Genomic DNA, 120,982 nt, shown 5'->3' with positions numbered 1-120,982 from the left:
TCACTCAGTATTTAGCAACTTGAAGTGCATTGTTGTTGGTTGTGATAATGCTCCCTGAGAGCACATAATATTGTCCATTGCCTCTAATTTCCACTGAGATACCAAGATCTGTGCAATGTGGTCACAAGTGATACAGCACCCTGAATATGGTGCTGATATTATGGAAGCCTGTTTTTGCCAGTGGAAAAAATATATAGTCATTTAGTAAGTCATAATAATGAGGAAGTTTCCCATAATTATGACATAGTATCTCATAATTATTACACAGGAAATCCTAATTATGAAATATGTAATAATACTAGGGTCTTATAATTATGATGTACTATCGCATAATAATGAGATCCTAGCTCAATGCTATGACCTTCTATCTCTATGAAGTAATCCCATAATCCCCTCAATCCTATTTCTTATTTTTACCCCACCCCTTGTTTTCGTTGCTTACTTTGGCCTTTGGGACTGAGTTACAAGGTGTAGTGGTTCGAAATCTTCTCCTATGAAATGGGACAAACCTCAAATAAAAGAGAACATTACTTCATTAACAGGCTGCCAGCGGTGCTCTGTAGGTGACGCTGGCAGTCTGCAGTGACAGCAGAGGAGGGTAAAGTTCAGCAACCTCACTGATGGGCTTTAGCTACATTTAGGGAGTCATATGCCTTCAAAGAGGACGGGATGCGACAAATATTTATTATCCCTAATCACCCCTTATTCTTGGGAAAGAAAGCTGGTCACCAGCTTCTTGTTTGAATTTTCCCATTCCACCTTAAATGGTGCAGCTGTTACATTATGGCACTTCAGGCATCAGTACTGCTCTACCATTTAAGATGGAACAGCAAATTTAGCTAGCTAGCTACCGAGACATCAGCGTACTACTAGCGTTTTTATGCTTATTTTGAAGAAAAGGATCATAATACATTGAAACGACATTAAACTAAGATAATACAACGGTTATTGTAATTTTAACTGAAAAAATACTCCCATTTGTGGGTTTCTTTGGTTGCTTGCGCAGCCATTTTGCTGGTTTTTCTTTATTTTTCCCATAACACTCTGTTTGGAGTGTGCCTCTAAAAACCCTTTGATTGGAGGGCCATGTAGCCCTAACACTTCGCCCTGCCCCACTATCTCAACAAATTCTGGGACACCCTTACCCCTAGGCGTGAACACAAAAAAAGAGGGGTAAGGACTAAGTGGTAGGGGCAAGGGATGAAATGTGATTAGGCCATGGATTCTCACATTGAGAATCCATCTCAATTATGATTTAGCATCTCATAATTATGACTTACTTTGTCATAATTATGACTGAGTATCTCATAATTAGTTCTCAAAATTGTAAGTATTTCACAATTTTGACTTGCTGTCTCATAATGAGCACCTCATGATTATAATTATGTTTAAGTATCATAATAATATCTTCACATTTCATAGTTATGAGTAAGTGTTCTCATTGTTATGACATACTAAATGGCCTTTTTCCCCCCAAGTATAATACCAACACTGAGGTATTAAAAAAAAAAAAGTCTGCACTGATCACTTTGAGGATTTGTACCCACTGTTTTCTCCACAGACTCAGTTACAATCTATGGAGGTAGGTTTGTTCTTGAGTTACATTTGTAAACATTTGGTCTTCATACTCTTCTGCAGATGACATATTTGTATGAATATGGGTTGCTTAGCGATTCAGCGAGAGGGAACACACGCCTAGGAAGTACCCTGGAACAGGGGATGAATACATTTGTGTAGTTGGAGTATTTAAAGGAAGATAAAACTAGATGCTTTATTAAGCCTCTGGAATGTCTTTTTCAGAAAACAGTGTTGACAAAGTCATTACAAGGTAAATTTTTGTCTGTATCAGTTGAGGCGTGTGTGTACAATGTGTGTGATAAGTATTTTGCCACTGAAAAAGTTAGGACAGTAGGTAAAACGCAAACAAAACCAGCAATTTATAAATCTACTTTGACTCATATATAAACAAAAGTGGTTCAAATACAAGATATGTAATGCTTTGCTTTATCAACTTTTTCTGTAAATATAAGCTATTTCTGAAATTGATGCTTGCAACAAGTTCCAAAAAAGTCGGGACAGGGGCGATTTCGGACTAGAAACATTTGAAGATTTAAAAACATCTTAAACAGGTGATGCAGTCATGCCTGTATATAAAAGAAGCATCCCGGAATGGCTTTGTGTCCTTAGCAAGAATGGGTTGAGGCAACATACGCAGCAAAAAATGCTACTGTTTAAAATGGAAGTTAAGGTATTTCACCCTCTACATTTCACAATGTTGTCAAAAGATTCAGGGAATCTGGAGAAGTCTCTCCATTTAATGCGGAAAGGCTGAAACCCACAGCTGAACGCCCATGAACTTTAGTCCCTCAGAAAGCATTGCATAAAAATACGCAGCATGTTTCTGTGATGGATATCATCACATGAGCTTAGGAAAAAATTGTCAATAAACACTTTTTATTGCTGCATACATGAATTCAAGTTAAGACTGTACTATGCACAGTGGACGTCATATGCCAACAGCTTCCAGAAATGCTTCCAACCTCTCCAGGTTCAAGCTCATCTGAAACAGACTGATGCTCAGTGGAAACGTGTATTGTGGCCTGATGAGTCTGCCTTTCAGATTATTTATGGAAATAATGGACACTATATTCTCCAGGCCATAGAAGAGAAGGACCATCCAAATTGTTACCAGTGTAAAGTTCAAAAGCCAGGAGTCTGTCATGGTATGGGGGTATTTGTAGTGCGCACATTTGTGAAAAAACCATTAATACTGAACACATTTTGGAGCAACAAACACTGCCTTTTAGATGCTGTCAACAACACAAAGCCACATTTTGCATGTTACAGCAGCATGGCTCATCAGAGTGTGGGTGCTAGACTGGCCTGCCTGCAGTCCAGAAGTGTTTCCCTTTGGAAATGTGTGTCTTATACTCAAAATATGAAAACATACAGTTGCACAGCTGAAGACTTGTATAACAGAGGAATGGCAAAAAAAAATCTGCTTTCAAAACTGGATCAGTTTGTGTCTTTAGTCCCAAAACAATTAATAACTGCTATTAAAAGGAAAGATGATGTAACACAGTGGTAAACTTGCTCTAGTAGTGGGTGGTATGGGCACAAATTGATATGATGATGATTACTGATGCTTTCTGTATATATCATGATAGAGTATATTTATGCATTTAAAAAAAACCTTTTGGATACTTATGTAATCCTTTTTTGGTAGATTAATAGTAGTGTATTATTCTGGATGTCCCTTTTACTTTTACTAAGAATCATATTTAACAACTAAAGTAAATCTAAAATATTTTTACTGGACAAAACAGTAAAAAGAGAAATGGATCAATATTGCTTTCTAGCCCTAACAATATAAAGATGAGCATATGTAAAGTGTAGTTCGCACTATCAGTTTAAGCAGAATGTGCAGAGTCTCTCAGCTTATAGGCCAAGACCAAGGCATCATCTGAAGCAGCTGGCTAAACGAGGAGCACCATAGGCAGTGCACACGAAAAGCCGGCTAATCTCCTTGCTAGGCTAATAGATAATGGCCTGAGTGCTGAGCGCACTTCCACGTCTAAAATGCCCAAGTTTGGTTTTATCGTATTTCTGTCAAACAAAGGGAAATCTGGGCATGTTTTTAGTGAAACATGGCGAATCAGGGCGCATTAAGCCCATGTGGTCCAGATGTGGCCCACACTCTGCAAAGTGAGTAAAACTAAGGGATCTGGCCCAGCTCTGGCGCATATACTGTAAAGTTGTAAGGTTAATGGCTGTGGTCCTGATCTGGCCCACATACTGTAAAATGAGCATATTTAAAAGCCGTGGTCCAGATCTGGCTTATATATGGCCCACAGTTATGGCTGAGTACCCACTTTGGTCCCTGGCCTAGATGGGGCCCTGAAGATGCCTCACTCATTTACTGATGAAAAAGTCTTGAGTGAAGTGGAGAGGCCGTTGAAATACTCGCTAAATCTGACATCTTCCTTGAAGCACTGATCAATTGTGTTTAGAATGTAATTTTTCATACATTTTATTTTAAATCAGAGATGACAAAAATGTCTGAAAAATTATACTTAAGTGGTCAGTGGAATAAAAACAGTTGTGTGTGTCCCTGAAGTACAGGTGTCAACCCATTCAGCGTGCCTGTATAAAATACGTACACACAAGCCAACTGTGTATGAGAGATACTGTTGCACAACTGAACTTGATAAACAGCTGTTTTCTGATCCTGGATGCAATAATAAGTATGATTAATATAGGATTTTTCACAGTGAACAAATACAAAAGTGGATAAACTGCTGTTGCTAATGATTTTAAATACATGATTTTATCCTATAATGTGTTAGACGTGGGCCCTTTCTGGGATGTGCATTGGGTCTCCCTTCTAAACCCACTTATGGTGGTAACCTATGTAGTTTATACAGAGGCTTGTAACTGGTTCCACCATGAGATTACATGGATTTATTATGATTGTAATGCTTTGTTTTGCATACATTCACTTTCAACAGTGCAGAATCCCTTAAACAAAACTAAAAGCAAAAACATTTAGAAGGTAGTTTATTGTGTATCATAATTATAAACATTTTCAAAGTAGAAAAATTATTAAGGCAAAAAAGCAAAACCACAAAACAGAAACAGACAATTGGTCTACTGTAGACGAACCTCATAAAAAGTTAAAAGAAGCAATATTTTACAGAAAAATTAGAATTTAATGATTCGTTATATATAAATTACAGTGTTTTTGTTAATTCCATGATGTGTAAAAATATATATGTAACATAAGTAACTGTTATTATTATTTTGTAGTTGCTGTTCAAAGTTTTTTTTTTATTAAAATACTAGTGACAGATATTCAGTAATAATAATAATAATAATAATATTTTCAAAACACCTCTTCTAAAGTACTTGGCACATATAAACATTTCTAAAATTCTACATAAGTCAAAACTTGTCCAAAGAGGAAAAGTATTCAGCTGTCTTGTACTTCTTTAACCGATTTTTACAGTTTTGGTGTGACACTGCACAACAAACCTCTTTACCTGACCATCTGGAATAACACCACAGTCAGCATTTCTATCAGATCCCTCTGCAGACTGAATGAGCTCTGTCTCTTTGGAAGTTGTTCTGCTGTAAGCAGTCAAAGAACTCCAGTAACAGCTTGTCTGGAATAGATGGTTTTACTTGAGAAACTGAATAAAGAGGCAAGAACTCCACAGCTGCAAAATTTGTAAACAATAAGTTTTTGTTCTAACAAATATTCAGAAACCCATAATCAAAATTAAGCCACTTACAAGTCAACTTAATAGCTAAAACATTGCTCATAGTGAATATGAACCAGGAAAGATTGCTTCAGTGCAACAACCACAGCATCTGTTTTTAACCGTTTTCTTCTGGTTCCACTGACTTACACAGAAGGGTGATGTGTGTGCAGATGAGAGGAGCTGCTACTGCTGTCACAAGACAACGTGCTGGCCCACAGCAAACGCCCTGACCACGAGCTAACGCGCTAACTGTGGGCAAACGCGCTAACTGTGAGCCAACATGCTAACTTGCTGACCACGAGCTAACGCGTTAGCTCCAAGCTAACGTGCTAACCCGAGCTAACGTTAGCTAACTACTCGGAGCATTTAAAAGAAATGAGTTAACATCAGCCATGTAAATTTCGCAATAAAGGGTAACGTAACTAAACCTTGAACTGACAGCCGGTTAGTTAACCCAGATAACCGGAGCTTTTCAGTTGTTATGCCATAATGGTATTGTTATCCAGGGTTGGGATAGCTACTGAAAAATTAGTAGTTACGTTAGCTACAAAAAGTAGTGTGTTACTTAGCTACTCCCCCATCCATATTGTTAGCTATAGTTAAAACTTTCACTTTCCATACTGGAACCTTATAGTTTTAAATAGCGAGTCTCACTGAACTAAATTACACGTCACAAATAATGTTAATGAATTTTAACATGCTTGTTTAAGTATGTTACTTAAATTAATGTATTCTTCCATTTCTTCTGAAACCCAGCTGCTGGCTTGTCCATTTGAAAATGGACTTGGATGGGAAAATCCATTAAAGGAGGGATTTAACCCTTAAAAAGTACTGAGGTGTAAATCAGCCAAGCACTGATCTGATCTGATTCAACTTAATTTTGCTGTGGCCCTCTTCCTTCATCCACATTTTTGGGCCACAATATTCATGCCAGAATTGGCACTTAATGGTAGATATGAGTCAAAACCATATGCAGCTGTCCAGCATCTGGCCCAGTTCTGGCCTACATGTCCAATATCTGCCTATCTAAATAAAGTCCCTTCATACAGACCACCATAAATAGCTGAACAGATCATATCTGTGTTTCAGTGATGTGTAGACAGTTTGCATCATTATTAACCCCCACCCCACAAAACCAAATGACAAAATCTTTTTGCTTGATTCATCCCCAGACTGCCAGATATTGAAGCTTGACTCATCACCTCGGAAAACACGTTCCTGGCACTTCAGGGCCCAGAATCGGGGTGCTTTACACCACTCCAGCCGACACTTTGCTTTGTGCATAGTGATTTTAGGCTTGTGTGCAGCTGCTCAGCCATATCTCATCTGTCCCGTTCCATTTCAACTCTCAACAATTATGTCTTCTTCAAGTTGTGCATGTCCTAAGTGTTCACGTGTTTTATAGGGGTTGGGTGTCCTTGGTTGGGTTTAATTAACCTTCTCCACATGGACTCACCTCTGGTTTGATAAGTTTCACAAATATGTGAAACCAGAATTCTTGGTTACAGTAAATCTGTCTTTATGCCTGTAAGTGTCCTCTTGATTTGATGTGCTTTATCTATTTGACCTAATCTAATCACACAGCGTGCCCCTCTCAGATGATATTCCACCACCCGAGGACATGCATGTAGAAGGGCAGGTCAACCACAAGCCTGGGCCATTCAAATATGACTGAACATCACGTAATGTTTTTAAGGTTAATATTATTACATAAGATGTAGTACAAAAGAAAGACATACATTTAAACCACAGTGTTATTTATTTTGGTTGCCGGTTTTTCAAAGTTTGATTAAGTTCCTTCAGAGTTTTGATTATGACGAGAAAACTTTGTTGATATTATCATGTTCTGACATATCATGTGTTATTCTTCCTGGACGTCTTCTGTCAGAACTATTCAGGACCTTTTGCGAGGCTCCAGACTGCATGACTGTCTCTCTAGTGAACCTTCAAAGCGTGCTACACCAGCTGGGGCTTCAAGATGGGAACTTTGTTCACCTGTGTTTGTGAATAAAGCTTTAATTAAACTTGTGTTTTGTTAAACATGACATTCAAGTTCTGAAATTAATAAAACATAGGCCATTAATATATCCAGTTAATTCTTCCAATTATTTTCAGAAGTCAGTGGGATAGGTTGGTCACTGCTGGAGAAGGTGTTGCTTAACAATCAGTAAATGCCATTCTATATCTGACCAGCATGTGCCTGCCCTCTTATAGAAAGGGCAGTGATAAAGACTCTCAGTCCAGACTGGTATCTAAAAGATGTGTTTGTCCAGAAATGCAAGAAGTCAAGAAATAAATGCATAAAGGGAATTATATTAAATGTGATCTTTCCCGAACCAGCATGAGTCATTAACTTTTTAAAAAATTAACTATTAAAAATTTTAATTATTGGCTTGATCACCGGGCCTAGGACAGTTTGTGATGTGATGCAGTTAGCCAAATTCTGTTCTTAGCTTACAAAAGAGATGGCAGAATGTGTACGTCTATTTAGTTCAGCTGCAGGGAATCAAATACTGGATATATACAATAAGAAGAAAACACCTGATAATTGAGCGGAGTGGACAAACTTGGTGTAATTTAAAATGGTGTGTGTATTTAACATCTGCATACCTCTTAGTGGTGTTATCGCTGGATTAGATGCGGAGGTCAGTGGTGTTACTGCTGGAGGACGTGAAGAGGTCAGTGGTGTTACCACTGGAGGAGGTGTAGAGGTCAGTGGTGTTACCGCTGGAGGAGGTGTGGAGGTCCATGGTTTTACCACTGAAGGAGGTGTAGAGGTCAGCAGCGTTACTGCTGGAGGAGATGTGGAGGTCAGTGGTGTTACTACTGGAGGAGATGCAGAGGTCAGTGGTGTTACTGCTGGAGTCGAGTCAAGTCAAGTCAAAGTTTATTTATATAGCACTTTTTACAACAGGCGTTGTCGCAAAGCAGCTTTACAGAAAAATCCGGGTCCGAGCCCCCATGAGCAAGCCAATGGCGACAGTGGCAAGGAAAAAACTCCCTAAAAACAAGAGGAAGAAACCTTGAGAGGAACCAAGACTCAAAAGGGGAACCCATCCTCCTCTGGTCGACTCCGGATAGCACTCAGTAAAGAGTGGGTAAGGTTTTAACGTTAGTATAAAATATTAAAATACAGAAACAGGGAAAAACAGGTGAGGCAATGGTTAGAATTAAATAGTTTGAGTCTGTGCAGCATCAGCAGCTGCAGCAGTATCATCAGAAAGGAGGCGTGAAGGTCGGTGGTGTTACTACTGGAGGAGAAGCAGAGGTCAGTGATGCTACTGCTGGAGGAAGTCTAGAGGTCAGTGATGTTACTACTGAAGGAGATACGGAAGTCAGTTGTTACTGCTGGAGGAGCTGTGGAGGTCAATGGTGTTGCAACTGGAGGAGGTGTAGAGGTCAGTGGTGTTACCACTGGAGGAAATGTAGAGGTCAGTGGTGTTACCGCTGGAGGAGATGTAGAGGTCAGTGGTGTTACCGCTGGAGGAGGTGTAGAGGTCAGTGGTGTTACCACTAGAGGAGGTGTGGAAGTCAGTGGTGTTACTACTAGAGGAGATGTGGAAGTCAGCAGTGTTACCGCTGGAGGAGGTGTGGAGGTCAGGGGTGTTACTGCTGGAGGAGCTGTGGGGGTCAATGGTGTTACCACTGGAGGAGATGTAGAGGTCAGTGGTGTTACTGCTGGAGGAGATGTAGAGGTCAGTGGTGTTACCACTGGAGGAGGTGTGGAGGTCAGTGGTGTTACCACTGGAGGAGGTGTAGAGGTCAGTGGTGTTACCACTGGAGAAGATGTAGAGGTCAGTGGTGTTACCGCTGGAGGAGGTGTGGAGGTCAGTGGTGTTACTACTAGAGGAGATGTGGAAGTCAGCAGTGTTACCGCTGGAGGAGGTGTGGAGGTCAGGGGTGTTACTGCTGGAGGAGCTGTGGAGGTCAATGGTGTTGCAATGGGAGGAGGCGTAGAGGTCAGTGGTGTTACCGCTGGAGGTGATGTAGAGGTCAGTGGTGTTACCACTGGAGGAGGTGTGGAGGTCAGTGGTGTAACTACTAGAGGAGATGTTGAAGTCAGTGGTGATACTGCTGGAGGAGGTGTGGAGGTCAGTGGTGTTACTGCTGGAGGAGCTGTGGAGGTCAACGGTGTTGTAACTGGAGGAGGTGTAGAGGTCAGTGGTATTACTGCTGGAGGAGATGTAGAGGTCAGTGGTGTTACCACTGGAGGAGGTGTGGAGGTCAGTGGTGTTACTACTGTAGGAGGCATGGAGCTGTGGAGGTCAATGTTGAAGGACTGCTGTTACTGCTGAAGGAGGTGTAGAGGTCAGTGGTGTTACCACTGCAGGAGGTGTAGAGGTGAATAGTGTTACCACTGTAGGAGGCATGGAAGTCAATGGTTTTACTGCTGGAGGAGGTGTTGAGGTCACTGGTGTTACTGCTGGAGGAGGTGTAGAAGTCAGTGGTGTTACTACCGGAGGAAATGCAAAGGCCAGAGGTATTACTGCTGGAGGAGTTGTTGAGGTCTTGCTACTGGAGGAGATGCGAAGGTCAGTGGTGTTACCACTGTTGGAGGTGCAGAGGTCATGGGCGTTACTGCTAGGAGGTACAGAGATCAGTGGTGTTACAGCTGGTGGAAGTGCAAAGGTCAGTGGTGTTACCGCTGGAGGAGATCAGAAGGTCAGTGGTATTACTGCTGATGGATGTTTGGAGATCAGTTGTGTTACTGCAGGAGAAGTTGCTGAGGTCAGTGGTGTTACCACTGGCGGAGTTACCACTGGTGGAGTTCCAAAGGTCAGTGGTGTTACTGCTGGAGGAGACGCAGATAGAAGAGATGTTAGGTGAAAGACAATAAACAAACAGCACATTTTAGAAGCAGAAATTTTAGAATGGAATCTACTGCCTTGATCAGCACACCTATACACTTGGCTAAACATTTTTAGTTTGACTGAAATTTTCAGTAGTGCAGTTTGTGATGTGATGCAGTTAACTGAGTGGAAATGTCCTGGCTTCCAAAGAACCTCTGATTAGTTTAAGTGCAGGACATAATATATATTTACATCAAGGAAAAGGATCTGCTCTTTGAGAGGAATACATGTAATTTACTGTGATTTAAAATGAACAGGTGTGAGGTATAACATCTGTTTTTCATGAGGGCATCCATATTGTTAAGCTTATATGACATATCATTTTTTATGATATATGGTGGACCACGTTTTGTGGGGGAGTTGTTTATTTTAGTAATACAGTGTGCAAATGAAGGCAAACAAGTGTAGCCAATATTAGGCAGGATAGGTTTAGCTAATATTCCTAGAAATCCTATTAACAAAGCACTGTACAAAGGTTTTTAGTTTTTTTATGTTAACATGCATGTATTGAAAGTGATATGAACAAATACATTTTCCATTTTTTCTTCATGAAATTCACCTTTTTAACCTCGGAAATGGTGATGGCTTAGCGTATAATGTAATGCCATGGAATTCATCCTTGTGCTATGTGGAGCAAAGAAGGCTTTCACTTCATTCTTTCTCTTCCGCTCTTTTTTAGCTTTCTTTTCAGCAATGTTCTTTTCTTCCTCTCTCTGCTTGGCCTCCAGTGCCTGTTTCTGCTCTTCTATCTTAGCTTTCTTCTCAGCTCTTTTCTCCTCCCATTCTCTCCATCTGGCCTCCAGTGCCTGCCTCCTCTCCTCCTTCCTCTGCACTCTCTCCCTTTTGGACTGCTCATACTCCGACATTGTGACCACTCCCGTAGAAGAATCTGTTTGGAGAGGAAGAGTTGATAGTAATACAGAACCTCTACTCTCAGTTTTAAAAACACGCTACCATTTTAATACTGTTCTCTGCTATTTTAACCAGCCCTAGTCCACTTGTTCTTGTTACTTCCCCTTTGGAGGAATCCGGGTACCAGTTTAAGAGCCGTTCCATTACTTTATTAGCCCAGGCGAAGTTTATTAGATCAGCCCTCAGAGGAGCGAGGGATTGAGTAAACACAAACGTTAACTTTGGCAGCAGAACCTGCCCAGGAATCATTGTGAACTGACGCGATTCCCATTTCAAATATTGGTAGACGACGCTGTTTAAAAGCCATAGCAGTAAACTACTTCAAAACGCTTAACATTTCGAAACTACATCATTCGATTTGCTAGGTTGCAAATTACAAGAGCGTAACTATGTTCCCAAGGTTCTAGATTCCCAAGGCTCTAGGTTCACCCATGTTCAGCTCTTTATACATCATAAAATAATATGGCACATTTAGTGAACCTCAGAAAACTAACCTAACCTAAGATACATAAACGTTTTGAAGAATTGTTTCATCTGGTTTAAGGCTGTACTGCCATTTTTATTGTTGTTGCTAGTTTTGCAGCATTTTGTTTGCTAACTAGCAAGTTAGCAGAATAAAATAACAAATTTGATACGTTATGAAGGGAAATGGTGAGGATAAGTTACCAAGAGCATGTTAAAAACAGCACTGAAATGGACGGTAGTTGTTCTCAGTGAGGATGTGCTCAAATATTCCACTGTTTGCATGAATGCTAACTTTCGTAATGTTTTGTAATTCAATCAGAGCATGTTTTAATAAGGAAATCTATTTGGAAGCAGAATGTACATTTCTGAACATTTAACATCAGAATATGTACATTTGTAAATATACCAGCTACTTCCTGTTAAAATTTCAATGAGGAAATGTAGGACCCTGGGAATTAAAAAGAGGGAACACTGGGCCTGGGGAACACAGGACCCTCGAAACACAGAGATGACCCCCAAATGACTCCATCTCTTATACTTCACTGCTGAAAACACTTCATCACTTTACTCAGCTAGCTGGCTAGTGAGCACGCTAAAGGCTACATGAGTAACAACAACAAAAATAAAGGCCATAAAAGGCTCGACACCAACTTTATAGTCAGCCAAAGCAATTATTCCTAAATTTTATATACATTATGTTTCCTTCTCAAAAAAAAAAGTTTGCATTGCTAGCTGATTAGCTCAGGCTAACCTAGCTGAGGGCGAGTGCTTTCCATGTGAATGATGTGCTCCTCGCCGTTCTGTCACCAGTGGTCACTTGTGTAACACAGGAGCCACATTTTCATATGTTACTCTGTCACACGTTGATGAAACGTTACTGTTGTGCATACATTCTTATTTTGTTGAAAGAAAAAAAAAATTCTCCAGATTTCTGTTATTTTTCGATATCAAAACAAATTGATAGATGTCAAAAATGTAGATTTAAAATGTAAATTGAATGTAATTGGAATTCATTACAAAACTGCCTGTGTAACTATAATCATTTAAATACGCACAAATAATAAATCTAAATCAAAGGTGGAGCAAAATGACAAGAATAACTCTAGACTTTTAAGGCTTGTGCTGATATCAAATATGAATGCCAATTATGGTTAAAATCTATTCTCTAGAACAGCCATATCCAAGAAGAATATAAGAATATAAAAATAACTTGCTGAAACTTACTGAAAAGCTTGTGTCCAAACTCCGCCTCCCTCTTCAAGCTCTTCTCGATGGACTTCTGGTGTTTCTCTTTGACCTTCTCGTTGATCCAGCTGATGATACTCATCCTCCTGTTCTTGTTCTTGGCCTCTTTCCCAGATCCAGTGTCCTGGTCGGCCTCATCCATCGTCTGAGAGGATGTGGGTTCATCATTTGGGCGGTCAGTCTGGGTGGGTGGAGCCTCTTTTTCTGGTTCTGGCTCAATGGAACCCTCAGGCTTCAGGACGGCTTCCTCCACCACAGAGCTTTTAACTCCACCCACAGTGCCCTCTGTGTGTGGGTCAGTGGGGGGGTCAGTTGGGGAGGGTTCAGGTGGTTCAGGCTCCTCTAACATTGGGTTGCAGGATTTTACAGAGATGACCAGTGGTCCTCCATCTGTAGAAACAGGCCAGCTAGATCTCTGAGGCTCCTCTTGTTCTTCAAGCTTGGCCTGCTCCTTCTCGCTGTTTGAGGGCTCCTTCAGGTTCCTCCGTTTTCCTCCCAAACTTCTGCGCTGAACCTGGTTCTCCGTCCTGAACATGTTCACTCCTGGAGAAAAGAGCTTCTTCATCAGTTCTTTCTTCCGCTTCATTTCTCTCTCCATGTGTTGACGCCTCGCCTCCTTTATCTTCTCGATCTCCAGCTCTCTCTCGCTGCTCTCTTTCTGTTGTCCCTCCTCCTCTCTCTGCTCCTCTGTTTCCTCCATCTCTACCTCTCTCTGTATCTCCATATCTGGAACTTGTTCTCGTTCCTCCTCTCTACTCACAGCTATCTCCATATCAGTCTGCATTTCTTTATTTCCCTCCATCGTTCTTTCCATCTCCACATCTCCTTCATCCTTAACTTCTTTCAAACTGGACCTGCAGGTGGCGTCTCCCTGCCCCTCTCTCTCTTTCTCCTCCTCTCTCTCCTTGTCCATTTCTGGGTCTTTCCATTCTTCATCATGCTCCAGCTTTGATGTTATTCTCTCTTCTTCAAGGCTTCTTTGCATGTCTCTCACATGTTCTTCCCTCTCTCTCCTCATTTGTTCAGTCTTACTCTCCTCCATCTCTGTCTTTCTTTCCTCCAACTCTCTCTCCATCTCTTTCTCTCTTTTCTCCAGCTTTCTCTCCATGTCTTTCTGCCTTTCATCCTCCTCTCTAAAATTTGAAGTGAACTCCAGCTCTGCTGTTTTATATTCTCTCTTCTTTCTCTTTTCACCATTTTTTCTCTCCTCCTCCAGCTGTCTTTTCATCTCTCTCTTTTTCATTCTCTCTTCCTTCTCTTTCTTCTTTTCTGCTATTATCCTTTTCTGCTCTTGTTGCTCCTTCATCTTTCTCAGCTTTTGCATCTTTCTTTCTTCAAGCTTTTTCTCCAGCTCGTATGTTTCTTTTTCTTGTCTTTTTCGGTCCATCACATTTTCTTCTTCTCTCTTTCTCTCACTTTCACTCCTGCTCTCCTCCATCTGGGTTTTCATGCATTTCTCCACCTCCATTCTTTCCTTTTCTTCTCTCTGTTTCTCCAGCTTTTCAAACTCCCTCCATTTTTCATTCTCTCTCTTCTCCTTTTCTCTTTCTTCAGACATCAGTCTCTCCATCTCTTGGGCTTTCTCTTTCACCATCCTCATTTCTTCCTCTTTCTTTCTGTCCATCTGCAGATATTTATGCTGCCACTCTTCCTCAAGCTGTTTGACTCTTTCGCTCCATTTCTCCTCTCTTCTCAGAGTCTGTTCATTTTTCTCCCCCATCTTTCTCTCCATCTCTCTCAGTCTCTCTTCCACCTCCATCTGTTGCTCCTTTCTCTCTCTGTGTAACTCTTTTTGTTTCTCTCTTTCCATCTGTTTCTCTCAGTCGCTCCTGCACCTCCTTTTCCGTTCGTTTCTGCCTCTCCATCAGCTCTCTCTCCATCTCTCCTCTTTCTCTCTCTCTCTTTCTCTCCATCTCTTTGAGCATGGCCAGTTCTCTCTCTTTCGCGACTTTCCTCACCATCTCCATCTCTCTCTCTATCTTCCTGCATGATTCCTCCAGTTCTTCCAACTTTTCTTTCTCTCTTGTCATCTCTTCTTCCCTTTCTTTTCTCTATTTGCTCCCCCTCTGTTTGTTCATGCTCTTGCTGCACTCTCTTTAACTCCTCCTCTCTCTCTTTCTCTCTGTCCATCTCTCTCTGTCTTTCTCTCAGAACGATTAGCTCTTCTCTCTCATGATTCCTTTCTTCCTTTCTCTGTCGCTCTTTATGAGCCATTCTCTCATTCTTGTCCTTCTCTCACATCACTTTCTCCTCTCTCTGTGTGGCTTTCAGATTCTCCATTTCTTTCAGCACACTGTTCTCCTCCCTGTGTCTCACACTGAAGGCAATTCTTTCTTTTATTTTCTCTATCTCTCTTCTTAGAGCCTCCTCTCTCTCTGTCCATCTGAAATGTTCCATCTCTCTCTCTTTCTGCAGCCGCTGCAGGAGGAGCAGTCTTTCTCTCTCAGCATCTGGATGATTCTTCTCCTCCTCTGCTATTTTCTCCTTCATCCTCTGCACCTCTCTTTTCAGCTCGCTCCCTCTCTCTCTGCGTCTCAGGATCTCCATCTCTTGCTCTCTCACGATCTCCTTCATTCCTCTGATCTCTCCCTCCCTGACACTCTCTCTCAGGGCCTTTAAACACACACAGTCTGTGAAGAACACTATCCTGACTGAGACCATCAACTCTGGGCTTTTACTTTCAGACTGAACGAGAGAAACAACAGAAAGAGTGGAATACAACTAATATAACTAATAAACTGTCACTAATCTATAACAGAACCTTTCACTAATGACTAATCTATCACTAATCACCAACAGTGTGATGAATAAGATCATGTGTCCTGCCTTTCTAGTAGACGGCTGGCGCTCTCTCTCCTTTCTCTCCTTCTCTCTCTCCCTCAGCTCTTTCAGCAGCAGTTCTTTCTCCAGCTCTCTTAGTCTCAGGAGCTCCTGCCTCTCTTCCTTCTCCATTCTCTCTCCCTCCATCATGATCTGCAGCCTCCACTGGACCATTTCTATCTCCTTCTGTCTCTCCCTCTCTCGCTGCCTCCTCCTCTCTTCCAGCTTCTTCCTCCTCTTCTCCTTCTTCTCTCTCTTCTGCTCCCTCTCTTTCAGCTCCTTCTCTCTCTCCATCTCTCTCCGAAGCTGTCGGAGACTCTCCTGCTGTCTCCAGCTCTCCAGGAGTCTGTCCTCCCTGCTGAACAAGGTCAGCTTAGGCCAGCAGTTGCCCCCCCAGCACCCACAGGCTGTGGGAGGACTGGGTGGGGAAAGCCACTCTTGCTCCTGGTTCATGGTTCTTCTGGATTTAGAAAACAAAACCACAGTATTAACCCTTAAATGCAAACCTCTGGGTGCTGCAGCCTCTGAGCTCATTTCTGCTCCAATATCAAAATAGAACAATATTTTTTTATGCTGTCTCAAGAAAGCCAACTTAGGGGACGGCAATGGGGCAAATATACTGTATATTATAATTATTATAATTATTGTGTTATACAATACCTCAAGACATTGTCACAGTACAAGATACCCATCACAATATTTAGTCTTTCTGAGATTAAGTAAGTTGGAACAGACAAAATAGAACCTGTATTGCCACTAGAGCTGCACCGATACCACTTCTTCCCTTCCGATACTGATGCCTGATCCTTTAGTATCGATACTGATACTAACTCTCTCTAAACTAACTCACTCATAAGTCCTGATATTTATACAATTACATTCTTAAAATATTTTATTTTGGTAAAATATATGATCTATGTCACAAATAAAACACACTCAGCTTGGCTAGATGGCATTTACTTACTGGATTACATTTATTAGATGCTTAAGAAAACTTATTTTTGCTTATTTACTGTAAATATTTAGTATTTACTATTATATAATTAGTAATAAGAACCATGTTTAACAACTTTAGTAAATGTAAAATATCTTTATTGTGCAAAACACTATACAGATAAACCTGTGGTGTTTACACATCAGCACACAGCAGCCTTTCTGGCCCATAAACGGAGCTGAATGTTGTTTTACATCAAAATTTCTCAAATTATTTGTCTCATACGAGCGTCTTGTTCTCTCGTGCTGCATCTCTGAGCGTCAGTTCAGTAAATATAACCGTCGTTCACGCTGTCAGTATCAGCGACTTTCAGTGTTTTTTTTCTGGCTTGGATGAAGCGACGGGCCGCGAGACCCCGCTGCTGAGTGATATAGCTGACCGATGGAGGCGCACCGCAGGTGGGGCTAGTGGACGCACAGGCCCGGCTAGCAGGCGGCTATGCTAAAGGCTAAATCGAGGCTAAATACTATCATTACGGCGAGAGTGCGGCGTTTCCTTCCGCTCTCAAAATAACATTAACTCAGACTGTAATTGACCAGAAGGCGGCAGACGAGTGATGACTGAAAGAAGCAGCTGAGCTGTTCAGGTAAACGGCTCCGTTAGCGTGTTTTTAACACCAAAAACTGTCCTTACAGATTCTGCCATGAGCATTTTACTGCTGCTTATCGTCCCTCACCGCCGACGTGTTCGGTTATACTGGCGCGCGCGAACACGTCAGAAATTGCTTCGTGATATCGGTCATATATATCGGTATCGCCATCAATGATACGATACTACGTTTAAGTGCCAGTATCGGTGTCTGTGCAACACTAGTTGCCACATATAAAAATTATTTATAATAATAATAAACTTACAACTACAATTATTTTTTATTCAGTGTTTTACAAACTGCACTGCACTAAATACAATAAAACAGGCCTAATTATGCTCACTTTGCAATGAAACATGTAGTTGTCCAGTGTTCTTTCAGTACTGACGATATCCATGGTTTTATAATTAAAAGAGCACGTTGTAACATTATTTGTCATGATAACGATAAAATATTATCGTATTGCCACACCTAAACCAGCTCACTGCTTTCTCCATTATTTCTTTTCCCCCAAAGAGAAAAAACACTAACCTTCTTACAGCTTTTCAGCTACAGCCTCTAAATTTCACTTATTTCTTCTTACAATCGTAGAGACGATCGATCTTTTCTTCACTTACACGGCGGAATGTTCAGTGCAACTGAATTCTGACTCATTAAAGGCCCATTGTGATGTCATCACCGCATCACTGCCATGCTCACAGGCTCCGCCCACCAGCCTACAGAACTGATCCACTGAACTACATTAACTAACACTAAAGCCCACCAACTAGGCCTATCTCTGTATACTGACAGCACTCGTCCACCTCACCTTTCTATCTTTTTATTCATCCCTCCATCGTCCCATTCAAACCCATTCATTCTGGAAATTTCCATGAACTTTCAAGTTAAAGCCAGAAAACTCATGTTTATCATTTTTACCCAAAATGTACAAGTGCGGTTCACATAACATTCACCCGTCAATGCCTGCTCCCTCCATCCTCCCAGTAAAACCACTGAGCTGTTATCTTAAGAGTAACAGTTTGAACTGATAGTAGTCGTCTATGTTTGTAACTCCTAAGAAATCACAGTAGGTTCTAGCAGGGTTTACGTAACACTAATGACGTTTGTGTGGTTTTATGTGACTAATTCATTTTAACTTGACTATTTTCACACCTCTCTTCATCCCTTAGGATGAAACAGGCTTTTGTTACTGTGCCTTTAACACAGATAGTCTCGTGTTACGCGTAACGTCACACCGTACAGTCGCCGCCATTTTGAGGACCGAATCAGCGCAATGCCTTTAATTTGCTGTGAACAATTCACCTGCAAGATGCGACAGAAGACGAGAATGACGAGAGACACACAGACCTTTAATTCAGTGTTTACAAACTCGAGGCTTGGAGCCCCTGCACTGTATAGTATAGTGTTTCTCTCTGCTGTTAACACCTCGTCCAGCTCAAGAAGGGATTAATTAGCTAATAATATAAGATATTTTAACTAGGAAACCACAATTATGCAGTGCAGGGGTTGCAGGACTGGAGCTGAACTCTGCACTAACTGCACTACCAAACTTACAAAATCACATCTGTCGAAACACAACATAGTTTTGCGATCCACGACATTCAGTCTTATATTTAATGTTTATGTTTCTCCAGTCAAACGTCATTTAAATCTCCAGAAACAGATGTAAAGTTATACCGGCTGTTTAAGGCTCAGTTAGGGGGATGACTGTTTATCTCTCGGCTGTTAACATTGGCTAAAGTTATCTAAAGGCTAGCATTGTTCACATCTGTGTTAATTAGCTGATGTCGTTACCCTCCTATGATGACAAAGAGTTTTTCTCCTCTTTACTGATCTTTTCTTTTTTATGCTGTGTTCTTCTACTGCTCCACTCGCTGAGCTCTGATTGGACAATCACAAATAAACAAATCTGTCCCAGACAGGCCATCAATATACAGCTATCAGTTCAGTTTGACTACAAAACCACCAGCAGCTGCTTCATTATCAGAAGACTGGATGAGGAATATTTGACACAGATCATTAGGATCATTGGGCCTAGTTCACCAACATCTTCCTAAGTTTTTTACTAAATTTGTTCTTGAGAAAGGTTCTAAGAAAAGGTCTACGTCAGATTCATGACGTGCTCTTAAACCGCAGAACTGTTCTCACTTTTGTGCTCGAGTGAGTGTAGATTCTGTTCTTCCCTAAGAACAAACCCCAAATAAGAAAACATTGGTGAAAGTCAGAATCTCTGTGAAAACTGCATAAGTGGGTTTTAAGACGAAATTTCTTCTTAAGGACTGTTGGTGAATGAGGCCCGTTGCTCTCTAACGCTGGACATGTACAGAAACGTGGGAGAGTTAAGGCATGTTGGAGTTCAGCACAGATGTTCAGTTCCTCTCTCACAGCTACAGAACCTACATGTTAGTTTTTATAAAAACGATCTGAACAGAAACACTGCAAGTCATCAACAAAGCGCAGTGTGTCTGTTCATGTGCAGAATATAATATACGTACTGTTCTCGGTTCACAGTCTACTCCAAAATATCTGCTCTAGTTCGGAAACGCTTCTGTTCAGCACACAGGTGAGTAAAGAAGTGACACCTGCAGTAGAATCGGAACTGTGACATCAGAATGAAGTCCTCTGTTGCCATAGTAACTGTAGAACCAAGCTGTAGTGACGTCATACCCCTAATTATGAGATTAGGTAGTCATGGCAACAAACGTTTTTCTTCAGTTAGTGGATTACAGTCTGTGTAATTGTAGGCCTGAGTGAAACAGAGGACGATCTTATATTTATCATGTCATTCAGTACAGATAAATGCATTTTGTAAAATTTAAATTTAAGCATGAACAGTGTTTTGAACCCTGACAAAAAGGCTTATAATGATGTAATGTAGAAAAATGTTTATGAAGAAGAAAGTAAGTACAAGTACTTAATCTACATTAAAATCTACATGTTGAGAATGCTGTGCAGTGACTGGGCCTTTACATTCAACAGTCAGCATGCAGGACCTTTAAAACTGTCTTAGCAATCAGCAAAAATAGGAATAACAGGATGAAAAAGAGAATAAAGTTGCTGAAGAGGATATATGGCTTTTTTTTACTATAATAAGATATTTAGCTCAAACTCTTTCTCCAGAATTCACTGGCTAACTGTGCTGTCTGTGCTGCTGCTCTGTTCTGTAATGAACAACTAAAGTTCTCCAACCTGTCCAGAGAAAACAAGAACTGATGCAGCAACTGTTCACAAGCTCAGCTCTCTGCATGCCATTGTTTTATCAAAAATACCTCAAAAAAGAGCTCAAAAAGCTGTTTGGCCTCAATTATTACTATCATGTAATTGCCCAGACCTACCACTCACTCGCAGGCGTGGTGTAAATTAGATGAAGAAATAAAAGAAGTTTAATACTGCAAACTTATCATCTATTACAATACAGGCAAACAAACACATCAAGTTTTTTGCTCAGCACTATATAGCTCTGTGTGAAATAGTTCTGTCTACAGCTCTACAGTTGGAGCTGATCAGTTTCACCTGACTGTGTTAATCAGGTTGGTAGTTTTATCAGTATGACAGTAACAATGACCGTGTCTGAATGTGTCCTGGGTCCCTTCAGCAGTGCTGCTTTGTGAGCTACATTATGAAGTACACTATGTGATGGTAAGATTAATCAGCTGTAGCCAGCTTTCCTTCCCACCTTCTGATACTCCCCAGTTAGCCAAATTCATCTTTTAATTTAAACACATCCTTGGTTTTGTTCTGGCCCAGATGCTGTAAAACTAATGCATGTGGCCCAGATGTGGCCCACACACTGTAAAATGAGCACAACTAACAGAAGTGGTCCAGATGTAAAACAAGTTTTTTCGTTCACTTTTTTGGTTAACTAAGCTAAAAATTCTAAATGATATATGCTGTGGTTTACTTACAGCTCTTATCATTGGCCTGCTCCGAGCATGAAGCTAAACACACACAGCTTAGCTCAGTGTGACTCAGCAGCTGCACAAATGGCTGACAAAAACGAGAAGAGTAAATGGATGTGATCCAGATGTGGCCCATACCCTGTAAAGTGAGTGAAACTAAGTGTTCTGGCCTAGCTCTGGCCCATATACTGTAAAGTTGTAAGGTAGCTTGGATCTGCTGTCTTCATTTTACTGAAGATCAGTTCCACAGTTTTAATCAAACAGAACTCAGATATGCAAAACGCCTCAACCTTATCGATGGTCCTTATCATTCCCCCATTCCCTCTCTTCCCACTGTTCCCCCTCTTCTTCCGTCATGCCAGTCTCAGCCTGTACCGGATACTGTGTGGAAACACTCTGTCCACTCACTTTTCACTCTATTAGACTCTCCTACCTTGTCAGTCCACCTTGTAGATGTAAAGTCAGAGATGATAGCTCATCTGCTGCTGCACAGTTTGTGTTGGTCATCCTCTAGTCCTTCATCAGTGGTCACAGGACACTGCCCACAGGACGCTATTGACTGGATTTTTGGTTGGTGGACTATTCTCAGTCCTGCAGTGACACTGAGGTGTTTAAAAACTCCAGCAGCACTGCTGTGTCTGATCCACTCATACCAGCACAACACACACTAACACACCACCACCACGTCAGTGTTACTGCAGTGCTGAGAATGATCCACCGCCTAAATGGTACCTGCTCTTTGAGGGTCCATGGGGGTCCTGACCCCTGAAGAACAGGGTAAAAGGGGGCTAACAAAGTATGCAGAGAAACAGATGGACTACAGTCTGTAATTGTAGAACTACAAAGTGCACCTATATAGTAAGTGAAGCTGATAAAATGGACAATGAGCACAGAAACAAGGAGGTGGTCATAATGGTATGCCTGATTGGTGTATATGCAAACCTAACGGCTGTAGTTTGTACCCATCAGTACTTCAGTGTATTATAATAGCAGTGATCAGAAGATTTCCTTAAAACATCCTAAAAAAATTCTTATGAACTGATATCACCACAGTAGGGCAACATTAACAGTAGTAACAGAAAAACAGTTAACAGAGTGAATAAAAAAAATTCTGAAGCTTATCAAGAAAATAAATAATAGGAAATTACAATGCCTGAAACAGAAATGAGAATGAAAAAAAAACATCTGAAAGGGAGTATCAGTCTGTCTCTGCCATTTCAAATTCTAAAAGCTTTTTGCATTAAGACTTTTCATATTTCTAAGAGAAGCAAAAAAAAAGACAGTTCATTTCAAATACTGTGAAAGGATAGGGAGGTTTTTAGAAATGTTGCTTTGTGAATAAAGAATTTACCTAAGTTGTTAATTTAGTTCTCCAGTCTTTCAAGATGACCCCACAAGTAATGTCTTCGCTAGTAAACATGGACAAATTTGTAATTTTATGTGTTAGCCATTCATGCCATTTCCTCCAAAATGTCTGACTATGAATGCATGTAAAAAAATTGGTCTGACATTACAATATCTATCTAGCAGAAGAATTATTATGGTCGAAATCAAATCTTAGTCTCAAACATTCACTGGAAGGGTATCCTGTTCAGAGTATTACAGTGAACCTCCTTTACTTAAGGAGGAAGAGGAAATTTTAAATAAACTGAATAAATACGTTTAGTTACGTAAAACGGGTGAAAGGAGGAGATATGGTTACCATCTCAGGGCAATCAACATCGCTGCAGGACTGCATTTAATACCATTATAGAGTGCCAGTTAAAGAAAAGTACTGTTCAAAATTATACTATTTCATGAATTTTGCACTCAGACAGTGGGATAGGATTATAAAATGGAAAGAACGCAGCGATCCACACTCATGTTTGTGTAATATTTATGTGCAGATATGGCCACACTTTTCTTGGTGAGCCGGAGAGAACTTATAGTGTGATTGTTTTCCCCTTGTTTTATATTAAGTTTGTTTTATTTAATATCCTCTATAGGGGATTTTAACTTGATTAGTAGTTATTTATTTCCAGTGCTTGTTAATGCTGAATAATCATTGTAATAAGTTACAGCATTCCTTAATTCATGTAGATATTCTTAATAGATTAGCACCTTCTTACAGCAAGCTGAAGTCAGCTTCTTATTCGCCATCTTCTTGCTCAAATTTTTCCAATCCACCTTAAATGGTGCAGCCTCAGGCACCAGAATATAACTCCTGCACCTTTTGAAGTAGAGCCAACTTCATCTCGTCCTTCTTACTGTGTTTTGGGGAGTTTTTTCATTTTTGCGTGCATTAAGATTAGGAGTGATTCACACACTGATGGATTTGCTGATGTGTGTGAACTGGGTTTTTAACATCAGGTGCAGACTGAATACTCTCCTGCTGCTCAGGACAGCTAGTCAGCACAATCACAGTTATTAAATTGAAATAAAAGCTGAGAGCCCTACGGAGCCCTGCTGGTGACATCCTGTGTAAATAAAAATAATGCGTGGCCACGCCTTCTTAACGCATGGGAACGAGATCCTAATGCATGGCCACGACTTCGTAAGCCGTGATCTCATTCCCACGCCTTACTAAGTCATGGCCACGACTTAATCACCTCATTCCCACGCCTTACTAAGTCATGGCCTCGACTTAATCATCGCATTCCCACGCCTTACTAAGTCGTGGCCACACATTATTTTTATTTATACAGGATGTCACCAGCGGGGCTCCGTAGTTGAGTGATAAGGAAGTTATGGCCGATTTAATGATGAAAACCTATATCTCAGTAAACATGTAACGTTTGTTTACAAGCGGACCTTGACCTCTCCAACATGGCGGACGGGCAGACGTATCGCCTCAGAGTGAGAACAACGGATGACGCTGCATCTGCGGCACTTGGAAGAGCTTATTCGATGTCAAGGTCGGATATGATTGGCTTACAACTTTCGAGGTCTGATTTGATTGGCTAAGCCGGGCGGTATGCTCCCCCCACCCCGTGCCAAACAGCGTAGGATTGCCGTCTTCTCTTATATTGGGAAAATCTCTGTTTGGGCTGTTAACGCATCATGTCTGTATTTTTAATGCCAGTGGCAGTTTTGATTAGGTGATTTAGGTTATCAGAATATCCTACCAGTAGTTTTATGTAGAGGGCCGTCTGCAAATATGCGCTACGGAAGGACATTTCGGCAGGACAGGACAATTCGCCAGAACACCGGCAGCCATATTTGAAAACGGAAAACGGAAAACAATCCCAGTGGTACGCGGTCGCGTTTCTGTAGTCTTTATTTATGTTGTTTTGGAAGGTTTTCGAAGGACTGAGGGCGACTTGCTGTGTAGTTTTCCCATTTTTGTTTTTGTTTTGGTATGGCCTCCCTGCAGGAGCAGATTAAAGCCGAGGAGGACCATCCCTGCGCAGACGTGTTCACAGCAGTGAAGGAGGAGACTGAGAGTGTGAATATCAGCGGACAGACTGACAAAGACGCCGTTAAGGAAGAAGCAGAAACCGAGGACGTTAAAGAAGAGGGAGAAAACTGGACTCTGGATGTAAACGACGAACCGAGTGCCGTCGAGATTGGTATGAGAGCAGAGAGTCCGTGTGAAATCGAGGTGAAGTTGGAACCGGGCAGCGAGTCGGAGGAGAGCTTGGACAGAGAGCCTGTTCCTCGGAGTAAAGGGCGAAAAAGAGCACATCCCCTGCAGCAACAGCAGCCGCCACAAAATAGGTAAGTTAGGCTCGCCATTTTCGTAGAGACAGTTTTGAAAAGGAGTAGAAGTGGGTTCGTGACCATCCTGTGCTCTCGAATAGCTTGTCCAGACATGCTAACTGAATACAAGCTAGGAACAGTTAGCAACGTAGCTATCATTGTGCGTTTTCCACAATGTCTCTTCGGTTCACTTCACTGTCAACATTAGGTTAGTATTTTTGACCGAGCTATACTTATAACAGCCTTTTGGGTGTCTAGATTTCAGTTTAGCTTTTAAGTCCAGCTACAGACACATTGTTCTGAGGTGAATTTCCCAAAAACGATAAAGCTTGGTGAAAGCGAATAACAAGCCAAACAACAAAGGAATTGAGAAAATGAATCTGCAAGTGTTTCCCAAAGACCTTCATAATCCAAGATTTATTGACTGAGTTACTTTTAAGTTCTTCTGTTCACTGGTTTCCTGCATGTACATGAAACAACATCTCCAATCGAAAACCGAACCTTCGATCATACCTGGTGTCAAATTTAAGTTTTCACTTTTACACATTTGAAAAGTATAAACCTTAAACAGACTTAGAAAATCAGTCATTACACACACTTAAACACACAAACAGAATTCTTTAGTCGGTATGTCAGTTTTGTAAATAGGCTCAAAATTAAGTCTTTTCACTGCATGAAGTGGTACGGAGCTCCTAATGTGACCTGGTAATTAGTTTTAGTAAGGCATCTTCACAAATAACTATATTGAGACCGTGAATTAACACCTTTAGGCCACAAATTACTATACTACTCCCACAGTTTACTATAGTGAGGCCACAATTTACTATATTTAGGTAACAAATTACTATATTGAGACCAGCAATTTCTATATCGAAGCCACACATTTAAGATATTGAGGCCACAAGTTATGAGAAGCCTAACTGGTGGCCTCAGTATATTAATTTGTGGGCACACTTTTTAAAAAAAATAATTACCATGTCATCTCAGGGGCTCTGGAAATTAGAGTGAATGGTGAACAGGAATTACCCTCATCAAAAGTATAATTAAATGATTTGGTGCAATGATATAAAAAAGCTCCCAACTTCAGGACGGTGAGCAAATAAAAGTGAAGACTTGTGTGTTGACGTGCCTTTTATATGGGCAAAGTACAATCGGATCTCATCTGGCCAAACTGGGGACACATTGTGGTGAAAATACAAACAGAATCTGGCCAAAGTTTATCAGATATGATCTGGAAACGAAATACATGTTAATGCAAGATGTAAACAGGCTCTGTGACTGACTTTATGGAGGGCATTTCCTTTTACATGACCTCAACCTGGCTGTATCGTGTGTTTTTCGGGTCTGCTCCATTACTTGATCATCCCCGGAGCCCTTACGCTCCAGGCCTAATCAAAGGGGTCCACTTAAGAACTCTACTTCAGTGGTGCACATGGATGTGCATGTGACACATGAATGTGAATTTATTTATTTAAATTAATTAATTAAAAATATTTTGTTAGTATTTTTAACAAAAACAAGTTGACCGATCCCAAGTCCTAACAACGCTTGGTTACTGCTGGTAACAACGTCAGGCTCTCTAAAAATGGTGGCGGAACTCAACTTAAACCAGCATTTTCAGGATATAATTGCTCAGTAAAGTCATAAGGAAGGTATGCGTTAGTATTCGTAAATGACGTTAGATTGCTTCAACAAATGGTGGAAAAAGTTGAGCTGCAGCCCATTTCCAATGCTGTGGTGGCAAAAGTCTAAACTGACTGCAAGAGGAAGCTCATCATGACAGGACTCTCAGATAACCGGTACGTATTCCACTTGTTGCACAACTTAACCAGAGTAACTTGTAATAAAAAGGGCAGCATGACATATCTCCACTTACCTTTGAGCTTTATTTCTTGCACTGATGGAATAATTTTATTGATTACAGAATATTCAGTATGTCAGTTTTTAAAGGGAGCAGTTGTCATGCATTTCATAACTCTTTTTCTGTAGCCTGCAGTTATTGCATTTCTACAGTTCATATTTACCGTAACCATCAACTTTTTTCATCCACAGGAAAGGTTTGGAGGTAACAGATGCAGACTTTGAGCTCCTCAGAAGTATGACAGGCACTCCAATAAGTTATTTAGCAAATCAGCCCCCACTACTAATAGCTGTGGGAGAGAACACATACCCCTTAGGGTGTGGTTTGAGTTACCAGGTAAGATAAATACTGACTTAAAATGTAATGTTTGTCAACATGTTGACCACAAACAACATCTATGTAATGTTTTAAATAATGTAAATAATGTTTTTCTGACATCTGATCAGTTGGAACAAACAAAAAAAAAAACTACTAGTGCCACATGATTTCACATACTGCACTGCACTAATCTTGTTGCAGAGGACTAAATATGCTCTCTTTGCCATAAAACATGCATTTGGTCTGTGTTGCATAAGTACTGACAGTATCCCAGTGTACCCTCAGAAAAGCATATTGTGTTGTGTTGTGATGTAATTTATCACGATAACAATATTGTCATATTGCCCAACCTTGAATAGCTTGAATAACCACTTTGAAAAAAATGAGAACTTAAACATAAAGCATATATACATGCAAAATATATCCATGCGAATGGCCCACTCCCAATCCCTTACGTGTGTTTTTAGACTGGTTGTCATAGAGTGGATGCTGGAGCAACAGTTAAATTGGTGTTTCACTTTTCAATTCTGTGTAATATATGTGCACTCAAAGCAACCACTAATAAATATTTTTCTTATTTTATAGTTACCTTCAATGAGCACGGTTTCTAATCCACAAGATGATGCATAGTATTGTGGTTCCTTGGACATCCCAGTGCTTTTGTTCAGTGACATCATCAAGTCACCACTTCGGCACAAGCATGAATTCACCGGGGAAAAAAAAGACAAATAAAGACAAACATCTAACCAAGCTGGGAGTGAAAGTTGGCAGTCAGCAGGACTTGGGATAACTGCTTTTTTTTAACTCTTTGTTCGCTCAGAAATACAACCGGAAACCTTGCTCATATTCATCTTAACAGGCCTGTCCTAAATGTGGCCTTTTGCTCTAGCCTGACTTATTCCTTCTAGATGAAACAGCAGATGGCATATTTCTTAAGGATGAATTGCGTGGATTGCTGGAGATAAAATGCCCCGTTAGCGCGAAAGGTATGAGCTTAATTGAGTCAGCCTCAGAAACGTCGATGTAGCTAAACAAGAAGAGCAAACAGTCTCCCAAACCTACGACACCTGCTTCCAAATACAGCATCAACTCCTTATGTCTGGACTTTCCATATACATCAGGAGAGACATGTTTTATTAGTAGTTTGTAGATCAACGACATGGCCACATTTTTTTTTTTTACAGACGTATTTTTATCTTTAATGCAGAGTCAGTTACATGTCGAATAGGTTTACTACATAGAAAACCTGCTTGATCGCTCAGTTTAAGTAGATTGACGAAGAATAATGAGATGTTTTAATCTACTGTTGACTAGATATAACAAAATAAATGAATCTACGTTGTTTTGGAATACTCTTAGTCTTTTCTGGGTCTTCTGTTAACATCTCTACCGCACCCCCACACACAAGGTACAGATTAAAGACATAAACAACAGTTCAGAAAAATTTCTGCTGTCTGCATGATTTGAGTGTGGCCCTTATTCAGTGCATCTTTTGGGTCTCCATTTATGAAATGATGCCACAATGTCAGCACTAGATTTCTTAAACAAAGACAATATTACATAAATGAGCTGCTTTGACTGAAAGCTGGCAGCAGCTATTAACCCTTAGTGGTTCAAATTTCTCTACAGTGATTGGACAGAAACCTTTGCAAATGTAGCCATTTTCTCTGTCCATAACGAACAGAAAATTTGGACGTGTCAGAGTTTAACATGTAATGTTGGTAATGGTAAAATGTAGGTTAGTCTGAAGAAATAAGTTTTGTTTGGATGCTATTTTGCCTCTTGCCCTGCTTGTATTTAAATAATTTTTGTTTTTTGGGCCAATGTCTTATCTGGAAACTGTTGTAAAACATCATGCATATTACATATTTGTAAAAATTTGCATAATAGCTTCAAGTGAAGTTGTTTTTTAGAGGCATTCAATGCTTTGGACGTCATCACCAGTAAACAGTTCTGATTTGGAAAATGTAATCAAACGACTCTTGATGGCTATTTTTTGTTAACACTGATGAAATTCCCCATTTAACTCCGGTTGATTCAGTAGCAAGTGACTGTGAGTATGCCAGATAAGTTCTGACTCTTTACAGTGCTTTATTTTTTTATTTATTTATTTTTTTAATATACTCATGACTTATGTGGTCAAATAAAGTTCAATTACCATTAAAATAGCAAAAGAAATTACTTTTGAGAAGACAGATGTGTAATGGCACAGGTATTCACTGACTGGTTTTGAATGTAGGTTACTTTTGCGACAACCCATTCAGTGTCTTTTACTTCCTATTTCAGTGCAAGCTGTCAGCTCAGCTCAGAGCAAATGCATGAGACTGTGTCATGGCCTAGGAGGATGCACTTGCGCTAATTGGCATCTGGTCAGTAGAATTCAAAAGCAATTGGAAGGATCAAAGAGAAACGAGAAAGTGTTCCAAGTGATAGCTGAGTCACTGGCAACGCTGGGGATTAGCAGACTTCCGAACAGTGCAGAGAAAAAATTAAAAAGCTAAATTATATGTACAGGATCCAAAAAGACACAAACAGCAGAAGCAGAACAGCCAAGAAAACGGACTGGTTCTACGAGGCTTTGGATATAGTTTTAGGATCCCGCCCCTCTGAGAGGAATGACTGTGCTAGATTCATCCTTTCCCTCCATGGCTGCAAAGCTCTTGGAAGTCTTTGTGGGTGATGAGCATGGTAAGTTATAAGTATCATTATACATATGTAAATTGTTGAAGCTTAGGTCCCCAACCTTGGTATAGGAGTACACTGTCCTTCTGACATTTATCTTTTCTAATGCAACCGTTTTTGTTTTTTTACACAATGTAATTTCACTGATAAATCTCCAAGGCACTGTTTTTCATATTCACTTTTAATTTCACTTTACAGAGGCTGTCAACTTAGAGTTCCACATCATGCAGTGAAAACTCTGCATCAGAGGGAAGTGCACCATCGCCAGTGCCTGCTGCACCCCAACAGGAGAAAATTCCAGAGCTCCAAGACCCTCCCATCGTCAATTTGCCTGATCCCCCGGATAGCAGTACCAGACCTAAATGCAGCATTCTTGGTAAGAAAGTCATTTGGTTTCACTGTGAACCAGAAATGGACACTCGAGTGAATCTCCATAACATAAGCTTTACAAGAAGAGACATGCCTTTGAAAAGGCAAACATGTAAGGTTGTCTCCGATTGCTTTGGGTCACTTTTGTGACGACCCTTTTTACAGCACTTCGAGACAAACTCGAGTGTAAGAATTGAGAATTTCCCCATTGTGGGACTAATAAAGGATTATCTTTCATACTGACTGACTGGTGACTCAACATGGTCTTGTTCTTAAACACACATTCTTTATTATAGAAGAATGCTGCAGGCTAATGGACAGAAGAAAGCACTGCTTGCAGTATATGTAGTGTTTAAATGAAAGAGGCAAAACAACTTAATGGTTGGCTGGAATGGAGTTACAGAACAGCTAGTGCACAAGCTAATTTAGCTGAAGTCGTGAGCTAATCAAGCTAAAGTTCAAGTTATAGCTCGTGTTCTTTTAAAACTTCAGCTGGGTTTGCTATTATGATGGCTTGGTAGCGTAATTGCTTTATAAACTAACCAAATGTTTTGTTTTGCCTCAAGTCTGTTGTTCAAACTGAAGATTTTTTTTTACACAGTCAGACGCCGCACACCTGGCTGTCCTTGAGGCCCAGCACAAGCAGTGGCTGGAGAGTCGACAAGCCGACAGAGAAGCTGAAGCTGCTCAAGCTGCTGAAAGATTACGTGTAGAAGAAACATTCAACAACCAGTTCATTGCTCTGTTTGGAGAGTTGGTTCAGGTCCTAAAAGAAATTCATTAACAAAGAGCAGCGGAGCACCCACAAGGCTGAATTGTTTTTCACCTTTACATAACATTGTAGTATACCTTATACAATAAACACACTTTTCTGTTTCTTAACAAGTGTCAAGTTTTTATTTATTACATGTGTCAAGTTTGCATTCCTGTCTTGTCCTCCAAGGTAGCTTACCCCTTCAGATCGCATTTACAGAAATGACTGGATTTCCTAGCTGAGCAAATCTTTTAGACTTGATAAACTTTAAAAACTTCACATAAATAAGAACATTGCTGTCAACTTAGCTATCGCGGTATCAAGGCAAGTGGCCACCCAAGCCAGGGGCTCTCCATTTTTACTGACCGAAATGTGAAAATGTGAAATGTTGTGAGTCTTTTATTTAGTATTAGTTGTTTATTAGTGATGGGAACTGTTTAGACTGTTTGAGACAATTTAAATAATCTTTATATTATATACCTCGCAATTCTCTTCAGTCAAAATGGGTAAAGTCGCATAAACAGACTTCAGTACCGCAGATTTGGAGTTTTTACCTGTTTTTGTTCCACCCATACTGGGGAACTGGTTGTGATTGTGTTTGTGTGTTTTAAAAATGGGCTAAAATCACAGTGTATTCTTTGCGTTTATATGCCGAGGCGGAATCTTTAAAGTGACCAAAGACTTTGGGTTTGACTGTCATGGCGTCAGCAGCACTCTGCTGTGTGAACAGATCCTCGTTCACTGCCAGCTTGAGTTGTTTGTTAATTAGCGTGACAGCAAACACTAGGCTTACGTCACATAGTGTCAGGCGTTATCTGCTGTGCATATTAGAAGTATGAGTAAGTGAGGGCAGATGCCCTTATTGGTAACAATACATAAAATAATAATAATAATAGTAACAAGCACATCCTCACAAAATGCATTAGCAAGTTAGCAGACTGCAGGCAAAAACCAAAGAAGGAATGGTTTTGTGAATGATGAGTAGTATGTATTAGTAATTTGCAAATGAATTTAAGTGCTTTATTGAAGGGTTTTGGGAAACACTTATTAACATTCATAAGATGAGCTTAGTTAAGTACATAGTGTACAACTGAAGCTTTTGGGAAATGCACCTCTGTGTCTTGCATTAAATGTGAATAAACAGTGGTAGGAGGAAGGAATGAATCATGCTTTTAATTCTCTTACATTGAAAGTGTCTGAATCATTGGGGAGCATGTTGGGAAATTCTTTTCAATTCCACTGTTGGGAACTACACATGAGAAAATGTATTTAAAAAAAGGGATACTTTGTGTCTTTCTCTCCAACACACTTATGTCCTTTCCCCCCTTTTCTCTGACACACACACACACACACACACACACACACACACACACACACACACACACAACTAACTGTCTATCAGGAATGAAAATATAAAAAAGAAAGAAACTAGAATCTTGGTTGACAGTAACGTCTACACTAGTGGTATGACTGTGTATATAGGCAAAAGCACAAGCAGTGCACTGTTATGATGCTGAATTCTGCTTGGTGAATGCTTTTGTGGTAGGATCTAGACGCAGTGTCTGTATGGATAGTGTTGCTCCAGCCCTAAACTTAAAACTCTAAATGCTCTGAATTGAAGCTTGTAATTTAGGGGCATTCAACTCTTGTCCTGTTGTCAAACATACCCACTCAACTTGGCAGTTGAAAGATGAGTTTAGATGTGAAAACATGAGAATCAGGTGTGTTTGAACAGAGAAATCACCAAGTGCTGGACACCAGCCCAGTTTATATTTTACTGTAATTAAGGATATGGCCACCTGAACCATCTTGTGCCCACAGCTTAATATCACAAAGGAATGTCCTGCATAATGAATGGCTGCTACATTATCAAAAGACATAATTTTACAATATCATATTATGAAGAAATGTGATCACAAATTTTGGCACAGCTCAAAATGTTGCATGCAATGAACAGTGACCGTCTGTACTTCAACTCAATTAAAAGACACATTTATATTAGGATACATTTTACCATCAGCCTGCATGACCACCTTTACAGTCATGTGAAGAAGTAAACCCCATTAAATGTTTCTCTTTTTGGCAGTGTAACATCCTGCCATCCTTCGTCTTTCCTTGTTTCTGTCTGTCTGTCTGCCTTTGTATATCTACCCTTGTGTATCTTGTTTCATGTGATTTTGTTGTTGTTCTGGTCTTTGTCTCCCCCCTGTCTTCTTGTCATCTGTCTCACCTGTCTGTTGTCTGTAGTCCCGCCCTCTCATTAGTCCCAGGTGTTTCTGGTTGTTTCCCTCTGTATTTATGCCCCTGGTTGTGTGCTTTATGTTTGCTTGGTGTTTTGTTCTCTCAGACCCTGTTTTGGTTATCTCGTTTTCTATTTTTTTTTTATGTCCCTCTGTCTCCTTTCTGTTTCAATATCTTGTTCAGTAGTGTTCTGTCATTTTGTCACTTTGCACTTGCATCCTGCCACTATGTGTCTTCCAACATTACAGGCATATGTGGTCATATCATTATTTTATCTTTAGATAAATAATATGTATAGCTAAATGTTATGTGGTAGAACTAAAAACATAGAAAATTTGACTTGGCAATCATTTATTTAAAAAAGTAAATAACTGAGTTGACATTTTTGTCTGAAAAGCATATACATCCCTGGCTTCAGTAATTGATACCGTCCCCTTTGGCAGAAAGAGCTTTATGTAGGTGTTTCCTAAAACTCTTTGGCCAGGGCAAGTTGGCAGTGGTTTGAAATTTTCTGCACTTGTAGATGATCTTCAGGACAGTGGAATGATTTTCCAATATTTTAGATGTTTTATTAAACCTCTTTCCAGACTCAGGCATTTACAACTTTATTTCTGACAGCCAAAGAGCTCTTTTGATCTTGGCGTGATCACATGATTACACTCCAATCACAAAGCCAGATATCTGAGATTTAAATAAAACTAGTTTATCCCGGATGTTTTAATCATTAGCAGCTGAATAGGTGCAATTTGACACGTTTGAAGTGATTTATTTAGGATTTATCACTTTGTCCACATAAGGAGATGTATTTCTGTTTATTTTAATTATGTAAAGAATGACAAAAAATGTTAATTCTAAATGTCAATTGGTAAATTATTGTTTATCCATCAATAGTAAATTATACTCTATCCATCAGTAGTGTTTAAATGAAGACTTAATGCCAGATTTTCCCAATATAATGAAAAAGTCTAAATTTTTCATGGGGTCTACTTTTTCGCATGCCTGTATGTCTAAGATGGGTATTGGGTATTCATAGGTAAACTGTAATTATTTTTATTTATGTAATTATTATATTTTTAACTGATTTTGCAATCAGGTATACCTTTCAACAGTGCTGCCGATTGCAGGCCAACATCTTGAATAAGGATAATAAACATTAAGTATATATGCAGAGAAAGAGATAGGCCAACAGTTTATTTTTAATAATTGTCAGAGAAATGGAGGAGCCGTCCACTCTTGTTGACTTCTTTCGGGAGAGGGGCATAGCTGAGGACCTGATCAAACGGATGGAAATGGACAAGGTAGGCTACACTACCTCTCGTAATCATTGATCTCACTGTTATCTGTTGTTTTGTAAAATGGTCAGCTTTGTGTCTGTGTACATATATGAGCAGCAGAATAAATATACAAAGCTATACATGGTGAATTTTTTGTGGAAATGGCTGTGGTTCATGCTGCTTCTTGCAAAATTTAATATTTAAGTTTAAAATTGTCATGCAATCGTATTATTCACTGAAAGGGTAGCTGTAGTGTTTAGTAAAAGCAAAAAATATTTATATGAAGCAAAAAAAAAGCATTATTTTGATTTTATATGGCGTTAAAACTGTGTCAGGCTTTTCTTGGTTTTGTAACCTACCAACTGTAGAACTGTAGACTATAGAAGAACTTTGGAGTTTTAGATATTACAGTGTACTGAATTACAAACAACTTGCATATTCTTACTTTAAACTGTGTCTTACCACCAGATTGATATCTCTGTGATACCACTGATGAGCGACAGTGAACTTCAACAGTACATACCACACTATGGAGACAGACTGGCCGTCGTATCCTACTGCCTTAGTAACCAGCCATATCAAGGAACATCCCAGCTTATAGAGCCACCACCATCGAGGCTTTTTGGGCCAAGAGAGGATGTTTCAAAAAGGCACATGGGCAACACGTACGCAAAAAAGAAAGCCAGGAGAGTGGAGCTTGGATGGATGAATTACAATGAGAAAGGTTGTAATTTCAAACAAGTTCGCACTGCGAACGGAGGAGGGACCAAGCATATTAGTATAAACAAACAAGCAAAAATGTCTGAAGTTCGGAGAATGGCAGAGAGAATCTTCTTCCCGGCTGGAGCCTCCAGATTTTTTTATCTGAAGGATGTTGATTGTGATATCCGAGACTTCTCTCATAGACGTCTTGATGAAAACCTGACTGTAGGAGATCTCTATGAGGCCTATAAGGTAAAAATTCTGCGACTGTACCTCTTCACAAAAAAGCGAAGTGCAAAGAATGTGCAAGGTCCCCAGGATCTTTCTCTAGAAGGTGGCAGTAATTATATGCAGCAGGAGAGCAATGATTTCAGCATTGCAATGCACAGCCAAACTTTCGAAAACCACCTTGACAGAGAGACTGAAAATTCACACGGAACACAAGGACTCGAACACCCATATGATGAAACCATTTGGGAGGATCAAATCCAGGAGAATGGTGCCGTTGTCAGTGCCAGATGGATGACAGAACTACACAACCAAGATACTGTATATGATGTAAGGACCATTCCACAGACCAGTGACGTTTCGACAAATACTGGAAATTCTCAATTTCATGATTACAAAGATGATGACATTGGAACCGGAGCACAAATTGTTCACCGTTTAGACGACACCCTTCCTTTTGAGGTAAATTCAAAGGTCATTGTTGAGGTACGAAGGGGAAATTGTCTCAGTGATATGATGGGTGCGTTCACTGACCCAACAATTATGGACAAGGAAGTCAGCATTCATATGAAGCTCCCTAATGGAGGGCTGGAGGTGGGAGTTGGATCTGGAGTTTTCCGTGATTGCCTCTCAGAATTTTGGAGTGAATTCTACAACAGATGCACTCTAGGGTCTGATGTTAAGGCTCCGTTCCTAAGGCATGAATTTCAAGTCACTGAGTGGCAAGCCATCGCAAGGGTCCTTCTAAAAGGCTGGATTGCTGAGAAATATTTCCCTATTCATCTCCCTTTGCCGTTTCTGGAAGAGACATTGTATGGCACTATCTTCAGCAGTGTGTCTAAGGCCTTCATGCTCTACATTTCAAAGCATGACCGGGAGGTCCTCCAGCATGCACTGAACAACTTTGAGTCTGTCGATCAAGACTCACTGCTGGATATTCTAGATTCCTACGAATGCCATCGAATGCCCACTGAAGAAAACCTTGGCCCACTCCTTACTCAGTTAGGCCACAAAGCCCTCATTCAAATGCCAAAATTTGTTATTGACTGTTGGAGGCCTGTTCTAAAGGATCTGGCCAAAACAATCTCCCCACAGAAGTTAACAGAGATAATTGAAGAAAGAGTTCCATCACCTAAGAAGGTGAATGCACTTCTGAAATTTCCGGAAGACATGAATGTCCAACAAAATACTGTAGCAAGGCATCTCAAAAGGTACATCAGGGAACTGGATGACAGCATCTTGCAACGCTTCCTTCGTTTCTGCACAGGGGCAGATGTCATTTTTGGAAAGCACATTACAGTGCAGTTCATCGAAAAAAAGGACTTTGAATGTCGTCCACGAGCAAATATGTGTGGATGCCTTCTCCTGTTGCCAATAAGATATCAAAATTACCCGGATCTTCGGGGTGGCTTTAATGCTGTTCTTAACAACTCAGTTTGGATAATGGATATTATGTAAGCAAAGCGCTGGTGAGTAAACAATTACATTCATAACTTTTTGGATTATGACGATTGTGATGCATATCCTTAAAACATTTTTAGCATTTTAATCTTTTTTTTAAGATTTGTTTTGTGTAATGTTAGTAATTACTTGAAGTTTGAATCTGCTTTTCCTGTTCAGTTTTTCCACAGGAGCTGTCAGCTCTTCAGTCTGCAAGAGCAGCACCTTTGTTCTTCAGTCCACGGGAGCCTTGTTTTTCCAGGCTTGAAATTTTATTTTAAAATGCTGTCTCTTTTAATTGTATCAGTTCAACACTACAAGTCTGGCTTTTTTTAAATTATTTTTGTTATTTTTTTCTGTTACTGTATGTTGACATTTTCCATTCATATTCTGAGTGTAAACATATTTCATGTTAGAAGTTATGACAACCTTAACTTATGGAACACCAACTGCATTTCAACTTGCTGTATTTGTCAGTTGCAGTATTACCTCAGGCCTCTCTTGCTTAGGTTCTTATCTCAAGCCTTAGCTTTTTCTGTAGATACTTAAGTCAGGTGGAACATTTACTCAAGATAAGTAGTGTATAAAAATGTAAACAAAACGTCACACTAATAGTTGCGACAGAAAACATTATACAAGTGAAACTTCTTGTTTTGTGAAATTCAGTTTCAACTTTGATCTAATGCACTGTACAATGTCAGTATGTTTTCCATGCATTAAATATGTAAAGGTTAAAATGAATGCGTTGCTTTTTCTATTATAAGTTGTCCAGATAAGATATACTCATGTTCCTTTAAATGCCAATTTGTGGTGATTTAAGATACCACAATCCCTTGAGATATTAAGCTATGGGCAGAAGTTAGGATCTCATGGCTACATCATTGATCTTGTGGTCATTTTTTTATTGCATGGGTATGACATAAACAAGAACGTTTACCATGCCACTTCTCCTTTTCCTTAGACCAGGAACATTTAAGTAGTATCCAAAATAACCAGTGAACCTAACCTTTGGGTTACTATTTTTCCTTGCAACACCTGGCATATACCTCTCCGCCATGAGTGCATTACACATTAAACCACTGTAAATTAGTTTGTTTTATCTTAAAGAATGTAATAATGCAGACATTTTGAAGAATCATTGGAATTCCCCTTTAAGAGTATAGAGTAGAAAAAGTCTGCTGGACACCAGGAAAGACATCTAACAAATGTAGGGGAAATGCTGCCTCTCTGACTATGTGGTACCATGCCTTGTTCCTCTGTTCTTTTGTTGCATCATTTATAAGCACCTCTACTGTCCCATAGTCAACAACTTGTGATCTGCAAGCAATTTCTTGAAGAACTCTGATGAAAACTCCACCCCCACAGGCAGCCTGGCCACACAGCTGCTGTCCATATTGCTGTTATGTTTCATCTTTTGAATGAAAACAAGCTGAGGACTGCACAAACTTATTTCCACAATGCTGTTTTGGCTGCAGTGCTGTTTTGGGTGCAATTTTCTGCACTTTTATGGGTTAGATTCATAAAATTTACTGCCAGATTTAATGTGATGTTAAAAGCTGATAACAGAGTAACATATGTGGATGCTTTTTTCCCATTTTTTTGTCACTGCTTTTGACAATGAATAGTAGTTCTTGTTTCTTTTGACACCTCATTGATACGGTATACAGTTATTTTCCATTGTTTACGTGTTCTTAGAATCCATACCTCTGATTTTGACATTCTTTTTTTTCTTTGATGTGGCATGCCCATTTTGGCACCCAAAAATGTCTTCACTGAGCACTGGTCATTACTGTGTATTACCTCATTAACACATTGATTTTGATTGGCTTTTACCTAGGGCAAAAATAAAACTAATGCAAAATACTACCAGGGAAAGGAGAAACGTTATGTAAAAATACTGCAATGTGAAGATGTAATGTTTATTTCCTGTATTTATTTTTCTTCAACGTGTTTTTTGTGGTGTGTTTGGGGAGAAAATTAGCAATTAATGTAATTTATAATGTATGTAATTTTATAATTTCAAACTAAAGATTAAAATCCAGATGTACAAATGCAGACTGTGAAGATCAAATAAAAGTAAAAGGCATGCAGCCCATGTACAGATTGGCCATCCAAAAACAGCCTTAACCAGCTCAAGTTATGTGGAACAAAATTTAATTTCCTGACCTTTTGATCAAGTGATGCTCTGCCTTTGTAAATGCATGGAGAACACTGAGCAGCAATTTCTAACATGGATCACTTGGATACAGAAGGAGGATAAAGAAGCATCGAAAAACTAGCATGGGTTAAAAATGATTTCCTCATTTTCGATCCAACACTATAAATGGCTGCAGGCTACACCAACAGATGATCACGGCCAAGAGGAGCCTCAGTGACACCCTTTGGATGCTGGTGGTGACTTTAGAGAAACAGCAGCCCCCTGAGAAAGAGAAGCCTACAACACTCATACAGTGCAGAACGTCGTATGAAGACTACACAAGGGAGGAAATACTGTGTGCATCTCGTGGCACTGAAAAGGAAAAATGACGATTTATAAATGCAGGGCATGTGGTGTGCCACTCTGCATTGTTGCTGACCGCCTATGCTTTACAGAATGGCATGATCTCTGACGTTCTCAAGCACAGCTCATGGACTGATGTTTATACTGGTTTGTGCTTTTTATAAGGCTAGAATTGGAAAAGTGGACTGCAATGTTAGTAGCGGTCTTCTGGAGCCACACGATGAGATTTGATGCCATTATGATAGAAGTCAAACTTGCATTCATTTTTCTATTAATACCATCAGCACATCCCTATTGCAAATACAGTCATGTAAATCAGAGAAGTTTATTGTAGAAGTGTAAAGAACAAAAAAAAGGTAGATTTGTTACAGTATTACGCAAATACTTGGTAACATCTAACTTCTTGGTAGTTAACCATGGGAGGGGAAAAGACTGAACTGATGCATACTTTGCATACAAGAAACAAAAAAAAATTGTTTTATTTTATTGTATTTTTTCTTTTTTGCTGAAATCACTCACTTGCAAATTACAAAAATAAATTGTTGCATCTATTCCAAATGAAAACAGAATTAGAGTACAAAAAGCCATAGTATAAGCATTGTAACCAAAGTATCATCCAGAAAAATGCAGTTTCATAAGCATTGATGCCACCACAGAATAGACGTTTACATTACAGGTCTTAGGCCTGGTAGATGGGGAGGGGGAGTATATTGTTATTATATATATAAAACATATTGTTGAATATATGTTATCCAATCTTTTCATTGCATTTGTTTACTTGTTCAAGTATTTGAACAAGTTGACAAATTAGTGAATGTTAAACCTTCCATGTTTTTAGATGTAAAGCACCCCATGGACTTGGTTAAATTAGTGAAGTTGTTAAATTAGTTGAAGTTGTGGAAATGACTGTGGAAACTGTGCCCTTGTTTACTCATAACAATGAAAAACATTTCTTCTGTAGGGTTTATTAAAATGGGATAAAATGGAAACTGGAAATTGTTAAAATGGGATGAAATAAACTTGGGGGGTGCCCATGTATAGCCTATGTGTGGGAAACACTCACTGCACTGTGTACTGAATTTTTAAATGGGAAAAGTGATTTCTTTCAGGTAAGATGTGGTTAAGAGTACTACAGGCATGCCTGGAGTATCGTTGCCTTTATCATGGTGCTGTCTGTTCTAATAATGTTTTTTCATTTCTTTTTTGTGCACACAGAAAAGATAAAAGGCCACGTGGTGGTGAACGGCTGGGTTTTGTCATATTGAAGGATGCCTCGCAAAATTTTGTGCCAAAACGACGCCCTGGAGTGCATGTTGGCCGATCCCGGTCATGGTCACCATTTGACATCTTTCAGTTATTCTTCAGCACAGATGTTGTTGGTGCACTTGTCCAGAACACCAACCAAAATACAAAACATATAAAAACAGCACATTCTTGGAAGGAACTCAGTGTTGAGGAGTTTTACAGATTTCTTGGTCTTGTGTTATACACAGGATTAGTGAAGGCACCAAGTCTTCCATGTTACTGGAGCTCCAAATCACTTTTCAAATTTGAATTCCCTGCTTCAGTGATGACTCAGGCTAGATTTGAAGCGATTGCTTCCTGTCTCCACCTCAGCGACCCTAAAGCGGATGCCATCAACGAGAGCAAAGCAGGCACAGCAGAATATGACCCTCTCCATCAGCTCAAGCCTCTTCTGAATGACCTCGTGACCTCATGCAAACGATACTTTCATCCATTTAGAAACCTCACCATCACTCAGGGAGAACCCAAGGATGACTTTCTGAAGTTTGTTTTGGAGGAGCCAAACAGTGAGAAGTATAGGCTGTTTGTCCTGGCAGACACTTCATGCAGCTATGTGTGGAATCTGTGTGTGATGGAAAACAGCAGTGCCTCAGCTTCTGCTAAAGGACTTGGCTATGACTCAGTGATGCAGCTGATGGACATTGAACTGCTTGGTCAGGGATACCACCTCTATGTGGACAGTTTTCACACCAGCCTAGAGCTGTTTAAAGACTTACGTCAATCCAAATGCTATGCGTGGGGGATCATAAGCCCAAAGGCCCTGGGCTTCCCAAGAACTGGTATGAACTATTGTAAAGTGAGTAATAATGTGTCCATTGAGTGGCTTCAGAAAGATCACATACTGTTTTTGAAATATATGGAGCCTGCTGAGAGAGCAATCTGCAGCACCATTCATAGAGCTGCCCAAACAAGGGGTACACAAAGAAAAGCAAAGAACTGTAATCTCCCTTCCATGGACACAGGTGATGTCAGAATGCAGGACAATGTGTCAGACATGTTGAAAAGGCTAACTTGCTCCCACAGAGATCTTCAGAAACCCTCTAAGTGGTACATGCGCCTGTTCTACCAACTCCTGGGCATTGCCTGTGCGAACAGCTTCATCCTTCACTTGGAATTAGCCCGGAAAAGACCACATACCCACAAGGCATTCATGGAACATCTCATTAATATACTGGTAAATCACGGCAAATGCAGTAAAAATCCGCCAGAGCCCACAGACGAATCTGAGGACGAGGGTAAGAGCCTTCTGGCTGAGCAAGAGGGAGGTGAGACCAGCCCAGATCTTCAAGATGGGCAGGAGAAGGTCCATGTAATCAAGCCCCCAAGTGGTAGTTGGTACTGTATTCCATTGCTCAACCCTGCTGGAGGAAAGGCATGCATCCATTGCTACAAGCACAAGAGAAAACTGTCTATAACAACTTTCATATGCCAAGTTTGCAATGCAGCCTTGTGCCTTACACCAGATAGCAACTGTTTCCATGAATGGCATATTAAACAAGGTTTAGCAGAGCCCTAGACCAAGCTGAGCAGATTTCAAATACAAATCAAGTCTGAAGGTTCTAAGAGGATGTCTGATAGTGTCAAATGTTTGTATACAGAAGATTTCTGAAAAATTACGCACATGAAAATTTGTCATGATTTTTGCCAGCATGCTTTTGCTTTCCCTTTGCTCTGAACCCACAGTCAGCATCTTTTTTTTATATTCCAGCTTGGACACAACTATGTCTGCACATAATCCCATGATTCTATTTCAGACTTGCTGGCGAAACATAAATGTCTACAGTGTGATGTCCTCTAAATAATTAACAAAAGATGCAGCGATATGATACTCTCCTGAAATACATTCTCAATTTCCAGTAGAAAACCTAGGCAAGCAAATCTGCAGTACAGCAGACCCCACCTTTAACAAGTCTATATTCTTTATACTTCATATCTTATTAGAAAAGTGGAAGTAATGCGGAGACAAATTATATAAGAATAAATTGAAGAGGTTTCGAGATGGTGTCTAGCTGCCTTAGTGGAAAGGAACAGTGCTAAAGTGCTCACTGATGTGTAAATAAGATAACCGTTTCAAAAAAAGCTGACCGTAATAGCCTATAAACTTGAGCACCATTAAGGTGCAAGAAAGGCTGATTGGCCAGGCTGTGATTTAGAAATTGATTAAAGCTGCACCGTGTAAGGATGCAGGATTTCTCAGTGTAGCCAGATAAATTAAGCCCAAAGTCAAGCCTGTCCAATAGAATACAGCTGAGGGAGATTCCTATTAGTTGATTCTCCTCTTTGGGTTTAAGTAATCTGGCTAACTGGGAAATCCTGCTTTGTGAAATAGCCCAGTCAGGAGTCACATTGTTTACAACAAATATAATTATTTTCCAAAATGTGAACGAGTGAACCTGCAGTTTTTGTATGTGATGCTGATGATGGTAAATGTTTTCTGGGTACTATTTAGCCACTCCCTGCCTTTACCTCTCCACCAAGAAAGAGGTAAATACATGTTTTAGCTGAAAACTATCATTTTCCGGCATCATGTATTTGTATGCAATACCTGATAGAGGCTTATATCAGCAGTGTACAATTCCGAATTAGTAACGCTCTCTAAAATGGCATCTTTCACGTCAAGCTACTCTTAATTACTTTCTTTACATCTTGCCAATTGAATTATGCAGACATTTTGAAAGATGGGTGGAGTTCCTCTTTATGTAGTACAGTCAGTCTACAGCAGTGCTGCAAGACTGCGTTATCCTTTCTCAACTGTACCACCAGTTTTGCTTCTTTTAAAATAAACCAAATAAAATCTTAAACCCTCAATGAATCGTTTTTGTTCTGCCGGTCTGGTTTACAAGGGACATCTGTGAAATGATGGCTGAACGCTAGTTGAATTTCCTGTGTTAACTGTACATTTAACTACACTCTAAAAGATGGTCCTTCAGGTGTTCTTGAGTAAAGACAATGAACACTCACAGAACCATTTGCATGCTTAAAGCGTTCCTTGCATGGTGAAATTGTTCTTCAGATTGATGGAGAATGTGTTGTATATGGTTCTATATGGAAACTTAGAAGCTTGACATCATAACAATGGCAGAACCCTTTTTGGTGCTATAAAGAACCATATACAACACATTCTCCATCAGTCTGAAGAACCATTTCACCATGCAAAGAATCCATTAAGCATGCAAATGTTTCTTTGAGGGTTGATATTTCTATATAGAATCACTGTCTTTACTAAAGAACTATTGAAGAACCAACTTGTTTTTTTTTTGTTTGTTTTTAAGTTTTCCAGAAACAAATGAAGCCAAGAATTGTATCCAGAACATTTGAACGTAGTCTGTCCTTTATGTGAACTCAATTTCCATAGATTTTTTTTTATCTTTCAGTAAAACATCGTATTAAATGCTTACTGCACTATAGGTACAGTGAGTAGTTCAAAAAAACTTATTTTCTGAAATCATCCAATAGGGGGCAGTATTGCAATGTGTTTGATTGTCATTTCTCAGCGCCGACTGGCTTAGAGTCCTTTCATAATGTTATTTCTGTCATGCGGCTCTTCCTAGTAGTTTTTTTTTTCATTAAACTGTGATTTAAAATGTTAGATGGGGTCAAAAATTCTCCCTAGTCCTGAACAAGAGCAGCACGTCTTATGAATACCAAAAAAGCAAAAAAGCAGCTGCTTTATCAGGAGGCAAACATCCAACTCCAGTGAGTGAGCTAAGCTCGTTTCCAGCAGTTCTGCTGAAGGGCGGTGCTAGAGCTCCAGAAAGCTCTGGTCCATCTCATCCGCCAGGACCTTTACTTTCACTGAAGCAGCCGTGCACAACCGCGCGTCTCCTCACAAACCGGCCAGCATGGATGGACGTCTGAACGGGAGATAACGCCTGTTGCTCTTTCCCTCGGGGTGTTTGTTATACAGAGACTGCATCGGTGAAACTGCCACCCAAGTGGTCCACAGTGCAGAAAGAAGCAGGCGGACACGGACAGACTCAGTCCTGCGCAGTAAGCATTCTGCGACCTTAACTTTCTTTACGGCTTTACGAAACTGAAGATTAACGCAAGCGAAAGGAAAACGAGCTGCATGTCTGTGCGGCGCGATGCAGACTGCAAAGCTTAGTCTGCTTAGCTTTGAGCCCTCAGAGATCAGAGCGCGGTTCTGTGTGAGTTTTCAGCGCTGATGAATTTCTGTGTTAGCCGCTGCTTCAGGACTGACTGACTGACGGACTGACTGACCGCTGAAACGACTCTGTGAGGACCCCCCTGTATGTGGAAGCTGAAGCATGGCGAGCGAGCTGAAACCGCGGCTTTGCTGCATGACCAAAGGGGAGAACGGCTACGGCTTCCACCTGCACGGAGAGAAGGGAAAGAGCGGCCAGTACATCCGCAAAGTGGAGCCGGCGTCTCCGGCGGAGGCTTCGGGACTGCGCGCCGGTGACCGAGTGGTCGAAGTGAATGGAGTAAACGTGGAGAGAGAGACCCACCATCAGGTGAGCAGACACACTCAGCTCGGTAATGTGTCAGAGAGCTGCTGCGCCCCAAAACAACAACAACAACGCATTTAGCGTAGCGAACTGCGTGGCGCGAGACCATATGGGGTTAAACGGTTGACAGTTAAACTGCTGCCATCAGGTGCGTAGTAGTTTCAAGCTAACGTACAAGTGTTGTTACTTTACTGAAAAGGTCAGTCAGCTGCCAAAAATAAGTTGAGCGAAAAAGTATCTACTGCGACACCTCCTCAAGTAGCCTTCTGAGCTTCCCACAGACTTTCAGTAACACTGTACACCCTAAAATGTGGTTCATTGGTTCTTTAGTAAAAGCAACTGTTATACACTGATCAGCCATAACATTAAAACCACCTCCTTGTATCTAGACTCATTGTCCATTGTATCATCTCCACTTACCATATATGAACGCTCTGTAATTCTACAATTACATACTTCTCTGTACACTTTGTAAGCCCTACCCTGTTCGTCAGTGGTCAAGACCCCCACAGGACCACCACAGAGCAGGTAGTATTTGGATGGTGGATCATTCTCCGCACTGCAGTAACACTGAGGTGGTGGTGTGTTAGTGTATGTTGCACTGGTACAAGTGGATCAGACACAGCAGTGCTGCTGGAGTTTTTAAACACCTCAGTGTCACTGCTGGACTGAGAATAGTCCACCAACCAAAAATATCAAGGCAACAGCGTCCTGTGACCACTGACGAAGGACTAGACGATGACCAGCACAAACTGTGCAGCAGCAGATGAGCTACTGTCTCTGACTTTACATCTACAAGGTGGACCAACAAGGTAGGAGTGTCTAACAGAGTGGACAGTAAGTGGGTACAGTGTTTAAAAACTCCAGCAGCACTGCTGTGTCTGATCCACTCCAACTATCACTCGCTGCAGAACCAGAAGTCCAAAGGGGTGGAGCCGGACCTGATCCAACTCCGCCCACGTCTTCTTTTCATTGGTCTAAAATCATCGCATTTCTATTGGTCTTTAAACAAATATGTGTCCCTTACTACGACTTATTTCATTGGTCTACCCTGTCGCGTTTTTATCTGTGGGGAAACCCGCAGGTGATGCTGGTGTTTTTTTTTTCTTGATGTTGCTCCGTCCTGAATGCCACAACACAGCCTTTATAACCGCTCATGATTCACGACGTTCACACTCATTTGTCAAAACTCGAAAATCTTTTTTCACATTCTGCTACAAAGTCCGTTCTGTAGGCCTACATCTCAAGAGTACTTATGATAGACGAGCTCTAGTTGAAAACGCTGAACGTTTTTAAACACTAGAATGCACATATGACAGGTCAAAATAACCCACATAACTGTGTTTTATCAACTAAATCCTGGAATTTCATAATTAAAATTCTTTATAACGGCTTTTTTTTTTACATTTAAAAGGATTTGGTATTACTGCCAAGTCTAATAAAAATGATTCAATATGCCTAAAAAAATTACAAAATGTTACATACCCTGATAAGCCACTTTATTAGCCCATTCTACCTTGTTTCTACACTCACTGTCCATTTTATCAGCTCCACTCTAGTTCAGACCAATTAAAAACACGACGTGGGAAGAGTTGGATCAGATCCAGCCGTACCCCCTGGGCTTCTGGTTCCGCAGCCAGGACAGTCTCGTCCACTCAGACCAGCGCAACACACACCAAAACACCACCGCCATGCCAGTGTCACTGCAGTGCTGAGAATGATCCACCACCTGAATAATATCTGCTCTGTGGGGGTCCATGGGGGTCCTGACCATTGAAGATTAGGGTTAAAGGGGGCTAACAAAGTATGCAGAGAAACACATGGACTACAGTCTGTAATTGTAGAACTACAAAGTGCACCTATATGGTAAGTGGAGCTGATCAAATAAGCAGTGAGTGTAGATACAAGGAGGTGGTGGTTTTAATTTTATGGCTTATCCACATATGTGAAGTAAGACAACTGAAAGGTCCATAGTAATGTTTAAATGGTTCTTTGCATGATTCATGATGGAGAAACTGTTGTATAGAGATATTTAAAGACCCCTTTGAAGTGGCTCCACAATTGTTACAAGTCAAAGAACATTTCTTGGTATCATGTAGAACCCGTCTTGCTAAGAGTGTAGAAATTGAAGCTTGTTAGACTCTATTCCTCTCTTTTTTTATGAGGCTCCTAGACAACAACAGTGTTAAAAATTCGGAAGTGTGAGGCACAGCAGAGAAGTCCACAAACTGTCACCACTAACAGAATCATTTTAGATGCAAAAAAGGATCCAGAATGAAATGTGAATGACTAAAATCGTATGCTAATGAGTAAAGAATCTAGTTAATTATTCACAACTTGAGTATAAGTGTGCTAAGATGTAAGGATACCTAGAAAAGGACAATTCGTCAGTGCTTGACTTGAATGCATGGAAATAAATGGAGGTACTAGCCACCTCTGCCTGAAAACAGAAGGTTTTGTCAAAGACAACACAGGTGAAAATGTATCTTTGATTGAGAGAAGTTGGATGTGTTCTTAAACATTCTAGAAAGATCAAGAACAGAGGTGCCTAAACTTTTTGGGGGTGAGAAAAGTGCAGTGTTTTTGGTGGTCTGAGGCATCTTTTATAACATTACACTACATTTTGTTAAGGAAATACTTCACAAATGCAATCATGTTACATAGTACAAATATGTTTGTCCTCTTTTTTAGCTGAAGGGGTGGGGTTTAGGTATCTTTCTGGCAGGCCAAATGCAGTGTCCTCTCATGCCAGCTTTGACTCACAGGCTACACTTTGGGCAGCGTGATCTAGAAGATTCACCCAGAAGGCATAAGCATGGTTCATTTAGAGCAGCCACTACTAAATGTTACTCAGAAACCCCAGCTACCTTATGGTAAACTTTTTGGAGCCCTGTAACTCTGGGCTTCACTGACAGGACACTAGGCTAATGCTTCTACCAGCATCCGCAATGCTAAGACAGTATTTTTCCCCTCATCCAACATAAACAGTGACTGTATCTCAGCTGGCGTGCTGCTTCTTATATAGTGCACTGGACAGGTTGTGAAATAATGGCTTCTGCATGCACATAGTGCACTACATGTCCAACAGGGACCCATTTGGGACTCAGCCAGTGTCTTTAAACATTACAGACCGGCCATGTTTCCATGCAGGGTGGTAGTTCTTAAGCTTTGCTTGCTGTCAGAGAGAGCCATGTTTCTAAAGTGCGTCAGTTGTGTCTTCCTTTCCAGATTAAAAACAAATCCTAGGCTGTATCTAAATTCATTGCAAAGTTTCACCAGAGACTCCTATGTTTTGTAAATGGACCTGGCCTTCATCAAAAGCATGTGACCATTCAGTGACGCATATTAGATACCTGCATTGACTTGGAAGGAAGCTTAAGATCAGCATGCATGCCTGTTTTGGTGATATTGTGACCCTGCTAAACTGCAGCTTCAGCTGAATTTAGTTCCAAACACATGATGTAGAGCTCAGGCTGATAATTAATCACACTAATGGCTGGATCAGTAAAGTGGCTCTGGCTGTCTGGGCTTGTCCTTGAGAGCTCTGTGCATGTTTGTCTGTCTGTATGCGACATCTGGCCCTTCACCATCAACACAGTATGACAATGAAGACCGAAAGCTTGAATGCCATTTAAAGGCTTTGTTCTGATGCATGCTGGGGAAATAGTGCTTTGGTGATGGCCCCTGTACTGAACAAGCCTTAGAATAAAGCCTTTTCTATAAGAAATGTTGCAGCTCCACTCAGGAATGCTACAAAATGATGGCTAGTTATTAGTGCATTTAAAAAGAATAATAGCATATCCACAACAAACTGCTTTATGTGGAGAACTGCTTTATGTGGAGATCTCCCTTGATTCCTCTTATTAGGAAGCGCCTAAATGATGAATGATGTCATCCCCCTATTTTAAAATGAAAAGAACATGATTGAACAAAGCTACCCATTGTAGTGTTTTGTCATTAACTTCTATTTTGAGCAGGCACACAAATACCCAGGTATATACTTCAGGTATATACTTCAGACTTCAGTCACCTCTATTTGACTAATCCAACATCTAAAATAATGTGTTAATGATTTCAGTTCTAGTCTGAATATATGGTCGCACTTGTTTAGCTGCCCTGCATTAAACTGAGGCAGCATTGTGGAGCTGCGGTTGTCGGTTTTACCAAAGTTTTCTTTTGACACATTAAGCAACATAAGCTGCTTTGCACCACAACTATTAGAGTGTGTAGTTTAATAAGGTAAAAGGTCCATATCCTCTCCTTTCATTATATTTGTGTGCGTTTATCTACCATAATTAATTTTTACATGACCATTTCCAACCTTTTTTTAATCCCTTAGATGAAACATGATTTTTTTTGTTACTGTGCCTTTAAGATCGCTTACTGTAGTTCACTTTAGTTTAGAGTTACTAATATACCATTAGCAGCACAGCCCAATCAATACTTTAGCTCACACATCATCAAGAAGAAAGAAACTGAATTTTGTGCTTTGCTGGTTCTTAGGTGGTGCAGAGGATTAAGGCAGTGGAGCATGAGACCAGGCTGCTGGTGGTTGATCGTGAGACAGATGAGTACTTGCGCAGTCTGCGCCTCACCTGCACAGAGGACATGGCTGTCCAAGTCAGCCTGTCACCATCCTCTTCCTCATCCCCTCCCCCAACCCCCAGCAAGCGGGAAAACGGCTCTGTGTCCAAGCTGCCAGCCACCCTTACCAGTGAGATACCCAAACCCAGCAGGAGGTCTCCATCACGGGCTGCCAAAAAGGTACATGGTTCTCAATTATAACTGCTTAGGACTCTGCTAAATGTGTACTAGATATCCCACTCAAGAAGCTCTATAACACCAGGTAAAGTAATAATTCAGTGAAAATCAGATTGATATTTGCCACTTGCACAAATGTAGTTAGTGACAACCAGGACATGTTTGGTGTATAAGGTTGTTTTTTTGTTTTGTGTTGTGTTTTGCAGGGATGCATCAAAACCATTTTTTTAGACCGAGTGGGAGTTTTTAGTACTTTACAGATAACGATAGTAATCTACTTAGGGTTAAATACCTTGAATTCAAGTGGCATTGTAGTGGAGAAGAGTGGGTTTTGATCCTTATCAGAAAAGCACTTTTGAACAGCTGTAAGTGAAGTGTGTTTCATAGTTTTGATCCCTGCTTCTCATCTGTCTCATAAATAGCTGTTTCTGCAGTAATGCATCCAAGGAGCTCACATCTTGTTGGAGTCTTTTTGGCTGGTTGAGCTGTAGTTGAATGTCCTCTAAAGCCAGACATACACTGTGCAATTTTAGAAATCTTGTTCTTTGGCCACAACTCATACTGTACTTTTGAATAGACCATTGCGTATCGACAAAGCCTAAGATTTCACACTGTAGGAAAATGCTTTGTCAAGTATGAGTAAATACAAGTATGAGTAAATGGGCATAATATCGAGCCAATACCCGATACCACTGTTGGTATTGATGCATTTCTAGTGGAAACAACATACCTAAATGGGAAAAAAAACATGAGTCTGGACTATTTTTTACCTGTGCTACATACTTTTCTCAATTCTTATAGATATTAGTATGGTATAAGGTTTCAAAAGTCAACCATATTAATTACTGTGTAATTAATTACTGTTAAAGACACAGGAGCTCTAACAGAGCCTTTCAGACAGAAAGTGAATTCAAATGTACAATATGAGAAAAATAATGTGTTTTGGAACATTGAAGCATATAAATCTTTTCTAATAGACCCCAAAACTAAAATTATGAACACTGAAAATGAGCATAATAGGTCCACTTTAAATCTGATGTTTTGCCGAACTATTCATTTAAGAGTTACTCTGGTGTATTTTGGTAGGTTGGATAGCTGTTGCACTTTAAAGTCCGCTACTTGTGGTGGTTTTTCAGTTAAGTAATGCTTTGAGTTTGTTGCTGTAAACTCTGGACTCATGATGGCTTCCTTCCTGCTGTAGTAGAACAGGAGAATCTCTGGTGTACAGGATGAGAACATGGTCTCTGGGGAAAAACACTTAAGTGTTAAGTGTTTGCTTTTCAGTGTTTGCGTAAAAAAGAGTCTGAATTGTGCAAACTGGCCATTAAGGCATGAAAGTGCACGTCTGCCTGATTTCACAGACTGAGCTTTTACCTTCTCACCTAAGGTATTTATTCAGTATGTAAACATCTTTACGATAAGAGGATGAATTAAGTGCTGTCTCGAATGCATGATAAATCAATGACTGAGTTACATTGATGTTTGAATATGGGTCACTATGTAGCCAGAGATGCTTTGTGTAATGACAGAAAGTAATGGCATTGAGAAAATAGGGAGTCATAGAGGGTTCCTGGATCCTGGAACCTTTATTTGCATACTTTATGGGCATACACACTTCAGAAACAGTAGTGTGCAAAAAGGTCAGAGACCCTCCTTTCATTTATGTAGTTTCCAGTCAAGAAGGCCATTAATATATTCTGAAGTAGATGTCATTCATTTTTCACTGTCAGGAAAAAGCAGTATCATATGTACATGTATACCTTTTTTTCTATATGTCCGCTATTTGCCTTTTTTTTTTTACAGCTTAATTTTTTTTTTTGAGAAACGTTCTTTCAGTTCAAAGACATCTGTAGGGATATTTTTCCACACCTCAGTTCAGTCTTAGAAATTGGTTGCAGACTTTTCTTCTCACAATCTAAGTAATCCCAGTTACAAATTGAGACTCAATCCATAAAAACCTTACTACACATATCAGATGTCCGGTTTTGTGGTCTAGTGCAAATTTACTTTTCTCAGTAATGGCTTGACAGCTACACATCCTTTCAGCCCCATAGCATTGAGTTGTGTTCTCACAGTGGAAGGATGGACAGAAACACCTGTGGATATTTTCAGGTCTAAAGTAAGAGTGGAGCTTGATTTTAAGTACTGTTTATCTGATGGTGACAGTTTTGGTGGACTACCTGGTCTTGCATGGTTGTTAGGAATCCCATTTTCTCTATATCTTGTAAGCATTTTTTAAAATCTAGTTTTGAAAGCTTCTGTTTTTTTACGTATTCTCCTTTGAATGAATGAAGGATAGTCTCTGACTTTTCCATTGAGCTGCACTTTATATTATTCTTCATCGAAATAAGTTTTTTCTGTTTTTTATCTACCTGTTTTACTTTATTGCCAAAAAGAACATGTTCCAGATGCTTTATACTCATTGCTTTTTACTATTTATTCTGCAGTAAATGCCTATTTATCTGCCTGATGCTTCTTTTGCCAGCATATTGTTATATCTTACCATATCTCCAAAAGCTAACCTTGAATAAGAGTTAGTCTGACTGACAAAACAGTATTCTGTTCGGGTCACAGGTTAAGCGTGGCAGAGGTTAAGGCCGTCTTCGGTTCTGCACATTAACCAGCACATTGACCTCCAGTCCTATTAGTGATTAATTATCATATAAATTGACTTCACTGAAGTGTTGACATTATAGTTATTTTATTTGCCCACAAGTCTGTCCTTTTTAACATTTTTCTTGAATGTAATTTTTCCCTAAGGTCCACTTATAACATTTATGTGGGTTATGTACTGAAAACAGCAGTAGTTCATTTTACATGACCGTTTTCCAACCTCTGTTTATCCCTTAAAATTAAACAGGTGGTTTTTGTTACTGTGCCTTTAAGACTAATATATGTAAATGAGTTCTGTTATAATTGGCTGCCCTGTATTGTGCCTCATTTATAAGCAGTCCAGACTGAAATGCTACTTATAACTTAAGCGTAAATGAGCGAACCTAGATTGCTATAAGTAAATGTGTTGGATTTTGTGACGTCACAAAAACAGTGAATTCAACAGTTTCCATATGTGGAAATTTAGGAACTGACCAGTATGGGTGACTGGTATGATGTAAAACTTTAAGTGTTTACATACAACATTTAACACTTTATTTAAAAAAATAAAAAAAGGGAGGAAAATTTCGTTTTCTATGATACTGGCCCTTTAAGGCATCTTCTAAACCATAGAGGTTTCTCTGTCTGATCAGTCTAACTGTGTTGAAGCAACACATGACATGTTTTCTTTTACTCTGTGTGCAAGTCAGCTCTGGTTTAAGTCTTCCAGCCGCTGTATCTGCAAACTGATCTCTCCCTCAACCTCTGTTTAATACATCCATCCCACATCTGCTTTCACTTACTATCCTCTTACCAACAGCTATGCATAATTCAGCTCTGTTTCGACACGAGCACTGTCAAGACTGTAGGCCCTGTAACTCTGTGTGTATGTATTGCATTTTTGTGTTACTGTGCCGAGGAGTGTGTGTTCTGTGTTCATGTTTCTGTGCAAAAGCTGTGCAGAAAGTTCTGATGTCAAAACACCACATGAAGCAGAAGAAAAGTCTTTTAAAGAATCATACCTTTCTCTTGTGTATTATTTTTCCCTGAGGTCCACTTATGATATTTATGTAGATTGATATACCAAAACCAGCCATCATTTATTTTACATGACTGTTTTCCACTCTCTCTTTATCTCTTAGAACAGTGGTTCTCAAACTGGTCCTCAGGGATGAAATGTCCTGTTTTGCTGCCATTCATCTACCTCCAAAAAATATAAAAATAAAGCTCTGTTCTGATTGGCTGTTCTGTATTGTTTCTCATTCAATTCAATTCAAAACAGGCTGTTTTCCAGCTTAATTTTCACATATGGACTGTATGGACTGGCTAGTGAATGATACATTTTGAAACTTCAATAGTGCAACAACATGAAACTTTTTTTGTTAAAAAACACGAGGACAATACAATTTTCCATAATATATGCTTCTGCTTTTTTCTGACACTGAGAAGCATATAAAAGGCAATTACTGGTGCTTAGGCAACCCCTCTACTTTGATAATATGCATAGAACCCCAGATTTTAGAGCAAATCCTGTCCACTGCTCTGCCTATCAGTGGACAGTAGAGCATATAAAAGCTGACCTGCTGCAGCCTGTGCCATTATCACTGGAGAGATATTTTCTTGAAAGATCATTGTAGGGCATATGCAGGTTGCCAACCAGAATTGTTCATCTCTGATGGCAAGAATGTTGTTTGTGTTATAAACTCAGATCAGTACCACATGTTATTTGACATTTGGCCATGACTTTTTTTTACTAGCTGTTCCACATACTTACATCCATGCAGGTCTGGGTTTGAGAGAGTTGAAGCTTTGCAGTCAACATCAGGATGCCAAAAGAACCTTTTCAATACCTTAACAGGGCAGAGGTGTTTTGATATAGTACTGCCCTATTATTTATCATTTAAGTACAACTTCATGTTTAAGCATAAGGGAAAAAACTGCCAAAACAACTAAATATAATGGCAGTTTTTGGAGCATTTAGCCTGTCCACCTTTATTATAGCTTTCATTTTTTTCAGGAGACTTACTTTCAGTTTTTCAAAGAAATCTGCAGAAATGTTGGTTGCATTTTCTGCTTTTCACAATCCAAGTAATACAGATGACAAATTTAGACAAGTCAGTCCCTAAAACCTTAATCCACATCTCAGATTTCCAGTGTCTGTGTGTGTGTTTTTCCTTTTCTCAGTTATGGCGTGTTCAGTTGTCTTCTCACAGTAGAAGGATGGACAGAAGCACCTGTGGATCTTTTCAGATCTGATGCAGTCTCCTACTCCTAAGAAGCATTCATCTGATGATCACAGTTTTCGAGGTCTAACTGGTCTTGTAGCGTTGTTAGGAGTCGCATTTTCTCTGTATCGTTTAATAATTTTTATTCATCTCCAGTTTTGGACAGTCTTGTCTTTGCCAGGTGGATTATCTGATCTCTTCAGAAAGATCTCCTTAAACCATTTTAGATTCACATGAGAGAAATTTTAAGGCTGTTAAGGTGAGTTTGGGTAGTTACAGAAGTGCAGTGAAAGCTTTGGGAACAGCTTTTGTTGGGAGGACACAGCTGTAACCGGTTGGTTTTAAGATTGATAGGATGGAATTAGTTAAAGAGGCAGTAGGTGCACAAAAGTAAAAGAAGTAGATTTGATCTACTTTGTGTTGGAGACTTTTGTATGTTATTTTCTGTTAAAGAGCATAAAGTTTGATTTGCATATGGCTAAAAATGCACTCTGTTCTATTTGGCTGCCCTGTATTGTAGCTCATTCAAACAGCAGTCCTGACTGAAACACTCTTTCATTGTAAATGCTTGGGACTAAAGTGCTGTTAGCTGATTAGGTGGATGTATGATTTTATGCTTTGGTTTTTGTGACATCTCAGAAACAGTGAATTCAAAATGGGCTCTTTTGCAGCTTATTTTCAGCTATATGTAGTGAATGAAACTTTAACTGTTTACATACAACATTAAACTCTTTTATTTAAAAATATGGGCCCTTTAAATATATGCTTCTGTTTTTTTCTGACACTGTGAAATGAATTGCATACACATAATGGCCATTTCGACTGGAAATAAACTATAGGGTCTGACATTGACGTTGTAACCTTTTTGAAGGTGTAGTGGTGAACATAATATATATATGTGCTACTCATTGTGCATGTTGCAGAAGGCTGTTGAACCCAGCTGTGTTTTCCAGTGTACTTCATTGGTGCGAGGTGCTGAGGAGAAATCTAAAACTCAGAGACTTGAGGAATTATTTGAGTGAGTTAGTGAGACAGGAAATGGGACCCTGTCTGTAGAACTGGGGGTAATGTGTTTCTGTGTGTATATCGAGAGGTGATGGTATTTAGGAGGGGGCAAAGGGCGAGAGCCAGTGAGGCTGTATACCTCCAACACATGGGCACAGCTAACATGACTGCTGGCCCACACAGAAAAATAAGTCTCTTTGTTGCAGCCACGGTCCTCTCCACTTCCACCACTGATCATAAAAGAGCCATAAAGCACAGCAGACCTCCTAGTCTGGCCACAACAATGGCAATTCCAGAGCAACTATTTGAATCTGGCCATTCCTGTCCAGCATCCCTTGTAACCCTAGTCTAGGGTTATTACTGTCATTTTGCTCTACTGTTTTAATGCAAATGCATAATTCTGTAATCACATGGCACAAAATGTAAAGGGTCTTTCCACATAATGCATCTCTGCACACAACTGTTCATCAAATGTAAAACATGGTAAAATGTCTCCTCTTCTACTTACTACCACAGCAGTGCTATTGATTAGAATACACACTTTAAACACAATCTGTCTGCTTCTCAAATGAGCTAATGACATCATACTTTTGTTATCCCTGGTGATAACTTCAGTTCTGAATGTTGATCCATCAAAAGGTGAAACTTTTATTGCATAGGTTTTCATTTTCCCTCATGTTGTTACTGAATAATAAGCCTTAGGATGTAAGCCTGGGATTTTAAGAGGCTAATACGGTCACCTCGGAAGCACATGCTTGTTTCTGGTCATTATTTCAGCTACAAGCAATTACCCACATTGGATTACATTTTATTCTTGAATATGCAGTAGGGGAGAGCAGGGTGCTGCTTAACAATTTTTTTCTTAATAATTTTAAAAGTATTTGAGCATCAAAGGTGTGTGTGTATATATATGTGTGTGTGTGTGTGTGTGTATGTATGTATATTTATTTATTTATTTATTTATTTTTTAACTTTTCTTCCAGTATGAGTTTGGTTATAACTGTATGCCAAAAATAAGCACAGATAAAGCGACAGACAAGCAGGGCAAACCATGTTAATGTTAGCCCATTTTGGCCAAATGGCTGAGCCCGGGATGTTTCAGGCACGTTAAATAAAAAAGCAGCAGTCTCTCGATCATCTCATGCTGTCGAGTCTGTTGCATTTGAATTAGTCCACTTATGTTTTTGACATGACAGACATAAAGGAATCACTGTTTTTTGAGGGGGTTAGCCTTAGGCACACATAAAGCCCAGACTGACTGTTGTGCTTATTTCCTTTCGCACCGCCTGTGAAGCCACCTGACTCAATCAGCTGCATCAGACAAGGCCACAGTCTTGGGGCCTAGTGTGCAAAAACAAGCTGTGGACCAGCTGGTACTGATAACATGAATGACTGTAATATTTTTCAAATTCCAGCAGTGTCTGACAGTTGGAAGTACATGGGACAGACATATGAGACAAATAACTTAAGAAATTCGATGAAGCTGAAGTTGGCTTCTTATTCAAATATCCCATTTCACCTACAGCAGGTGCATTCAGATGCCTGTACAGGTGCTGGAATGTAACTGCTGTGAAAAAAGGCTGGGGAATAAGAAGCCAATGTTAGGCTAAACTTTTGTTATTTGTAACAGACTTGGGGGCTAGTTGTAACAGTCACTAGAAGGTCTGGTAAACTGATGCAAAGCCATTCTATGTTCTTTTATGTTGCTTGAATCAGACAAGCTTTCCAAGCTAAGCACATAAAAATATATCGAAGTAATCAAAGTCCAAAAACAGTGACCATGGTGAATCTCAAGAAGTATCTTTCAGATTGCTATGGACATTTGCGCACAACATTGCTATGGGAATACGTGAACTTGACTAGAAGCACATTTAGCTTGAACCTCTTTAACTACATGAACTGTCCATGTTTTATTTTACCCTGCTCTAGTTTGTGTCCTCCTCTCCCCTCCTGTATTTGTTATCTGTGCTTTGAGTAGCTTTAGTTAGGTTAGTTCAGGGTGATGTTTCAGAAAATATCCTGTTTCGGTATCACAGTCATAAAGGAAGTGTAGGCCGGGGTGAGTGGCTTTGATAAAAGACACTCATCTTATTGGAGGAAGCTATTAAGAAGTCCTCGGTGGAAGTGGACCCAGCACCCTCTGTTTGGGTCTTTTCTGTTGCTTTGAAGAACATCAGTCACATCCTGTGAGCTTTGGCTGTGAGCTGCTTTCTTCAAACGTCTGAATGTTTTCACAGTCTTATGGTCAAAGACTGTATCAGCGAACGGATTCGGACCTGCACAGGTGGGATTCATAAGTTCATCCCAAAGAGACCCCGGGAGTGAACTTTCCGCAGCTTTGCGTAATGCTCTAAGTGTGCCGAGCCAGCCGTTGCCATGGCAGCCGGACTCCTAGAGTTACAGAGAATTCCAGCACTTCCTGTTCCTAAGAGGCTTGAAGCTTGAAGCCCCAAACAGCAGAACAGTTTGCAGAGTTCATGAATGTCACTGGCACTAATGGAACACTTTGAGCTAATAAAGCCAACAATAATGGGGTTGAGTTTTAGACTCTGTGTTTGTGTTTGCGGCCATGTGTCTGGCTGGTCTGTATGTGAGGTAGATATATGACACCGCTGTTCTTCTGTGGCTTTATTTTTACTGCCCAGCGCTATTTTCTTTTCCGGCGCATTCTTTCTCTGTTTATTCTCCTGTTGATTTGCGACTAAGCAAGCTGAGCGAAGCATGAGGTCTCAATCTAACTGTAAAAAAAGTGCTTGTATTTTGTAGTGCACCCGCAATTAGATATGCAGAAGTGGAATTCTGCATGTGTAAAAGGTATTTCTTGTTCTGTCGGCTCTGCTTGTAGAGAAACTGTATGGCCCTGTACAACTCATAAGCATATATAGCTACAGTTGTGGGTTTTGGACAGTGGCGATAACATAAAGACTGGAGAATTTAAAACATTACTTCTGCAAGAGTATGGATTTATTTCTGCATATTTTCTGCTGAGTTTAACATGTTGGGGAAAAAAATTAAAAGGTGCCATAACTTTTGTACGGATCACTATGTTTTCTCCCCAGTATATTACATTTGGTAAGTAAACAGTGATTGTACATTATAACGTGCAGAAGTGTGTTCTCTGCAGAGGATGTGTTCACTAAAATCACCAGGACATCATTTGACCAGGGGTGCACAAACTTTTGCATTCACCCGAAATTTACCTTAAAGGCCTGAAGACCATGTTGTAACTGATCAGTGAGTTAGATGACCAAGATTATTCAGCAGTTTAATGGAACGTTCATGAGAACTGTTCATCAGCTCAGAAGCTCATATACAAATGTAACAGTTTGATTGGATTACATTTTACTCTTGAACGTGCAGTACTTCATTTGTTATCTATACCTTGAGCTGTTTTAGCTGGGGGTGATGTTTCTGAAGAGATCTTGTTTCTGTATCACAGTCATAAAGCAAATGTTGACCACTGAGTCGCTTTGAAAATGGACACTCATCTCTCTGGAGGCAACTACCAAGAGGTCTTTGTGGATGTGAACCCAGCACCTTCTGTTTGGGTTTTTCCTGCTGCTTTGAATAACATATGGATCCCTGAATTTTTATGTCGTAAGTGAATGGTAAACTTGAATGAGTTATCCAGCAGTTTGATGGAACAACCATGAGATTTTTTCACCAGCTCAAAAACCCAAATGCAAATGAATTTGGGCATTTAATATTGACTTGTGATCAAATTTGAATGACAGGTCTGTTCGTTTTGGATTCCAGTTGTTTTAAAACGCTGTCAATACGCAATTTGAATTATCATCCTTGTCTTCTTTGAACCTGCTGTAACTGCTAGCGCCAGTTTTAAACCAGAAGCAGTGTGCCATGGGCAGTATGCGTTTTTTTTGTTTTTTTTTCTCAGTGAAAAAACACTGAGAGTATTTTGTGTATGCTTCTAGTTGCAGGCCGCTAGAATGTTTTAACACAAGCTGTAACCCATTTAGCCTAGTCTAACTCTGCATCTTTGAACTGAAGTCAAAGACTATCACTGTTTTCATTTTTCGCCTCAAAACAGTTCCACACTACATTTAGACCTTTTTGTTAACTTCTGAAAAAACATGCCTGACTGCCACAGGCTGAAAATGTCAGTTCATGGCACCTTTACGATAGTGGCATAAATAGAGTGTCCAAAAAGGGATTAGGACAGGACCAGGCTTTATATAACCCATACCTGATATATTAAAATGTGCCTGGATTGACTCTGATCCCAATCCTTTGGATCAGATCAGGATATTTCTACTTGAAATTCTAAGGCAGTAAAGAGATCAATTAGTGGTCGTGCACTGATTATGAATTTTGGCGGCCGATTCAGAATCCTTTACAGCCAAACTGACTGATGGACAATTTGTTTAGGCCCATTTGTAATTGCCTTTTTTAGCCACTTTTTTTTTAAGCCAAAGTGTGGGCTAAACGAACATATAAAACACACTAGTACATTTCTAGCAGCTTAAGTTACAAAATAAATAACATGAAATTATCTTTAATGGGCCAAACTGGCATTTTAAATTCTTAAAAGACTAATCAAGTGCCTTGATTTGATCAAGTAAAGAGCTATATTGAAGGTAAGATGAAACTGGCTATTAAAAACATTCAGTCCTGCATAATCATGTAATGATTTTTTTTTTGTACAGGCTTAGCAGCAACAGTTGAGACAGTGTTTGTGTTAGAAGCATAAATCTGCATAGATTCTGCTCTTGGTTAATTCCAGTTCATACCAGTTAGCTTGATCTTATTTGTAACAGCATTTATTAGCAGTTTAGTATTCTTTTAGAGAGACTGTTGATACAAAATATAAAGACATTCTCTTGGACATGTGAACATAACGTCCACTAGCCTTCGCCTGATGATAGCAGTTGTGCTAAAGTACTTAGATGCAGGATAGATGTATGAGCGCAACCCTCCTACTCTTCTGATGCCGTAGGCTTTGTTTACAAGTCAGGGGTTTTGCTGAGAAAGGTTCACTTTTATAAATAAAATAGTGGACTGGCTGACTAAGCAACTGTTTTGGCAGGCATGTTCAGATTTTTTTGCCGGGCTGTTATTTATAGTTGATATGTTGTAGGTACTGATTGTGCCAGTTGACTAGTAAAGTAGCAAGTATTAATTTAAATTAATTTAATTTGATCTACAGTTTGTCCTTATTGTACTTGTCATGCATCCTGACACAGACATAAAGCAGCTTGAGTTGTGGCTGAAGGGAACGAATGCTTCCTTCACAGACAGATGTCCTGAGTCATGTCGGATATTGTTATCCCTTCACAAACAGTGTCTAGAGAGTAACTTGCATTTGAATTTGATAAGTGATGCACAGGATATTATAAAAGGCCTGCAGGTCCTCTGAGCACTGCCTAGTTCCTATTAAAGATATTTTTAGTCAAACAGAGTGAGTCACATAAGTGTAGTGATTGCAGAAAAGTGCTTTTGTGGCACTGCACAAATCAACTGCTAGATGAGTTTTTGCTTGAGATTATGTGACAGATTTAACTGCTGCACTCCTCTTTTTCCTTTCTGCTTTTTTTGTTGTCTTTTGTTTGGCTGTGACTTTCTACTGGAGCATGTTGTAGAGTTATTTCAGCTTTTTTTAAATAGCCATTTTCCAACCTCTCCTTTTTCCTTAGAACTTTTTGTTTTTGTACCTTTTACACTGATTCACAGTCAACTTTTGCATAGGTCTATAGGTAAATGGCCTCTAATTCCCTGTGATTCGCTCTGTGCACAGTAGATTCTACATATGGACTGTGGGGATTTGTGAGTCGACAATGTGTTTTGAAACTTTGTTTACATTCTTCATCAAACTATATCATTAAAAAAATGAGAAAAATTAGTTCTTCCCTGACATAGGGCCTTTAAGTACATGCCCTAAATTGACAGAACTGGAATTGACCTCAGCCTTGTTGTGTTTGAAGAGAATCACTCTCCACAGGGCTCTTTCTGTTCCTACGTTACCCAACTCCACTGTCCTCTGTCCTTCTCTGATTGGCTGAAGACATTGCTATGGCCCGGCCAGGGCACAGCCTGGACCCACTGCAACCACAGTGTTGAGTGACACTTTCTCACCACATAGAACAGCACAATCCATTCTTTCAGCCCGTCATACAGTGTGTCAGCGCACACACACACACACACACACAGTTCTAGGCAGCAGGTGCTTTCCCCCACGCTGGCTTATCTCTTCCCATGTCCAAGCACAAGGCTGCTTATTGAGGCTGTTGTAGTGTGGGGAGCAGCAGGTGGAGGAGGGGTGCTCCTGTTACATCATCACTGAATGGTGGAAATGATCCCACTCAAGCCAGTGGGACTTTGTGTGGGAAGAGTTTCAGCATTGTACAGATGTACTTTAGATGTACAAGTCACTGAGAGAAACCGAAACCCAAAAGTGGAACCCAGCCTAGAACTTACCGTAGGTATTTGTATATTATTTAAGATTTACAGTACTGTGCAAAAGTCAGAAACTGCACTTCATTTATTTCATTTCATTTATTTCAAGTTGCTGCCGTTCTCAAAACAATAAACTTGCGTTGGATTGTGAGACGCAGAAAATGCAACCAATGTCTAAGACTGAACTTTGGAGGTGTGAAAAAATATCCAAGCTAATTTTTTGGAAAAACTGACAGCAAGTCTCCCGAAAAGAATGAAGGTGTAATAAAGGCAAAGAGTGGACACATTAAATATTGAAAAATGTGATGATGTGTGTAGTTGTTGAGGCTTCTTTTAAATATATGGTTTGTGCTTTTTTAACTGATGCTGAAAAATGAATAACTTATACAACCCCATTTCCAAAAAAGTTGGGACGCTGTGCAAAATGTAAATAAAAACAAAATGCTATAATGTGAAAATCATTTAAACCCTATATTTCATTAAAAGTAGTACAAAGACAACATATCAAATGTCGAAACTGACAAATGTTATTGTTTTTTAAAAAATATATGCCCATTTTTAATTTAATGCCCGCAACACGTTCCAAAAAAATTGGGACGGGGGCAACAAAAGGCTGGTAAAATTGTGTAATGCTAAAAAAAACACCTGGTGGTTAATTGGCAACAGGTCAGTAACATGACTGGGTATAAATAAAGCATCTCAGAGAGGCTGAGTCTTTCAGAAGTAAAGATGGGGAGGGGTTCACCACTCTGTGAAAGACTACATGATCAAATAGTGCAACAATTCAAGAATAACGCTTCTAAATGTAAAATAGCAAAGAACTTTTGATCTTCATCATCTACAGTACATAATATTAAAAGATTCAGAGAATATGGAGGAATGTCTGTATGCAAGGGACAAGGCCAAAAACCAGTATTTGCTGGCCGTGATCTTTGGGCTCTCAGGCGCCATTGCATTAAAAACAGGCATGATTCTGTAGAGGAAACCACTGCATGAGCTCAACACTTCTGAAAAACCCTGCCTATGAGAACAGTTTGTCGTTGCATCCACAAATGCAAGTTAAAACTCTAAAATGCAAAGACGAAACCATATATAAACAGGATCCAGAAACGCTGCCACCTTCTCTGGGCCCGAGCTCATTTAAAATAGACTGAGGGAAGTGGAAATGTGTTCTGTGGTCCGACGAATCAATGTTCGAAATTCTTTTTGGAAATCGTGGACACTGTGTCCTCTGGGCTAAAGACCATCAGCTTGTTATCAGAACACAGTTCAAAAGCCAGCATCCATGATGAAATGGGGGTGCATTAGTGCACATGGCATGGGTGATGTGCATATCTGTGAAGGCACTATTAATGCTGAATGATATATACATGTTTTGGCAATATATGCTACCATCCAGATGGCGTCTCTTTCAAGGAAGGACTTGCTTATTTCAGCAAAACAATATAAAACCACATTCTGCATGTATTACAACAGCATTGCTCTGTATTAAGAGTCCGGGTGCTAAACTGCCCCTGCTGCAGTTTCAGAAATGAAAATGTGACAAAGGAGACCCCAAACTGATGAGCAGCTGAAATCTTATATAAAACAAGAATGGGAAAACATTTCACTTTCAAAACTGCAGCAGTTTTCCTCCTCAGTTCCCAAACACTTACAGAGGTTGTTAAAAGAAGAGGTGATGAAACACAGTGGTAAAAATGCCCCCATCCCAACTTTTTTGGAAGTTGTTGTTGGTGTCAGATTCAAAATGGGCATATATTTTTCAAAAAACAATACAATTTTTCTGTTTCAACATTTGATATGTTGTCTTTGTAGTATTTTCCTTATGGTTTACATGATTTGCGTATCATTGCATCCTTTTTTTTTTACATTCTTCACAGCGTCCCAACTTTTTTGGAAATGGGGTTGTACTTAATGTCGGTTTTGACTGGAAATGAAATAAATGATGGGTGGTCTCTAACTTTTGCACAGAGCTGTATGTCTGAAGTGAGATACCAGTACTGCAGTTTTATGAGTGGCGTTATCAGAGGGGCTCAGAAGAAATATCTGAGAGATAAGCCAGTGACCAGTGTTAAAAGTCTCTCAGTTAAGGTCTTAAAATTTAGTCTCTGGTTACCATCTTGATTTCTTGAACCCTAAACTAGTTTAAATTGTCTGTTAATCACTTTAAATTATTGGTTTAATTGAGTTACTGATTTTAAAGCGTATTACTCACTAAAAGGACATTTTAAATGTAATTTTCCATTTCTTTCAAGGGGCCATATTGTTCTTTCTGACCACGTAGAACAGCACAGTTCTATCAGTCTACTGTTTATATTGTTCCTTGAGGTCCACTTATAAAGTTGGTGTGGTTTTATGTATCAAAACTGATTTTTTGTAGCCAAAAAAGAATATAAAAATATGAATTATTTAGTAATTACTAGGAAACTAAAATGTGCATTATGTAGTCATTACAATGAGGAAGTGAAGTGAGGACACACATACAGGCCAATTTATCATTATAATACACTATTACAACATGCTTTTGTTATGGCTTGGTGTTTAAGGGGTTAAAATGAACTAATTTGATCTTACACATATTTTTGTCATGATTTAAAGCACAATAGTTCACATTTCTAAGGTGTCCTTGGTTTGTTCTGTATTCACCCCAGAGGACCAGGCTAACATGTCATGAACCAGGTGAGGCTCAGCCTAATTAGGACGTCTTGAGAGGCATGTGGATGACAACTGCTCCAAAATCTGCTCGTTGATGTCAGCTGGAGAGCAGAGAATAGTGAGAAAAATAGGCAGCCAGAGATGTAAAGAAAGACAGGGAGAGAGACAGAGGCTGGATGTGCCTTGTGACTGTCTTTCTGCTGCTTGCTGTGCAATGCAGACTTGCTGAGGACATTATTTGCTGTGAAAAAACAAACAGGCAAAATGTCTCCAGCATAAAGATCATTTCAACCTTACAAAGCCATCAGATAACAAAGCATCACCACCTCATTCAGAAACTAATGAAACTATCCTTTTTGTTTTGTGTACACCCTCCACCTCACTGTCGTCTCTCGTCTTTGTACTCGAACACACCGCAAAGAGTGCAGCTAACAGCCAACACGCACATTCTTTTTTTCGTCACATAAAAAAAGGAATGAGTCTCTATAGCAGGAGTTGGCGGTAGTCTAAAACTATAAAACTGCAAAGAATATATTGTTTGAAACTCTTAGAAGAAGGGTTCATGTTTAAGCCAAGCTTAGTGTGTGAAAGAGAAAGTAAACCACTGTTAGTGGTGCTGGGTGGTTAAAAAGGCTACTGAAAGTGAATATCTGGTGTGTCGCATGTTTATATTTTATGACATTGTTTATATTATATGACAAGTAAAAATGAATGAGTATTTCATACTTTGTTTAGTATTGTTTATTAGTTTATCAGAGCACCTTCAGAGCTTTTGTGCATCTGCTTATTCATATTTTTTTCCCTCGCTGGAAATACAATAATCACATATTATTTGTTTTAATAATTGAACATTCAAATAGCAAATATACTTAATGACCATTCCTAGTGCTAAACCTTTGCTCCAGTGGTGTGTAGAAAAACGTGTGTCCACTTGAGAGTGTTTTATTCTTGCATTTTTATTTTATTTTTTTATTTGGCCGAATTGTTTTTGTGGCTGCACATTCGGTGCATACCTAGTTATCAATATTATATTTATAATATTTTACATTTCTGGCTCATTAAAGCAAGAAATTCTTTAGAAAAAAAAAAGAAGCTGTTGAATACAGTATAAGTTGAATGTAAATGTAGTTATATGACTAACTATGTCGCTGCTTGTGCAGATCATTTGAGTAAGTATCTCATGCTAATTGGATATATAGCAAAACAACATATTGCTCTAATAGCTCTTGATTACTAGGGGATAAGGCAGGCTACAGTTGCCGAATACCAGTTTCTTCCCACCTTCCAAGGCAGATGCTCCAGCCTGAGAGTGAATTACCCATTGAGCTGTGACTGTACTGAAAGACATTAGCAAGCACCGTGTCATCAGATTCACTCAGCATGTCCCAGTAATTGGGCTAATTAGCACTGTAGATGAAACAGCGTGCAGAAATGAAGCAGCAGAGCTGACAAAATGAAGCCGCAGCAACAACGACGTCTCGGCCTACAATCCCAGCAAAACAGAAGAGCTCATTGTTGACTTGTTGAGGAGTCAGACTGATCAGCTGTGACGGAACAAGAGTGGAAGCTGCTAGATGTTTCAGATTCTTGTGGGTATAAAGTGACAATCTGTCAAGGACTCGGTCATTCTGAGAAAAGAGGCATAAAAGTGCCTTCACTTCCTGTTGTGTCTGAGGGAGGGATGGGGGCTGGACAAATTTGAGACATTTGTGAAGTTTCTCCCTGAGAGTGTCCTCACGAGAGACCCTGCAGATTAGTTTGTCGGCGCAGTATCTCACAGCCAAGTATTGTAATTTTATTAACAGATGTCTCTGTTAAATTAGGCTATATTAACAGTTCTTGTGTAAATATTACATTTCAAATATTGAAACATATACAGTGCTGTGCAAAAAAGACCACAATTCATTTATTCAATTATCCAATTTCCAAGTTATTTGTTTTTCAGTGTCAGGAAAAAACTGAAAAAATATATTTAACAGAAAACTAGATAGAAGTTACAACAACTAAATATAAAATATTTTTTTCTGTATTTAATATGTCCTGCTTACATTCTTCTTCCTTTTTTCCACACCTTCAAAGTTCAGTCTTAGAAGTTGGTTTCATTTTCTGCTTCTCATGATTCAAGTGATCCCAAACACACTTAGTAATATTGAGGTCTGGACTCTGAGGTGGTCAGTCCATCATCCTGAGAACACCAGCAGCTTCTTTGTTTGATGTGGAATTTTTTTTTTCATCTATTTCTTTCTCTCAGTAACGGCTTCTTGACAGCTACACATCCTTTCAAGACCCATAACAGTGTCATCTTCTCACAGTAGAATGATGGACAGAAACATCTTTGGCTTTTTTCTGTAGCAAGAGTGGAGCTGGATTTTCTCCTCTCTCTCAAATATGAAAGCTTTACATACTGTTTATCTGATGGTGGTAGGTTTGGTGGTCTACCAGGTCTTGCATGGCTGTTAGGGAGACAATTTTTCTGTATCTTTTATTCATTTTTTACAATTTTGGAAACTCTTGTTTTTGTCAAATATATCCCTTTGACTTTCCTCTTCCTTATGCAAGTGGATTGTCTAATCTCCTCAGAAATATCGCCTGAAAACTAACTTGTACTTAATGAGTGTTATGACTGGGCAGTAAATAAATGGATGGTGGTCTCTGACCTTTGCACTGTACTGTAGCTCTACTTAGATGTTGCCATTTTGCTTAACATAAGATGCAATATCAGTTGCATTTGTTACGATATTCTCTGCAGTTCTACATAACATGCTTGGTCAAAAATGTAATTTAATAATACACTATTTTTCTTAATTTTCCCTTATTAAACATGCGTTACTCTAATACCTGATTAAATAAATAACCACTAAGATATCTGAATATTTAAATAACCATGCGCATACCCAGTACATGATACAAGGAAGTTTGAGAAACAACCATCCTCAGGACAATCTGTCCCCGGAATCACCTCAGCCACAAAATGCTTTCTCCTTATGGGTCTGGCCAGAATACTGACCACCACATTTAAGTATAGTTTAAATGTTCATGTTCAGCAGCTAATAGCCTTGCCTGGTGTCCTAAACATACTCCACACTCTATCAGAAGTACAGTCACGTCTTCAGCCGCTACATGTTCATTATCATCTCACTTGACTGCTGCTATTATGTTCTGCTCTGGCTGCCTTTTGTTCTTCACTCTCCTGCATTGCAGAGTCCTTTTTATGCAGTAGTTGCAGTGCAGATCATTTTAATGTGTGGATATGTTTTGGATGCTGTTTGAGTTTGTGCATCCTGCTTTGGTGTTAATTTGATTAACCTTCCCGATGGTTGTCAAGTTAAAAGAAGTCAGAGGTTCTTTAGAGCTGCTGGTTAATGAGGACAAAGTTGAGCAGAGACTGACGTGTGGAAATGAAATTAAAATGCTTCTCTTTCGTAATGTATCTCCAAGCTGGCCTCCTGCCACTGCTGCCACTGTCTTAGACTTTATTTACACAGCAGGATGGCACAGTCTCTTTCAAAGCAATGATTTGGCCAAAAATGATATTTAAATGGACAGAATTGTTTTGCAGCATCGTATTTGTCCATATTTTTGTTAATATAACATGATTCCAGAATCTTCTTAGCTAATTGTGTTAGCAAATCATCCTAAGATTACTAAAGAACCCAGCGTGGTTTGAGGCAGGTGTGTGATGACTTAGGCACACAGTAGCCTTGAGCCATAAATGATATCATCATATATCGTAATACTGAACCTTATTTATTGCATCACCTTTATTTAACCGTTCACTGACTACAGTTCAAAACAGTATACAATAGAAAAGAATGAAACAGGATGTCGCCAACTAATTAAAGGAATGGTTAGACAAAAAATGTAATCTACACTGTTTTATACTCACTCCAGATATAGTCGATTAGCCAGGATATGTTTGTTGTCCATATTTTGCTTCTGTAGTTCAGTGCTGGAGCTGTGACACTAACAAACATTGTAAGTCATTAGTCACCCAAATGTTTTCCATACATACATCCCCAAAACTTCTCTTAGACCTCATCCAGGTCTTCAACAAGGTTGCACTTGTCACTGTGGACACAGTTTGACTCACTGGTAGCTATTAAAATGAACAGTAGTTCACAGCATAGCCAAATGTAGTGGACAGCTATTTTAGACAATTGTTCACATTATACTATACTATACTATTAGAATTAGGGATGGGCATTCTGACTAATTTTGATATTGAAGTGTCCTTAAGAGTTCATGTACAGATCTGGTTAACCATGAAGAAAAAGAAACTGAAATTAATAATTTTGGCTAAAATAAATGTAGAGTTATGACTTAACTTTTTAGGTACCAGAGCTGGTGCTGCACACATTTAACATCATCTGAGGAACACATTGCAGAACAAGTTAAGTATTTAAAAACAGATGAGGGAAATCTGTAGATTCTGGTGTTGGATGAGTAACTTAACAGAGACTGCCTCAGATGCGCTAATGAGCTAAAATTACAACTAACAGGCTAACACTGGACGCTGACGAAGACTTGTCATTTTCTACAGGTGTCCACTTCATTGGACAATGTGCCTACATGTTAGTTTATCAGAGAAATATATCTTAACTGTGTAACAACACACTTACTCGCAAATACAAGCAAAACTTTTACAGTTCTGTCAAAGCGTAAAATGAGCATTTCTCTGAATTGCTGGTCTTTATATTTTCTCAATATTTCCATGTTGAAATGCAACAAATACCCAAATGGTAATTTCAGTTCTAGACTACTAGGACCTTGAACGGTGAATCGAGTGCTCTAGTATCCATGCACATCCTTAAAAGTGATCTGGACATCTTTGCTGATGGCCTAATTAGAAGGAGAATGACATTGAAATATCTTGTATTATCTCTCGCAGAGCAGAATGATTTGGATGGCATTTAGTGAGTTAACTGAGCCCACTTTACTAGCCTAATGCTGCTCTATCTGGCATTAACTACAAGTATTTGTTGTTGTTTGTTTTGGCCTGTTTTATTTGAATCTTAATGCAGATGTGAATAACTGGACTATAACATTTCTATCCAGGCTGTCTGGGGTAATTTGGGAAATTACACAGATACTTTATTCCATTAGGAATCTGCCAGTCAAATCCCTTACAAATTACATTACCGGACCTCCTCTGGTAAAACAAATCCAGCTGGAATAGGGCTTTAGTTGCAGTGCTTAACATCATGTGCTTTGTCTCCTTCCATGTCTGCATGGCGTGCATGTGTTATGTATGAGCGTTCAAATAATTATTGTTCATACTCTCCTACACCCACACTTGACCTCTCCTGCTCGAAAACACACACATCTGGTCCAAGGACTGAGGGGTGTTGAGAGGGAGCGAGCCTGTTGAGGAAAGTTAAACACGTCTAAATACACATTCTGTGTGCCAGTGCTGACAGTAAGCCAGGACCAGAGGACTAGAGTTCTGGAATGTTCTCAAGATCTTGAATGGACCTGTGTTATTTGGTGGAGCTGAGCCACTTTCACATGAGCTTTCTGTGTTCTTCTGGAGTGTAAGATTGTAGCTCAAATCTCAGTCTTCTCTTATTGTCCATCCATTTCGCCTCCACACATCTGTGTAAACAAAGACGTGCGTGTGTGTGTGCACGTGTAGATTGTAAAATGCCTTTTGTAAGAACTTGGGGTCATTGAGCCTGTTTTAGGCCTCCACTGTCTCAAAAACAAGTAACACTGAGAGTCAGACCTGTGAGTGGATTGATGATGTAAGAAATTGTATCTAGTACTTGTGGGTAATATGATGATATTTATTGTTATAGTGATAAATTACTTCACATTATGTCATAGTATGCTTTTCTAAGCATGGATGTCTTCAGCACTTAAATAACACTGAACGACTGCATCTTTATTAATAATCATAATTAATCCTGTCTAGTTGGATTTAGTTCAGTGCAGTATGTGAATCTGGAACGAAAATCATTGTATTCATAGTTTTCATAGCATTATTGCTTCTTTTTATTGTTTGTTCCAACCTGTCAAACCTCAGAAAAACTAAATACATTGTGATGCATATCCTGTATCGTTGAAATGTCTTGAAGTATCGTGGCAGTGTGATAAGTTTGCTATATCCCCATCCCTTTTATCTAGTAAGGTTGAGTAAGAATTTTCAAATAGTTATGAAAGCCTGACAAAATCGACTCGTGACTTTTGTGTTAGTCATATTAAAAGGGAATTCTGATTTTCAAAATTTCAGAATAATTTTATTATTGAGATGTAAACAAAGTCATTCAGAGTGTTTTGATGTCAGATGTTCTGTTCTAGAGAAGCTTTACAGTGATGGTGGTAGGAGCCAGGGGTTAATGTTGATAAAGGTAAAATAGTGGTAAGTCTGAAAAAGTAAGTTTTCTTTGGGGACTGTTTTGCCTGGATGTACCTCTCTGCCATCAATGATTTAAAAAAAATATGTTTAAGGCCAAAATTGAATCTAAAGCACCATCATTTAACAATGGAAGGTATCAAATCACATCAAATCACTCTGAATGACTTTACATCAGACGCTGAGATACATGTTTACGTCCCAACGATTGAATTATGCAGAAATTTTGAAAAATTGGTGGAATTTTCCTTTGACTGCTTGCCAATCTGTGCACTCCATGAGAGTGTTTTCAACAGCAGGATTCATTCAAAATCAGCTTCGCTCTCAACTACATCCAGAGCATTATAAATACTATGTAACTGTATTATAATGTTATTAGCCCTGCCTAAAAAGAAAAGACCATGAGATATTGTGAAAACCATATCTCTGGTTTAGGCAGGCATGTTCAGTAAAAGACATGTATGCTCACTTATAACTGTAGCGTTGTTACAATAAATAAACTATGGTGTGAGGATATGATATTGGAATTATATCTGTATCTGCTGATAAATACTTAAAAAAATATTGGGATCAGGCAGATTTGATCAATATTTCTTGCTGATATTTGATGATGTATTTTTTGTACTCCAGAAGAGCAGAATGTTTAGATAATTATAGGCTACTGTACTAAAATGTCTACATTTTATTACTTTTTCTGTATTTATTACTCTGCATGAATAAACGTTATATATGCTCTGTAATGCTAATGCAGATGTTCGGTCCCAGTTTTAACATTTTATAAGTGTTTATGTATCAGCTTTGGCAGATGTATACATGAAAAAAATATGATAACAGCATTGGCCCAGAGTTCCCATATCAATGCATCCCTAAAGTTTACCTGCCTGAAATGACATTGCCTAAGATTTAGCAGAGCAGACATTGAGACTGATGCAAATTCAAAGTGTGTGTCCAGAGCTCTCAGCAGACTGGCTGTGTGGTGAAACACAATCTGCTTGGGAGATTCAGCCTCAAGAGAAAATGCTTCTGAGCTCAGGGGTTCTGATTCAAGGTTATGGGGCACATTCTTATAAACAGACTGCTAATTTTGTGAGACACTGATACAGCTCCAGGATGCAGGAGTCTGGCAGAGTGTGTTTGTGTTTGTTTTCATGTATTTTCAGGACAGAAATGTAAGCAGAGAAAAACATGGGTAACCTAGAGTGAAATGGCCCTGACTTTGTAAAGTACTTTTTACTAAAGCTACATATTTTTTTTCTGTTTTGAACAGAAAGAGTAAAACAGTTTCTTTTTGGTTTTATTTTGAGTTACTGAGGAGACGTTAAAGGTGTGTGTATGTATATGTGTGTGTATGTATATATATATATGCCATTTTTCTGCAAATGTTAGTGCACAATTTCTGTTTAACATATTAAAGTGCCATAATTTTTTAATTTTGCACAGGCCTTGTATTACTTTTTTCAATTTCAAGTTAGCACATATATATATATATATATATATATATATATATATATATATATATACATACATATATTTTGACTATTTGACTATCCTAACATTGTTTATACAGTGTTTGAAACCTATGTCTCAAAACCTATGTGTGTGTGTGTGTGTGTGCATGTGCATGTGTTTGTGTCAGCATCAGCCTGCCTCTTATTAAGCTTGTAAAAATGCCAGGAGAACAGAATAAATAAACAGGCTGTTTGCAATTGTAGTAACACCTGGGCACCATTTGGAGAGCTTTCATACTCACTACACCTTTAACAACGTATCATGTTAAGCAGACATGGAGTGTTCAGCCTTTCTACATCATTGTTTTTACCTACTTTTTTGAATTTCCCTCTTTTTTGGGTTTCACATCTCTCTGCTGCTGAAGAAATTTGAGGCTCCTGTTGGTCATCCTTTGTTTTTGTTTTTGTTCTTGGATGTTCTTTCTGAATGTTTCTGGTTTGTGGTTTCTCTTCTCTCTGCATATGATGGACTGTACATTGCCCTCCTCTTGCTTTTCAGCTGGGTTTGTATTAGTTTCTTAAAGGCACACTAATGGGAAAAAGATGTCTCCTGCCATTAGGGGTGGGAAACATGTGGTAGAACCTCAGTGTGCCCTGCTCTGTTTTCAACAATAACAGTGTCCATTATTATTTATATGACTGTGCTTCTGTAACGACCAACTATTGGAATATTTGGATCAGTATGATTCAGTGTCAATGTCTACAAGCAGACATATATGGAAGGTATTTACTGAGAGAGTACTAAGCTAAAGAAATAAACAAAATCATCATTTATAAGGTACTTTCTATTGTGAGGTGGAGGTAAATTTGTGAAAATAATACATTTTTTTGTTTTGTTTTTTTTTCAAAGAGCATTTTGATGTCTTTTAAAGTGAAGTTAAAAGATTTAGATTTATCATGAGTTTAATTTTTAAATAAAAAAAAAAATTAAAAATGCTGTCCAACATAGTCATAATGAATAGGCGGAGCCTTATTTTAGCCACACCCTGCATTTCAGAGCAGGAAGTGAGACTGCATCCCTGTCACTCATGGCCACATGGTGAGCAGTTAGAGCCCGTTGTTTTAAAGTAAATTTGTCTGAAAATCAGTGTGTAACATTAACACTGGCCATATTTTCTTCAGGTAACCAAACTTTGTGTTCTAATGAAAAATATTAATTAAATAAAATATTTTTTTTTTTCAACTGTTCAGTGCTTGTTTGTTAGTCGTGTGCTAGCTAGCATTTTTGAGTGATGTTGAAAATCAACTAAAATTGTCACCACCGAAACAGTTTCAGTAGTATTATGATTGTTTTGGTAGTGACAAAATGGAATGTTCAGTCATTTGTAAAATAAACGTAATTAAGGAATAGGGTCACTCAAAACAAAAGGATTTTAGTCTAAAGTCTAAGTCACTTAAAAGTCTGAATGTTTTCAACACTAACTTTGAACCACTTTGGTAGAAAGAGCCATATAGACTATGCCTTGATATTATGGTATCATTGTAAATTCTTGACATTGTTACATGTTATATTGTGATGAACAGTCAGTGCTGTTGTTGTAAGCTGTTCTGCGTATTATGACAACAGTGGGAGCAGCGATGAGCAGTAGCCAATGAGAGTGCAAGAGAAAACTCTCAGAGAGCAACCAGAACAAAAGCAAACATGGCAGTGGGGTTTTCAGAGATGCCACAAAAGATCCCACAAATATTAACCAAAGGCTCCTGCTCTCCGCCACTTCGGCTGGGTTTGGAACCTCTGAGTTCCAGAATAGTCGCAGCTTTCTCCTCTGTGTTGGTGATGGCCAGGCATATTCCCTGTGGACCAAGGTAAAGGAAGGGGGTCTTCAGGGCTTAGCAAAGAGCAAGCTTGAAAATAATTCAAATGGATTTTTTGTTCTCTTTTTTCCTTCTTTTTTTTTTGTTTTTTGCAGGAACAACAAAAACAGCAAGTTTCCCAATCTCTAGTTTGGCACGATAGACACTTTACATGTTTATTCCCCTGATGCAGTGGGATTTTCTCATCAGACACACTTTGTCACTGACTTTTCCGGGTAAAAGACTGTCTAGTACAGGAGCCTTGCTGCTTGTGTAGCCTGCATCCCGCTACGTTGACCAACAGCTAGTTGCAAACAATAAATGTCAGTGTAGCAGTTCTGAGACTTTGAAAGCATTAGATGTTTATAGTTAGCTGTTTTACTGTTTTACCTTACATAACTATTCAAATATAATTGCTTTGTTTTTGCATAGTTGTGTAATTAATTAGATTTACATTCCATTTACATTCAGTTTCTACAGGTTTGCCTGTGCACATCTAGTTTTGTGTTTGTATGTTAAATGGTTCCTGCAGGCACAAGCTTTGTTTTCTCCAGTCACAGCACTCTTGTCTCTCTCCCCCAGCTGTGGGGGAGCTGAAGGGCAGCTGTGTTGCATCCAGATGTGCAGCTCTGCAGGGCAGTGCCTGAGCAGGGCCTCTGTCAGGGATTTGGCGTGTGTGGGAGGGAGGAGGGGAGGAGTTGGGTTCAGGGGGCAGACCGTGTGAGAATGCAGGCATGTGTCTCCCCCTTATCTCTGGCCGCTTTGCTGACAGCCAGCACCAGGGGGTTGCTCCCCTCATTAACCCGCAGAGCAGTGATCTCACTCAGTCTCCTGCTTTAGGAATGCTCAGCATTAGCCAGGCTGGGGGCCCGTTGGCCTTTGGGGCGAAGGGGGGGGAATGCAGGATATGACCAGTAACGGAGCCGTCTGAACCATGACAGGCGGCTCACTGGTTGCATTTTCACTCAATGTCTTGCTAGCATTTAGGCAAAGGCATTTGCACACAGACATACAGACAGGAAAACACACTGTACTAAGACTGCACAATAAATTGTTTCTTGGTTTTTGCAGTATAGATATTGAAAAGGCTGCAATATGCAAATAGAGCCCTTTAATAAATTACCAAAATGTTCATTTATCCAGTAAATCATGATGATATTTTCCATATTGTGCGGCTCTAGTTTGTATGATGAAAGTTCTAAACAAATATGTGCTGCTAAACAAATATGTGCTGCTTAAATTCTACAACGAAAAAACTGTCTGAAAAATTGTTCTATGAGCCTTTTTTTTTTATCCAAACCAAGATTGATTTCTTGCATACATTTTGGGCAAAAATGCTGACACGCTCATAGTGTCTCTTAAAGAAACCTACGATTAACAATGCTACAATAAAAAAAATACAAAGACTCGTCAACTAAAGAAGAACGCTTTGTTTTGATGAATAACTTGGCAATGCAAATGTTGCATCTATTACTCAATATCTAGCATAGGACAGACTTTGTTCAACTTTTTTGAAATCGACTGGGTCCAGTAATGATTTCACCAGATTCATTTTGCATTTTTACAGTGATGTGTGATGTAAAATCATTGCTCCTTTTCCAGGAAAAAGGAAAGAAGGGAGCCCTCAGGGCCTTCTAGTCCTTCAGAGATGGAGGCCTAAAAAAAGATGGAGGAACTAAAAATCGATATCTGTAAGTTTTGTTTCATAGAATCGTCATAGCTGTTGTATAATAGAAGTAGTCTTATTTTATTTTTGTATTTTTGTTGAAAACAAAAGGGTTAAGGTTGAGCCCTGGAAACCGTATAGGAAAAAGGCCTGATTGAATGATTTTCAACAAACATCTCCGATCAGGCAAGTTGACTGAAAGTCTGCTGTCCGAAGTTTATACTGTCGCAAACAAATTTTAGCTTTTAAAAACATTCTTAAAATCTAAATAAGTGCAGTAAACTTTCAGAATCAGAATTCTTAAAAGGAAAGATATTATTATTATTATTATTATTATTATTACTCTGCTGCTAAAATAATTATGTCATACAAAGCAGGAGTTATCTATGCATTACTGTAATATGAATTTCTCGTATGCTCACACGTGGGCAATCATTAATTTTGACCCCTTGTTTTTAGGTAGATTCAGCCAAGCTAGCTCTCCTATTGGCGAGGACTTCAGGAGCTGTACAGAAGGCCTTATACATCAGATTGGCCACCAATGTAATTAGGAAGTGACAGAGGAATTAATCAGATTTTGATTTCCAATGAGTGGAAGCAATTTTTTGAGAAAACAGTCGTCATTTTAGGGCTTCCGGAAGTCCTGGATACATCATTCACTGACTGTCAGTACAAGCAGTAGCCTAACCAGGAACTTTCCAGTTGTGGACATCAAAAACAGTGTCAGCTAATTATGTTTCAGGGCTAATAAATCATATCATGGCTTATAAAAGACTCTGTCCAGGGCTCATATAAGTCATATGGAATGACTTTTACAAACTTCAAACGTCCATGTGTAAGCTAGAAATGCAAAAAATGTGAATGTGCACCACCGTTTGCTTAGCTCTAATATTACAAAGCCTAAATGATCATTATCAGCAGTGGGTTTTTTTTCCTCATTTTGACAGTTTTGACATCTATGGCCCAAACTGAAGACCTAGATCTGATAGTCACAGTTTGCCAGCGCTGTCTGTGGATGATGCTCTTGCATAGGCCTGTTTCAGCTATTGCATAATTGCCTAATCACAGTTTGTTGAGATTATCACACTTGTTTGTGAGCTTGTAAAAACATGAAGTTTTAACTTCAAGGTTTGTGCTCTAACATATTTGGAGGGCAGTGCTGATTAAGGTTGGTCTATTTATTAGCTATGTTGCTAATTCTCTTGTTTTTAGCTTATATATGGTACTAGCTACTAATCAAAGATAGGTTAGGAAGAAAGATAGCTAGTCAACCAATTTGGCCACTTTAGGTCTGTACTTTAATGGTCACAGTCAGTGAACAACAAAAGACAATTGAACTGTTAATCACAATTGTTTATAAGACAATTCAAAGTCAGAAATTTGAAGACTGTGATAGCCCTAATCTTGCACAAAAAGTTGGAGACATTTTTCGTCATCCATCAAATAAAAAAACATAAACACATCCGACTTAGTGAGCACAGTCCTTGATACACATGCACACTCATACACATTAGCATTGCGCAATTATTCCAAGTGTCCTTGGCCCTATTTCTCTCACACCACCAGGCTGGAATGGGCTTTGGTGTTCTGGGCCTCTGTTCAACACTTCTGGCACGGCTCCTTCAACCCCAGCAGAGACAGAAGTGTTGCTCAACATCCTCCTCTTCCTCCTCCTCTTCTTCATCACCATCAGTACAGCCTGCCTGCAAATGAGCCATAGAAACTTCGCTAGCCTGCAGAACATTTCTAAAGCTTGGCCGTGATGTAACAATCCAGGTCAAGCAGCGTAGGCTTTGTGCACATCAGGGGAATCTTCACTGCCCACTCATTCACTCCTAGCCTTGTCATGAGAGCAGAGCAAGAGAAATGTGCATCAAAATGAGCTTGCACAATGGGTGCATAATGAAATGCAGCTTTTTTATGATCAGCATTGTTGGCAGCCTCCACAATCACTTCTCTGTCATTGTGTTTTGCTTTTATTCAAATGGTTGCAGATTATATTTGATATATAGATTGCCTGCAAGCAATCATGCAAAAATATGAAATCCATCTTCTTTTGCGTTTGCAGGCCCCTGGACTTTGGCCTTGGAAAGCTATTTTAGCATCTCTCTTTTGAATGTAGACTTTATTCCGCACCTCTTCTATGTCTGTTTGGTTTTAAATCCAGTGTGGTCCTGTATTCATAACAGTGATCATGCAGAGCGGAGCTTGTCCAGTGGAATTTCTTAGCCTCTCTGGAACCTGTCTCAGATACCCAGCTGTTCTGCATAGCTGGGTGGATGTCTAACGTGAACTCTGTGTGTGTGTGTGTGTGTGTATATGTGTGTGTGTGTGCGTGTGTGTGTATAGTTGTAGTGTAGGGGACTGTTTGTCTGAAGATGTTGAGAATTCGGGATAATTGATTCAGCATGCTTTTGAGGAGGTCACATGGTTTTGAGACATTTTGGAAGTACAATGCAATAGTACACCATGCCAGTCCTTTTAAGTGGAGCTTGCAGCCTGTAAATTGATTTGTTGTGAATTTGGCTGGTGTGCAGCAGATCCACTGCATAAAGAGCTTTCTGAGGTACCTTTTTGAGTAGGAACATAAAGGTCAAGGGTGAACAAAGCATTACCTCATAGGTTTAGCTTTATGTTGTAGATTTTGGAACAAAATAATTTCTTTGACATATTTTCATGTGCAAAGACTCTGCAGAAGAAAGTCTTAGGAAAGTCTTGGCTCATTGTATCTAATATTTCTCATTTTGAGAATGTTGTAAGAATAGTGTAAGGTTATTTAACTTATTTTGAAACATTTTTTGCTGGTTTTAATCATTATATGTAGTGCAATTGTCTTATTCTACTGGCAGATCACTTTGTAATATGCACAATTATTGGCATTATGTCTTGAAACAGAAAAGGACACTTTCTTCAGATAAAATTGTTTAAATCAAGTAAAAAAAAAAAAATAGAAAAAAGTTCAAGAATTTTAGAATATTTTTACAACAATCTTATTATGACAAATAATAAATATATTTATGTTAAGACATTTTTACTTGCTAAGATAGTACTTCAAAGCTTACATTCAGAGGTAGACAAATATAAAAATATGCACCATTTTCCCTCCTCCACCAGACTTTACTGTTGGCATTATGCATCGCGGTGGGTAGCGTTCTCATGGCATCTACCAAACACAATGTAATATCTTTTCTTGAGGCCCAAAATCCCTTGCAGCGCCCCTGTTTACAATAACAGCACTTACAGATGACTGGGGCAGATCAAGCAGGGCAGAAAATTCATGATCTGACTTGTGGCAAAGGTGGCATCATATGACATCCACGTTTAAAGTCATTAAGCTCCTCAGTACAAACTGTTCTTTTGCCAATGTTTGTCTATGGCAGCAGGTTATGAAGAAATGCTCTGAGTTCAAGACAGAACTTGTCACTTACCGTCATGTTCGCTATCGCAGTGTTAACAGTAATGTTCCAGTTGGCTAATTCTGACAAAGTCTGTTTTGATGAAGTGGGTTAAGCGTCCAACCAAACAGACTCTGGATCTTGTGCGGAAGAGGTAAAGAAGTTGTTCTTATTAATGGTGGATATTTGTGAATGTGTAGAAATTCAACTCATCTGTTGAAAAAGGGAAAACAGTAAAATAAGGTCTAAGGCAAGTTGCCACTCAGGTCACAGGCTCTGCATTCTTAGTGTCCAAATGTGAAATGTTGTGGCCAGGGACACTGGACAACAGGCAATATCAACTTTTGCTACCATTTGTAAGCTAGGAGTCAGTGTCATTAGCACATTGCTCAATCATCGATTCCTCAGCCAATTCATTGTAGCATGCTGAGGGCTGAACAGAGCAAATATAAATTAAAAGTTCAGGGATTTTGCAATGACTGTTTTACTCATGAAACCAATGCACATCACTTGGCTGTAGAGATCCTGCGACAACAATATGGAACAAAGTGATTTGTCTGGTTGTGTGTGTGTGTTTCCACTGTACCCCCCAACTCTGATTACAGTACATCCTGTTTGCCCCTCTCATGTTTCCTGGTGGGGGGTAAGGGTGCACTGGAACACCCAGAGTCAGACTCTCCATCATTGTTACGCAAAACCGTGCACTGTTAGCATAACCGGAGGCCCCTCGTTTACGTGAGTGTGAGCACATGTGTGTGTTCCCATCTGAAAAGGCCTGGTCTCGACCCCAGGGAGTCATAGAGCGGTGGGGCAGAGTGGAGGGGTGTGTGTGCTGTGCTGATAAGGGGGGGTGTGGGGCCATCAGCAGCCTACATACACTCACGAATGAAACTGTCAAAACAAAACAAAAAAAAACAAACATTCAAATAACTTTTATAGTTATAGACCAAGTACAGAAACAGGTTTGTTTCTAATTCGTTGGATTTATCTCAGCGTTATTGCGGTACAAAGTAAAACATTACAGTAGTGTAACACATTCCAGTTTAAATTCTTCACATTATACTTACTGTCTTTTGTGTACCTATTAATATGTCTCATAGAGAACAATATTGCTTGTATGTGATGCATTTCAAATGCAAATGTTCTCTGTGTACAGTGCTCAAAAGTAGTTTTGGACACGTATATCATCTGTTGTTTTTTAGAATGATGTAATTTGTTAAAGTATTGTGGAAATTGTGCTTTACCACATTCAGAATTACATGATTTCAGCTATATTATGACCTATCAATCAATACTTTGAGTCCAACTGAGCAATAGCAAGCTGAGCAAAACATTCATCTACCCTGCCCATGTTACTTCCAAACAAATGTTAGCATACTTATCCAAATGCACACACATGTTAAAACCATATATATATATATATATATATATATATATATATATATTTTTATTTTTTTTTCTTGCTAATAAAATGTCTATGAGAAAGATTATAGATACGCTGAAACTCTTGCACTCCATGCTTAGAAGACTTCAAACTGTCATCAAAAACAAGAGATTTGCAAAATACTGACCTCAAATACTAAATACTAACATACATAATGAAAAAAGACACTAATGTTTGTCCTGCCAATGTTTCAGTACTTCAACTTGCTTTATTTTAATTTCAGTTAATTACTAGGATCGTTTTGAGTTTCAGTTAGTAAACCAGGTTGTTATGGCTGGTTGTTATAACTTTTCTGATGGATACAAATCAACAAATGATAAATTTATCTTGGGACATAATAAATAACCAGGATATGGTGTCCCAAGACTACTTTTGAACACTGTAGATTATCCGTGCCTATTCTTGTACATTATTTTGTACAAGGTAACTATGTGTGCTACCTGCGACAGCTGACTGCCCAGCACTTTGAATGTGAACATTACAAGCGTGAGAAGCGCCACAAACCTGGCGATCAATTTGTTGATGCATCTAATCGTGCATCTAATATCAAACAGATCAAGAAAGATCCCATGCCAAAGAACCGGGGCCAAACCTCACCTGAACAGACCAGACTCAGTTTTCATTTAGAAACAACTCTGTCTGCTTTACTTGTTATTTATATTGATGTTATTTTGAGGCAGCTGTTTTTGGACTGTTTCTAGTGGCTAGAGAGAGCGTCTGCAAGATTGAAGGTCACTTTCATTCAGTATTGGTTTTCAGACTTGCCGTTTACGGACAGAGATTTCTCCAGATTCTCAAAATCCTTTAATGATGTTAAGGGCTGTAGATGGTGAAAACACTGAATTCCTTGACAGAATGTTGTTTTTAAACTCTTGGACTTTTCACTCACTCGTTTTTTCACAAAGTGGCACCTGAGCCTTTGGCGAATGCTCATTTTCTGCCCAATCATGAGATCATCACCTGTTGCCTATTCACCTGTTTACCTGTGTTTTTGATAATTGCACAAACTTCCCAGTGTGACATTTTCCCTGTCCCAACTTTTTTGGAATGTGGTGCAGGCATCAAATTTGGAATTAACATATCTTTACAAACATCAACATCATTTTACCTACTGTCTCAACTTGTAATTGGGTTCATAAATAAAGTATTGAGAGTCCACTGAGCTTTTCCTTGAACTTTCCAATTGGTACAGATATGTGTAGGTTTTAGAGAGTAATGTAGACATAAAGTAATGCTTAGTAATACTACCTTTTCCAGGAAGTACTCAGTGAAGTAATCTCACCACAGTTTGAGAGACGTAATCAATAATATGTAGCGGATCACGTCTTTTGGAGTTACTACCCCACAACTGGCCTCAGGTGAGTTCAGTTTTACCCTTTAAACTCGAACTCATATGTCAGTTTACACTTCAGTGTAACTCAAAGTGACTACATAATTTATATATGAGTTTTAATATTAGTCAGTTAGTACTGAATAAGACTGTATGTGTTATGATTAATAAACCAAATAATAAGCTGGCTGTCTGGCTGTGATGATTTACTATGCCTAGGGCATGCTGTTCATATTCCTAGTCTGTTGGATACAGCACGCACAGAGAATCTTTCAGCATATGCCCCAAAAGAAAACACATGTACTCATATATCAGCTGTCTTTGGGCTTACATGCTATGCACATACGGACACAAATGCATACTTACATGATGTCTGCTTACTTGCACTGGGAACGTTCTGCCTTTCACGTCAACCTTGCACTGGTGAAATGAAGAATTGCATGTATCTGTGGAATTCTGAGAACCTCAAGGCTGGCTTTACATTACACGGTTAAATTTCTGTGCAACTTCAGTTGATTGAAACCTGCAAGAAACTAAATTGCAATTGAGCTGCATAATGTAAAGCGTGCTGTCACTTATTTGAAACAGTTGCAGTCGTCTCCTCTCTGATGCCCCTTTATTTTACACAGAGCTCTCAGAGATTCTTTTGGGATCCAAATTATTTAAATTATTACAGAATGGGAGACTGAGGTGTGCTCCTGATGAACTTGGACAGGATGAGTACAACCATAATGGCTACTTAAACATTAATTTTCAGTGGCGTAACATAAACAGAACAGATTTAAAAATCAAATTTATACGTTAGATAGAACAGAACGGCAGTAACGGCTCTAAAAATGAATGGCAGTAAAATTATGTAAAGATGTAAACGCCACACCGATGACTGCTTATAGTGAGAACGATACAGTGTATCAAAAAATACGAGCTGCTGATTTAATCAAATGGAGTAAATGAATGTGATAGTTTCGCAAAGCAATTAAAAAAAGTCACTTTGTTGCATGGAAATTATGTTGCATCCAACTCACAACATGCAACTAGTTGCATGTAAGTTTTACCATGTAAAGCCAGCCTAAGGCTTTTTCATAAGTTTCTTTGTCATAAAGGTACTCTACACCAGACTACACAGGATCAGCATTGTCATTAGTGGACGTAACCAGTGAGAGATCTGATCTGCGGTCAGCATTTACGCACTTCAGAGAGTCGCTGTGAATGAGGCAGTCTGCTAGATGAATGTGTTTTGTGGATGTGCTTCAGGCCAGGCTTTATCAATAGGGTTTAAAGCACCGGGTAATGGAGTCCAGCAGGACTGAATAGAGGGATTACATGAGGCAACCAATGGCTGCAGGAGAGCTCAGCCTCTCTCTGTTTTCTCGTTTCCTGGCCCCCCAACCTCTTCTTCTCAATCAGCCCATTATTCAGAGCAATGCTGCAAGAAGGTGAGGCACCAGAGACGGGTTAATTGGTGTTAAATGCTGCCTGTTTCCATCAGCAGTGGTGCAATTGGCTGCTTGCATGCTAGCGAAGGCTCTGTGTATCAGCTGGGATTTCAGGCAGTGAGCTGAGAGGGAAAGATTTTAGAGGTGCTTAGATGTGCTTCCAGTTCAGTAAATGTGCTGTCCTGTCTGAGCCGGCTCATTCACTCATTCAGCATAATTTAAATGACACAAACAGTATAATAGGAGGAGAAGCACTTGGAATGGTAAAATGTGAGCGTATGCAAAGTCATATTATAAACTAGCCTGGAGGAATACGGCGGTCTTTATTCTTATATTCTTATAAATGACATCACATTAAGCTTTTCTGAGCGTATTGTGGATATTCTCAATTCTTTAAAGAACACTGATCATATGCATGATTCATTATAAAGAGAACATAAGGGTTAGGGACACAGCGAACTGTCGGCCACTGAAAACGGTCAGAAACGGCACTTTCAGTTTTTGGCCAAAGGTGAAAATGTCGGAAAAAATTGGACAGAAAAAAGAAAGATTGAATGAAAACTACAGAAAATGCCAAGATCTGAGATTCTACAAATGGTTTTAATGGTATTGAATATAAGCAATAGTGATTAAAAACACTGTTTGTTCGCTTTCTTGCACTGAACTGTTTTTTTATCAAATACGTATCATGTATTGTGAAATCTTCAAGGCCTCTTCGTGTGAAGTCTTCAAGGCCAGCCATGATCATGAAATTTTAGCTACAGTTGCTTTGTAAATAATTGTGATTAGTAGTTGAATTGTATTTTTTGTTGGTTGCATTCATCTATTAAAGCACAAGGCTAAAGTGGCCAAATTAGCTGATTATCAAATTATATGCTTCCTAGTTGTTGATTAAAGGTGGGCTATATGATGATATTTATTATCACGATAAATTATATCAATTATGAACATTGAACAACAGCATGTTTCATTACAGAGAGCATGATTAGTTTGATTGGATGTTTTGCAGTGCAGTATGTGATACTGATTCGGATATTCTGAATAATATACTGAAAAATGCTGTAATCATTGAGGTTGTCAGGAGAGATGACTCTAGGTCACGGTCCATAGCCATATTCAGTCTTCAACATCAAAGTCCTTGTATGAATCAATCTAAATCAGCCTTGCATAATTTTTTTTTTCTTTTAAAAAAAAACTGAACTAGGTACAGCACGGCAAGGTGACACAATACATTTTGTCAGCACACTCTAGCAAACCGCTAAGAGATGCTAGTGGGCCTGGTAGATGGAGCAAAGCTTTGAATATTTGCTGCTGATTACTGTTGAAGCGCTGCAGCCAAAATGGTATTTCAGACAGCCCTGATCAAATGATATGTTTTCCTTATTGCACATTCCTAATGTTGATAGTAGCTCCCAACTGATGACAGAAACAGCTCAAGCTCAAATAAACAAACATTACTCACAGTTCTCATCTAAAGGTGTTATAGCAACAGTCAGAAGTTATGGTTCTTACAGTTTTCACGTTCAATGTTTTTGGACGATCAGTGACGTTCCTTAATAAATGTATTTTCTGCTTTTTTATTTATGTGCATTATATGCATTTGCTTTTTCTGAACTTGTTTGTTGATTTAAAGAGTGAGCCGGGGAAAGTGTCTCTCTCTGTTCTCTGTACTTACTATACGTATGCGTTCAGGTTCTGTTGAGCCTTTCCCAAACAGTGACATTGAGAGCACTGCAGTGAGGCCTTTTAGCTGGCTTTGCTAATCTGCTTGTGTTTTCTGGCTCATTCTGTGCATAGGTTTTAAATTGATGTTGAGAGATCTCAACATTCCTCCCCATCTTGTATGAGTGATCTGTGTTGATTGTAATGACTGTTGAACATGACAAGATACCTTTGGAATGCCAAGCTTGTGGATCCTTAATTGACTTCATTCATGCGCAGATAATTCAGTGTCAGTGTAATATTAGTCATTGTTTGCCAAAACAAATGAAGGTCCAGTTGGTTGCCAAGCGATTCAAATGACAAATGTCTCCCTCCTTTCCTTTCTTTGTCTAAACCGATTGTTACCCATGCTTAGTTTCTATGAAAAGAAAACAATTAACAGTACAGGAACAGCCTGTTCCAGTCTCTTGTTATTTTATTTATTTTATTTTCTTTCTCTATCTTTCTGGATATTCATATCTATTGATTTTCTGCAATTTGTGTTTTCTTTGTGCACAAGTTCAATAACATGCTTGGTTGAGCTACTATAGACCTATCAATCGCACCCTGAGCCTCATAGATAATGTATGACGGCCTCCCAGGTCCAAGATGCATGTTCTAAAGAAAGCACAGTCAAGCATGTTGTCCCTGCGGACGATGAACACAATAAGGACATCACAGTGAAATGCACTCAAGGACAAATACACCAAGCGAATGAAAATGTACAGCAGGATTTCTTTCCTCTTATTCTGCTTTTCTCTGATTCTGCTTGTTCCTTGTTCTTTTATGTCCATGAAGTCAGGTAGCCGATTAGCCTCTCAGTCCTATAACAGATGCCCTGGAACATCTCAACTTTGGAAGTGAAAGGAAAGGGAGTCCCAGTCTAGGCTGCCAGCTTGTGAATCAGCATACCGTTTAGGTCCATGGAGACAGTTTCATCACTGCAGTCTGTTGCACCTTTCCAGATGGTGGGCAATGGTTCAAGCTGAAATCAATAATAATGCTTTCTCTGGTATTTTACATTTTCTACGGCCTGTGTCCTTTCTGTTCCCATCAATCACTGTGCAACATGACGGCCATTTTAAATCTTGCTTTTTCCTTCTCTTTCTCTCTCCTTGTGTTTTCTGTGTCCCTAGGAAGCAGTGAAAGAGCAGGGGCTACATGTAGATCAGAGGTTTCTGAAGTATAGACCTGGCCATTTGCTGTAGTCACATGCATGCTCACTCACATCTATTCATAATGGCAGTCTCTATGGAAAAAATCAATCAGTGAGCAGTACAAGAATGGAATCTTCTAGGTCTGGCCTGAAAGGCTGGAGCCAGTTGTTTCCATCTATCACGATTGTTAGTTAAGTTGGTTTTAAATGTCCAAAAGTAATTGCTTGTCTCACAGTGTGTTTTCTTTTAATGAGTAATATTAGTCCGGGTGATGAATCAGCTCTGATATTTTGTCTGGTTTCAGAACGTTCTGTAGCAGCACAAGGTAGACCTTTATTTACCTACCTGTAGTCGTGCTTGGTTAAACTGATAAAGCCGTGCTGCAGCCTTCCACACACAGAATGACTTCCATCAAAAACATGATTTTGACTTTGTGATTACATCAGTTATTAAACCAGTAACAATAGCCTGTAGGCTACATCACATGGTTAACGTAGGCTTTAAAGATGTGATTTATTGAACCTATATCAAAAACTAGCAAACCATAGAAAGAACAAAGTTAGCTTACAAGTTTCTCACCAGAAAGAATGTTTGTTTTTTCCAATTTAAGCAGGCATAGCATATAACCTGCCATGCTGAAACTGATTACTGGAGAAAGGTGACCTTGATATCGATTCTTAGTCTATCAATATAAGGAGCTGCATGCAGTCTGTATTTAGCCACCCACCCCCCCCCATCCCCAATGCTATCACAAGACTATGGCCTGAATAATTTGTATACTGGAGTATTTGTAAATTATGTTGGTATTTGATTCTCTATTTAATATTCATAAAGTCATCTTTTTTTTTCAAACCACAAAAATTGAACACCCAACACCCAGCAGTGACAGTTATAGTGAAGTATAGTGATACTTCTCAGAGAAGTGTCTGGTGAGAGTGACCCTAAAACCAGGGAGCTCAGAGCCTCAGACCTATTTATTGTGTTGAGTTCTGGCAGTGGACGAGGTTAGTATGCTTTGAAGCATGTCCTCTGAGCTCGGTACAAAGTCCAGGAGGACACGCTGCACCAGCTGGTCCTTCTCTTTTTTAGATAAACCTGTAACTTCAGAAGTTCATTTGGTATATTTTGAACTGCACCAACGAATGTAAAATTATGGCTAATTATGAAATGTAAATATTGTTTTTAGGGGTAATTTTGAGGATGAAGATTCGAGTACTCATTCAGAGATAGCAACAAGTATTCAAATCTTTTGTTGAATCATTTGTTCTCCATTTGTTATCTATGCATATTTATCTATTCTTCATCTATTCTTGTTGTTATTCCCCATTCTTCTCCCACTTATACACTCACTTAATCTCACTTTGAGGTATCTGTGTCCAGTATATAATCACACATGCAGAAAACAGAGAAAGACAGAATTGAGGTTTAATTGTCTTAAAACCATTTTAATGTCCAAGTTGATATTTATATTACTACAGCCAATTAACCAAAACCAGTTTACTGGCTACATGTTCCAGCGGTCTCTTTTATAAGCTGGTCTCTGAAAATGTTTATGGAAAAGACATGAGTCACTTTTTGGTGCCTAAGTCCAAAATCCCTGTAGTTACTTTCAATCATGGTTCAAAAAGCCAGTGTTTTGAGTATTGCTAACAACATAAAAGTAATGCTGCACAATAAAGGTTCTTCTCAGAAAAGTCATCCACAGTTTGCTCCAAAAGATAAATGAAATAAATACACATTGATGGTCAAAAAGAATTGCTCAGATACACGTCATTAACTGATTAGGCCAGAGACAATTACTACATGATCACCTGATTGCAATTATTTTAGCAGATCATAATAAGTTGTTCTCACCTATTTACTGCAGTTGTTAGATTTCACAATCATATGTTCAAATTGCAACAGGCAGAATGTGAGTTGGGCTGTGGCAAATGTATGTTAATAAAAGCAGCAAACACATTAATTGAGATTTAATTGCCATGATGCTGCTCCTGTTTCCCCTCTTTTGGCCTCCCTCCACTGATTACCAGTCAAGTACAGACTACAATTTAAGATTTTTATTGCTTGTATTTAAATCTCTCCATGGTAACCAACTGTCCTGTGGTCTCGGTTGAGATCAAAAGGCATTTGAGCTTTCTCTGTGGTAGCACCCAAATTATTGAACAGCCACAATAGACACTATTAAATTCAATATAAAAACTTTATTTACTCTGGCAGTGGAGTCTTAAGTCCAACAGAACTGTGTTTGCTTGGTCCTATCTTGACAAAACCCATGTTTGTCACACATTAATTTATTCATTTTTGCTAATTTATTTATTTATTTGTATTATTTTTGCTTAGTCTTTCTCTGTATGGATTGCCTTGATTTTATTGTGCAGCATTTTGGTTGACACTTTTTGTTTCTAGAAGTGTTAGATTAATAAAGGTGATTTCACTTCACTTAAAGCTGCACTGTGTAAGTTTTGGGGATTTGGGGACCTCTCTGGTAGAAATGTGTAATTGCATGTAATGTGCAATGGACACTTTGTAACGTCGGTTGTGCTTCAGCCCCCTTTCTGAGCAAATGAATCTGATTATTGTGAGCGCGATGAACAAATATCAAATGAGAACTTAGTTAAAACTAATTCTCTTCAGAGGATGTAAGTGAATAGATCATTCTCACACTCAAATAGTAGCGTTAAACTACTGCTGGTTGCGTTGTATACAATGGCTTAGCAGAAAGCCATTGCGGGCTCTACAGGACAGTTTTACTTACATTTGTGATTAGGGGACATATTAAGTTCAATTGTTTTCAACTTTTGGGCGACACCCTTTGGCCAAGTCTAACTAGCCTTTAATCCATGTTGGAGGGAACTGCCAGACACACTAGCTGTTCTCCTATTGGCGCTGAGACAGGACAAAGATTTTTGATGGTGGCTAAAAAAACAGCGACCTTCCACTGTTACCCTGTTGAACATTACAGGCAGAAGTTCGACGACACTACTATTTACAGCCGGTTGTGATGACAGTGACTGAGAGCAAGGTCTATTATCTAGTGTTGTCATCATATCTTCATTGGTATAACGTTGATTTTGCACTGGAGACCTAAACATCGAGTCAGACCTTCTTTTTGAGCCTGTGTCTGTGACTTTAATACATAAAGATGTCTAATGTGTTCCAAAAAGCTCATGCAAAAGTTGACCCAACTGCTCTATTAAATGATTAGTTGAGGCTTTACAGGCTGACTCACGGCAGCACACACACACCAGCTTTTAGTGTTTTTTTTCCTCTGACTCTTTTATTTTTATTGAACGAAAATTTACGTAGTGCTTCCTTAAGAGGAGCATCTAAAAGTAGATTTTCAAGCTCAAACTATTCAAACACTCCACCAGAGGAGGAAATACACAGCTAACAGCATAACCCTAGTTCGCTTTTTTGTTTTTTTGTTTTTTTTTTCCCTTCAATATCCAGTCCAGCATTCTCTGCTAATACTGGTCCGATACTGATACCTCAGTGCCATCTCTTATTTGGGCTCAAGCTGTAAGACCTACTAAGTATTAACAGTTAGAAATCAAGATCACTAATCAGCCCAGTTGCATACAATGAACAAAAAAAGACAAAAGTTGTTTTTTGCAGTTACTTATTTGCAAATCACTTGTCAGCTAATATGACATGATCATGACAGGCCCTGACACTGACAAACAAATTTTTTTAAATGTGTTTGAAGTAGTCATTTCTGTTTACTTAAAGGGTAATTTCACTGATTTTTCAAAATTTCTGCATAATTCAGTTGTTGAGATGTAAACAAAGTCATCAGAGTGGTTTGTTGTGAAATGGCACACTATAGAGAAACCACTACCAACTTAGATTTTCTTTACAGTGGTGTTGATAAAAGCCAGGGGTCTTGGCATATTCACCGCAAATATAGCCATTTTATTCACTATACAAAACGAGCAGTGAATCTACACGTCTTCTGAGTTTTTTATGTAATGCTGATGATGGTAAAATAGTGATAAATCTGTAAAAAAAAAAAAAAATTGGTGGAATTCCCCTTTAAAAGAGAAAAAAAATGGAAAAATGAGCCCACTCCATTCACACTACTAAAAGTAGTGTGGTTGCTAAGGACAGCATTGTAAGGATGTGCTTAATAGCCAAGCCGTTGTGCCTGCAGGCTTTTTATCCAACCAAGCCGGAGCATGCCTTTTACAGCTTATCACATGTTTGAAGCGTGTGAATTGATTAAACAATTGAAATTAGGTTTAAGATGGAATGAAAACCTGCACTTGTTTGGACGGCCTTTACTCAGACACTCTGTTGTCAGATTCCTGTGTTTGTATTACATTTTCATTTCTTTTTTCTGGGGTATCTGTCATCATTATAAAGGACATCTGAGCGGTTCTTTTTGATCAGCAGTTATCAGAGCTGTGCCACTCTTGCTTTACTACAGATGGAGCTGATGAGAGAGAGAGAGAGAGCCTCGCCTTGGCCTACATTCTCAAAGCCTGAAAGCAGGTTACAGGTCTGGGGAGTGTGACACACTCTCAATTAGCCCGCTGATATTTTTTACAGTCCCTTGGCCCCGGAGGCCACACCCGATTCCGGGCCAGATGGAACTGGGCACTCCAGTTCCACAGCTGTTGCTCTGATACCTCCTGTTTTTTTTTCATTTGAAAATACCTTCCTCCCTCGAGGCTATAGACATCCAAAAAATGCGGTCCGTCCCATGAACTCATACCCAACAGAACTTGTAGAACTTGACGGAGTGACGTTTGTCATGGAAAATGGGTATATGAGTGTGTGTGCCATTTATTCTTGGCTTTTACACCACTTCTGGTAACGGTACATGCTTGTCCTTGCTCCAGAGTAAATCCAGAGACACGGGTTAGTTGTCTGCAGAGGTGTTGTTGCATTCTTGATTGTAGAGACGTAGTGCTGGGTGATGTATCATCTAAACTGGTATATCAGTTTTGGTGTTGCACAACATCAATTTGTAGTTTTAGTGGTATTTTATTTGTGTGAAATTAATTGTGTCATTTGCTGGGAGCTCCAAAAGACAGTCTATCATATTGTAACCACACAATTTAAGTCACTCTTGGCCTTGAAAGGGTTAACAGCAGTCAGGTTCTAGATATGCCAGGAGTCTGGACGTGAATAATTCAAAGGTGTCGATCTCATTTCACCAGCAGCATGGCGTTTGTGCTCCAGAAAGCAAACACACACTCACACACTCACACACACACACACACACACACAAATCCACCAAATAGACACTTGCCACACACCTCTCACACATCATGCACAATGCCTCATTGTGACAGGAAATTGAAGGAATGCATTACAGGGTTTGCAGTACATCTAGTGTCCATCTGGCTCTGGGACGGCCTATCCCCAGCTCAGCTAGGGACAGGCCAGAGGCAGCGCAGCAGGGGACAGGGAGCGGTGCGGCGGAGGCGGGAAGCCATGCAACACGTAGGGTGTGGAAAAGGAAAATGTGCTAAATTTGTTTCTCCCATTAGGAACACTGATTTATGGTTCCTGGTTACAAGAGCTCAAACAGAAGCAGCATGGACACAGTGGAATTCCGAAGCACACAGAGGAAAGCTCTGTTCCCACCCACCCCCTGGCTGTACAGAGACAATTCCGTGTCCAAAACCTCCAGTTTCTCCTCCAGTGGCAGTTAGAAACTTGCTGAGTAAGGGGGAAAGAAGGCTTGGGTCGGATTTGCATCTCCGTCCAAATGCCTTCAACCTCAGAGAAATTAGAGTCTCTGCTTAGACTCGCTCCCAAAAATCAGAATGGAGTGCTCTATGCTGTTCTCTTGTGGGAACAAATCATGCTGTATGTCAGGAGCCACTCAGAGGATTAGCCCAAATGTCACCATTGTTATACTGTACATGATTAGGCTTGGGTACATTGTACATTTCTATTACATCACCGATTAACTTGTTAAAGTTCTACTTATTACATGTTCCCCCTTTCTAATGTACTCAAACAATGAAGACGTGTGGTGTCTGAAGTTTGTTTCTTTAGTTTTGCACTGGAGCTACGAGGCTAATGTAGCTAACAGGTAATGGAAGCTCACACCCCATCAGTTAGCAATGTATGAATTAGGGATTGCTAATAATTGACTGATTTAATAAATCAAATCATGTATTGACAAATACATAAATGTTTGCCCAATGATTTTTAATTTCCAATAAACAATTGATATTTGAATAGGCAGGTTTTTCATTTAATTTGAGGACAGTTTGTATGCATGAGGTTGCAAGAGCGCACCTTGTTACAGTAGCCCTACTTGGCAATGCACAACTCTGGGTTTTCTGGTCGGCTCGCAACTCCTGCCACTGGTGTCAGTGGTGTTAACACCTCAACTCCACTTAATTTTAACCGAATACGTGAGGTAGGCTTACAACTGACTCTTTTTCTATACGTCATGTTGCTTCTGTTGACTGTGGCCTACAAATATGTTTGTTAGCTAACGGTTAGCCTATGAAATATATCTCATGACAAAGAAGTATAAAAGCTGCAGCCTACTTATTTTTGTTGGTTGTCCTTTAAACTGTGTATATGAACTTCAAGCTGGCCCTGGTCAGGCCACATTTGTTTGGTAACTTGGGCTAATAATATGTGGTCAGTATAAGGAAGTACTTTGTTATTGTCATATCTGCAATTAGGCTGTTTTTTTTATTCAGTAAAGTCTAAAGCCTTTATATAAAGCACAAAACTGTGTTTGATGTTTTCATGGGTCGTTGTGTAATGACTAATCAGCTAATCACTGTCAGTTATTGGTCAAAAGAATAAGCCAAAATGTGTGACCCTAGTCTAAATCATAATGCACTTGCTTTAAACTGCTCTTTTCTCAAATAGACATTAGCATCTGGTTTTTCATAGGGCCTGACCAAGATGTGGTTTGGCTTATAATATAGGCTGATATTAGCGACACACGTTAATATACCTGACTCATAAAAGCAGTATATGAACAGCAGGGCTACAGTCGGGGTCTGCAAGCAGCTAGGCTTCAGCCTGACTGTTAGTACACTGTTGCCACTTACTGGATGTTTTGAACTGCAGTGACAAACATACATAAAATTTAGAGAAATTATGAAGAGTTAAAATTGTTTTTAAGGGTGATTTTGAATGGAAATATTAACAAGCATTCAAAGCCTGCAAATTGCTGTTCATGCCAGCTTGAACATAAGTAGATATCAGTTATTAGAATTTTTAGACCCTAAATTCGGTATCAGTATCGGCCACAAGATTTTTGTATCAGTCAGGCTGTAGTTTCTGACGCTGTATGAAATACTATAAAAAAAATGGCAAAAGTATGTATAGGTACTGGTTTATTTTAGTAAATTCAGAAAAAAATGTTATAATTTGTCAGTTTAAGCTAAAGCAGCACTGCCTCCCAGACAGAGACATCTGATGTGGTTCAAGAGCATTGCCAAACTGAACAGGATCAAGAGCTAGTGGTGGCACATAATTCAGCTCAAAAAGAAATGTCAGTAAGCCTCACAGCAGTGACTGTGAGAATTAGCATGGTGAAATACAGAAGCATGCTCTCTCTGTTCCTTCTCTGCCAGTTTGTTGAGGTGAGGCCTGTTATTCTCGTTTTACTGGAGGTCATCATACATACACATTTCCCACACAGGAAAGGTAAAGGCGAGGGGAGCGCGCCTCTGGGGCCTGTTTCAGTGCCCCTGTCTCTGAGACCGATTACATCAGTCAGACTCCTCCCAGCCAAGACCAACCTGTCCAACCTCAACAAACACAGATGGTGAGAAGGTCAGCACTTCTCTGACTCATCAGATTTTATCTGCTGCTGTAAAAGCTCAATTCAGCCATGTACAAGTCTGTATCAATGGTAAAATACAATTTACAGAAACTCAGACTGAGATATTGAGATGTTGCTTTGGGGCTTATAAAAGAGTGGTATAAAAAGTGGTCTGTCTAAAAGTGCTGGCACATTTAAATATTCGAGGTTTTATTTTTTCCAAATATGGAAAAATAAATAGTAATTAAATACACTGCACACTGAAATTTGCAGAAAATTAACATAGCGTACACTGTAGAGGATGTGTACTTATTTTCACTTAGAAAAGAAGAACTTGATTGAAAAGGCTTTTTTAACTGCATGCAAAGCACTCAGAATACACATTAGCTTCCTCAGTGGAGCAGTTAAATACGCTGTTTACACAATTTTATGTATGAAAATGGACAAAAGTATCATCAAAATTACATTTCAGTGGCTTTTACTACTGTTTTTAGCTGTGTGACAAACCTTTATCCACTGTTCATAGAAACAGTACATCATACAGTGTCAGAAACCACGTCGGCATATTCTCTGTTTGACATTACACAGCTTGACTTGGTTTGAGGTGATTTAGGTAAGCAGCTTATGCATTGCCAATTGGTGGGATATAAGGCTGCATTATGTCTTATCTACATTAGGCTTGTAGCTCCAGTGCAAAGCTAACAATGCAAACTTCAAATACCAAATATGCCTTGACTGATTGTCTATATATGGGATAGAAAACTGTTTAAATTTGATTATTTTCTTTATTTTAGCCAAAGTAGTTCTTATGTTACTGAAACATTTACAAAAGAATAACAGAAGGATGCACGTCTTTCTCCTAGATTTACTGTATGTCAAAAAATTTGTAGACATCTGTTCATCCAGTGTTTCTTCTGAAATCAAGGGTGATAACAGCAAGTTTGTTCCTCTTTGCTGTCATAACATCCTCAGGACATCTGGAAAAGCTTTACACTAGATGTTAGAACATTGCTATGAGGATTTGGTTGCGTTCAGCCACAAGAGCATTAGTGAGGTCAGGTACTGATGTTAGATGATTAGTTCTGGATGACAAACATCACTCTAACACATCCCAAAGGTATTGGATGGAGCTCCATCACTCCAGAGAACAGTTCCACTGCTCCACAGCCCAATGCTGGGGAGCTTTATAACCCTCTGTCCATCGCTTGGCATTGGCCATGGTGAGATTATGCTTATGTGCAACTAATCCAGAGTGTCCCAAACTACTAGTGATGCCTTTCTATGGAAATTGTATAAGCTGTGTGTGCCATTGTGTGCCTTTGTCAGCAATAGGTGCACCTTAATTCACTAATAAGAAGAGGCATCTGGATACTTTTGGACGTAACGTGTTTCATTGAGAAGAACACTATAAAGGAGGTGAGACTCCATTCTATGTTTTGGGGGCTTGCTTAGGAACAAACAAACGAATGGAGTGGAACAGTTAGCAGCCGTCTTGGCGGACACGCCGGTCTCCCCACGGCTCTGATGCGTAATGGCAACCAGCTGTGGAGTTTCTCATATTTATCTTTGTGGCCCCACAGGCCTTTCCACGTCTGGATCCAAGATGGAGGCCAAGCGCCCCCCCCCACCCCCAAACCGAGTTGGACCCCCCTCCTTGTCCCTCCTGGATTTATTCAGTCTGTGCTGAACCTGTTTCTCTTTCTCCGCTTTTCTCCACTAAGAGTTTATCCTCACACTGGCGAATGTTCAGAGTGTTTCTGAGCCACTATACTGGAAATGGGGGGATTTGATTTACTGACATTTCTTAATGGCCCAGGATGCCTCAGCATTTGGGATAAGGCCAAACTGTTCACCTCTTGAAGGGAGGGTTTTGATTCTCCTTGGTTAATGTCCATCCTGTGTTTCTCCTTTCTTTATTCATTCTCTCTCTATGGCAGTCTGTAATTTTACTTCTCATAAAGAAAGGAGTTACATAACTGCATAAAATATTGAGTTTATAAAGACTTAATTCCCTGTAAAACTTGCTTATTTAAAAATGTTAAAAAGTTCACAGTGGTGGGCCAAGACGCATTACAGCTCAGCAGAAGTGGAAGCATTGTTCTGAGTTTACTGCACATTGGGAGAGTTCTAAATCACACAGAATGTAGCCCTGCGCAACCTACTTTTCTGACCTATATTTATGTAACGTTCAGTGCTCTCAATACAGGCTTCTAGATGCAGGCTTCTTCTCTGCAACTGTGTTGATAGTTTGCTTAGGTAGTGCCTCACAACAGGGACTGTACTGAGTCAGCATTTGATTGTGATTTTAGATACAAGGCAACAATATTCAGCATCCAACTTGCTCTTGAAGCGATAGTGAAAAATTAAATGTACAAAACGGTGCCCTTACCCAAGGTTAAGCCATTTTAAAACAGGTTTCTGTCACTGTATGACATTCATTAGTCTATCAGAAAAGTTGTATACCTAGAAGCAGTAGCAAGCCTGAATTATGTTTGTACTTTGTCCATTTTTATGCTGACTAATTTTAATATTTAATTATCCATAAGAGTTCTGGTCTGATATCTGGTTAACATCAGGGAAGGAAAAGCAACAACAAAAAAAAGGAAAAAATTAATTTTGGTCAAAATTAGCGTTGACCTGTGTTCTTACTTTTTAAATTATGTCAGTGGAGGTTAAAATATGAAAATGCTTTATCATTCAAAAATAGCAATGGGAAATCAGCAGGTTTTCATGTTGGATGAGTAAAGGAAGCTGCCTTTTCAGAGGAGCTAATGAGCTGACACTCACTCGCCCAGTGTTGAATGACGATGAGTACCTGCTTTGTTCTACGCAAGGTCTTTTCCCATCAGTGGACGATGTCCCAACAGGTTAGTTTGTCAGAGAAAATATGTTTTCACTGTTTCTTGACCTTGCCCTGTGATGGACCGGCGACCTGTCCAGGGTGTTTCCTATATTCCACCCAGTGACTGCTGGGATAGGCTCCAGCACCCCCCCCAGGACCCAGAAGGATAAGCAGCTTAGATAATGTGTGTGTGTGTTTCTAGACCTAGCTAACATCAGATAGTAGATAGTAGTTAGCCTAGTAAGCCAGTAGTCTGAGTTCAAGCTTCAGTGTAATTTTCATATTTTGTGTTAAAAATGTCTTAATTCTCCATAGTTTTAATTATGTACTACACAGATTGATTTGGCTCAGATAAAAAAATAAAGTTCTCCAGCAGAACTTTTCAACACCTGCCAGCATCCTCTGATAAAGTAATCCCCAAAATCGCAGAACATTGAACTTGTGACTTCAGAAAAAAGCCCAGTCATTTGATCATGAGTTTGTTAATAGCATAAACCCCACCCTCCCTCCCTTTTTGGAGGTACTCTGCATAGTTTTGATCACTGGCTGTGTGTTTACTGTGTGCTGTGAGTCACATTTCTGTTGGTCTTATTGATCAAGATACTTGTGTTATCTAACAAATAAATAATGTAGGCCAGTTCAACAATGGCAGATGACTGATTCACAAGTACCTTTATAATATATTGCAACTGGGAAAGTAATAACACAAGACACACTTAGAGACAGAGTTTTGATCACTGACAGTGGTTTCTATGTAAGATGGCAAATGAGAGACCCTCTGCCTCTGAAAAGGCAGAGGAAAGTATCGGCAATTTGTTTTTGCACTAAACTATATTTTAACATTAAAACGTTCCTCTTGCATTGCATTTTAACTTTAAAACATTCGTCTAACATGGCAAAGAAAATGGCTGCTGATGATGGCTCTGCTCTTTTAGATGAGGTGGAGTCTTTCTGAAGTGCAGCGCCACATTTGGTCCTGAGTCATCCACATAGACTGAGTCAGACCCCATGCAGAGAGAGCCTCCTGAACAGCTCTGTTTCTCTTCAGCAGGCTTATACACAAATGCACACTGATGTGTAGGAACAATACTGCAACAAAAGGACACTGTCTGCCTTTTGCTGGTCCTTTCTTATGGCCAGTGTTGCTTCACAGAATGCCTGTGTGCAAGTCTCGTCTGGGTTCCTGTTACGAATTACAAACCCAGTTACAAAAAAGTTGGGACAGTATGTAAAATAAGCAAATGAAACAGAAAGCAGTGATTCGTATATCCACGTTGGCTTGTATTTAAATGAATACAGTACAAAGACATTTAATGCTGTACCATATCAACTTCATTGTTTTTTTTTGTTTTTTTTTTTTGTAAATAAGTTAATTCTGAAATCGAGTATCCGGGAAAGATATAGTCCTTAATGAGTAAGGATGGGTTGAAGCTCATCTCGGCAAAAAATGCGTCAGCAACTAATGCAACAGTTTAAGAATAACGTTTTTAAGGAGCGATTGCAATGCTTTTAAGTATTTCACCCTCTACAGTGTGTATCATCATCAAAAGCTTCAAGGAATCTTTGTTCAAAAATGCTGAGTTCTCTGAGCTCAAGCTCATCTGAAATGGGCTGATGCACAGTGGAAAGATGTATTGTGGTCTGACGAGTCAATCTTTTAGATTGTTTATGAAAATAAAGGACATTTTGTTCTGTGGGCCAAAGAAGAAACGGATCATCCAGATTAAGACCAGTATAAAGTTGCAAAGCCAGTGTTTATTGTGGTATTAGACCTGCACCTCTGTGAAGGCACCATTAACGCAAAAAGGTATACATTTTGGAGCAACATATCGCTGCTGTTGGAACAAAACCTTGTATCTCCAAAATGAGAACTTTACAGGAGAAGGAAAAAACATAGTTTACTTTTAATGTAAGTCAATGGAACCAGTCTTTTGGTCCATTCATCATGCAATTTACACACAATGTAAAGGGCAACAGGCAGTTAATTATGTCAAAAACTGAAAAACCCCAAAAATGGAGATATGAGGTTTTGTTCCGACAGCATCGATATGCTGCCTTTTAGACATCATCTTTTTCAGGAATGTTCATGTTTATGTCCACTTGGTAACACCAAGAAAATTTCTGTATGTGTTACAACTTTATGGCTGCATAATCAGAGAGTGCAGGTGCTAGACCGCCTTGCCTGTCTCCTGGATAAAATGCAAAGTATGATTTCTGCTAATTTTCGCTAATACGAATGTTACCCACTGTGTTCTGTACTACATGGCTCAAGTCTACACGCAGACTTTAGACAAACAAAGCTTAAAACAGACATTCAGATAACTTTATTTACTTTGTATAGTCCCATTTTGTATTGTTTAGTAAATATTTCAGCTTGAAACATAACTCTGAATATTACGTATTACTGGGTTTACCTGTTAGCTCATTAGCAGTCTGCCTAGCTGCTTCTTAAACAAAACCAGATTCTTAAGTAAGGTTATATTGAATCATATCCATTAGAACAAAATTACAAATTTTGTGAATTGTTACACTCCTAATTACAAAGTGTATTACAGTCGCAATATAAAACATAATCGCAACAAAATCATACTACTAGTACTGTGTCCATATAATCTCCCCTCTGCATTCCTTGAATGATATTTGGCTCTGTGCTCTACTCAAACACTTGTCTACTACACTGTGTGCGCTGCCAGGCCAATCTGCTGTGTATACTATTCTATCTGTATATATGTGTAGTATATGTAGACTTCATGTAAATACACTACGTATGTGTGGGACTGAGAGAAAGACAGAAGTCTTGATATTTTCTCAGCTCTCAGCTAAGAGAAAAAATATCATGCCATGCTGTTTCAGAAGGCAGAAACAGTGGGGGGGTGGGGGGACAACAAAAGTGTGTAGGAGGTGGCACAGACAAAAATACCTACAGAGATGGAGAGAGCAACCAATAACGTCTAGTGAGCTCTCCAGAATTTTGAGTAAGGCCACCAAATACAGATGAGTAAACCAACATAAAGTGTCTTAGAAATGGGTGAAGTCAAAACACCTTCAGTGCACCTTGAAATATATTCTTTGGAAGTGTACAGGAGGGATGGAACACTGGACTTCCAAAATATATTCTCTCAGTTGGTGTTTTGATGATGGTGGTGGATAGTGTTAACTGACATGTTGGTTCAAAATCTCCCATCGGTGTTCAATTAGGTTGCGATCTGGTGACTGCAAAGGCCATAGTATATGATTTACATAATTTTCATACACAATAAATGATTCGGGGACTCTTTGTGCTCTGTAAAGCATACAAGATAGAAAGCATAAATACAAGACCATCTCTATCAGGATGGATATTATAGGATGAAGGTGATCAGTATCTTTGTGTTGATTTGCAGTGACCCCTCCCAACCCTGCTCCTTAAATACCCCGTCCTATACGTTCTTGTGTTTTGCCTCCTCTGAGACGTCTACTTCAACACTGGATGTTGATGAGTTGCATCAGATATGTTGGGAAAGGGAAAACGCTAAAATGTGCAGGGCAGGGGGAACTCCAGGAGCAGAGTTGGGAACCACTGCTCTCAGGGGACAGTTGGACCAATACCATGCCAGCAAAATGAACTCCACAGCACAATAGAGTTCCTGGACCCGTCACTGTGGGGATCAAGCATTCAGGCCTGTGCTGTTCTCTTTTGTGTACACCACACATGCACTCGCCCACTTGTGGAGAACAGTGAAGGATGACTCATCTAACCAAAGTCAAGGTCAGCTGGGCCTGCTTAGCATTTTCATACATTCCACAGAGCATGGTAGGAGGCTAACTGCTGAAATGTATAATTCAGTCCACCTGCCTGTCTGTTTGTTTATTCAAGGTTTTTCTTTAATTTCTTCTCTCATGACACACTTACTCAAGTATTTTCAGAGAACTGAAAAAAAGTGAAATGACCCTCACTGACTGACTGGCTAAAATTTTCTAGCCTATGGAATTTCTATGCTGTGTTTAAAATGGTCCCTTTATCACTATTCTCTGCATTGAAAATGGAGATCACTATATAGAATACCATTATAACAAGGAACACAATTCATGATTTGAATATTTATTTCATAGAATGTTACACGGGTTTGTTCATCACCCTGCAGCAGCAGTCATGCATTTGGCTTTGTGCTTTGTGAGTATTCTGTGTTCACTGGGGTATGTCAGAGAATTTCTAATGAGGACAATTGCCATTCAGTAATGTCCTCTGGATTGGTCAGGCACTAGAGGGCGTTGCTGACACAGTGCAAAATGAATGGCTTCCTATGGAGCATTCGCACAGAATTTTAGGTTATAAATGCTTTATCATTTTTAGACAGAAAAATGCACTAACTTTCTTAACACAATTCCAGTTATAGGACTTTTTAACACTGTCTTATGTACGTTCATGGCATCACTGAGTACGAAACACTTTATACCTTAATCAGTGAGCCAATCAGCTCACCAGCTAATGAGCGCTCAGTAGCAGTAATGCTCATGTCCTACTGCCCAAAACCTCTTTGCTATAGAAAAACGGAACAATATTGGCAAGTTCTCTTTGACTTTTTTTGATGGAATACATGCTTCTACTCTCCAAAGTTGAGGAAAGTTTACGCATAAATACATAAAAAGGAATTTAGATCTGATCTCCCCATTCATTAAGGATTTGCCTGCAGGCACCCTCTAGCTTTTTGCGGTCATATTTTTGGTATAATGGGAGAAATAGGAAGTGGCCAGGCTCCCCATAAACTATCTCTGGGTGTATTTGTACACAACGTATTGCAGTGCACTGTGGGAATGTATGAGCGTGCTGAATATTCTCCACTATGTTTTCTGCCACAGAATGACAGACTTCAAAAATATATAGTAAATAGGCCACAGTTTTGATTTTTGCCCTAGTCTATCTAAGAGGACTAGTAGGACCTGGTGTGCTCTATGATAAAGCTTACATCTATACCCTGTATGTCTTTTCTCTTGCAGGAGATTCAGGGTCCAGTGCAGTCTTCTCCAGCAGAAGTGTCCGAGCTGGCCCCCAGGCTGTGTCACCTGGTGCGAGCCAAGACGGGCTATGGCTTCAACCTTCACAGCGAGAAATCCAGACCAGGCCAGTACATCCGTTCTCTAGACCCTGGCTCGCCGGCTGACCGTGCTGGCCTCAGACCACAGGACAGGCTCATAGAGGTAGGAGAAGTAGAGGATGATGGTGGTGATGATGATGACTGCCTTGTGTGTTTGCATGTTAAAGTCCACTTAATCTCTATTTGCTGCATTTTGCAGATGGTAGGTTACCGTGGACATTAATTTGACCATGGTTGTCTGTCTGCAATTACAAAAAAACAAAAAACTCACCAATATGAAATACACTTGGGTCACGGTCAGACTGCGGAACATATTCCACTCAAAATGACATTATATTTATATTACATTTAGCTTGTAGACTTTATTTCACTGGCATATGTACCATCATCTACTTTTTGTCTTTCTCCTCCAGTGAAAAGGTTTCTTTAGTCTACACATTAAGTGTGAAGTATGATGTGGTGTCTAAGTTCTGGTCCACCTGACCATAAAGATCCGCTTCACTTCCTGTCCACTTTGCAGAACTTCTCACAGGCAGATTCGTCACAGTTTAGATGTGTATTTTTGTGGAATACGCTTTGCCATCTGAACGCAGCCTTATAATGGAAGCTGTTGTTCAGCTGCTTAACTTATCAGCAAACATGTCTGCGAGCCACATTTTTTGTAGAGCACTTTCATGAATTCCTCAGTCAAAGGTATTTGTAAATTAAGCTGTAAATCTGTATAATTTGCTCTTTCAGAGAAGGGACTGGAAGGGAGAATTTGTGGTAATCCATTATAATTCATGGAACTGTAATGCTGAAGTGTAATTTTAAATTCATTAACTGCCTGTTGGCTTCTGTTATAAGTGAGTGAAAATCAGCAGGTTTTCAAGCAAACATGTCAAAAGTGTAAAAAATTGTGGTCAAGCCCACTTGACATCTCTTAATGGAGTTACAGAATAGCTAAAGTTTGGGAGGAGAGCCATGCCTGAAGCTCCTCCATCTTGCTATAAATTATCTTGTCTTCTTTCCTTTTCTGTACCCCACACCTCCCCATCTCCTCCCCCAGTCCTGTCTCTGTTCATCAAGGAGGGGTCTGGCCTTCTTGTTTAAAGCAGAAGCCATTCAGAACTTCAGCCCAAGTTCCCTACAAATCATACAGTCTCTTCTCACACTACGTTAAAGGTCCAAACTCACAAACTGTCTTGAGTAAGAAATAAATTCTACTATAAAACGCTTGAATATGAACCTCAGCTGCTATCAATACCATCTATTTGGCTAACAGATTTCCAGGCATTACAGCTACAGGCCAACCACATGCGCTAAAGGAGGGAGTCCTAATGGAAAATGAGGGAGGTGTGGGGGGATGTGCTGGGAAGAGGGAGGGAACTTTTGATTAAGTGCAATGGTAGTGATGTAGGGAGGGATAAGGTACCCTTATCTAAAAAAAATTATCTTTTTTTCATACATTTTCAGGGCAAAGATCCTCACTTTGCAGGAAAACCAGAGAGACAACAGGAGTTGTCTGACTTTATAAAGTGCCTTTTTTCCAAAAGCTGTATCAGTTTTAAAAAAATGAAAGGACTTTTGGTTACTGAGGTTAAGGTTGAGGTTGGAAGACAAGATTAGAATACATCTACAAAAATCCAGTACTGTTCTGGGAAATCTTATGGACAGATGTGACAAAGATCAGCTTGTTCCAGAATGATAGGAAGAGTATGGAGAAAGGAATGCTCATCCAAAGCATATCACCTAATCTATCAAGCATGGTGGAGGTAGTGTTATGGCATGGACATGTATGGCTGCCAGTGGGACTATTTCCTTTGTACTTAATGATGATGACAAAAGCAGCACTGAGCATGCATTTCACTTACTGAAGACAAAACTGCAGGTAAAATGGCCAAATAACAAGCAGGAACCATTGATGGCCATGTAAAGGTCTTGCAAAGCAACAGCAGGGAACAACCCAGTGTCTCATCAGGTGTATGGATTCCAGACTTCAGGCAGCCATCGACAGCAAAGTATTTGCAAATAAGTATTAAAAACAACAATTTATGTAATTCCTACACTGTTCACCCACTTCAGATGTAATTATTCTCGAATTAAAGCTGAAATTGTGCCTTTTGAACTCATATTCATTATGAATTTTAATTTAATTTAATAAACATGCTGTGGTAAACAGCTAAAATAACAATATCTGTGTTTAAGAGCATACATATAAATGCATGCATTCTTCTACTTTCTCATCTACAATGTGGCCTTTTCAGAGACAAGTATTACACACCTCATCCCACCTTATACATAACTCATTATAAGCACACCTACACATCCACTAATGCACACATATGCATGCTCATACATAGAAATGCACTTAATCCACAATGACTTCAATGAATACAAGCACATATACATTCAAGGACTACACGCATCCTTTGCTTTAATTAGTTTCAGATCCTCGAGTGTATGATGCATTATGTGTAACCTTGTCTTTACACTTTTCCATTATATAAGACTTGAGCTTTAACACCTGAACTTTGACCATTACGGTTCTCTATCAGTTATTCATTTCTACCAGAGGTATCTACAAGCTCAAATATACAGTAACCAGGATGTGCATTAAAATTACTACTAATTTAAATGAGGCTAGCTGTAATTACATAACCCTGCAGTGCAGACTGAATGGCCATCTTGTCCACTTCATTTCCCCCAGTAGGCCTTTTCTTCAGAGAAGAAACGTTGACATAGTCTATACAGGCAGAGCTCCATGAGGCATGTCAGGGTTAGAGGATAAATGTAAATCTCTCTGTCTGTAGCTGACCCCTCCACAGCTTCAGCGCCCACTCTCAGCCCTCACTGTGTTTATACGAGGCATCAGCGGGGCTTTCAAAAGGAAGCATGCTGTCATTAGTGGGTGTTTGACCAGAACATCTTTACTTCTTTTGCCTACTGCCTTCAGATGCTTAAAATCTTTTGATAAACCCTTTCAGACCAACACTGAGCCCTTTCCACTGCTGCATACCTCTGTTTTGCATGATAATTGCATCAAGTATTATTTATGTCAGGTTTTAGCACTGTTTTTCAGACTTTGAGGCATGTTTACTTCAAAACAACGGGATCTAACTGCTCACCATGTGGCCATGAGGGACAGGGATGCAGTCTCACTGCCTGCTCTAAAATGCAGTGGTGTGGCTAAAATAAGGCTCCGCCTATTGACAAAAATGCTTTGTGTTTCGGTAATGACTAAGATGTTAGACAAATCTTTTAGCTTTAAAAGAAATCAAAAGATCTTAAAAAAAGATACAGAATTATTATTATTATTATTAAGGCTTGGGACAGCCACCTCCTAATGGAAAGTACCCTATAAATGATTTTGTATATACCGATCAGGCATAATATTATATCCTTGTTTCTGTGCTCATTGTCCATTTTATCAGCTTCACTTACTATATAGGTGCACTTTGTAGTTCTACAATTACAGACTGTAGTTCTTCTGTTTCTCTGCATACTTTGTTAGCCCCCTTTTACCCTGTTCTTCAGTAGTCAGGACCCCCATGGACCCTCACAGAGCAGGTACTATTTGGGTGGCGGATCATTCTCAGCACTGCAGTGACACTGATGTGATGGTGGTGTGTTAGTGTGTGTTGTGCTGGTATAAGTGGATCAGACACAGCAGTGCTGCTGGAGTTTTTAAACACTATGTCCACTCTCTGTCCACTCTATTAGACGCACCTACGTTGTTGGTCCACCCTGTAGATGTTAAGCCAGAGACGATAGCTCATCTTTTGCTGTACAGGATGCTGTTGACTGGATATTTTTGGTTGGTGGACTATTCTCAGTCCAGCAGTGACACTGAGGTGTTTAAAAACTCCATCAGCACTGCTGTGGCTGATACTCGTACCAGCGCAACATACACTAACACACCACCACCACGTCAGTGTTACTGCAGTGCTAAGAATGATCCACCACCCAAATAGTACCTGCTCTGTAAGGGTCTATGGGGGTCCTGACTACTGAAGAACAGGTTAAAGGGGGGGCTAACAAAGTATGCAGAGTAAAACAGATGGACTACAGTCTGTACTTGTAGAACTACAAAGTGCACCTATATAGTAAGTGGAGCTGATAAAATGGACAATGAACGTAGAATCAAGGAGGTGGTCATAATGTTATGCCTAATCGGTGTATATGTAGCTTATAACTATCTTAATGAATGCCTTAGGTTTAAATAGATCATAACATGATCCTTGTAAATATCTAAGGTCTGAATACTTAGTTAAATTATAATGTATTTGTTATTTTTACTGTTTCACTGCAGTTTGAGCTAATTCAGTAAAATTGTCTATATAAACAAACTAACGTGATTTTCTCAAACTCAATCGACTACAAAGCAATCAGACCATGAAAACCACACATATTGATGATAATGAATAAAAGGTGGTGGAAACTAGTAGATTTGGTGTAATGTTCCTCTCCATTTTTCCTCTCTGTTGTGTGTCTAGTACTTCGGCTACTGAGTATTACTAGTGTTACTGCTGTTTGGCACCAAAGCATACCACTGTGGCCCACTGTGAGTGCAGATTATTTATCCTTCTCCTTGCTTTAGCAAGACACTCCTTCACTTGTGGCGTGTGTTGTGGGCCTGCTGGTGAAGTGGTTCTGGTTCTCCCTCCCTCTCTTACACTCTCTCTCCCTCCCTGGCTTTGTCTCTCTCCTGATTGTGTTTTAGTTAAGAACAGAGGCTGATTCCAAGCACATCGTCATCCTTCACTCTGGTCTGGGAGAGTGAAAGAATCAGTCACTAGAAGAGACTGAAAGAGAGTCTGTGAAAGGGAAGTAAAGAGAGAAAGAACACTGACCTAACGACTTGACTGACACGAGTGTCATCTTTACTTGATCCCAGAGAGAGATTATTAGAGCTCCAGTGTCTCTCCTGTCTGAGATGATGTGTTTAAGAGAGAGCGAGAGGAACAAAGACCTGTTCATTTCACCTGATAGTCATCTCTCTCTCTTTCTTTCTCTCTCTCGCCCCTTGGTGATGATCACATAATCTCCATCATGTTGGTGTCATCCTACACCTCCACGTCCATCACTAAGTGGGTTTATGCTCTGCAGACAGAAGAAAACTTGACATAGATATATATACAGGTTTACAGGATAAATATACAGGATTTACAGTTGTTCAAATAAATATGTTGTGTTTTTTTACACCCTGTTTCAGACGTTTACATTTGGACACATTGTGGGTCAGTTTCAGCTTTTTAGTGAGATTTTAATAAACTTTCAGCTGTTCTGTTTCATACTGCTGGCATGAGCAATGTGGCTCGCACTCCCTGCCCGTTCACATATACAGTGTGTGTGCTGTGGAATTAAGAAAGATTTCTTTACTGAAATGGATAAACAGTCAAATCAGTCACTCTGCTCAGTAAGATATCATTCTGAAATAAGCACAGTACATTTGTTTACCCTCAACACTATTCTGACATCAGATTGGGTGACAGATTTGACTGTTTATTCCATTTTTCTGGAATGTGAGCTGCTCATAATACTGGAACAACAGCACTGCTTTTTGTGATTACTTTATTTCTTTATCACAAAAGTGTATGATAATGAAAATGAAATTAATTATTTACATTTATTTAACTATGATTCCTGCTCTTACTTCATCATCCTTCCCCAAAATAAAACATCTCTCATCAGATTAGGACGTATATTCACTTTTTTTTTGCCCCCCCCAGTCGTTAACACAAGTTGGCATGCGTGGTTGGGATCTACTTACTTATCAGAAAGGCAGCCTTTTGGCTTTCAGAGCCAGATTTCATAACAACAGGCAGCTGAGGAAGCTTTCCATTTAGCTGAACCTTCTTCCTTTCACTAATCCTCAAGACATAGCACAATAGCACAATCACTCAGACTGTAAATTCACTGGCTCTTTCCTTTCTTCCCCCCATCTTTCTTTTTCTACCACCATCTTCCCAAGACAGGTCAATATGAGGCAGAGGCACCACTTGTGTCACTCATTTTCACTTATCCCCTGCACTTTTCTATATATCAAATGAATGTAAAGAAATGATTCAGTGAAAAAAAACAAATTTATATAGTGTGTAGTCAGTCAGCCTCGACATGTTTAGTGTCTGAAGTTTTGCCCTGGAGCTACAAGGCTAATGTGAGGCTTATACATCACCAGTTAGCAATATAAAAACTGCATGCCTGAATCATCACTTGCCTCAAATTGTGTTAGGTTGTTAGGTAAGTTCAAATAGGTGTCAAATGTCTACAAAACACAGAGTACTATGCAAAAAAGACCACCATTCATTAATTTATTTCCAGTCAAAACGACCTTTAAGTACAAGCTATTCATTTTTCAGGAGCTATTTCCGAGGTGGGTGGCATGGGGACGCAGTGGGTAGTACTGTCACTTCACAGCAAGAAGCAAATGAGTGAGTGTGTGTGTGTGTGTGTGTGTGTGTGTGTGTGTGTGTGTTTCTGAAGTGATTATACATAGGATAATCTGCTTGCATAAGAAAGGAGAAAGTCAAAGAAAAAAGAAAATTTGTAACAAAGAAGTTGCTGGTGATCTGAGAACAATGGACTGGCCACTCCACAGTCCAGACCTCAACATCATTGAATGTGTTTCGGATTACTTGGATTGTGAGAAGCAGAAAACATAATCAACTTAAAAGACCAAACTTTGGAGCTGAAAAATATCCCTGTAGATTTCTTTGAAAAACTAAATCTTGTCTCCTGTAATAAAGGTAAAGGCTGGACACGTTAAAAATTGATATTATATTTAGTTGAGGATTCAGTGTCATTTCCTGTTAAATATGTTTCCTGCTTTTTTCACTGATGCTCAAAAATGATTAATTTGCGGTTATAATTTGCTTTTAGCATAATTAAATCATTAAGATGTAAACTATGTCATTCGGAGTGGTTTGATGTGAAGTGCTTTGTTCTAGAGAAACTTAGTGGGTCAGGATTGTTCACAGTGGTGGTGATAGGAACCAGACATCTGAAGCATCTAATGCCTCAGAAAGCTACTTCACAGAAAGTTAATAAAGAAATGGTCATGGATACACTGACTGATGCCCAAGACATTATGATAGTTGTAAGGTTTTGGTCTAAAATGTATATTTTATATCCATTCATGAAGAGTACATTCAGGGATACATGAAAACTTATCTTTTTCTGGTTAACTACTATTTTAACATCAATAACATACAAGAACTCAGACACACTTGGTCATTTTGGATAGTAAATAAAATGGTAATATTTGTGTTGTAGACATCACAACACCTAAATCCTATCACCACCATTGTAAAGAGTTTCTCTGCAGTGAACTGTTTTACACTGAACAACTCTGAAAGACACTGTTTGCATCTGAATGAATGAATTATGCATTTTAGGAAACAAAAATGAATTTTGAAAAATCTGGAATTCATCTTTAGTATCCAAAATTCAGAAACTGACCTGTTCCAGGGCAGGGCAGGTCAGGTTCCGAATTTTGGATACATCATAAAGGTGTTCTCTGACCTTTGTACAGTATGTCGCTTAACAAAAACTGTCATAGCAGCCTGAATTTTGTCTGTACTTTAGTGCATTTTTAGAGATGTCAGTATGTCACACAGAGCCAGAAACTTCATAAGCAAGTAGATTGAGATTACTTCAAAACTTGACACTGACTAAGGCGAGTGTGTGATGATTTAGACAGGCAGTTTCCACAGTTCTATCTGGTGGGGTAAGGTTAAGTCTTGTAGCTTCAGTGCGCATCTAAAGTAACAGACTTCGGGTACCAAACATGACTTCATTCAGAGTAAGGAGGAAATTGTTTAATTATTTATTTTATTTTATTTGTTTATTTATTTGTTTATTTATTTTTGCTGACCTATTCCTTTAAAGAAAACGCACACACACTACCCTTCTCACCCCCCCAGGGCACTGTCACCTGAAACCCACGCTATTGCCACAACAGCAGCCTCGCCATCAATATTTGATGGCTTTGTGCTACCTGCCCTCAGGTCCTTTGCATCCCTGCTGAAAATGTTCTGATATAAAAAGCCACACATAAGAGAGAACATCATGTAGTTTTGAGGTGGTTGGAGGGATGTTTTTCGAGATTAGATTTTCAGACCTAATTCTGTTCCCCTCTCTTCTCTCCCCTTATCCATCCGGTGAACCTGATCCCACCGCCAAATGGGTTGCTAAGCGACTAAAAGAGAAAAGAGGGGCGACTAAGGGCGAAGGAAACAACATATTTTGGTGAAAGACTCCACAGATGATAAGGAGAGGGTTTAAAAGCCTAATTGAATGGCAAAACATCTGCCTCTCTATCTCAGGAGAGTCTTTATGGGAGAAAGGAAACTTTCTTAGACTCTCTTACGCTGTTTGAAAGTAAAGCACAACCATCGTGACCGTTATATGGAAAATATCCGACCTATTTCCATGGCTTTTCTCAACTCTGGCACGGATAGGAGAATATGCATAGGATGGAGAGACACCTGGTGGCCAAACCCTGATATGAATGTGATTAGAAAGAATGAATGAACTCTGGGTAAATACTGTAACTAGAACCTTCTTTATAGTTTGTACAATGCAGCTTTGTTTTTCTGCTTTTGCACAGAATACCCTCTTACTCACTGACTCGTTCAGGAATATTCTGAAAGGGAAACTGTTTAAGGGTAGCAGGGAATGGAAAAGATGATTCAGAGCTGCAGTGCTCTCTTCTTTTAGGGGTTCTAGAGAGAGACTAGGGGCCTGTCTCATGAAGCAAGTTTAATTTAGACAGGGTTCCTGACTTTAGCTTTGTTGACAAATAAAACTGACCAACAAAACCGTGATTAACTCATTTTATGTAGGTCATTAACAACTTTCTCTGTTAATCCAGGATTAATATTCTTACTATCTATGTAGTATGATTTGCATCCTTTACTAATGAATCCATATTCTTAATGCGAGTGATGCCACAAACTGCATGAAGAAAAAAAAGTGACCGGAGGTAGCCACTCTGTCAGTCCCTAATTGCTCAGAAGTTCGCTCTGATTGGTCCAAGAGCTGTTTATATCAAAAATTCGGAACCTGACCTGACCTGACCTGCCCTGGAACAGGTCAGGCATACATCATAAATTGCTGTGATGATGTTTCCTGGTAAAAAGTGATCCACTAACGTGAGACAGAAAATCCAGGGTTGGATTGAAGGCATAAAGTTAGCTGGTTAAGTAAGAAACTGCTTTTTGAGACAGAACCCAAGAGAAACAAAGACCTGTTGATTTCACTCTCTCTCTCTGCAGGTAAATGGGGTGAACATTGAAAGCATGCGGCACGCTGAGGTAGTGGCCTTCATCAAGCGTGGAGGGGACGAGACGCGTTTGCTGGTGGTGGATCCAGACACAGATGAGCACTTCAAAAAACTGGGCATCACTCCCACTGGCAGCCACGTCAAAGGTGCAGTTCTTCAGTTTACATTAACTACATTTTACTATTTTCCTTTTTCCCCAAATAAAGTCAATCTGCTGTTTGCCTCAAACCATGCTAAGTTGTTAAAAAGCTATGTTCATATTGTAATTTGATTTTTTAAATTCTGATTCCATTAATATAACACAGATATGATGTTTTCAGAACTGTGTGAATGAAAAAATCTGATCTGAGCCACTGTTGTTTTTTTGTTTTTTTTTCAAAAACAGCCATTTACTATTCAAAATGGCCTGTGAACCTTTTATTTGTAATGTAATATTAAAGATGGTAAAATAGAGGAAAATCCAAAAAAGTTTTCTTTGTGGACTATTTTGCCTTACAATGCCCTACAAGTACCTCTTCTGCAAAATATGTTTTACGCTAAAATCTTATTAGAAAACGATCCTGAAACCATGTCTTAGACATCAGGCTGTGTGTTTGTAGCTATTTCATGTAATAACTTTTTGTGGCTGGCTGATGTGCGTGAACAGCGGAATGACTGTTTGTGTTCTCCGGTTCAGGTTTTGATACTCAGTCCATTACTAACGGCTCGCCCAGTCCCCGCATCAACGGACGCTCCACATCCCAGTCTACACATTCAGACCACAGCAGCCAGGACACCAGCACACAGGTGTGTGTATGGGGGAGTGTGTGTGTGTGTGTGTGTGATTATTATATTTGGTTTGCTCATTTGTTTTTCTATATGTTGTTTTGTTATTTGTCCTGCCTTCTGTCTGCGCTGTTTGTTTCCCTCTGCTGTTTGACTCCTGTTGTTGGATGGACTAAGAAATTAAACAAGCATTTGTATCCTACTTCTATGCCTGCCTCACCCACCTCGGCATTACAGTGAGCTAGTGTTCTCTGTAAGTTTGCAGGAACTTTAGAGTTAGAAAGCCATTTAGAGTTTAACATTTTTCTGTGCAGAAACCATAAAACTTAAGTACTATTTTGGGGAACAATGCCATACCCCACGCGTTTTGCTTGTTGTTACAGTTTGCTTCTTGTAAGGTTGGCTTGTCCCTGGCTGGGATTTCTAAATTGCCTAAATTTTGGCTTTACCTTCTCCAATCTACCCAGTGTCCTGTTTGTTTTTAAAAAAACATAGGGTAGCCAACCTGGTACTCCGCACAATCCTAGCCAAGGGCAAGGTGTCCCCAAACTTTTGATAGGCAGTTTACATTGTGTGACGGTGAAAGTTGAACACGGCATTGCTGGCAGATGTACCAATTGTTGTTGTGTATGTGTCTGTGTGTAGAACTCGGAGGATGGTGGGAGTCGCTTGCTGGACCCCTTTGCTGAGATTGGCCTGAAGTTGAGCCCCACCGCGGCAGAGGCTAAAGAGAAGGCCCACGCCAAGCGTGCCAAGAAGAGAGCACCACAGATGGACTGGAATAAGAAATACGAGATCTTTAGCAACTTCTGAACTTGCACGTACACTCACTCGCGCACTCCCTGTCCCAGAATTCCAACCCCTCCACACCTGACTGCTTTACATGAAAATGGAGGCTGTTATTTTTGTAGAAAAAGCAAACTAAGAAAACCATAAAAAGTATTTTAATAGCTTCCCCTGCAGAGCGAGAGCAGGCAGAGGGCAAAAGTGAGCATCTCTATTTTTTCACTGTCAACTGGAAGAAAAAGCAGCTGACTCAGAAGTGTCTGACTCAGAACTGTCGCTGACAATCGTCAGCCCCTGAAGCATGAGGACTTCTCTAAAGGGAGCACTCTTTCGGCTGAAGGGTGCAGCTTGGATTTTGTATTGTTCTTGCTTGAGTTTACTGTTACACGCATTTCAGGCTGACAAGTTCAACAGCAATCCCCCATACCAGCAGCCAACTTTTATACAAGACCACCTCCACCAGCAGATGTTGATCATACTGCAGCACATACTGCGCAAAAACCAGACTGGAACCTCAAAGATTCAAAATTGTTTACATCTCTACATGACAGCGGAGGTGTTCGGCTCTGGTGATGAATAATAGGGGATTTATGCATAAAAAGACATGGCGGAGTTGCACAGACAAGTCATGAAAATCAGAGTTGACTATAGTACTGAACTTAAACAGATAAAATCCTGAACTGGCCCTTTCAGAGGCACCCCCCCTCAATGTAGCCCATTGTATGTGCTGTACATTCTTTGTAAATCAGTATTACACATGAAGAAACTCCGGAGGATTTTACCTGCCATGAACTGCCGAAATATAACCAGCTCGTGGTTATGCACCAAAAACGTTTGCAACTAAAGGGATGTGCCACTATTGTGACATATTAAAGGGAAAATGTAATAGTGGGTTATTGACTTGCTCAGTGAGATGAAATGGAGAACGGGAGTATTTCACAAAGTGCAATTTCTTAAGCTTTTTGATATGTTATTATTACAGGAGTGAGGAATAAAAACCAGGACATGCTGACTGGTCAGCAAAGCTTAAAGGAATATTTTGGTGAAAAATTTTTACACAATTTTCCCAGATGTCGTCTATCAGCAAAGACGTGTTTGGTGTCTTAACTTTTACTTCTATAATTTAGCACAGGAGCTATGAGGCTAATGTTGCTAACAAACACTAGAAGCCAATAGTCACCCAAATCTTCTCTAAAACTGCCAAGTCTTCATTAAGGTTGTACAGACTTATCAGTGTGGTCACAGTATAACAATAAACAAAACTTCACCATGTAGCTGAACGCAGCAGGCAGCAGGTGTTGTGCTGTGTCAGAAATGACTCCCATTTCTGTGCAAATGTCACGCAGGCATTTAGACACCTCAGATTATGCTTGTGATTTTTGAAATATCATGTATATAATTAGAAACAACAGAAATCGTAAACAGTCTGTGTGATGTGTGTGCATTTGAAGGGGATTCAGATTCTGTAGGGGATGCAGAATGACTGCTTGCTGCTTTCAGCTACACAGTGGGGTTTTGCTTATTTTTATAGTTTTCAGTGAGTTGTACTGCGCTCTGAACCACATTGACAAGTCTGCATGACCTGCATGAGAAAGAGCTGGATGCAATTTGAGCATGTTGTGAGAAGTTTTGCAGATGTATTAATGGAAAAGATTTGGGTAACTATTGAGTGTTGTAGTGTTTGTTGGCAACATTAAGAAGCAGAATATGGATGTCTTGGCTGATCTAGGGTAAGTGAAACCATTCCTTTAAAGGAGGCAGGCCAAAAGTGAGGACTCTGTGGCAGGAGAAAAGGAACTTTGGGAAGTCCCCACTTTTGTTATCCAACTTTGCTGAAAATTTACTTTGTGAAATAGCTCCCAGGACAGTTGCAAGCATAAACAAATGTGTTTTGTTGAAATGAGGCATTGACTGTGAAACACTAGAGGGCACCATTGAAGTACATTTGGTTCTACCCTTGGAAGATGACTTTGGACAGAGGCAGAACTTGCAGGTTTCAACCACTAGAGGGAAACATATGTAAGTCATTTAATTGAAGCTCAGTACTTGTACTTGTGAACTGAACCAACGCAAAAGCTGAAAGTGTTACATGTAGGCTACAGCAGCTGTACAAAAACATTGTATTGCTTAGACTGATGCTTTCTGGAATGCTCTAGAAGGTGATGGTGGATTCTTGGATGGTCGATTTGAGACTGAAACACATTATATTAGGTTCCAGATAAAAGCCTGGAATAATCTATTCATGTGAAGTAAATGAAACAACCAAACTATGTGTACCAAGACATCCTAACATGGTGGGGTTTCTAGTGTCATGGCAGAGGTTTTGACCCCTTTTGAGTGAGACCACTATGTCCACTATCTAAATGGATAGAGGGAAATATCACGAATGGCTTGCGTCAATGCAGGCAATTTTGTATGGAGCAAATAGCACCGACTGTTAGAGCCGCTGAGCTTATGAAGATTAGAGACAGTGCTGGGCCACCTGCTTTTAGAAACACAGACCCCCTCAGATTGACTTACTTCATCTCACAGAGGGGTGTCTCTCCTGGAAATGGACAAAATGACCACACAGAGCTGCCTTGAGACACCCCTTACCGCTCAAACTGTGGTACGGCCCACGATGCGGCTCTGTTAGGCCAGTTCTGTTGGGTCATTAAGCTAGTTCAGCTGTGCCGTGCTGACATACTGCTCCAGAAAGAAAGCTTTAGAAAGAGACTGCATTATATAGCACAAATATTTTAACCCCTGTGCCCTTGTATATTACCAGCATTGCTGTACTCGCTCTGAATAATTAAAAGTGCATTATTTTTGTCCATTGTTTTCCTTTTAATGTTTGCTAGCATTGTGTTTGCAGAAGTTTCTTCTTTCTTCAGTTCCTTCTATCCTGACCATGTATGCACTCAGAGCTCAAGCTGTATGCTAATGTATATTCATTATGGGAATATATGCCAGGTTGCATTTTTTTTCAATAAAGTGTGATTCTTACATACTGACCGTTAACAATACATGTGTTCAGTACAGACTTGATTAAGAGCTGGTGTGACTTAACTGTGCGGATCCAATCCTCTACAAGATAGTCTTGAGTCTAAATACCAAACATTTGTCTAGATCAGAGGTCACCAATCTTACCAGGTGTGCTTCTGCTTGGATGGAATGAAAACCTAAGCCACTCTGGGGTTCAAATTGAGGCAGAGGTCTCGGGAGGGTCCCTGGTGGAAAGTCTTGACTACAAGGTGACCTGTATGTAGTATTTATGTACTATATTTTCAGAAGGAGGAGTCTCACATTGATCACAATGAAATCTTGAAAAAGATGCCTCATTTGGTGGCATTTCTTTTTGTCAGTTCTAATTTTTTTAAAGAAAATAACGAGACCATTCCAGGTTTGATTTTGTTTCTCATGTGAGGGGTGTCTATTGCTCTTATGGGAGGTCTAAAATTAAAGTCAACTTTAAATGCAATTTACCCTTTTTTAACTTGTTAGTTCATGTCCCTGCCCACATTAAACTCAAATCATCATCTCATTTAAAAGTTGAAAATTCTTGTATTTCCATGAAAAATGTAATGACTTGTGCCCGACTCTAAAACGCCTTCTGATGTTTAGCTATGTCACTGTGCAGCAGTGGGGAAGAACAAAATAATATTAAACAATAATATCATGTTACACCTTCTCCTTCTTCCACCCCCACCTATCATCGAGAAAAAACACTCAGCTAGCTCAATGCATCGTGATTATTCTTGAAATTAAGTGTGAGAAACCTACATTTGAATTTAAAGGGTTTGATGTGGTGTGTAAATGCTGGCAATGTTTCAAAGTGTTTCATTCACTCTCCAAGTCTGTAAGACGTGTTTCAGCCTGGATTGCTTTTTGAATGAGGGCCTATACAGGACCGCCAATCAGAACAAAGATCATTTAAATATATCTGTCTTTGATGGACAGTAACAAAAACCTGGCCTGTTTAATTCTGAAGGATAAAGAGTGGTTGGAAAATGTTCATGTAAAAATGAATTTGGACTGTATAAGTAATAATGACTTACACAACTTTATAAGTAAGATTTGTAGGATGTGGTTGCTTCCAGAAAAATACAGCCACATTTCAGGTGGCATTCTCCTAGAAACTGGCCCCAAAAAATTTGGTAAAACAAAGACTATAAATTTTCAGACAACAAATAAATGTCATGCTTATGCCAAAGACAAATGACACATTTGACCTATTTTTGATAAGAGCCAACATGCTGTTTGATAAGAGCCAACTTTGCTGGTTGCACTACAACCGCAAAACTTTGCAGGACACTGGTGCTTTTGGGACTGTTCATACATAGTTTTTTGTGCAGCGTTTATTCAGACATTTTTTTCCCATATGAAATGAATGGAGGAACGTTGAAAAACTTCAAATCTAACTGCCAGAAGTGTCACAAAGGACATCTCTCACATTGGCCCTCATAGACATTTCATACAGACTCACATACATATCAGCACACATATATACACACATATTAGCAACCAGCTGGGATACCATAGCAATGTTCTAGCAACACTTCAGCAACCACCTGTGATAACATAGCAATGGCCTAGCAACCACCTGGGGTACCCTAGCAATGGCTTAGCAACATCTTAGCAACCACCTGGTATAACATAGCAACAGCATAGTAACCCCTTAGCACCATCAGGAATTTCACTGCAATGGGTTTGTCAAGTTCAAACTTTCGCCATCTATTATTCTCTGTTGTTATTGATAGTTATGAATTAGTGGTCCAGCTGTATTTGATTTCAAATACATTGGCTTATAAAAATCAGCCAAAAATAATTTCCTCATTTATCAATTTGTCTGTAAAGAAATCAGAACTGGAATCGGACCTAAAAATTCACCTCTAGTTAATACAGAGGTTTCCAGGTGAATTCTTGCTTTTTCTCTTTTCATTTTGCTATTTTCTTCAGTCCTTCTGTTGGATTAGCCAGGGGCAGTTTTTTTTCTTCTTCCTTTTTTCTCCCAGTCTCCAGAGCCCAGCTGCTGTTGTCTCTTTAGACTCGTCCCGGGTCACACAAAGGTCAGGGAATATGCATCAAAGTTCTATACACACACACGCCCACACAGCAGCCCATGATCCTCTCAGACCAAATGATGATAACACGGACAAAGCTGACGTCCGCTTGGTCCGTGGGATCGTATGGTGGAGTTAAACACAAAGGAGGATGACTCAGGCGTTGACCCACACAGGCCCAGGCCCCTGGCTTTTCTTCTTGTTTGTTTTATTTGCCTTTTTATTTTTTTGTTACCCTGGGATCAGGTACTCGGACACAGAGGCAAAAGGTCAGACAGGTCAACGAGCAGGGACAGCAGTGGTGAGGGCCAGGCCAAACACCAGGAACACACTGTTATCGTAATATGCAAGTCATGCCGCCAAGGACACTGCTTACCACTCTGTACACTCTCGCTTTTATGCTCAAGTGGAATAAAAATATAATGATTTTCAATTACAGCCTTATTATAGACACAGTTAATCCAGATGCCATTTCAACATGACAAAACCAGCTTAGACTACATTTACTGCCTTTTTTATTCTAAATTTAACTAACCACTTAAAATGCTTTAAGGAATTAACTAAAAAACTGAATAATTACTGTTCACTTTAATTGTTTAGCACATTTTTACACTGGTGTTGTCCTACAGCAGCTTTTCAGAAGTCCAGGTCCAGACCTCGAATAAGCATTGCTAAAGGCAACAGTAGAAAAGTCCCTCAGAGCAGGATGAAGAAACACTGAGAGGAACCCAGACTCAAAAGGGGAAGCATCTTCAGTGGACAGAGGAATTAAGACATTTATAAATTACATCATTTATCATCAGTGGTATAAACTACCTAATCCTTTGCTTAAGTAAAAATAACACATATAACTTTACAAAAAGTGAAAGCCAGTATTTAAAAAACATCTGAGAATTAAAGTGCCTGCACTTCAAAGGGTTTAAATATCATCAAAGAATTGAACTCTTATATTTTAAAAATAAATGGGATACAAAAAGAGTGACATGCAGCACATGCCTGAACACACTGAATGAAAAAGATATTTACCGTAAAAAAATGAAAAAGTACAATAAATCACGTCTCATGTTAGCAGAGTATTACACAAGTACATATAAAATGCTTCTTAAGCATTACTTAAATATCCAACTTAATGCTGTTTACTTAAAAAGACTACTTAAGCACTTCTTAAATATGCACTTTATATCAAATGCTACTGAAGCATTACATGCAACTTAATGCTACTCACTTAAAATACCACTTAAGCTTTACGTAAATATGCTACTTAATTCTGCTTATGTAAAAAGCATTTTTTAAAACATGCAACATGCTGAAGATGCTACTTATACATGATGTGAATATGCTAGTTATAATGCTATTCATTTTAAATGCTACTTAAGCCTTATATACATATGCTATTTAATGCTACTTATGCCACTTCAGCATTACATAAAGTACTGTGTAAATATGCGACTGGATGTTACTTGTTTTAAATGCTTTTTTAATCATAAGGTAAATATGCTCCTTTATGCTAATTGTTTTAAATTGCCACTTAAACATTATGCAAATATGCTACTTATTGCTACTTATGTAAGAAAGCTACTTAGGCATTAACTGAAAAAGTGTTTTTCAATGTAATGTGTGTGTGCATGCGATCGAAGCAGCTGCCCTTTTGCTTCTATTATAAGTGCATTTCAAGGCAACGGATGTATGTGATCTTTACAGGAACATGTGTCAAAATTCTTGCGTAATTGATTGTATGATAGAGATGCAGCAGATCAGATTAAAAAGGCCAAAGTATTCCTGTGAATATGCTTGCTACTTAATGCTATTGGCTAGTTGAAATATGCTGCTTAAGCATGTGAAGTACTTTGTAATCTGTTACTCTCCACACCTGTTTGTAAATTGAACTTTACAAAAAGACTGTGATAAGGAGTTTCCTCGATGTCACCCTGTGATGCAATATTATTCGCCCACAGCTCTGTGTCCGTAGCAACCGACACCACAAAGCTTTGTACTTACATAAGCGGCCAGGTATGCACACGCAGGGAGGGACCACGTGCTCAAAAAAAACCTGAGATTAAAGATAGCGTGCTCAGAGGAGGGACCTGCGGCAGGTATCGAGGCAGTGTTTCCCAGGACTGCATGTGCACGTTGACTGTCCTTTCACACAAATCCGAGGCCTGTTCTCCCCACCTAAACCTTAAAGCGATAGTTCAGCACATCTAATTTACACCATTGACTCATTTTCCCAAATTACCTCAATCAGTCAAGACAAGACATGTTTGGTGTCTGAGGTTTGCTGCTTTTTGTTCTGCACTGGAAGTACAGCTACAAGCTAACGAGTTATAGAAGTTTATTTAGAACCAGTTAGCATCATGCAAACTGCTCACTTAGGTCATCACACATACTGCACCACACTGTTGACTCAAAACGCACTTACAATAGAAATCAAAAGAAAAGATCTTTGATCTTTTGCTACACATGCGGCAGTGAGACATTAGGCTGGAGTATTTCTCTGCATAATGCTTAAGCATTTTGGACAAGCAGCATTATGTAACATATTTACGTAATGCTTAAGTATCATTTTTAAGTAAGCAGTATTATTAAGTTCTGTATTTAATGAATGCTTAAGTAGAATTTTTAGATAAGCAATGTTAGGTTGCATATTTGAGTAATGCTTAAGTACCATTTTTAAAGTAATTAGCATTATGTAGTATCTTTCAATAATGCATATTATTTTTAAGTAAGTAGTATTAACTAGCATATTTAAGTAATGCTTAGGTAGCATTTGTAAGTAAGCACCATTATGTTTTATGTTTAGGAAATTTTTAAGTAGCATTTTGAATATCATTATGGCATATTTATTAATGAATATATTAATGAATGAATTAATGAATAAAGTAGAATTTAAGTAAGCAACCATCGGAGTTGCATATTTGAGTAATGCTTAAGTAGTTTTTTTAAGTAATTTTTAAGTAAGCAGCAGTATGTAGCATGTTAAAGTATTGCTTAAGTAGGTAATAGTTTCATATTTTAGTAATGCTTAAGCAGCATTATTGGAGGAATTAGCATTATGCAGCCTATTTAAGTAATATTTAAGTAATGCTTGTCACAAGTTAGTAATATTCAGTAGCATATTAAAGTAATACTTAAGTACCATTTTTTGAGTAATTAGCATTATGTAGCATCT

The 120,982-nt window shown here is 39.4% G+C and overlaps 2 protein-coding genes across 5 annotated transcripts; both read left to right on the top strand.

The window, feature by feature from the left end:
* Positions 1–23,996: 23,996 nt before the first annotated feature.
* LOC118821195 (piggyBac transposable element-derived protein 4-like) lies at positions 23,997–43,188 on the top strand. 4 transcript variants are annotated; one of them, XM_036589692.1, is made up of 5 exons: positions 23,997–24,265; positions 24,388–24,731; positions 34,149–34,236; positions 34,681–36,611; positions 36,763–40,275. In XM_036589692.1, exons 2-4 carry the CDS (start codon positions 24,586–24,588, stop codon positions 36,598–36,600), a joined length of 2,154 nt encoding a protein of 717 aa, XP_036445585.1. In that variant the 5' UTR covers positions 23,997–24,265; positions 24,388–24,585; the 3' UTR covers positions 36,601–36,611; positions 36,763–40,275. The 4 variants fall into 4 exon arrangements, with proteins under 4 accessions (XP_036445585.1, XP_036445584.1, XP_036445588.1 ...); XM_036589691.1 differs by having other exon boundaries at positions 23,997–24,731; positions 36,763–40,269; XM_036589695.1 differs by lacking the exons at positions 34,149–34,236; positions 34,681–36,611; positions 36,763–40,275 and adding exons at positions 26,766–26,910; positions 27,478–28,242 and having other exon boundaries at positions 23,997–24,731.
* An 883-nt stretch (positions 43,189–44,071) lies between these two features.
* On the top strand, positions 44,072–115,756 carry LOC118821196 (Na(+)/H(+) exchange regulatory cofactor NHE-RF2). Its single transcript, XM_036589696.1, has 6 exons — positions 44,072–44,862; positions 49,360–49,620; positions 101,858–102,058; positions 111,213–111,366; positions 111,897–112,006; positions 112,631–115,756. The coding sequence occupies exons 1-6, from the start codon at positions 44,656–44,658 to the stop codon at positions 112,796–112,798; spliced, it is 1,101 nt and encodes a 366-aa protein (XP_036445589.1). The 5' UTR covers positions 44,072–44,655; the 3' UTR covers positions 112,799–115,756.
* The last annotated feature ends 5,226 nt before the right edge of the window (positions 115,757–120,982 follow it).

Source organism: Colossoma macropomum, unplaced genomic scaffold (assembly GCF_904425465.1).
Source record: "Colossoma macropomum unplaced genomic scaffold, Colossoma_macropomum, whole genome shotgun sequence".
Classification (NCBI taxonomy): Eukaryota; Metazoa; Chordata; class Actinopteri; order Characiformes; family Serrasalmidae; genus Colossoma; species Colossoma macropomum.
Note: the sequence above shows the minus strand (reverse complement) of the source record. Positions and strands in the feature narration are given on the sequence as shown.

Excerpts from the sequence above, each read along its gene's own strand:
- LOC118821195 (XM_036589691.1), top strand. The coding sequence starts at position 24,373 with ATGGCCTCCCTGCAGGAGCAGATTAAAGCCGAGGAGGACCATCCCTGC. Across the intron at positions 24,732-34,148 it reads CAGCAGCCGCCACAAAATAG|AGAAATGGAGGAGCCGTCCA; the intron begins GTAAGTTAGGCT and ends AATAATTGTCAG. Across the intron at positions 34,237-34,680 it reads AACGGATGGAAATGGACAAG|ATTGATATCTCTGTGATACC; the intron begins GTAGGCTACACT and ends TCTTACCACCAG.
- LOC118821196 (XM_036589696.1), top strand. The coding sequence starts at position 44,656 with ATGGCGAGCGAGCTGAAACCGCGGCTTTGCTGCATGACCAAAGGGGAG. Across the intron at positions 44,863-49,359 it reads AGAGAGAGACCCACCATCAG|GTGGTGCAGAGGATTAAGGC; the intron begins GTGAGCAGACAC and ends GCTGGTTCTTAG. Across the intron at positions 111,367-111,896 it reads CACTGGCAGCCACGTCAAAG|GTTTTGATACTCAGTCCATT; the intron begins GTGCAGTTCTTC and ends TCTCCGGTTCAG.